Source organism: Tamandua tetradactyla, chromosome X (assembly GCF_023851605.1).
Source record: "Tamandua tetradactyla isolate mTamTet1 chromosome X, mTamTet1.pri, whole genome shotgun sequence".
Lineage (NCBI taxonomy): Eukaryota > Metazoa > Chordata > Mammalia > Pilosa > Myrmecophagidae > Tamandua > Tamandua tetradactyla.
Genome location: NC_135353.1, coordinates 145,911,416 through 146,055,594, shown reverse-complemented (window position 1 = coordinate 146,055,594; position 144,179 = coordinate 145,911,416).

The window sequence follows — 144,179 nt, the reverse complement described above, 5'->3', positions numbered from 1 at the left end:
TAAACGTACATAAAGTATTGAAGAGATAAAACTACTGGACAGTTCAGTAGTGTATGGTCATAAAAGTTCTGTACTGGCTTTAATTCAAGTGTGAAGAGTTGCTTAATACATGTGCTGATACTTTGAGTATACTCTGAAGGATGTTAAATAATATTTTATTCCAATCTTAATCAGGTTAAACTTGAGCATATAAGTTGGAGATTTATCAAGTTAAAAGTGAATACAGGGTGGTTCAGTGGTAGAAGGCTCTCCTTTCATGTGGGAAACCCCTGTTCGATTCCCAGATCATGCACCTAAAAAAAAAAAAAAAAAGTGAATGCCAAAGAGAAGCAAGGCATGTTAATTGATTCCTCTCTGAAAGAAAATGTGGTTTGACTAGGATTCCCTTCTTAAATGGCAACCTTAAGAGCAGAGATTTTGTCTTTTTGGCTTGGTGGCCTATCTTTAAAGGTGATAGGCCATCTTCAGAATCTCTATACATTTTTGCAACCATTTAAAGATAGTATATTGCAGTGGTTGAACTGTTACCTTACTCAGATGAAGAATCCCAAGTAAAGTTATTGTTCTTTCCTTGTATACATGTTTCTTTCATTGATTCTAGCTTACAGTTCTGGCCAGAAAATTTAAGGGCAGCAAATGTACCAAAAATGCCAAAATACTGCATCATGTTGGCATGTAAGAAAGGACATGAGGAAAACAGAAATAGCCTGTGCCCTTTAGCCAGTAAATGTTACAGACAAGAAAAGAAAAAGACACTTAAAAAACATTAACTCAACAACCCTCACGGGGTTAAATAAAAGTTTCTGTGAAATACCAAATGGACACTTCTAGCCCGCCATCGAAATGACATTCATTAATTTATTCTAGAGACATTTATAGAGTGCCAAATATTTGCCAAATATAGATATATTTTCACCAGCTCTTATAGCATGTACTTTGAATAAATTTTCTAAAAGAGGTAACAGATTTACCTGACTCAGCTCTACCCTCTTGTATCCTGTCTTATAACCGAAGGCATATATTGTGAAATAACTAATCGGGATAGAGACACTGGAATATAGTAGGAGTTGTCGGCAAAATATTTATAGAGCATGATTTTAGATTTACCAATACTATCAATACTGTTTAAATGCTGTGACCTCCCTTTTGCTTAGCTATTATCTTCTTTCTCTTACCTCTGTATAATCATGATTTTTATTAGATCCTTCCCATTGACTAATAAGAAGGTTGTTTTGTTTGTCTACCCTTGCTGACTTTACTTCCTTAACTTTCAATCGTTTTTTGATAATTGTCATGTCATAACAGTTTCAATGAAATTATCCTAATTAAAGTCAATTAAAATCTCCATTTGGATCAATCCAATGGAAAGGTTTCAGTCCTCATCTTACATTTCCTCTCAGTAGCATTACTTAGGAAAAGTTTCAAAAGCAAGGAAACAGCCATCTCTGAGTTATGAGTTAACTTGGGGTACATAAAATGTGCACTGTGAAAGAAAGTGACAGAGATGAGTCTAGATTTTAGCTTTGATTACTGAGAGCATAACAATGCCTTAAACAAAGCGAACTATAAATGAAGAAATGCAGGTTGTTTTTCTTTTTAAAAAGAATAATTAGCTTGCTTTTAAACAGGTTGAGTAAATTGAAAGCATGGACTTTTCTATCAGAAGAAAGACCAAGATAAAACTATCTATTTGGGCTTGATGGAGTATAAGTGATCTATGAAGGAAAATTAGATAGCTGAGGACAGAAAAGAAAAGTAAGTGATGGAACCCTGGGAGAATACTGAGGTGGAGATAGGAAGGATAACCAGTGAAAAAAACTGGAACAGGGACAATGAGAGGTATAGAAAAAAGAAGAAGAAAAAGAAGTTTTGTCCTAAGTCAAATGACTAGAACTTTGAATAATGATAAATGTTCAGGCGAACATCATATACTTTGAAGACTATCTGGGAACTTTTGGTTTCAGTGACTAAGATTTCTTGGTAAGCTATGTGAGAACTGGTTTTTTAGAGTTTAGAAAGCAAATGAGCAAGTAAGTGGAAAAAAATATGTCAGTTCCCTTTAAGAATATTTAAAAGTAAAATGCAGGGTGGGCCATGGTGACTCAGTGGCAGAGTCCTCGCCTGTCATGCCGGAGACCCAGGTTCGATTCCCAGTGCCTGCCCATGCAAAAAAAAAAGAAGAAAAAAGTGAAATTCAGGAGAATCCTATGATCCTATGGAGCAGTGGATTTTGGGCAAATCAGCATGGAGAGGTTTCTTTTGCCTTTCAATCTGATTAAGGCAAGCCAATGGTAAACAAGTAAACAAGAATCCCCTTGATTTCAACCTTAGTTTTTAAGTCCTACTTTTGAAAAGTAAGCTTTTTAAAAACATTATTTCTTCTGGTGGTAACTTCCACATTCAGATAATATGCTTCAACTTCTATTTTTGAATTATCACCACTACATAATGTAAAAGTGATAAGGATTAACTCACTGAAACTACCATTCTATTTCTGATTTTTTAAGCCCGTTGTATGAATTTTATACATTTTCTTATTTTACTTTTACATTGACAAGGTTATTAGCATCTATATTGTATCCTACAATCACTATAAAATCTTCTGTGCTTTCTCCATGGGAGATGTGAAAGATCACATTTCCCTCTCCCACTAGTTTCAAGAGCAAATGAATTTATTTCATCATATTTCATCAAATTGCTTAAATTAATCAAAACTTTTTCTTTGCTTCCTGATTGGACCACTGATTTCTTATAGAAAAATTTTCCCATGAGTTCCTATTGGTCCTTGTTCTGTACTATTTGCCTCTTTAATTTTTATTGAATATGGAGCATATATCACATAATATTAATGAATATTAAATACAAATTAAATCCCATATTTATAGGCTTATGAATGATTTATATATAATTATATTTAATTTATAAATAAAACTATGTGCATATTTATCTTACAATATTAAAATTAAAGTAAAATATAAACATTAAAGATTTTACAAACATTTAATATCTATAAAATATGTACAATGCATAGGTTTTCAAGATTAGCAATAACATGCATCTATCAACTATTTAAAAAATGAAGCGTTCCAGTCATTGTTACTGTCCTTGTGGAAATATCCTACTGCCAACCCCTTCCCCCCAGCTGCATAGGTAACCACTAACATGAATTTAATAGTTATCCTTTCTGAACTTTTTATAAAGGTTTAACACACGTATTTGAATCTCCAAAATATATTGTTTAATTTTGCATGTTTGGAGTCTTTACGCAAATGGAATCAAAGTTCTCTATGAATTATTTGGAAACTTTTTTTTTGGATTCTGTACGATGGGGATCACATTTCATTCTTTTCTCACATGAGTATCCCCTTATTGCAGCACCATTTGTTGAATTTTTGTTTGTTTGTTTGTTTCATTTGTTTGTTTATTTGTTTGGGAAGTGCATGGGCCAGGAATCGAACCTAGGTCTCCCCCGTGGCAGGCGAGAATTCTGCCGGTGAACTACACTTGCACCCCCAGGAAACTTCTTTTTCATTCATAACTTTGTTTCTGAGATACATGTGTTTTGCTAAAATCATCCTGTTTACTGTTATACGATATTCCATGGCATAAATATATATATACCGTTTATGTTTTCAATCTACTGTTAACAAACAGGCAATTACTTCTTGAGAGTTTTATTTTATTATTGCTTTTTGTATTTTTAACTTTTTTAATCGTATAGTATAACATATAGACAAAGCAAAGGAACAAAAAGTAATAGCTTTCAAAGCACTCTTCAACAACTGGTTACAGGACAGATCCCAGAGTTTGTCATGGGCTACCATATGATCCTGTCGTATTTTTTCTTCTAGCTGCTCCAGAATATAGAAGGCTAGAGGACTTAAATAATTTATCATCAAAAATGACTTTTTTCTTTCTTTTTTTGTGAAAAATAACATATATACAAAAAAAGCAATAAAGTTCAAAGCACAGCACCACAATTAGTTGTAGAATATATTTCAAAGTTTGACATATGTTACAATTTCACAATTTTAGGTTTTTACTTCTAGCTGCTCTAAAACACTGGAGACTAAAAGCGATATCAATTTAATGATTCAGCAATCATATTCATTTGTTAATATGAATATATGAACACCATCACCTTTGATCTTTTCATCCCTCTCTTTAGGGGTGTTTGGGCTATGGTGATTCTAAATTTTTCATATCGGAAGGGTCTGTCACTAATATGGGGTAGAGAGATGGAACTATCTGATGTTCTAGAGAGGCTGGTCTGGTTTCAGGACTTATCTGGACAAGGGACCCATCTGGAGGTTGCAGGTTTCTGGAAAATTACTCTAGTGCATGGAACCCTTGTGGAATCTTATATATTGCCTTAGGTGTTCTTTAGGATTGGCTGGATTCCACCATCTTATCTTTTTTATTTTATCTGTCAGATCTATATATTCTTTTCCCTCTTTCTCTTTGTATGCTTTAAATTACCCTTAATGGTACTCTTCAATTCTGTGCCCTCCTCCAGACCTCTCTCTCCCTATGATTCAAATACTTAGAAGAAGATGAGAATGCATCAAAGAATAATAAAGATTCAGCCACTGACGTAGTAGGAAAACTAGAATACTATGGCATCCTAAAAGTCAAGAGGAATAAAGACTTGCTATAAGGTGGGGATGGTCAGCCAGTTAAAATGCTGTTGTGCTTTATTAAGATAAGGTTTGAATATTGACTATTGAGTTTAACAACATGAAGGTTCTTGGTGACACTCAAGGTATGTGTATGCTGGAATAGTGGAAAAGAAAGCCTTTAAAAAGGGGCTCAAGATAAAAATTATCGATAAGGAAATGGAGAGAGATGATATACAGAGTTATTAATAAAAGTTTTGCTATAAAGATAACTGGGGTGATAGCTGGAGAGTGATGTGAGTTAAAGTAATGGGGTCCATAACTGTGTGATTTTATGATTATAGACTAGATTAAGAGAATATGGAAAAGTAATGATGCAGAGAAAAAAGAGGGGGAAGGAGCAAAGTTCTTTAATACGTAAGAAATATTTTAGCTTTACAGGTTCTGTGACATATACTACACAGTGGGTTAGTTTAAACAACAGGAATTTATTGGCTCTTGGTTTCAGAGGCCATAAATCCAAATCAAGGCACTGGCTAGAAGGCCTGCTTTCTTCCTAGCTTGGTAGCTTTCTGGTTGTCCTGCATCCTTGAGTTCTTTGGCTCTCCCCTCACATGCACATGTCTTCTCCTTTCTCTTCCTGTTTCACTGACTTCTGGCTCCTTTCTGTGTCTTTCTCTATATATATCTAAATTTCTTCTGTTTATAAAGGACTCCAATAATCCAGATTAAGACCCATCCTCATTCAGTTGGGCCACACCTTAACTGAAATTCACATCTTCAGGAGATGCTATTTCAAATGGGTTTACATCCACAGGAATGCTGATTAAGACCAATAACATGTCTAAATTGGGGTGCATAATTCAGTCTCGCACAGAAGGGAATGGAATTTAGTATCGGCCTTACAGGAACAGGAATAGTGCAACAAATCTAATCAGATAAAGGAAAAGTGTAGGTGTACAGACAGGTATTTTGTTAGATTTTGTGGTGGCAAGATGTGAAAGTATCTTCTCACTCTAAATTTTCTGAGTGGAATAAAAAGCAAGGTCATGAAGTGAGAGGGAAGGGAAGGGTGTGAAGGATTAAAGTGAGTGGGAAGATATGAAATAGCTCATGGAGAATGAGAGAATGAATTGACAAAGGAAATATACTGGACTTTCTAGGTTATGCTGAATACCTTCCAGTTCTACTCCTGATATTTGCAGAACCCTGGACAGGAATACAATTGGAGGCTCATGTATCATGTCTAAATATTTAAAAGGCAAAAAAACACAAACTATTAAATAAAATATTTTATCCATATAAAATATATTTCCTCATCTCTCTACAAATATACTTTCATAAAGACAAAATCGAAAAGTAATCGTAAAGCTATGTGTTTTTACATTACTGAAATTCAACAAACATCAAAGGGTACTGAATTTAATTATTGTTGCACATGTCTGGATGTTCTGTTAATGCTTGAGAATGTTTGGCTGTAATAAAACAAGCATAAAAAATTCATATTAACATTCCATAAAATTTATTTTTCCTGCTGTCTTCAACAAAGTCATTTATTATGTTATTATAATCACTATCCTATAATTTATAATTTTTGACAATGATCAAAGGATTAAAAATAAAATTTAAATTGAGTTGTATTCATGGTATACAAAATTTAAGTTTTTGTCATAAAATTAAGTATTTAAAATACAGAAATAAGATTTTCATATGTGTTTGAAGAAAGATATTTTTCTCCTAAAATAGTCAAAGTCACCTATCAACATTAAAAAACAAAATGCAAGTAAGAATTAATGGATACCAAATCAAAATTATTTCAATAATGCTTATTTCTTAATTTTTGCAAAATGTAATTAATGTAATGTACCAAATACTTTATAAAAATAAAATTTCATAATTCTGATGTTCACAGTCCACCTGCTTGCTGAAAGAAATAATTGGTGACATGCTTCATGTATATTACATCTAGACTAGTACTTCTAAATGGGGGCAGGGAGAATTTTGTCCTCTGGGGGTTATTTTTCAATATCTGAAGACATTATTTTTGGTGGTTAACAACAAATGGGTTACTATTGGCATCAAGTGGGTAGAGACCAGGGCTACTGCTAAATATCCTGCAATACATACGACAGCCTTGCATAACACAGAATATTCTGGCCCAATTGACAACAGTGCTGATTTGAAGAACCCTGGTCTTGACTAGTATATGTGCCTGGCACATAGCTGTCATCCAAGGATCTCTTTTCACCGCTACCTTTGGTATTCCCTTTGTGTCTATTTTCTATCTGGCATCTCCACTTTACTGTATCCCAAATCTTTCCCTTCTTTCATTACTCCTATTTTGATGGCGCATATTCTCCAGTAGGATGCTAAGAAAGGAAGAATGGGAGGAAAATTTTTTGTAAGGATTCTTCCAATTCAGTACCTGGGTTGCTATTTCCCACCCATTTTGTGTGGCTACAGCTGTTTACCCTTTGCATCTCAGCTAAAGTGCACATTTCATTTAAGTTAGCTTATCTTTGTTGTATTCTTTCAAAGTACTTGGTGCCTTTTCTAGATAGCATTACAGTATGTATTCGTTAATTTAGTTGTTTGTTCACTATCTTTCTTCCCTGAAAGACTGTAAGCTCTATGAGGGTGGGGACCATTTCTGTTTTATTGACCATGTTATCGGCAATCTTTGCACAGGGCTGGCTCATACTGCTCAGTAGACATTAACTGAATTAATGAATAATTTATTTGGTGTCATGGTAATGGTCTAGAAGCCTTCTAAATGAAAAGTCGCAAGTTTAAGTATCTAGTGTTCTAGTAATACTTCAAATTTATTTCAAATGTTATAATCCCATGAAACGGTAAATATATATTCATCTGATATTTCTTAGGTGCTTGTCATTGTTAACACAGTTTACAAGTGTATTATATTCCCCAATGACACAGTTATCCACATTGACAATGAGATTATAAAGAACATTCTTTTTTTTCATTTAAAAATTGAGAAATTTACATGACACAGGCTTATACACTATAGGTTGGGTTCTCCAGAAGCAGATGATAAAACAGAATTTGGAGTGCAGGATGTTTATCAGGGATCAGCACCTGTGAAGGGACGGGGCAGAGGTATATCTGGACGTACAGAGAAGCTGAATTGTGATGCAGGCCCCATAAAACGTCAGCCACCCCAATGGGATCTCTTGAGCGAGTACTGTGCATCTGGGTGCTCGACTCTGGGCTGAAATGTCAGAGCCTTGATGCCCTTGCCTAACTCAGTCATTGGGCCTGGGCTGCACTGGGAAGGGCATGGCCTCAGACCCGACAGCTGCCTGCCGCTGAAGCTCATGCTAAAGGAGTTGACACGTGAGGTGGCCTGCTGACCACACTCTCTGCACTTGGACAACAAGTCTTTCCTTGAAAGGGATCCGTGTGGTGGTCTCCATGTCTACCACATTCACTAACTGCCAAATAGCTAAAATAAGGGCTTTCTAAACACCTTATTTTTTCACCTTAAAAACAACAACTCACATGGACGTTCATAGGAAATGGCCTCATTGAGGCACCATTTTGTTAGTAAAATACGGTTGACCTAAATAGCATCCTACACACTTGATACAGCTCCCACCACCCAGATTGGCAAATCTCCCATTTGCAATATATCATGGTATCTTTCAACTCAGTGTTTTATAAGGGTGGCAGATTTATTTATTTATTTATTTATTCAGCCAAGAACTGTAGAGAATAAGTAGTTAAATTCAATATTAAAAGCCACTGTGAATGATTAATTAAAAGTTAGTGTAAATAAAAAATAATGTAAATTCATCTTGGTAATGATAATATAAGGGAAATATAAAGAAATTTGTTCGGGAAACTGGTTGTATAAAGCTCTTTGGTAATCCTTGTGTTATTCAAAATGAGGTACATCTCTGTCTATGGCTAATCTATGTGAAAAGCAGTTGACATTTTCCCCAGAAGGATGAATTAGCTCATCAGCAACAAATGGTGAAGGTGAATGAGCAGTTTCCATGGCCTGTGATATGGTGGGATTTGGGAAGCTCTGTGGCATGACAGGTGTCAGATACCTAGAAAAGAGGATGAATTCAACTTGTAACCTTGGGTCAGCCTCCCTTACCTTGGCTGGATACTTACTTCTTGCACTTCTTTCAGGAGTGGGAAGTGTGTAAATATAATTATGAACCCCAGTTTAGACAAGTCCTTAATCTTAATCCAAATTCCTGTGGGTGTGAATACTGACAACTTTATTTTTGAAAGGCTTATATAGCATTTACTGTAGATGCTCAGCATTCTGAGTGTTCGAGAATTTTGACTTATTTTGTCCACAAAGCAACCATATGCAATAAGAACTACCAGTATGTAACAGAGCTGGGATTAAACCCAGCCATTTTTGCATCAGACATCACACTGTTAACCACTCTGTTATTCTGTCTCCCTACTCTGTTCAGTAAACAACTGCATGCACAGTATGAAAACCTTGGCTACTTGTCACTCTACGAATAACATATATATACACAGAGCATGCAGGTTGAAGTAGTGATATTCCATGGTAAACTGAAATGTCCTCAAGAGGGTATCAAAAAGCTCTCAATCAGATTCAAACATAGAAGAATTAAAGTTTCATTTTTGTCTTGGACCATGTCCTTTTTTATGTTTTGATTGTGCACTCTAAATATTGTTCCCTTATTCAATTAGTTTCCTTTGTTATTTCAAGTCAATCTATTCTAACCCATTGTTTTAGTTTGTAAAATCTACTGGAATGCAATATACCAGAAACAGAATGGCTTTTAAAAAGGAGAATTTATTAAGTTGCAAGTTTACTGTTCTAAGTCCATGCAAATGTCCACCTAAGGCATCCAGGGAATGATATTTTGATTTGAGGAAGGCCAATAGGTCAAGAACACCTCTGTCATCTGGAAAGGCACATGGCAACATCTGCTAGCTTTCTCTCACAGTTTATTATTTCATAAGGATTCCCCGGCACTTTTCCCCTTCTGCATCTCCAAAGATCTCTGGCTGTGAGAGTTCTCATGGCTCTCAAGCTTTTTCCAAAATGGTTCCCTCTTAAAGGGCTCCCGTATGCAACCCCACCTTGAAAGGATGGAGACACCTGTCCATGGAAACCTTCTAATAAAATGTTAACACCCACAATTGGGTGGGACACATCTCCATGGAAGCAATAAAAATGATCCCACTCAGCAATATTGTATTAAGATCAAAGAACTTGTCTTTTCTTGGGTACACAGCAGATTCAAACCAGCACACCTGTCAATTTCTCATATAACTCAGGTTTCAGTGGCTTGTGATCCCACCTGTTAAGACCGACACTCCCTCCACTTCTAAATCATTAATCCTTGAATTTCTGGGAGTCCCCAGGGAGTGTATCACATGTTCTCATAAAAATGCTTGGTTTCCTAATATATGGTTTCCATGATTTGTTTCTGGCCCCCTCCCCCCTGCTCTGTTTCCATCCTCTGTTGTGTATAGATGTATCCATGAGTTATGCCTATGTCTGCCAGGTTACTCAGTCTCCAAGAGACCACTGCTGCCATTTTCCCCACTTCTGACGAAGGGATGGGAGAGTGGATAATACTACAGAGTACTATGAATTACCCCTCTTCTCTATTAGGAGGTTGCTACTTGATCAAGCTGCTTTTCTGATTCAGACTGAGTTTTCTCTTGAGTCTCAGAGCGTCATCCAAATAGATGTCTATTGATCCATGCTCACCAGTTCACTAAACGTGTCTCACATTGGTGGTTATAGCCTAAGTTCAAATTTATGTCTTAGGTTATATTTCCCGGAAATTGATTCTGCCATAGAGTTTTACTTGCAAGAGTTTGATTGGGGAGTACTCTCCTAATCAACACCTGTAGTGCAGTGAAGGGGGCCCTGAGGGGCAAAGGGAGCAGTTAAATTGCAGTGCTGTCACAAGAAAAGTGTCATCCCTTCCCTCAGGCTGCTCTGGAGCTAGGATGGCCCTTAGGTGTTGTCTTAATGAATGCAAGAGTTGGGGAGTGTCTTTTATCCTTGCATACACAGTCATTGGGCTGTAACCTTATTGTGAAGCAATCCCCTTTGGTTGAGGGCGATTCCTGGGAGGAACTCCACTGTAAGCTGTCATCAGATAACACTCCCTGCAGCTGGTGGAATGAGTGTCTCAGTCCTGGAAGGGGATCTGGGTGGTGCCCACATCATCCAAAACCCCATCCAGATTATTTCTGCCACTGACAAAAATTTGGTCTTTAGAGTGTTAAGACTGTCTCAGATGTACTCCCTATTGCATTTCTCTGGTTCTGAATAGATTTTTTTTTCTTGTTTGGTACTATAATACACGCACACACACACACACACACACACACATATACAACAATGCTGCTACTGTTATGACTCACATACACTCAATCCTTTTACTCTACCTTCTCTGAGTTCAGCTTCCTGAGTATAGCATTTTGCATTTGCAAAGGGTTGCAAATAACCCTGATTTCAGGCAGGTAAAGGTAGTATTTTCTGAGATAAGTGCTGTCTGGAAGACTTTCTCTATAACTCACATTTGCTTCCCTACATGCTCCGTTCCTTTCTTTCAATGGAGCTCTTCTTTGGTGAGAGGATGCATATAACAAAATGCTTCTTCAATGAAGCCTGAGTGTGAGTAGCCAAGCCCCTAAAGGAAAATGTTTTAAATAAGCTTTCTGGATGGTTATTTCCAACAGTTCCAAATGAATTAATATATAAATCCTGCCCAAGTATAAAACAAGCAATGCGGACAGGTACTATGGATGTTGTAAGGGGTCTGTAAGAATCTCTAGCATATGTACAGTATCAGAAACAATCCATTCTGTTTAGCTTGTTATCAATGTGCCTGGGTTTCCTCTTACAAATGCCTGAGGTATATCTAAGCGAACAGTTATTTGCTTACAAGGATGTCTCCCAAGAGACTTTGTAGTAAGCAGTTTCTTTTTGGTACTTTCTCACTCTCCTTATGCCTACCCTCTTCCCACGACCTCCACTGGCATGCCCAAACCGGGATGGCCTTCCCCATTATCTTATTGCTGTCCGCTTCTGTTTCCACCCCTCAGAGATATGAATCCCTGCCAAGTATTAAGGCGATAATGAGATTAAACAATTGACTTTAAGGTGAATATTTCATCCTTCAGTTATTCTCATATGACAATATGCCACTATTTGATGAAATTTGGAGCTATGAAGCAACGTTTTTGGAAGTTTGGTTTAGAGAACTAGGAAGCCATTCTCGATGTCTCTTAAAATGGTCAATTTAGGTAATTTTATACTCCCCATACACAATTGGCCTGCTAATCTCTGATGAAGCACAGGCCAGTATGTGATGTAGGACACCGGACATGCAGAAAAACTGACTTTCAGTATGCAGTGAAAGGAAAATAACTACTTAGCCCTGTTCACAAGAGGTCAGCAGCCTCAGAATTAAATATTGATGGGTCTTATCATTTGGTTGAGTATATAAAGTTTGAATTTTAAGCTGTAAATCAATGATTAGAAATTATCATAGCATATACTTTTTGTGAACTGAGCTGGCTAACTATCTATTCAACTAGTTCATAAAGAATTTACCACCATGCAATTGTATGTTTTATTCCCCTGAAGATTCTGTAATTCCAGAAAAACCATGAGGAAGAGAATCAAATAAATAATTTGTTGATGAATCAGTAGTGGTAATCTACCTGTTTTGGTAGATTAATGCTGGAGCTGCTCATTGCCATGCAAGTGATTTTCATATCAGGTTAAAACTCTTTAGTAAATAATTTCACTTAGCATAAATGTGTATGTTGAATGTCACTGCAGAATCCCTGAGAATCGTCTTTATTTATAATGCAAGTTAATGGTTAGTATATTGTCATGTATTGAAGTCAAACGTGTTTGTTTATCTTGAAACTGCAGATTATGTCAGGCAGCTTAACCCTGTGGTGCACAAGGTTTTAGTTTTTAAAAACATTTCGTGCATAATAATTTTGTTCTGATTAAAACAATAGGGAGTGCTAAAGTCATCACAAATAATGACAGTAACAATGCAGGGAAAGCTTTTCTTGTGACTCTAGGTCAACATGAAGCAGTGGCTCTTACATGTTGCCATGATTGGAGTAACAGCTGTAGAAATTTTATTTCATTAGTGTTTTAGCTCTTCAGTTGTAAATTACACAGGTCAAATTACTATATATTTATACATACAGATATATACATATATATATGTGTGTGTGTATATATATATATATATATATAGTTAACAACAACGACTTAATATTGTAAGAGACAATATATTAGGACAGTGGCCCTGCAAGTTGACTAGCTTAATAACTTTGGTCAAATAGCATTAACTATATACATACACACACATATGTATATGTATATATTCATATTTTATGTGTGTGTGTGTGTATGTATATTGTTTGAGTATATTTTTCCATATGTATATATGCTTAGGTTTTATTTAACTATTGTCTTAACCAAAGAAGTATATGAATTACCATTTACTAATGTTGCAATATATTTCTTATGGCCCGGCTTTAGCACTTTGATAAATGATATTATACACTTTCAACCACTTTTAATTATCCCTAATAACCCCAAAAGGTTTAAAAGTGTTTTCAACCCTGTTCAGAATGGCTTTCTGGCTATTAAAGGCTGAGTGCTCTGGCTGAGAGGCATCTTGGCTGCTAACATGGGTAATTATAGACATTCCTAAGGCTATTAAATTCGTAAGGCTATTAAAACATCTAATGTTTCTTAGCTTTGATTATAAGACATATGAAATTGCCTGGATGGATTAGGAGTATCTTGTATTAAGCATTTAGCTCATAAGATCTCTAGACCAAGTCTTATCTATGTCCTCTGATGTAAAACCATATTTCAGCTACTCCACAAATATAAACTAATACCTAGTTTCTGAAGATTTAATGTGTCTTCCTCTGCTATATATGAGCTCCTTTTTAATACAGTATTTCTATAGATAACAAGGAATTAAATCCTGTACTTGTATTATATTTTTTGTGGAATTCTGTATTGTAGAGATGTACGGCGCTGCCATATATCCCACTATCATACATATACAAATAGAAATATATAAAACAATAGTTAATTTTCTTATATTTATAAGGAATCTGAGAAACAGTCTAGACCAAGAATGTAATTTTTTAGTTGATAAAGATGAGGCAGATAAAGTTTATATGACTTACACTGTCACGCAGCAAATTATTGGCAGTATTGAAGCTATATGGAGCTATGTCTGCCAATTTCCAATAGAGAAAAGTAGTTCATTACATTAATATGATATACTTCTTGTAAAATAGCAAAATCTCTCATTTTTATTTGCTCTTAAGTAGATGTGTTGCAATGGATAATTCAGTTGTTTGCGTGACTAAATCCGATGGTTGTTATTCAGATAGAATACAAATAAAAATTAATAATAATTAGTTTCTGAAAGTTGCATTCTGTTAAATTGTCTGAATCTATTTTAGAACTTCTTAAAGCATCCAAACCATTTCTCCCTAAAATAATCTATACATGGAATGTTTCAAGAAGGAGATAATTTGGTAGGATTTATTCATAATAGGATTCATTCTCCATTACCTTCACTAAGTAAGGGCCTGAAAATCACTGAGTCCTTAACCTAAATTTTAATGCCAGATACAATTGGCATAAAATAAATCAAATGCTATGTGCTAGAAAATTCTAAAATCAAACAACTTTTTAACACCCTGGCTCTGCCCATTATATCATTGGGATAGCTGTTTACTTTCCTAAACCTCAGTTTATTTACCTATAAAATGGGGAAATGCTACATTAAGCTTATCTATTTTTTGCAAATTAAATAAGATGACAAATGTAACATATGTGCTGTACAGGAAATGCCCAATACATGAAAGTGTTTGGGAATTTATTTATTTTCTTCAAGCCTTCATGTTTAGTTCTCAGATCCTATAAGAACCAGTCCTTGACTTTCAGAGACCCAGTGCAAAACGGGCATCAAACACCACAAACTACCAGGAATAGGTGGACCAGGCAAAAGTTTCTGGAAAAAAAGTTGTCAATTTAAAGTTAGCATCAATTTTTGGCCATTCGGGAGATAAGGTGTATCTCCTGAATAAGATGTAAAACTGTAAAGTATATTGAGCATCTAAGCCAATCAGAAATCCAGGAGAAATACAGTGATGGAAATTTTAAACCGTGCCACTACCCACATAAGAGAGAATACTTCACTAGGCTTTACTCTGGAAGGAATCTGATTCAAACCAACTGTCCCCAGTTGCCCAAGTCTATATCTCATATAACCACATGACATTCCATTATTCCTGAAAAATTCTAGTTTGAAAGAAAGTAGTTACATGTCCTACTTGTAGTTTGTCACTTCTTGCCCAAAACACCTCCCAACAGCTTTGGTTTTGACTTCAATGCTTCTCATGCTTCTGTAGTGCTACCTAGTTTGCATTTATCCTTAATCATGGCTCATCCTTGCATTTTTCAAAAAATCCCTATCAAAGAAATCAATTGTTGGTGTTAGCAAAGTTATCGAGTACTGATTCTAGATTATAGAGACACAGTAGAAAAATAATACTTAAAAATTAAGCATTAGAAATTCCTCTTGCAGTTATGACAGAGTAGCAGGTAGCTAGATAAAATACTCAAAAAATTTTACAAGGCATCAGAGAGTAACAATGGTTGGCAATTGTTGAGGGACAGTGATCCTGAAGAGAAGAAAAATGTCTTTACATGGGTCCTTCAATCCCCACTCTCTTTCCCTAAAGCCCCTCAGTGTATACTTTGAGAATTAAAAAAAACGGCAACCTAGAGCTACCCAGGAAGACAATAATTCAAGCTCAGGGTTACCACAAAGTCAAAACCAGAGGGAACGAAATCCTGGAAAGAAAGAAGGAAACTGTTGAAAAGTGAGCCCTGCCTTCCGCGTGCAAGTTTCCCTTTGAGGCATTCACCAAACTCCAAATTGCACAAATACCAAGTGACATGGAGAAGAGATGTTATATACAATGTTCATGGATTAGAAGACATTCTGTTGCTAAAATGTCAGTTTTCACCAAATTGTTCTATATAGTCAATGCAATCTGAATATCAGATGGATTTTCTTTGTGGGAAATTGAAAAGCTATTTAAATATACATGAAAATATAAAGGGTCAATGAGAATCTAGCTTGGAGAAAGAGAACAAGGTTACAGATCTTACACTACCAGTCATCAAGACTGCAGCTACAATGTTTAAAAGTATATTGACTTAGATATAGAAGCAGACAACTGAACAGAACAGAGAATCCAGAAATAGACCCACTGTTCTGTTATCATCTTATTTAAGACAAAGGTGGCACTGCAATATAGTGGGTAAAAAATGTTCTTTCCAGTAAATGGTGCTGGGCCATTGAATTTATTATGGAATGAAATGAAACTTGACACCTTTCTCCCATCCTGCACAAAATCAATTCTGTGTGTATCATAATCCTAAAGTCAGAGTTACAATAGAGCTTCTAGAATAAAAGAGCATATCATCGTGATTTTGGAATAGGCAATGGTTTCATAAAAATCCTTATGAAAAAATACTAACCAAAAAGAAAAAAAGTGATTCATAAATCATTTCCTTAAAAGTTAGAACTTCTACTTTTAAAAAGATATTTTATAGAGAGTGAAAAGGCAAATCACAGAATGGGAGAACATACTTGCCATATATCAATACAGTACAGACCTTGTATCCAGGCATAGAACTTTGACACATCAACAAGGACAAAATTGACAACCCAAATTGAAAATTAAAGACATAGTCAAGCACTTCACAGAAGAGGTTATCCAAATGGCCAATAAATGTATAGAAAGGTGCTGGGCATCACTAGTCATCAGTGAAATGCAAACTTAAAACACAATCAATTGCACATTGACCATGACTTGGGGAAAATGACAGTGTAGATGTTGGAAAGGATTGGAAGCCACTGTAGTTCTTGACCTCTGCTGCTGTGGCATAAATGAATGTAAATGTCCACCAAAAAGCATGAAGCTTGAACGCGAATATTTTTAAGGAAAAAAAAACTATCTACTTTAAGGTAATATTATGAAGGTAGAGCGTCCTGCAAAAGGCTATTATAATTCCATTGTCATATACCTGGCTTTTCTTAATTTAATGTCCCAGAATTATGGTTATCAGATGATTAGCATAAACCAGGTTCTACCAGGTTTTATTCATTTACCAATTATATGTCCATAACTTCAAAGCTAAAATTCTGATTTCTACAACTTTACAGAACGAGTTCAAATATTGATGAATTTGAGCAGCATATGCGCAAACAGATGTGCATGGAAGAGTTAAATAATAACAACCCAGCAAAGCCAGAAGTGAGTGAAGCTGCAGGTGAGTTGTTACTGAGACAAGAACTTCCAAGCTTATAAAATGACAAGTCCTATGAGATGACGCAGAGAGGTCAATATATTCTGGTGAAAGAAAGCAGACTGTGTTAAAAGAGGCTACATCTCCTTAATAAGTCTTAGCACTGTTCAGAGGCCAGCTGTCAGTTAAGAAACCTCAGTTTTTGAGCACACTGAGAGAAGGACCATCATCCTCAGGCACATTCATATTTACTAATGGTTGCAAGACTGATATATAGAAAAAGAGTTCTAATATATTAGCATTAAAATAAATTATTATCACAGAAACAGAAATGCTCAAACATGGAAAGGAAAGTCAGATTACTAATAAAAGGGTCATTGTTGAAGCCAAACAAAGGAAATTTCATATATCTAACGTTTAAGGTCTCAAGCTAAGAAATCCAGATGTGTATTACTTACAATTGTAAAAATCTTGTCAATAGAATAGAATTCTTAATCTCATTTCATATGTCTTTCTCTCCCCTCAATAGTGCCTGCATGTACACTACCAGTAAATGCCTCAGTACCTCTCTCTCCCACTTCCCCATTCCTCTCATTTTACACCTTCATGTCTAACTAAATCCCCTTTGGATAAACTCTTTTAAAAAATATTAATGTATTCAAACATGTTAAAGTCAAGTTTTGTAAGCTGGGTGTGCCTGACTCTTTAAGGCGACTGGTCTGACCCCATTATATGTTGATTTTGAAAGTTACCTCTTAGAGAGTTCAAGTATTTGTCAAGTTTCCAAATTAAGTAATCTTCCCCATATACTGCCTGCATTAAGTATACACATAAACATTTTCATGGACCACTAAAATTTGAAAGTTTTTTTTCCATCGGAACAACAGAAAAGTCTGTAAAATTCTTCCTACAGAAGCAGATGAAAGCAAAAGGTATTTTGAAGCAGGTAGGCATTTTTGGCAGAGTTCTAATTCATATATGAATTGATACATTCATTATTTCTTTGATAAACTTTTGGGTAAGAGTAATATGTGTTTTAGGCACAAGGAACACAGAGATGGATAATGCAGGCCGTGTTCTTTCTGAGTACTCACTATCGATAGGAGAAAAAGAAAATTAATAATATGGACCAGTTCTAAATTTATTTAATGTCTAGTAAGAGGTAAATTCCATTTTATGTAATAAATATTATGATAGAGTAATGAACAGATATACAGGAGGATAAGGAAGTCAGATTTTTTACTCTAGCCCAAGGATAGAAGATGGGAAGAGTGTCCAAATTAGTAAAGATGAGAAACTCAAAGATACCAGAAAGAGAAACAGAGAGGATATTTGATGGATCAATTTCTCTAAGGAGACCAACAGAGTTTATTTAAAACATTGACTTGGGCGGGAGTAGGAATATAGAGTATCTTAATAGTGGGTAAAGATGTTAAGAGGAGAAGAATTTTTTCCTGATAGCTACTGTTATTGTTGTAAAGCGGTGGTGACTTGTTGACGAGAAAAGAAGCTGTAATTGGAGGATAGAGGAGAATTCAGGTGAATTTGAAGACCAGGGATTGATGCAGCACCAACACACAGAATTGAATGTGCGTCTCCAGTAACCACCGGCAGCCAAGGAAGAGCAAGGGGTTAAATTATTCAGGGTTGAAATTTTACAAGTCACAAATGATGGAGAAACAAGGGGAAGGAAAGTCATGGTGATAATGGATCACAAAAATGAGGATAGAGAGGAAAGAAGAGTGAAATTAGAAAAGAGCTAATAGACTGGGGAAAATGTGGTGTAAGGGTGGTAAGATAAAGAGACTGTAGGGCATAATGAGCTGGAAGAACAGTGCGCGCATGTAAATGAATTTCAGCAGTTATAAATAGAATAGAAATAGCTAGACCAATAGAAACATATTGATGTCATTCTGCAATTAAAAGAAAACTGTATAAAATGGCAGATGTAGAGACTGAAGACGCTGAAAGTATTATTAGTTCGAATGCAATGAAGTCAGGAATCCAACATGACCCAGTGATGATCAGTATGGGACTCAAAACAGATCAATGGATAATACCTGCTCGAACAGATTTAAACTGAGCTCAAAGATTTCAGCAATAGCCCAGAGAAAGGGGTTGTGAATAATAGTGAGGTGTTACAGTTGAATCCAACCTGATATTCAGAGTCAAGCAGCTTGTAAAACTAGTGGCCAGGGACCCTTTTCTTGCCTCAGGTTTGTATTTGTAATAGTTGTTGTCCTTGAGGGATTTTATATTTTAACGGAAGGAGAAAGAGAGATAATCTTCCCACTTTGCAATATAATGATGACTCCAAGGATAACATTTAGACCTTAAGATTTTGTAGTTTTGGGAGAAGAAACAACCTAGGGAAAGAGAAGGTGGTCTGAGTAGAATCCTAGCTGGAAACACAGATGACCTTAACAGGTGCAGAGTGGAAAGAACTTTGTCAATTGGCCTGGACTTATTTTTTAGCAGATGTGTGACACCCATTGGAAAGGAATAAAATACCTAATGGAGTGTGGACTTTTACGAGGTCTGATGTCCTGCTAATGTTAATTTGGGGGATCATTATGAAGTGAAATTTTGGTAACAATGTATCCTCACTTGTACTCACATAAAATAAGGCAAAGCCACATCATATTTATAGCATATAAAATAATAGCATATTTATAGTATAATCTTTAGTCTATTGTACATTTGACTTTATGGTTCAGGTAATTATTTAGGACTTTATAGGTGTTCCATTTGTTACATGTATTCATTTAATATAATATTAAACTGATATTATTATGAATATACTAATATATAATAGATGTATTATAAAGTCCTGAGTAAGAAAAAGAACTTTTGCATTATTTTCTCTGGAGAAGCTGCACCACCTTTATAACAAAGACCCTGAGGTCCACCCTGAGAAGACAGATGAGTAGATCTGTCTTAACAGACGTAGAATGCTATCTAAAAAGTGCCTTCTACTTGGGATGTGTTAGTTTCCTATTGCTATTATAACTAATTACCACAAACTTTGTGGCTTACTGCAACGCAAATTTACTACTTTTACAATTCTGGAGGTCAGAAGTCCTAAAATCACGGTGTTTGCAGGGCTGGAGTCTTCTGGAGGCCGTAGGGAAGATTGTTTCCTTGACTTTCCCACCTTTTAGAAGCTGCCCGCTTTTCTTGGCTTATAGCCCTCAACCTCTGTCTTCAAAGCCAGCTGTGTAGCATCTTCAAATCTCTCTCTCTTTCTGACCTCTGTTTCCATCATATCTTCTTTTCTGACTCCCCTTCTCTGTTTGTAACCCTCCTGGTTTCCTCTTATAAGGATCTTTGAAATAATTACATTGGGCCCACCTATGTAACTGAGGATAATCTTGCCATCTCAAATCTTTATTTTTTTTTTAATTTTTATTTGTATGCTGTATGACAGGGGTCACATTTCATTCTTTTCCCATGTGAGTATCCCCTTATTGCAGCACTATGTGCTGAATTTTTGTTTGGTTGGTTTTTCATTTGTTTGTTTGCTTGTTTGGGGAGTACATGGGCCAGGAATCAAACCCAGGACTCCCACTGCAGGTGCGAATTCTACCACTGAACTACCCTTGCACCGCCCTTGCCATTTCAAATCTTTAACTTAATCACTTCTGCAAAGCTCCATTTGCCGTGTAAGGTAACATATTCACTGGTTCCTGGGATTAGGTTTTGGACATCTTCAGAGGTCATTATTCTACCTACCCCAGAGGTTATCTCCTGATACACTTATCAATTGTGGACAATTCTTATGATTTCATTTATTTTTTCTTTTGCATGTATTTACTGAGCAACCTAGTTGGTACCTAGCACTGTGAAAGGCAGTAGGTAAGGAGTGAAGGCACTGTCTCTGCAGTCAGAAAGCTAAGTTTCTCTTGGTAAATAAAGTGATCCTTGGATTTCTGGAGCTTTTTACGATATTTTACAGGTTGTACAGGAGACCTTGTTTATATTTAAGTCCTATTTGTTGGAAATAATAATTTTTTATAACATTTCTTTCTATTTATCATACAAACTGTTAATGCCTTCCAGCCAAAGACCACCCAGAACATTCCTGGAGTTGAACAGGTTGAATAATGATTCATTACTCATTGCAGCATGGGAGAACACACACCATGGGGATCATGGGGTGCCTCAGAAAGAGGGTATTTGAAAGGACTTATTGTAGAATTTAGGATTTGCTTAGGAAATCACAGGGAGAGTTTAAGAGAGGGAGACCTTATTCTAGATCGGGTGCTGTCAGTAAGCCAGGGCAATTCTGTAACTGGGTAGCTCAAAACAGCTTATGTTCAGAGGTAAGATGAGTGGGAATAAAGCTATAATTAGTAAAGAGGCAGCAGTCACTCATATTAACAAAGAGAGGGGCATGTTTGGTATTGTGTGGGTGGCACAGCGACCTGGCTTATCTCAGAGTGGTCTTGTCTGATGTCAGTATTCCGTGAGATTGTTTATGTCAAATAGGAGAATAACATGGCTTAACGGTGAGCACCAGGCCAGCATGTAATAGCACTGACGAGGCCTTGGTTAGGCTAGTTCCTGCATGTCAAGGGCTACTTCTTATTCTTTCTCAAAAACTGAATTTGGGGAAAGGAAAAATAAAACAATAAATGAAGTATCTATTTACAAGAAGTTAGCAAACTGCCCGTTTTGCTAGATTTGTGTTTTCCTATCCCTGTTGCATCTGTGGCAATTGTTAAATTTGCTGAATTGTGGACCCGGCCCACAATCACCTCATCAGAATCTAGGAGGAGTGATTTGATCAAGTGATTCTTATACCCACTGAAGGCTGAAAGTCACTGTCACTAAAACCAAAAAAAAAAAAAAAAAAAGGAAAGCATAGTCAACTCTATTTATCAATATTAAATACTTGCTAGATTGTGATTACTGGATTTAGTAATGATTTTCCAATATTTTTAATTATAATTATTTTTATATATTTACAATTATAATTAATTATAATTTTAATTATAATCACACATTAATTCAGCATTGCCTTTGGTTAGCTATTGTTGGGAATGACTGAACTGTGTAGTTATCTTATGAAAAATCAAAATGAGGTGCATTTCTGAAGAATTTAAAACTAGGCATTAATGATGTTTATATGGATTTAATAGCTATTGTTCAAACTTTTTTCATGGTTTGCTCTTGTATTGACTGGCTATCAACTGAAATCAGTACTGCAAGCCACAGCAGAACTAAACTTTCCTATTTGGGCTCTGAATTCATGCTTCACCATCATCTTTCTGCATCATCTTCCTTTTGACAAGCTTTCCCACATGCTTTAAACCTGAAACCACAAAAGCCTTTACAACATCAACTTTGGTGAACATGCCCTTTAAAAGCTAAGTTAAAGATGTTTTCCTTGTTCCCTTATAACAGCATTAGGGAATGAAAGTGTAGAGGAAGGAGTCTATGCCTTCAAGTAGCATCCATGATACTCATGCCTTTTTTTTTCATAATACATACCTGCATAACAGGAAGTCAAAGTTAAAAGCAAGCTGCACTCTCTTCATTACAGTCTAACATAATTAATAATATTAGTGCTTTAAAAAATGGTTTTGGGTCTTCAAAATTAATTACTCTGAAACAGTAATAGTTTTAATATCCTGTTTTGGATAATTTTAGAAAAATGAGCATTCATGAAGAACATATTAAAGCTCCATATCAATTAAGGAAGATAAGATATTTAGATGTATAAAATGCGTATTTATCCATGATTTGTTGCAAGTTGTACTGCCACAAGGAAATTAGAATTTAATAAGAATTCTGGAAGAGTGGCGGTGAGGAATGCCACATTCTAAAATAGGTTTCAACAAAGTATCCTATGCTAGTGCTCTTCAAACTATCCCTGGCAAAGGCCCAGTATTTTTGTTATCTGTTTGTTCCCTTGCTTTTAAAATATCATTACCAATTCATCACAGATGAATACTTTTAAAAAGAGTAATACTTAATTTATAAAATATCAAAAAGAAGCACACAAATTACAAGCACTTTTTAAAGTATTAGATTCAACAAGCATAAAATAATTTGTTAGAGCTATAAAGGAGCTAAAAATTTTAACCTCTGATTTCTTTTAAAAATAAGACTGTTGAAAGAGATGGGACTGATGTGAAAACTGACATTCTTGATCAGGAACTTGGCAGGTCCAAAACCAGATTTAGTCAACTAAGAAATGTAGCAGGCAGGGCTAATGGACAAAAAGGAATGGATATTATTTGGTTTGTGTTGTATATTTGGGGAAAAAAAGATGGGCAAGTGGTGCTATTTATGTAATAATAAAAAAAGATAGTTGGAATGAGTGAAGTGCAGAAAAAAGTCATTTGAGATTTTTGACATACCAAATGTAGAGGTTAGCAGCAAAGCTAAATAGAACTGTGATCCATTTTTACTGCATCCCAGAAAACTATTCTTGCTACTGTGAGCTCATCTTCATTTGTCTTTTTTCCCTCCCCTCCCACTTCCAATGTGTCACCAAGTCCCACTGAGATGGCTTCCTAATGATGTCTCAAATCTGCAATAGTCTCTACCCTATCCCTGGGACCTCAAATAGTGCCTGGCACAGAGTAAGTGTTCCATAAATATTTGTTGAATGTTCAGATTAATAAATGTGTGTCCCAAATATGTGCTATGATGCCAACGTTTTCCTTGTCTCTGCAATTTTGTACTTTGATTTCTCTTTGTACATAATGGTGTTTCTTTCTTAAATCTTTGTTGTCGGGGTCCACATGGCACAACTTCTGTGCACTCTCCTCCAAAATCCCAAGGAAAAGGCTTCCTCAACTGTGATCTGAGCCTAGATGTATCACTTCATGACAATTACTTGTTTATATGTGTCTTCCACAATAGACTAAATGATCTCAAGGACGGAAATTATGTCATCCTTCCTAATCATCTTCCTTCGTGCCTAATGCAGTGCTGAAAAATACTAAGCAAACATTAAATAAGTATTCTATGGATGAATAAGTGAGTAAACCTCTCAGTGAAATCAGGAGAAACTATAGTGGTTTTAGGTCTATTTATTATATATAGAAGTTTAATATTTTGCTTCGCGACTTCGAGTAAACCTCTTATTCCTAAATTCAATAGATATAATTTCCAATTTGATTGATAACAAATATTCTAGAAACCTCTTCTTCAATACTTTTATTGTTGTTGTCTGTTCACTTGCTTACTATTCACAAGGAAGAATTTAACTTAATATGCAAGATATGCTCTCTCATTAATATTCTAAAATATACAAGCATCTCTCCTGGGAATAATTACAGAGGATGCACTATCTACTTTGACTTTTTCCATGTTCTGGGATGCTTTTCAAAATACCAAAGAATTCTTGCCTCAGTACTGACCTCATTTTTATCAGAAGAAGTTTATAATTGGGGGCACACTTAACTGATCCCTAATCTATGTCAAGGTTATTCCCTTAGGTTAATTGCCCAGTACTTAACTCATTTGACCCTCATACGAGAGCATTTTCAAAAGGATTCCAACTTTACTGAAGTAATGGATTTCATCTTTTTATAGTTCTCTGCTAGTTGGATAATAATTCATACAACAAAATCTAATCTCTTCTAAACTTCAATACTGGAAACCTGGTTAAATTTGAATTTCAGATGACAATTTTTTGGTATGAGTATGTCCCCAATATTGCTAAATCTGACAAGCCTATGCCTATTAGATATCCTAGTGGAGATGTCAAGTAGATAGATGTATCTACAAGCCTACAGCTTAGGATAGAAGTCAGGGATTTTTATGTATTTGGAAGTATCACAAATTTGATAGCATTTAAAGCCATCAGACTGGAGGACAATACCTTGGAAGATAATGTAAATAGGGATGACATAATGTCCAAGACTAAACCTGAGTGCCACCTGCTCTATCAAAATCCAGCAAATCAGGAGGACTATGTAAAGAATTCAGAATAAATAGCCAGTGAAGGTGAAAATAAGGTGTCAAGGAAAGCAAGAAAGAAATGTATTTCAAGACAGGAGTAGTCAGTATCTCCAACAAAGATCAGAGACCTTTATTATTAAAACTATGGGCATCCTTTCCTCCCTCACATTTCTGTCATTTCCTGTAACTATTCAGATGGCCACGTTCCTTTGGTCATTCTTGGAAACATCTAGAAACTTACCCTTTCTCTACAGGTGCCAAGATGAGCAGCCCTCTCTGCTGCCTTTGACGTTTTGGGACTTAAAAATCCCTTTTCTGTGTCTATAAAACAGCTTGAGATTTTAAAGGTGTAAAGCTATTGAAGAGTTAGAACAAGCACGTACAACTCCAAATTGGTAATTCAAGGTGCTATATTTAGAGGTGAGAACATGAGATAAACAGCACATGTGAACAGCTGTTCCTGACCAGAGAATGTGACCAACATCGCAGAACTTACTGACCTCTTCTTTGTTCTCCCCCTCACTAAGTCTAACTCGTCTTCTATCTTCATTCTCATTCTCCAGAAATCATTAATAGCACTACTAGCCACTTTCTTTGTCTCTCCCCAGTATCTTCATTTCTTTCTTTAACTCCTCTCTTAATTAACTGTGAAATTGAAGTATATGGTGAAAGAAGTTTTTCTTTGTTTATCTTGTGATTCTCTTTTTACTCTTAACCAGATTTTTATTATTATAAAGTAATAGAAACTTGCGGATGAAAAAGGAAATAATTAAAACAACATAAAAAAGAAAAAGAAGAGAAATGAAAGCCCCTTTTTTCTCTCCCAAGTCCAACCCATGTCTTTGCGATAATTGTTAACAGTTTCTGTGTATTCATATGTGTGTGTGAGTATGTAACTACAAACATTTATTGAGTGCTTACTAGGCCAGAAACTATTATAATGCTTTAAATACACTCATTTATTTAACTGTCACAAAGGTCTTTAGCTGATAAGGAAAACAAACCACAGAGAAGATAAGTAACTTCCCCAAAGTCACAAAGTTAGAAAGTGTATAATATATATATGCATTCATATGCGTGATATAAAATATTATTTGACTGAAGATGAATAGATGTTTTCAGTGGAATCTATTTAGAAAATATAATGTGTTTTAGATAAACTATGTATTGATACAAACACTAATACCACTTTGGGGTCTGTGGAATTTCTCTTGTGGCATTAGTTTTCCAAATATACTCTTATTCTTGTCTATGAATTCCTGCTAAAGTTATTCTTCTATAGAAGGTTTTTCCTTTATGCAATCTGAGTGGGAATTTTCTTTATGGGAGAAGCTTGAGACCGTCAAAAATCCCATTTTCCTTAATATTCAGACCTAAGATTCCCACAAAAAAAAAGTATATAGCTCTTGCCGGGCTACACCCACAGCCTTGGCATAAGCTCAGAGACCCATCTTCCAAAGATAACTTTTCCCATCCATAATATGGGGCAGGCAGCTTTTGATTGGAAAATAAGCCACTCAGCCAGCTGGCAGAGATGTGCTGGTTTCTTTGAAGGAATAGGAAGCAAGTTCTGTCTTCCGGCTTGGTCCAGAGAATTCTGTTCTGTCCTCCAGCAGCACTGGTGTGGTAGCCTCTATTTCCATCATGGAGCAGGCATCATACCACAACTTTTAGTCTCTGTTATGTGTTACCTTGTTATTCTAGCACTTTGAAAATTCCCATTCTTGCTTGTAAATCATCTATATAATTTTATTTAATAGTCTCTGAAACTTTATTCAGCATTTTAATGCATTTTGAATAGGAGAGAGGAATTAATGCATGTGCTCAATCATCCACCTTGACTCAGAAGTTTTAGTATCCCTTTTATCTTGAAGATGCTAAATCTTAAAAGTGTGTGGTTCACTATTCTTTTTGAATTACTCTTTGATTCCTAGCATTTGATAAGTTTCAAAAAGTATTTCACAAATCCCTTTCCTTTTGCCATATTCCTTCATTCATGACCTCCAAACTTGCTGTTTTAACTTAGACAAAATAGAGAAAGTCTTCATCACAAGGGCTGATTTCTTTCACATTCTTTTGTCTATAAGTTTAATTTTAGTTTCTGTTACACAAAACTGGCTATCTACAATAACACTTCACACATTCCTTCATTTCTTTAACTAGGAAAATTACTAAAACTGAACAATGACCACCTGCTATGAAAGAAAATATAGGAAGTAGTACATACTTCAAAATGAAATAGCACCTAGAAAGATTTTCTCGGCCTCAGAAAATCTTGTAATGCTTTCAAGGTCAAATATATTTCTAGTACAATTTAAATAATCTTGGCCACAAGGAATGGGAAATCAAACAGTTGACTTTTGTTGAACAACAAGATGAGGAAATATAGACCTCAGGGAAGATGGGCTCAGGAAGCCTTCAACAGACAGAATTTCCTTTTTTATAAAAAAAGTAAAAAACAAGTTTTTATTTTGAAATACTTTCAAACTTACAGGACAGTTACAGAAATGATACAAAACCCAAACAGAGGGTGCGAGGGGAGTTCAGTGGTAGAATTCTCGCCTGCTATGTGGGAGACCCGCGTTCTATTCCCAGACCATGCATATCCCCAAAAAACAAACAAAGCAAGCAAGCAAGCAAACAAAATTCAACAAATGGTGCTACCATAACGGAATACTCACATGGAAAAGAATAAAATGTGACCCTCACCATACAGCACACACACACAAAAAAAAACAGAGAATGTCAAAATAACCCTATCCCTCCTTATACCCAGATCCACTAATTTTAACATTTTGCCACATTAGAATGGGCAGAAATTTTATTCTAAGTTGAGTGAGCTGATTGCATGACATCCTGACCAGGTGATAGATATGTTTAAAATAGCCTCCCCAACTATTACACTTCAGTCGATTCTCTCTAAAATTGACTTGTTTAAGACACTATGAGCACTGGGTCAGAAGTTGGGTTTCTATCTGACATAATACCTTAATGCTTTCTTATAGTGATACAGAGAAAATACATTATCTATCTTAACACTGTCAACAGTTGAAAATATTAATTGAGCACCTACTACAGGAAAAGCACAGCATTAATTAAATTCAATCTCTTTCTTACCAACCTTTCCCATTCTACATTTGTCTTTGTTCCAGGACTTTTTGCTTTTTAAAGATTGTGATTTGTAGTATACTGGTGAGCCATTTCTTAGACTTTGGCGAGGGAGTCTAACGACACTACTATTTCTTAGATACAGACCAGGAGCCTAGCTGTTGTAATATCTTAAAAAAAAATAAATCTGTTGTAAAGTTGTTGTGATATCTAAAAAGAAAAAAGTCTGCAGCCTGAAAAGGAGCTAGAGAGAAGTAATGAAAAAGAACATACCAATTCTAATTGGAAAGGGTATCAAATTATATTGCTGACCGTTCTAGTCTACCAAAGCTGCTAGAATGCAACACACCAGAGATGGATTGGCTTTTAATAAAAGGGGGTTTATTTAGTTAAAAATGTATAGTTCTTCAGAGCAAAGGCAGCTAACTTTCAGCTGGGGTTCTTTCTTGCATGAGAAGGCACAGGGCGATCTCTGCTGGCCTTCTCTCCAGGCCTCTGGGTTCCAACAACTTTCCCCGGGGTGATTCCTTTCTGCATCTCTAAAGGCCTGGGCTGAGATGCGAGTGCTGAAATGAGGTATGCTGAGCTGCTTGGGCTGTGCTACATTGAGCTCTCTCATTTAAGCATACAGCCAATTAAATCAAACTTCATTCATTGCAGCAGGCACGCCTCCTAGCCGACTGCAGGTGTAATCAGTGACAGATCAGCTTCACATGCCATTGGCTCGTGTTCGCAGGAGTAGAGCTAGGCACCTTCACCTGGCCAAGTTGACACCTGAACCTAACTCTCACACTGACCTATTCCATAGAAGTAGACTTCGAAAAAAATGCTATATATGTTTTGAAACCCAAAGGCCTTAGCATTTATGTTGAGACTATCTGAAAACTTCCTCATAAAGGCATAAAGGCTGTCCAGTTGTCTGTTATTGTCATTAAGGTTTATTCGTGATATATATTTTTATTTATTTAAAAAAACTAAGCAACTTTCTATGCTGAAGCAAAACTTGAACAATTTATGTGTTTCTATTTTATTTTTCCATCTAAACTTAGTAAATTGATAGCATGTTTAGCTTTTGTGTATATTATTGCATTATGTACACAGTTGTTATTATACCCTGGGATTTCTTGAATAGATATCCAATAAAAATTTTATAATGTTTTCCAGAGACTTTGCTCCCTCAGTTAGCCATCAAATATCTACTTTTGTTTGCATTGATGAACACTGCAGTATGATTTGGCCTCAGATAAATGATAGTGTTTTCCCTATATTTTGTAGCTTTTTCTATCCTTTTCTTACAATTGTAAATCTTAGTAGATGATTCCATCCTTTCATTGTCCTCCATTTGAACATAACACCAATTAAAATTTTTTAAACGCTTATACTGCATTTCAAAGTCAAAGTGTCAGATAGTTCTCCAGGATGTCTCCGTGATCCCTATTCCTAAATATTTGCATTCATTTCAGGGCTCAGGAAAATTGCCACAAATAATGGCTGTAATTATTACAGTACATTTGTTCACTAAATCGACTTTAGGGAGAAAATGTTATGCTGTTATTTTTAGCGGTGATATAAACTAGGCTGCTGAATTGAGAGATCGCTTCCAAACTGACCTGAAAAGGAGACACAGCTACCGCTGCTTCGATTGCATTAATATGGAATACCTGAGTATTTTAAGACCTATGTAGTCTTCTAGTTTTGAGTCAGGAATCACAACGTTGCCATCCCCTTGACAATTAAATGGCCAAGTAAGAAAGGAAATATGATTTGCCTGTTTTGTTTATTATTGTTGTTATTTTAGCAATCCATTTTTAGTTGTTTTTCAAGTTCAGATTTTATTTGGACTTTTGCAGATGTAAAAATAAATGAATTTGAAATTTAAATCTTTAAATCAAGGTGCGGGTCTTACATAATCATTTTGTGTTGATAAAATTAAACCCATCTAGGGCAGGCTATGGTGGCTCAGCAGGCAGTGTTCTCACCTGCGGTGCCAGAGACACGGGTTCGATTCCTGGAGCCTGTCCCTGCAAAAAAACAAAATAAAATAATTAAAGACATCTAAATCAACTGAAATTGTATATATCTTTCAGTGAGGTTTCCAGCTTATAGCTTTATTATCTTTATTATTCATTTATTATCTGATAGCTTTATTTATTAAGATAGCTTTATTATCTGTGTCAACCCCAGGAGAATCAGTATGACAAAAAGAGTAACAGCAAATGGATTTTAAAACTGAATCTTAGTATTTTTCTTAATTAAAATCTTAAGTTCCTATTTGTCAATACACTAGTCGGATCTGTATTGATTTTGTTTGCACATCAAGCACTCTGAAACTCCTCTTTTCAGTTTCAATTTTGTTACACTTCAATTGTTGTTATTTTTGTTTTAGGGTAGTCTTTGGTTGGTTGGTTGGTTGTTTTTTCCCCTTAAAATTATTTATATGAAACTGAATTATCTAGCTTATTGGTAGCAAATCACTTCTTTAATTTTTGAAAGTTAAAATTCAGTTTTTATTATTATGTTTTTAGAAACATAATAGTCTAAGTAAAAAAAAATGTGGTAAGAATGTAATAAAACTAAAAAGGAAGATAAATGATGTTTATAGTTACACTATTAAATGACAACAACAAAAGTAATTGTACTAGTAGCTGCCATTTGTATAGCACTTACCATGAGCTCTATACCAATCTATGTGCTCTGTGTACACTAAGTTATTTAATCGTCCTGGCAGTGAGAAAAACCAAAGCAAAAAGAGGTTAAATAACTTGCTAAACGTTACACATCCGATTAATGGAAAAGCCAAGATTAAACCAAAAGATCTTAAAAACTTCATGAACTTTTTAAAGTGCACCTATTGAGGAATGCAAGAATGAAAATTAGAAGGATATTAAGAGAGATGTCAAAGGAAAAAGCTAGCTCATTTTCAGTGACCTGAGGGGGAAAAAAAAAGAATGATGATATCATGAGTAGCTAGAATTAAATCAAATCAGTCAATGGATCTAATATTGAAAGATCTGATTTTTTTTTTGGGGGGGGGGTGCATGGTCCAGGAATTGAACCCGGGTCTCCCGCATGAAAGGCGAGCATTCTATCATGGAACCACCTGTGCACCATGAAATACCTGATTCTGAGGCTTAATTCTGATCCCACGCTAACTAAGTTCGTTGGGCAAGTTATGTCAAGGCTAGACCAGGATGGATATCTTTCACTGTTGTGAAAAGTGATTTGATGAGAGAATTTCTAAAGAACACACACACACAAAATCAAATTGGTTCCCATTATTTAATACTACTTATCATCCATGGATTTTTGACCAGAGAAATTGAAAATAACGCATTTTAAAGATATTGAAGAATTCATATTCTTGAAGGGGAAGTCAAAGAATCAGCACTGGAACTGACCAGACTGGAACCTGGCCATTTTAGAGGATCTTGATAACAGGGCTGTGTGGCCATCTCACTACTCTCCACCACCAGAGCCAATATATCCTGATGGTTTCTTACAACCTGGGACCACACATTCCATGTTCAAGGTTTAGGAGAGATAGTAAGTGGCCAAGATTTTGTCATGTGTCTGGATCTTGGCGCCATCAAGACAGTGAGATAAAAAATTAGTGGAAGGAGACATCTATAGAAAAAAGGCAGGTCCCCAGTTACATCATTTCACTTAAATTTTACCCAATGGAAGAGAGCTAATTCATTTCGGTCTACGATGGGTTAGTAACTATGGATGCTATAAGAATTTTGAAATACATTTTATTTAAAATGTGGGGCTTTAATGATTCTGCTTTCCCTTGAGAATATATCTAAATAAGGGCATATTTATTAAAACTGAAAAACTAAGATGTTAGAAATATTCTACATTTGCTACCTCTACAGTTTCATATAAAAGACTATAAAACAAATAAGCAGTGTCTCTTGAAGAACATCACTTTCAAATTTTATATCCAAGTATTAATTATCGATGCAAACTCATAGAATTTTTAAAATCTTGTAACTGACAAGCTTAAGATAATTACTAATGTCTTCCCAGAATTTCTGCCTTTGACAAACTTTTAAGAGCTGTTTTTTTCCCTTCAATAGATACCTGACTGAAAAATCACAAAAATAAATTGCATTTTTTAAAAACTGAAGGTGATATCTGAGGGGAAAATGGCAACCTTTAATTGAGAATTTTTATATTATTACAAATTAAGTGAATGATTAAAAGTGCCAGGGGAACAGAAGATTGTTTCATATGGCTTTCTGTTCAAAGTGGGATTGCCAATGTGGGAGAAAATCCTTGTAAATCTTAGCATTGCTCCTACACAAACACCTACACAGATGATCGTTTGACTTACATGCTAACAATAGATGTGTTAGTAGAGCTCTCACCATCTGCAAAATGAGGTGCACTTAAAAAAAAGTCACTGCAGCAGACAGTAGTAATTGCTTATATATTGCGATTAGCATTTTACATTTACATTTTAAAAGGTAAGAATTTAAGCTGTGATAGCTCCCAGTTTAAGTAAGGTCAGTCCTAGATACCAGATAAACTTATACCAGAAAATTCAAAAACTCGATTTTGAATTTTTATCTACGTAAAGTTTATCTGTATCCAAGAATGCAGAGTAACATAGAAATTAAATGACTACTGATATACTCACTTCTCCAATAATAATGCTTAGACTCATGCACATTAGTTATAAATCCCCCTACAAAGACAAATTGTCATAAGCATCCTGATTTTTTAATAGATTTCCTCCAAAGAGGCATTTATTTGGGTTTCCTGCTTTTAAGTCTATTTTATCGCCAGTAAAGAATGAGAATTGTTGAAAATAAGGTTCATGTCATCAGAAAAAAATTATCTTTAGTCTCTTTTCCCATACTGACTTTTTATGAAGGTTCGGCCAAATGACCAAAAATGGTCCATGATTCTATTACTGGAACTTAGTGGGAAATTCTAAATGGAAGTAAAAGAAAATTATTTATCTAGATCCTTTATAGGGAGTAGAGTGGCTTAAGGGCTCATGTGTAGATGCTGTTTATACTTGGAAGACTGTGTGACAGAGAGGAGAGCAGGCATGTGGCTGATGGAAGGGAGGGTGAGACCAATTTTTCTGAAACCAACACAAACAGGTGCTGTACCACTCTGCTCTGGCAAAGTTCCCATGTGTTTCCAGCCCACACATTTTGTAGCATTTGGCCTGAATAATCTTGTCCTTTCACATCGATGAAAGAGGCAGTCTGCATGAGATATGAGAGCTACCATAACCCCGCAATATCATCCAAAATAGCATTGCCTAAAATGCTGGGCTTTAGTTTGCATTTCTTTATTATAAAAATGGCTTTTACCAAGCTTATTTTTAATGCAGATTCTTTGACCAAGGTAGCACATTAAGGCAGTATTAATTTAGAATGATTTAGTTTTATCTAATTTATTTCTTCCCTTAAAATATATTATAGTTTTGGAAATTTAGGATTAGAAGGAAAATAAAACATTATCTAATCCAAACATTTAAAGATGATAAAATTGAGGCTCTGTAAAGGCTTACACACCTAGTTAAGCATAAATCCAGAATTAATCCCTAAGACTGTTGACTCAAGTCCTGTGTCTTTTCCATTATACTATAATAAACCCTTAAGAGAATAGTGGTCCCTTGGGGTGGAGGTTAAGGGATTCTGGCATGAAAATGGTAGAGAAAAGGAGGTATGTTGAACTCCTTTAATTATTTTCCTAAGTTTGATCCACAAAACAAAATCATTTGTAGGCCTGAATTTAATTGAATCAATGGATTGAGTGTGTAGGTCAGATAGCCACACAACTCAATGGTTCCTCTTTGCTGAGGTTTAGCAATAGGAGTTTCATAATGTCAGGGCTAGGAAAATTTGCATTATTCCGATCCTAAAAGCTATGAACCTAGAATAAATTAGCAGGAACAGTTCAAATATCTCCTATACTAGCCAATTCTGCTACAAAGAATTGTTAAGGTTTGGGAAGCATATAAAAGGAAAATAATCTTTTCTAGGGTTAGAGGGTTACTATTTCTCCTCTCCTCTAATTCAGGAAAAAATAAAATTGATCACTATCAAAGATGTACAGTACACACTAAAAAAATCATTTCTTATATATGTATACTTTATTCATTTCAAAAAATTAATATGGTAAGTTCAATGAATGAGTAGCCAGAAAACATGAAATATGCAATGATGAGTAATATTGGTTAGTTAATCTTAATCCATTTGAAATTATGAAACAGCTCTTTTTTCTCATGCTAGATTATTCTGCTATTAATAAATTTTTACTCTAACACATGAGGCTGACCTGTGGGACTTTAGGAAATAAATTTTATCATCACTGGGCAACTCCAGTTATACATTGTGTGTGTTATTTTTTTTAAATCCATAAATTGAGTAAACGCGGTTAAAGAAATCTGCTTTTATATAGTAATTAATAATGATTTGTTAGGTAAAATGTTTCTTGAAAATTGAAACAGTATTTATACTTTTCAGGTTTTTTTCCCTTTCCTAATTGGAAATCATAGATACTGTTTTCTCTTAATAGGAAATGGACTGATAATAACATATGGCAATTAGATTCAGAATACTCTAAGATATGAAAAATGAACAATTTCAAAATTACAGTACTCCCACTTTATTTGTGAAGGTGTCATCAGAGCTCAAGGGGAAGCTGAACACTCTACCCACCTCCAATGAGGCACTATGAGGAAGTTCCCACTTTTGTTGGGTTGCTAACAGTGGTGTCCGGCAAGAAATTGACCATACATACCCATTAGGACTTCACACTACACTCAACAGGGAACTGCCTGCTAAACAAATTGAAGATTGAATTGAATCCAGTCTCATAATAAAACATTCAAAAGGTCTGAAATATAATTAAAAAAAAAAACTTGCTATACCAGGAGCCACAAAAGTCACAACTTGAATGATAGAAGACAATCAGAAGATTCTAACACTGAAAAGAATCATTTATTTGAATTATCTGACAAGGATTTTTAAATAGCCATCATAAAAATGCTTCAACAAGCACTTACAGATTTTCTTTAAACAAATGAAAGAATAGGACATTTCGGCAAGGAAATGAAGTTATTAAAAAAAAAGAACCAAATGGAAATTATAGAACTGAAGAAATGTAATCACCAAAATAAAAAAAAGATTTACTTAATCTGAACAATGGAGAAAAGATAGACAGAATAAAAAAGAAAAGTCTTGGTGATCTGTGGTTCAATAACAATAGAATTAGCATTTGTTTCATTAGAATGAAAGGAGATAGTAAGACTAAAAAAGTACTCAAAGAAATAATGGCTGAAAATTTCCTATATTTATAAAGGCATAGACCCACAATCTGAGTAAACCCTTGATAAGATAAACCCAGAAAAATCCACACTGACACACATTACAATAAAACTTACGAAAACTAAAGATAAAACTCATGGAAACAAGCAGAGTAAAAAGACACACTATTTATAGGGAATATCAGTTCAAATGACAGATTTCTTATTTGAAACCATGAAGGCCAGAAAGAAGTGTCATAACATTTTTCAAGTACTAAAAGAACTATCAACCATGAATTCTATACCCTATAAAATTATCCTTCAGGAATGGGGAGGAAATAAAGACATTCTAACAGGGAACATCTAAAGGAAGTTATCTAAACAAAAATAAAATTATAATAGAAAGCAGCCTCATATATCAGAAAGGAAAAGAGAACATCAGAATGGGTGAAAAATAGGTGTAAATATAATAGACTATCTTACTCCTCCAGAATTTCTTAAATAATACACATTGGTTCAAGTAAAAATTATAGAACAGTCTGATATGATGCTCCATGTATATAGAAGAAATATATAGAGCAATTATGTATCATAAATGGAGAGCATAAAGGCACCTAAATAGAAACAAACTTTTATATTTCACTGGAAGTGTTAAAACATCATTACCAATAGTCTGTGATAAGCTACTTATGTATATTTTAAAATCTAGTGCAACCACTGGGAAAACATATACTTAAAAATAGTATGAAATAATCAAGATGGGCTCCTAGAAAATGTTCAAGTACTCCACAGAAAGGTAAGAAAATATAAACAGATGAAACAAACAGAAAACAAATAATAAAAAGGCAACATTAAGCCATAACATTAATAATTCCAGCAAATGGCCTAAACACACAAATTGGAAGACAGAGATTGGCAGAGTGATTAAAAATAATCACATTCTAACAACACACAGTCTACAAAAATTCCCCTCAAATCGAACAGTATTGCTAGGTTGAAAGAAAAAGAATGAAGAAAGATATATCATGCAAACATTGACCCCAGAAAAGCAGAATTGGTTACATCAATATCAGATAAAGTAGATTAAAGAGCAAGGAAAATTACCTGGGGTAAAGAGGAACATTTAGTTATTATAAAAAGGGTCAATCCACCAGGAAGACATAACAATCCGAAATGTACACACGTGAAACACAGCCTCAGGAAGGAAAAACTGATAGAGTTGTAAAGAGAAATACACAAATCTACAATTATAATTGTGGATTTCAACACCCCACTCTCAGCAATAGTATACTATGCAGAACTTCAACAAGGATATAAAAGAACTGCACAATCAACGAACAGCATCTAAAAATGTATTTAGAACACTCTATCCAACAGCAGCAGAATCCACAGGTTTAACAGGTGCCTATGGAATGCATAAACCATATGCTGGACATTAACTAAAAACTCAACAAATTTAAAGAATTAAAATCATAGAGTGTGTTCTAATCTATAGGTTTAATGCAATTCCTATCAAATTCCCAGCAATTTTTTTTTGTAGACATGGTCTAGCTTATTAAGAAACTTATATTGAAAAGTGATGGGACCTAGAATAGGAAAACTGAGTTTGATAAAGAATAATAAAAAGGGCGGAATAACTATACATAATATTAAGGCCTACTATATAGTGATAGTAATCAAGACATCGTGGTTTTTGCCAAGGAATATAGGTAAATGGAAAAGAATAGAGAATCCAGAAATATGTCCAACTGAGTTTTCATAAAGATGCAAAAGCAATTCAATGGAGGAAGAACATCCTTTTCAACATATGCTACTTGAAAAGTTGGACATCTCTAGGTAAAAAGAGAGAGGGAGAGAGCATCCCCCCAAATCTCACACTTAATACAAAAGTGTACAATAGTGCACTCAAAATGTGTTATAGACTTAAAAGTCAACATTAGGGCAGGCCACAGTGGCTCAGTGGCAGAGTTCTCACCTGCCATGCTAGAGACCCCGGTTCAATTCCTGGTGCCTGCCCATGCAAAAAAAAAAAAAAAGAAAGTAAATATTAACATTATAAAATTTTAGGAAAAAAATAGAAAATTTGTGCAGACTAAGACAAGGAGAAGGATTCTTAGACCTGACACCAAAGCATGATCCCAAAAAGGAAAAATTGATGAACCAGACCTGATTAAAATTAAAAACTTTTGCTCTGTGATGGATCCTATGAAGAGGATGAGAAGAAGCTACAGAATGGCCGAAAATCTTTGCAAACCACATATTTTACAAAAGACTAGACTCTACAGTAGATTATTTTTAAAACCCTCAAAACTCAGTGGCAAAAATACAATAAAAGATAAAATAAAAGGTGTCCAAATTAGAAAGGAAGAAATAAAACTGTCCCTATTTGTACATGACGTGAACCTACATGTAGAAAATTCCAAAGACTCTACAACAAAGCTACTAGAACTAATAAACAAATTCGGCAAAGTTGCAGAGTGCAAGATCAACATGCAACCATCAGTGGTGTTTCTATACACACATAGTGAACAATCTGAAAAGAATAATAGGGAAAAAATCCATTCACGATAGTGACTAAAAGAATAAACTATCTGGGAATAAAAGAATTGAAAAGAAAGGACTTGAACCAATATTTGCACCCCAATGTTCAGAGCAGCATTATGTACAATAGCCAAAATGTGAAGCAACTCAAGTGTCATCAACAGATGAAGGGATAAACAACGTGGTATATACATAGAAAGGTATATTATTCATCTTTAAAAAGGAATTAAGCTCTGATATATGTGACAAGATGGATAAATCTTGAAGACATCGAGTTGAGTGAAATAAACCAGACATGAAAGGACAATACTGTATGATCTCATTCATATGAAATATTTAGAATATGCAAATGTATTCATACATTTGAATACAAGTTACCAGAGGCAGGACCAGAGGGGGAGGTATGTTCAGTTGGCACAGTGTTTCTGTTTGGCGTGGTAGAAAAATTTGGGTACTATATTACTATTTGTGTAGCACAACATTGTCAATGTAATTAACACCACTTAGTTGTGTATTTGAAAGTGGCTAAATGGAAAATTTAGTGTTGTTTATATGTTATCACAATATTTTTTAATGATGCACTCAAACAACTTTCTAATATTCTTCAACACCCTGAGAACTTTCAGCCTCTTGAACTGTTGCTGCTCTACCAGGCTGAAACCACATTACTTATTTTATGTGATTCCGTTTTCATCCCAAGTCTTGGATCAAACACCTTAAAACCATTTTGATCAGCTTTCTCAATTTATTTACCTCTTCATTTCTTCTTTACATGTGTCCTTCAAAACCTCACCATCATATAAATCACAACTCCAAATATTCACTTCCTAAACTCTTACCACTGGGCTGCCAAGCCTTTCTAGGAAAGAAAACATATAATTGCTAATACCCACCATTAAATTCATGATTCCCTGTCCTTCCTGGCTCTTCAACCACTTCGCAATAATTTCATTTGACTGTAAATAGCTCCGTTCTCTTTTCTTGTGTTGACTGAGCTACACCTTGTCAACTTCTTCAGTTCTCCTTTCCTTTGAGTAGATAATTTACTACTTCAGAGAGAAAATGTGGGACACATACAGAATATTTCATATCTATCTTCTCTACCACCAATGATATCTATATGAATCTTCGTTCTCACCTGTGCCCATCTGTTCTCAGAGGAAGATGGGCTCTTTCTCATCAAAGCCAAACTTTCTAACTGCCCCCACCTTTGTGATATTATCATACAAATTACATCTTTATAATAAATTACCATATATTATTTATATATTATACTTTAATATACATTGTATTTTTATACATTAGAGGTCCATCAACATAATTTTGTACTTGCTTACTTTCCCCTAGCTATTGCTTCTTGCTTGAACTGTGACACTCGTTATTGAGACAGGCCCATAATAGGAGGGACTTTTAATGGATTAGCTCCTGGCTTACAGATCATCACTTTTCTCTTCAGCCTATTGAACACGTTCCTTCTCCACTCGGTCCTGTATTATCAAATGCTCCTGTATGTCTTGCCAGGACCACAGATCCAGTATATACATGAATAAATGTACTATTTCTGCTCGTAATAGACTCTTCCTCATATTTTTGCTATTTTATTTAGAGAGTTCCTTTCTACTTAGTCTTTCAAAATAGAAACCTTCATATAATCTTTGACTTCTTTCTCCTTTATTCTCTTCACTTCAAATTGAGCTCCATACTGGCTGGGATATTTTCTGTCCTGCTTACCATTGTATTCCTGTAATCTGGACAGCCCCCACCATTTAGTCAGTGTTCACAAATATTTGTTGAATGAGTCTAAATTCTCCTGAAGAATTCCTCCACGTAAAATAATTCAATCCTGTTAACTCTTCTTCCATAATTTCTTCTCAGATTATCCCCTTCTCAATAACCCTTTTCTCCCTTTTCTGATCAAGCTTTAATCACCCGTCACGGAGATTATACATTAGCCTATTAACAAGATGACTGCCTCCGTTTTTTCCAATTCTGGCTTCTCTCTGTAGTTATTATTTGAGAGTACAAATGTGACCCTATCTCTTAGGTATATCTGCTTCTCATGGCCAAAAGTACATAGTCAGTGATTTTGTATCTCTTTTCCCTTCTGCCTGAAATGTATTTTTCCTTCCTCTACGCCAATCAAACTCGCATTTTTTTAGATAATTGTATGACTCTAGAGTTCCTTTGGTATAGTTTCTTACCTTCTGGATTCATGTTTATTCTTTGATAATAAGTATAATACTTTTAAGTAGTTGTAGTCAATGTGCACATTTTCCTTTGGGCCCAGTTTTGTTGCTTTTTTCTATTAACATTATTTCATATGCACAAGAGCATCGTCAATATAACCCACATATGGCTTGGTTTTAACATCTGATTCGTCTTCTAAAATACTTCAGAAAAAGATAAAATCATCAGAGTCGTATAATATTCTTACATAACTCAAATATATATTTCAGGCTAAAAGGTAATATGTAAAAATTGGAAGAACTAATCACAATAAGTCATCAGGAAAACAGTTCATTGAGAATATGGCTATATGTTTAAACAATGGAACAAGTCCATGAAATAAAATAATTCCATTTATCTTTGCATTGTATTGTTTTTAAATTTCAATTAGTTAAATTAATTTCTCAGATGTATATTTTTCTACTGTGTAGTTGTTACCTAATTCATTTACAGAGTTAGTCCTACTGTCTTTTACAAAATGATAAATTGCATATAAAGAGACAATAATTCTAACTACTTCTGCTTTCAATTACAATCAACAATCTTTCTGTTCTCCAGGTGGATATGGCTAATGGAAAGCCTTCAACAGTACAATATGTACTTTTTAGCTATTTCCTTAGCGGTTGCCCTTGAGATTACGATTAGCATCTTAATATATTTCAGATTAATATTAATGTAATTTCAGTAGTGTACAGAAACTTAGCTACAATATAGCTCCATTTCCTCCCCCTTCCTTTGTGATATTATCACACATTATAATAAATTACCTTATATAATTTATATATTACACTTTAATATACATTGTATTTTTATACATTAGAAGCCCATCAACATACTTTTGTACTGATTGCTTATGGTGGTTTGGAGAATATGTGTTCCAGAAAAACATGTTCTTAAATTTAATCCATCGTGTGGGTTTGAGCCCATTGTAAGTAAATTCTGAGAGGGAGAAAGCTGCAGAGGGAGCAGCCCCAAGCTGAACATCAGCGGAACGTGGAAGAGAAAGACCAAGAGACGCTGCCACATGCCTTGCCATGTTGTAACCGAGAAGTTAGGATTTAAGGGATGATTCTGATAACTGAATCATTATATAGCTATTCCTTTTTACTTTCTGGTGTGTTTGAATAGACAGAGGGAAATACCTGAAATCTTTGAATTGTAATCCAGCTGCCTTGATTGCTGACAATGATTGTATAGCCTTTATCTTGTGCCCTTGTGATTGTAAAATCCTTGGGACTGACCTTTACTTGTGCCCATTTAACCTATTTCTTTTCTACTTTAGAGTCTTATAATTACTAAAGACAGCCCCTAATATTTATTAATGAAGGACTTTGGGTCAGCCCAGAACTAACGTACACCAATTCCAAAATTATTTTGATAACCAAAACTGGATCCAAACATAGTGGGCTCTCCTGACATGTGCAGTAGCTTAGATTTCAATCTATAAGTGGCCTAGACCTCATTATCATACTAAAAATCACACCCATCATCATATTAAGGCCACCATTTTCTTCTATGCATTCTCTGACTAAGCACATAATCAATCTGCATATGCTCAATAATCAGATAATCTTTAATTACATCATCTGGAATCATTGTGCTGATTATCCTAAAACCTGCCCATCTTTTCATACTATAAATCTATAAGATTTACTGCAGTCCAGAAGACACATTTTTAGTCTGATAGGCCATCTGATATCCTGCTTCACACCTAGCAATAAACTCTTTCTCTCTTTGAATCCCTGGTGTCTCTGGAATTGGTCATTTGAGCACATCTGGCAAAGAATCTACTTCCTTTGTCTGATATCAGGGTGACAAGCTAAGGACCAAGAATCACTGGCAGCCAGCCCCAGAATGCTGCAGTCTTAGGGGAGAAAGCATTGTCTTGAAGATACCTTGATTTGGACTTTCTCTTAGCCTCAAAGCTATAAGCAAATAAATTTCCATAGTCTAAGCATGGCATTTGCTTGAGCAGCCAAGGAAACAATTGCCTTTTAAATCATATAGGTGAAGAAAAGTGTTACAAAGAAAAATACATTCATACTGTCTTCTATATCTACCTATGTATTTACCTTTAGGTGTGCTCTATTTCTTCCTGTAAATTTGACTTACTCTCTAGTGCCCTTTCATTTCAGCCTGAAGATTTCACTTTAGCATATCTAAAAGGATATGCTAAAGGTCTCCATTTAGCAAATCTAAAGTCTGCTAGTGATGAATTCCCTAGTGTTTGTTTATCTGGGAATGTTTTAATTTCGCCTTCATTTTGGATAGTTTTTCTAAATATAGGTTTCTTTGTAGAAAGTCTTTTTCATTCCATTGCCTTCTGGCCTCCATGGTTTCCAAAAGTTTTGGCAGGGCTTGACACTCACTTCGGAGCTAGGACAAAAGCATAGCCCTAGAATGGATAGCAGGTCTGACTGCTGGTAGACTCAGTTCAAGAGGCACTGTAACAGTCTTCAAATATGACTCAAGCAATGGAAATCAAAGGACATTCCTTAGAGTAGTCAATTTACCTGAACAATTCAGGGAACATTCAATATTTAATATTTATTTTGAAATGAGCAAGACATGCACCTAGGAGACAAGTTGAGGATAAAGTAAATCCAGGGAGAGAGACCATATATGCAAATCAGAGTCCAAAAAGGCTGCAGTGCAATTAAGAAGCGACAGGAGTTCAGCTACCATGCAAGAAGTCTGCAGGAGTGAGAGAAGATGCTGAGAGTTTGGCAGCAACCACAGTATAGAGAGCCATTCAGACAATTCTAAGGAAACTGGACACAATCTTAAGGTATATGGTGAAAGATAAAATGATTTTTGCTTCCCAGGTGTCAGTTAAAGCAAGGGAATTATGGACACTTGTGGAGGCCCAGTTGTTAGTACAGTGGATTTAATCCCAAACAGCCTAAAGGCAGTATGAAGATGAGAGTGAGGTACAGATAACCTCTAGGTTATCAATACTCATGTCCATCTGCAAGTGCATATTTGTCCAAAATTGCTACAAGATTTGGCTTCCTTGGGAAAAAACAGAAGGACAATGAATCTACAAAATGAGAACGACCTGAGTAAAGGAAAGACTCGCTATGTCTTATCTCATCATTAGGACTCTACAAGTTACCTGACCACAGAAATAGAACTGAGCTGTGAATAGTAAATGACAGTGAGAAAACTATAGATTTAAGGTGGATGGTCAAAAAGGGTGGGTACAGGGGAATGTTTCCTAATGGGAAAGGAAGGAGCAAGCTTTGGGGTGAAATTGAACTGATTTTACAGTCTGGCTCACCCATTTTGTAGATTTGTTAGCTTCCTCATAGCTGTGAGGATTCAATTATTACAAAAAGAAAAACTTGTACAAATCACTTGTTACTGTACCTGACATTGTAGATAATTTATTATTACTGCTGTTATTCTTCAATCATCAATCACAGGCTACTTCATTGGAATGAGAAATGAAGTAAAGGTTTTGCTTGAACAAATTGTTTTTTTCTCTAGCAATTATTTCTCGAACCTATGAGGGACTTTGTGCTGGATGGTACACAGAAACTCCTGCAGGAGTCAATGTTGGTGAGTCACCATACAATTAAATCCAGGATCATGGTGGGAAAGGAAGTCAAATGAATACATGATACGATTCCTCAGTTTTATACATGAAACTATAACAAAATGAAATAGATAGAAATTGAAAGGTAAAATTTAAAAGTCAAATAGCCCATAGGAAACTGGTGGGCTACTTAAAATTATTTTATTGAAAAGTTGAAATAAACATGTTTTGAAAAGCAAACAATGTGGATCCTTTACCTCCTTCCATTTCTATTTTTAATACCCCAGTTCAGTCTTTTATTATTTCTCATGTGAATCATGGTAGTAATAATCAAAAAGCTTTTATTAACATCAGAGTTTCCTTTCTGCAGCCTATCTACCACACTTTTGAATTCATCTTTCCATCCATCCATTCAAATATCTATTTTCTACCAGATACTGTGTTTGATACTGGGGATCTATAAAAAAATCTATTAAAAACAAACAATTGCATCTAGAATTCTCTACTTTAAAGAAATTCACAGTCCTGTAAGGAAGATACCTAATCAAAAAATTGCAATGCAGTTTGATAAAACAAATATCCTTTTGTTGGGATTGGTTGAGTAAATTTTGGTGCACCTGTACAATGAATTAGTATGCAGCCACATGTATTAGTATGTGAAAAGGGAGGTACAAAAGAGTATATATAGTTGAGTGCTATATAATATTGATATAAAAATATCTAATAACTATTCATATAATAAATTAAACAAATATCTTTTAGATAACTATTTCTTTATGTTTATATATGTATGAACAGATGAGGGAGGATATTCAGCCTAGTGCTAGCAATGCTCTGCTGGACTCTTAAAGTTGATGGAATATTTGCTTACCTCTTAATTGTTTTATGCACTGCTTTAATTTTTTATAATAATAATATATTATATACGTTATCAGATTTATATTTTAAAAGCTATGCATATAAACAGCATCAGGTTTTGCTTGACTTGAAGTTTAAATGACTCTTGTCCCCACCCTTTCTTAGATGTGTTACTTGACCTATCTCTGCCTCACTTCCTCATCTGAAAAGTGAAGGAAATTCCATAGAACTGTTAGTAGGAGATAAGATAATCCAGCTAAAATCATGTTCAATGGTACTTGGCAAAGCATAAGTGTTCAATGCTCAATAAAGTTCAGTGATAAAGATAATGATAATGATGATGATGAGCTAATCCATTAAAAGTCCCTCCTATTATGGGTCTGTCTCAATAAAAAGTCTCACAGTCCAAGAAGCAATAGCTAGGGGAAAGTAGTTCAATATTTATTACAGTCTCTTGAGATAATGTCAACATTCAGACTGCCTCAGATTTTGTCTAATCTTATATATTATTTGCTTGTGGCCATCATTCCCAAAATAGCTTCTCCCTTTGGCAGCCACCTGATGCTGAATTAAAAGTCTCTTTCTTGCTCCCTTCTACTTCCCTTCCCACACTTCCCCAGATTCAGCAAATTTCTTTCTTCATATTCCTTCCCCTGCTTTCATACTCATCTCTGTTTTATGTTTGTATTCTATCCTATTCTATCCATCAACTGTAGCCTTTTCCCATTTAAATCTTATTAGCCTTTCTATTTCTCCAGAGCACCAACACTGTCATTGCCATATTAACCCAATCTTCTTAAGTCCCAAGATATGAAAAAAGGGCATGTCAAACAAGAGATACCAAAGGACAATGTTCTAGTAAGAGCGCTTACCTAAAAGACCACCTTTGAACTGAATTTTAAAAATGAACAAAAGTTAACCAAGTAAATAGAAGGGATGTGAGTGGAAGAGTAGGGATGATGTGTTGGGGGAGCCACAAGTAGTTCAGTATACCTCAAGCTTAGACGTGCTATGTGAATTGGAGAGTAATAGGAGATGAGGCTGGGGCACGTAATAAATGACCTTTCTAAGAAATTTGGGTTTTTACCTGAAAGTAATAGAGAGCTATTTAAAAAATTGAGGCAAGAAGTGACATGACTAGACATATTCTAAAAAGATCATTTTGTAGAAGTACAGAAGAGATTTGAAGAGGACAAAGTGAAGTCACAAACAACCATTCCTAGAGTATCATAGGAGATAAAGTCAAGGCATGGTTTCTTGTGTCACAGGCTATATTTTGAACCAAAGGGAGACAATAATAGCTAATACAATGTAGTAATGATGATAATTAGTGATATTGGTATAACTATTATTATTTAAAAGATATTTCTACATGCCTAACATTGTGCTAAATGCTTCATATTCATAATCTCAGATAACACAGCTAGGCTGACTTTTGAGCCCATGCTCCTAACCATGACATTACAGAACAGTCATCAGAGACAGCATCCTATCAACAGTGGTGCGGTGGTAAATGTGTTAACAAGAGCTCTTCGGAGGAAAAAATATTTACTCATTTTTGTAGTTTAAATACTCCAACTGATGTTTGATTTGAAGCTACCAACATGACATCACAGAACAGCCTGTGACACGAGTTGGGAAAGTTATGAACAAAGAGCTGGTGAACTGGGCTCTCAAGAACTGGTCAGAGCTGTCTTCAGTATAGCTCTAGCATCAGATTTTAAAAGCTGCTATGAATTCAATAGTTCAATAGCCTCGAGCCTGGATATCAATTTAGATAGGAGAAAAGAGGCCAAAAGGAACAAATCTTCCTGCCTGCCATCCCCAGGAACTTCAGGCACTTTACTCTCACAGCAAAATTCCTGCCAAAATTTCAGATATTGTATTTCCTTAGCTTCTTCTCCCTCCTTTAGCCACCCTCACCATACATACAGTATTTCTTCAGGAGAAGAAAAAAGACAACTTTGTCTTCTAGTTTCTTATTAGCTGTATGTCCTGCCTTAAACCAATCTCTGTAACCAGGGAAATAGAACATGTTGATTCTTCTATGCTAAGAAGGGCTCATACCTAGTCTATGTTTCCAAAAAAATTCTGAATGTGGTTCCCAGAAGGAACCATAAACAGCTCTCCACTATAAATGTCCCTAGTTCGGCTTTATGTGATGACTCTAATCTTGAGGGTTGACAAACTTGGAGCAATTAAGAGAGTTATTTTAGATTTAAGTTATTTAGAATTAAGGGACAAAGCACTCCTTGTTGTACTTATCTCTCTTCTGAGCTCAAGTAAGCATTTCCTCAGATTTGTCCAGTGGAATGCCCCGCCACTTGTTAGCACCTTTCAGGTGGTTCTCGTGATTGTTCTTGGTGAACCAAGGACCAAAGTTGGCCCATGGAAAAAATGGAGTAATGGGAAATGGACAAGAGACATGGGTCACATGTGAAAAGTCAAAAACATCTGATCAAAGGGACCCAGGGATCAATCCCAAACTTTGCACATGGAGTGAATGTGCATTTGCATGGGATACATGTCTCAATAAGATGTCCTGCCCTGGGGTCTGGTACCAGTTGTTGTTCCTTGTGTGGATCCTTATAGTGCTCCTGAGGGTAACCAAATGTTCTCTTTTAGCAGAGGAAACCAGACTGCCAGTATCTCTGGGGTATCAGGACAGTGAAAAAAATAACAAGAATGAGGGTCAAAGTTGGCATGAAAAGAGTGCCGTGAAACGTATTCAGTGACTCATTGTGATTATTTTCTGCTAAGAGTCAGGGGAAACAGTAATGCTGGTGGAGGAAATGTAACAATGATGTAGTCTTCTCAATTAAATTGATAAGATTTTTCTGATCTTTGTCGAGGAAGTTGAACTATGCTCTCTAAATCTGAAATACAGTCTTGGAGGAAAATGTGCACGAAGCAGGGCAGGAATTCTGCAGAGCTGTTTTACCTGAGGGAACTTGTGAGGTTGGTACATGAGCATCACAGAAGTAAGCTGTGTAAAGAGAGGAGACTGATTACATCTGCCTTGTTGCTGTGTAAGGCCTCGAGGCTATTAAACATTTCTGTTGGAGGAAGAAGGGCAGTAATGACTGAGTCTGAATTTCCCCCTCAACAGTGATGAGATGGAATCTCAACTAGGAGTTATAATTTTGTTGATGCAAAAGGTATAAAGGAATTTGCTGTTTTTCATGCTTCTGAGTTTGAGACACCTGCACACAATATATGTGGGCCTCATTCAGTGTTACTAAGAGTGTTTGTACTGCACTTACATCCACCATGGACCAATTTTAACCCCTAGAGCTGGAGCTAATTCATTTTAAGATAAAATCATGATCATGTTTTTAAAAATGGTACATAGATAATAACTGCGCACTGTCAGAAATCCATTCAAATGTGAGGATAAAGTGGATTCTGATGAGAATAAATTTTTTTTTTCATTTTTTTTTTTATTAATTAAAAAAAGAATTAACAAAACAATTAGAAATCATTCCAATCTACATGTACAATCAGTAATTCTTAATAACATCACATAGTTGCATATTCATCATTTCTTAGTACATTTGCATCGATTTAGAAAAAGAAATAAAAAGACAACAGAATAAGAATTAAAACAATAATAGAAAGAAAAAAAACAAAAAAAACAAAAGCAAAAAACCTATACCTCACATGCAGCTTCATTCAGTGTTTTAACATAATTGCATTACAATTGGGTAGTATTGTGCTGTCCATTTCTGAGTTTTTATATCCAGTCCCGTTGTACAGTCTGTATCCCTTCATCTCCGATTATCCCTTCTCTTTTTTTTTTTTTTTTAATTAACGGAAAAAAAGAAATTAACCCAACATTTAGAGATCATACCATTCTACACATGCAATCATTAATTCTTAACATCATCACATAGATGCATGATCATCATTTCTTAGTACATTTGCATTGGTTTAGAAGAACTAGCAACATAACCGAAAAAGATATAGAATGTTAATATAGAGAAAAAAATAAAAGTAATAATAGTAAAATCAAAACAAAACAAAACAAAACAAAATAAAAACCTATAGCTCAGATGCAGCTTCATTCAGTGTTTTAACATGATTACTTTACAATTAGGTATTATTGTGCTGTCCATTTTTGAGTTTTTGTATCTAGTCCTGTTGCACAGTCTGTATCCCTTCAGCTTCAATTACTCATTGTCTTACCCTGTTTCTAACTCCTGCTGAACTCTGTTACCAATGACATATTTCAAGTTTATTCTCGAATGTCCGTTCACATCAGTGGGACCATACAGTATTTGTCCTTTAGTTTTTGGCTGGATTCACTCAGCATAATATTCTCTAGGTCCATCCATGTTATTACATGGTTCATAAGTTTATCTTGTCTTAAAGCTGCATAATATTCCATCGTATGTATATACCACAGTTTGTTTAGCCACTCTTCTGTTGATGGAGATTTTGGCTGTTTCCATCTCTTTGCAATTGTAAATAATGCTGCTATAAACATTGGTGTGCAAATGTCCGTTTGTGTCTTTGCCCTTAAGTCCTTTGAGTAGATACCCAGCAATGGTATTGCTGGGTCATATGGCAATTCTATGTTCAGTTTCTTGAGGAAGCGCCAAACTGCCTTCCACAGTGCTTGCACCATTTGACATTCCCACCAACAGTGGATAAGTGTGCCTCTTTCTCTGCATCCTCTCCAGCACTTGTCATTTTCTGTTTTGTTGATAATGGCCATTCTGGTGGGTGTGAGATGATATCTCATTGTGGTTTTGATTTGCATTTCTCTAATGGCCAGGGACATTGAGCATCTCTTCATGTGCCTTTTGGCCATTTGTATTTCCTCTTCTGAGAGGTGTCTGTTCAAGTCTTTTTCCCATTTTGTAATTGGGTTGGCTGTCTTTTTGTTGTTGAGTTGAACAATCTCTTTATAAATTCTGGATACTAGACCTTTATCTGATATGTCATTTCCAAATATTGTCTCCCATTGTGTAGGCTGTCTTTCTACTTTCTTGATGAAGTTCTTTGATGAACAAAAGTGTTTAATTTTGAGGAGCTCCCATTTATTTATTTCTTTCTTCAGTGCTCTTGCTTTAGGTTTAAGGTTCATAAAACCGCCTCCAATTGTAAGATTCATAAGATATCTCCCTACATTTTCCTCTAACTGTTTTATGGTCTTAGACCTAATGTTTAAATCTTTGATCCATTTTGAGTTAACTTTTGTATAGGGTGTGAGATACGGGTCCTCTTTCATTCTTTTGCATATGGATATCCAGTTCTCTAGGCACCATTTATTGAAGAGACTGTTCTGTCCCAGGTGAGTTGGCTTGACTGCCTTATCAAAGATCAAATGTCCATAGATGAGAGGGTCTATATCTGAGCACTCTATTCGATTCCATTGGTCGATATATCTATCTTTATGCCAATACCATGCTGTTTTGACCACTGTGGCTTCATAATATGCCTTAAAGTCAGGCAGCGCGAGACCTCCAGCTTCGTTTTTTTTCCTCAAGATGTTTTTAGCAATTCGGGGCACCCTGCCCTTCCAGATAAATTTGCTTATTGGTTTTTCTATTTCTGAAAAATAAGTTGTTGGGATTTTGATTGGTATTGCATTGAATCTGTAAATCAATTTAGGTAGGATTGACATCTTAACTATATTTAGTCTTCCAATCCATGAACACGGTATGCCCTTCCATCTATTTAGGTCTTCTGTGATTTCTTTTAGCAGTTTTTTGTAGTTTTCTTTATATAGGTTTTTTGTCTCTTTAGTTAAATTTATTCCTAGGTATTTTATTCTTTTAGTTGCAATTGTAAATGGGATTCGTTTCTTGATTTCCCCCTCAGCTTGTTCATTACTAGTGTATAGAAATGCTACAGATTTTTGAATGTTGATCTTGTAACCTGCTACTTTGCTGTACTCATTTATTAGCTCTAGTAGTTTTGTTGTGGATTTTTCCGGGTTTTCGACGTATAGTATCATATCGTCTGCAAACAGTGATAGTTTTACTTCTTCCTTTCCAATTTTGATGCCTTGTATTTCTTTTTCTTGTCTAATTGCTCTGGCTAGAACCTCCAACACAATGTTGAATAATAGTGGTGATAGTGGACATCCTTGTCTTGTTCCTGATCTTAGGGGGAAAGTTTTCAATTTTTCCCCATTGAGGATGATATTAGCTGTGGGTTTTTCATATATTCCCTCTATCATTTTAAGGAAGTTCCCTTGTATTCCTATCTTTTGAAGTGTTTTCAGCAGGAAAGGATGTTGAATCTTGTCAAATGCCTTCTCTGCATCAATTGAGATGATCATGTGATTTTTCTGCTTTGATTTGTTGATATGGTGTATTACATTAATTGATTTTCTTATGTTGAACCATCCTTGCATACCTGGGATGAATCCTACTTGGTCATGATGTATAATTCTTTTAATGTGTTGTTGGATACGATTTGCTAGAATTTTATTGAGGATTTTTGCATCTGTATTCATTAGAGAGATTGGTCTGTAGTTTTCTTTTTTTGTAATATCTTTGCCTGGTTTTGGTATGAGGGTGATGTTGGCTTCATAGAATGAATTAGGTAGTTTTCCCTCCACTTCGATTTTTTTGAAGAGTTTGAAGAGAATTGGTATTAATTCTTTCTGGAACGTTTGGTAGAATTCACATGTGACGCCATCTGGTCCTGGACTTTTTTTTTTAGGAAGCTTTTGAATGACTAATTCAATTTCTTTACTTGTGATTGGTTTGTTGAGGTCATCTATGTCTTCTTGAGTCAAAGTTGGTTGTTCATGTCTTTCCAGGAACCCGTCCATTTCCTCTAAATTGTTGTATTTATTAGCGTAAAGTTGTTCATAGTATCCTGTTATTACCTCCTTTATTTCTGTGAGGTCAGTAGTTATGTCTCCTCTTCCATTTCTGATCTTATTTATTTGCATCCTCTCTCTTCTTCTTTTTGTCAATCTTGCTAAGGGCCCATCAATCTTATTGATTTTCTCATAGAACCAACTTCTGGCCTTATTGATTTTCTCTATTGTTTTCATGTTTTCAATTTCATTTATTTGTGCTCTAATCTTTGTTATTTCTTTCCTTTTGCTTGCTTTGGGGTTAGCTTGCTGTTCTTTCTCCAGTTCTTCCAAATGGATAGTTAATTCCTGAATTTTTGCCTTTTCTTCTTTTCTGATATAGGCATTTAGAGCAATAAATTTCCCTCTTAGCACTGCCTTTGCTGCGTCCCATAAGTTTTGATATGTTGTGTTTTCATTTTCATTCGCCTCGAGGTATTTGCTAATTTCTCTTGCAATTTCTTCTTTGACCCAGTCGTTGTTTAGGAGTGTGTTGTTGAGCCTCCACGTATTTGTGAATTTTCTGGCACTCTGCCTATTATTGATTTCCAACATCATTCCTTTATGGTCCGAGAAAGTGTTGTGTAAGATTTCAATCTTTTTAAATTTGTTAAGACTTGCTTTGTGACCCAGCATATGGTCTATCTTTGAGAATGATCCATGAGCACTTGAGAAAAAGGTGTATCCTGCTGTTGTGGGATGTAATGTCCTATAAATGTCTATTAAGTCTAGTTCATTTATAGTAATATTCAGATTCTCTATTTCTTTGTTGATCCTCTGTCTAGATGTTCTGTCCCTTGATGAGAGTGGTGAGTTGAAGTCTCCAACTATTATGGTATATGAGTCTATTTCCCTTTTCAGTGTTTGCAGTATATTCCTCACGTATTTTGGGGCATTCTGATTCGGTGCGTAAATATTTATGATTGTTATGTCTTCTTGTTTAATTGTTCCTTTTATTAGTATATAGTGTCCTTCTTTGTCTCTTTTAACTGTTTTACATTTGAAGTCTAATTTGTTGGATATTAGTATAGCCACTCCTGCTCTTTTCTGGTTGTTATTTGCATGAAATATCTTTTCCCAACCTTTCACTTTCAACCTATGTTTATCTTTGGGTCTAAGATGTGTTTCCTGTAGACAGCATATAGAAGGATCCTGTTTTTTAATCCATTCTGCCAATCTATGTCTTTTGATTGGGGAATTCAGTCCATTGACATTGAGTGTTATTACTGTTTGGATAATATTTTCCTCTACCATTTTGCCTTTTGTATTATATATATCATATCTGATTTTCCTTCTTTCTACACTCTTTTCCATATCTCTCTCTTCTGTCTTTTTGTATCTGACTCTAGTGCTCCCTTTAGTATTTCTTGCAGAGCTGGTCTCTTGGTCACAAATTCTTTCAGTGACTTTTTGTCTGAGAATGTTTTAATTTCTCCCTCATTTTTGAAGGACAATTTTGCTGGATATAGGAGTCTTGGTTGGCAGTTTTTCTCTTTTAGTATTTTAAATATATCATCCCACTGTCTTCTAGCTTCCATGGTTTCTGCTGAGAAATCTACACAAAGTCTTATTGGGTTTCCCTTGTATGTAATGGATTGTTTTTCTCTTGCTGCTTTCAAGATCTTCTCTTTCTCTTTGACCTCTGACATTCTAACTAGTAAGTGTCTTGGAGAACGCCTATTTGGGTCTAATCTCTTTGGGGTGCGCTGCACTTCTTGGATCTGTAATTTTAGGTCTTTCATAAGAGTTGGGAAATTTTCAGTGATAATTTCTTCCATTAGTTTTTCTCCTCCTTTTCCCTTCTCTTCTCCTTCTGGGACACCCACAACACGTATATTTGTGCGGTTCATATTGTCCTTGAGTTCCCTGATACCCTGTTCAAATTTTTCCATTCTTTTCCCTATAGTTTCTGTTTCTTTTTGGAATTCAGATGTTCCATCCTCCAAATCACTAATTCTATCTTCTGTCTCTTTAAATCTATCATTGTAGCTATCCATTATTTTTTCTATGTTTGCTACTTTATCCTTCACTTCCATAAGTTCTGCGATTTGTTTTTTCAGTTTTTCTATTTCTTCTTTATGTTCAGCCCATGTCCTCTTCATGTCCTCCCTCAATTTATCGATTTCATTTTTGAAGAGGTTTTCCATTTCTGTTCGTATATTCAGCATTAGTTGTCTCAGCTCTTGTGTCTCATTTGAGCTATTGGTTTGTTCCTTTGACTGAGCCATATTCTCAATCTTTTGAGCGTGGACAGTTATCTTCTGCTGCTGGCATCTGGGCATTTATTCAGATTTCTCTTGGTGTTGGACCCAGCAAGGTTGTAATATTTTTCTGTGAAATCTCTGGGTTCTGTTTTTCTTATCCTGCCCAGTAGGTGGCGCTCGTGGCACACGTTTGTCTGCGGGTCCCACCAGTAAAAGGTGCTGTGGGACCTTAAACTTTGGAAAACTCTCGCCGTCCTGGGGGTTCGCTAGCCGAAGCGGCTTGAGCCGGCCGGGGTCCGAACGCAGGGAGGGTTGCTGGTCGCCGCAGCCAGGGAAAGAGCAAGTCCGAATTTCCTAGTCGGCCCTGGGCAACAAGCGTGGCGGGAGGGCGCCAGCAGCAGCGGCCCGCCTGAGAGAGTGCACGTTCCCCGGGAGTCACGGGTTTGGAAGGGGCCTCCCCCACCCGTCACCGTTCTCCGCGGCCTGGGGGTTTCCGATCCAATTCTCTCAGTTGGTCCGGGGGCTGCGCGTGGTGTGGGCGCCAGTCGCCTTGGTTTCAGGGGACCACCTCTCCAATTCTCCCAGCCGGCCCGGGAAGGGGGAAGGGAGTAACTCCGGCCGCTTGCCACCCCGCCCGGTAAGGCCCGCGCGCCTCGGCGATCTCACCCGAGCTGCTTCTCTCAGCCAGCCAGCCGTTCCAGGATGGGGTACGCTGTCTTTTTTATCTCTGTTGTGGCTTTGGGCGCTTTCTGTATCGTTTCTACTCCCCTAGTAGGTGTCCTGGAGAAGAAACTAAGATCCGCGCGTCTTACTAAGCCGCCATCTTCCAGGAAGTCCCCCCTGATGAGAATAAATTTGAAAGAGCACTAAATATTGCTTTAAAACCCCTGATAACACAAAATGCACTTGTCAGAAGGAAGGGGTGGGGTGAAATGCAGCTTTCTTTGAATTTGCTGAAGAGATAGATTCCTCCATGATTTCCCAGAAGATACCTAGAGATGGAGGCATATGGATGGTGAACCCGAAGATCCTATTTCAAACTAATAAAAAACAAAATCAAACAAACAAAAAAACAAGAGGTCTTTCCAAAAGTGGAGAACTTCAGAGTGGAAATTGCGGCCAGAGTAGGATTGGGATACCAAAACAACCTTAATCAGTCAAGACAGGGGCTAAAACAATAAAAAACAATATGGATAAATCTCTATTGCCAGTGATGGAAATGATGACCCGCCAAAATTTAAAGTTGTTTTCTACTGATGATGAATCTCTTTTTCTAGAAGAAAGAGATTTTTGGATTTTGTTAGAAACACACTGTATATTGATGATGCCAAATGACACATACCTGTGACCCCTAAATATGTATAGGTAATGAACATTAGTAATCTCAAAGCAAAAAGTGCTATAGGAACTATGAATACATCTACATAGATGTTAGAATAGGCTAACAGACATTCAAATCAGAGAACATATTTAGTAAGTTTGGTAAATACTTTCCAGAAAGCAGGGGTACACAAGAGTGTAATCATACAAAGATGGAAGACTTTGGTTCATTTGGAAGATGCTGGCCTTTGGGAACTTAAGACTCAGAAAACCTGTATTGACCCTTCTAAAACATATCGAGGCAGGCGCAGATTTGAACTTTACATGCAAACTTTTCCAATTACTGATGCTAATACACCCTGACAGGTGGGACAGTTCAAGAATTAACAAAGCAGTCGAAAGCCTAGTCTAGCAGTTTTCTAGAAAACAAAATAAAATCTGCCAACCACCAGCTCTCATTTAGGCACTTTAGGGCCATAGACTAGATAATTTATTTGAGACAGTGATTTGAAGGATAAACCAAACCTCATAGAGACTAAAGAAAATACTATTCAGCCTCAAAAATTATATATATATATATATATATAATCTATTTCAAATTCAACTCTCTGGGAGTTACAAATGCTCTTCTTTTTTTATTTACTTACAACAAAGATGGGCAATCTGTGGCAAACTGCCCCATAAAGAATTGCATCAATAATGTGGAATCTAAGGTTCTCTTGTGTGAACTCGGAGAAATCAAATCATGAACTTAGAGAAATCAAAAAGAACAGTTCCTGATTGCATAGAATCTACACTAAGCGAGTACTGGTCGTCCGAGAGGGAGTCGGGAAGAGGGAAAGAATGTTCACCAGGTCCTGAACTTCTGGCAGGGAGAAGGTCTCGCATACCTCTGGAAGGTCTCACTTCATAGGACACAGAGGTGGTGGGAGGGTGAGGGATTTGACAACAATGAAGGCACACTTAAAATTTCAGAATGGGAGAGTTGCCCACATTACCTGTCGTAAGCAGTTTTACATGACGCTGAGACGTGCTTTGTGTGGGAACCTATGGGGTGGGGTAGGAAAAAATGGACTCTTGAGTGAGAATCACTCAATTTTAGAGAAAAGAGATTCTCCAGTTCACAAGGTCACCAATTCAGCCACTGGGGAGTGTGAGAAAAATATCAGTCTGACCTGTCTGTGATAGGCAAAACAACGGCTCCCAAAGATTTCCACATCCTTATCCATGAAACAGTGAATACGTTGTTTTACATTGCAAAAGCGATTTTGCTTGTATGGTTACATTAAAGATCTGGGAATGGAAAGATCATTCTGGATTATCCAAGTGGGCCCAACGTAATTACAAGGGTAGACAGGGAAGCAGGAATGTCAGAGTCAAGAAAGGAGATGTGACAAAGGAAGCACAGGTTGGAATGATGGGGCCGCACCAAGCAACACAGCCTCTAGAAGCTAGAAAAAGCTGCATGCCTGGAGCCACCCAAAGGACACCTTGATGTTGGCCCCACAAGATCCTTATTAAATTTCTAATCTCCAGAACTGTATGGTTATCAATCTGTGTTGTTTTCAACCACTAAATTTATGGTAATTTGTTACAGCAGCAGTAGGAAACTAATACACTGTTCAAGGGAACAGACCCAGGAATTACCTCTCCACATGGGGATGCTGGGAGAGAGAGGGCATTTCCTTTTGAAGATGCAAAGATTTAAATGGGAAAAAATGATACAGAATAATTGGTTGAGATAGTTATGTAAAATGTTTCATCTTTGCATTTCCCCTCGATTCCAAGGAGGAAACCAGCAACTCTTGAGCACACTTGCCACAAGGACAAGCAGGGTTGACTTCACAAGTGTACAATCTCTGCAGCTGCACAGGGCACTACATTTAAAAGGGCCACATATGTGCTTTTAGGCTCTGCTATCATGGTCTTGAAATTCTTAACTTTCAAACAAGCACCCTGCATTTACACATTTCAAAGGGCCCTGCAAATTATCTAGCCAGCCTTGAAGGGAGGTTTATGTTTCAGGGTGTAAAGAAGTTTCCTGCAAGACACTTCTCTTCCTGGTGATATTAAGTGCAGAAACAGCAGAACTTCAGAACTAAAAGCACCATATTGCCTGGGATAATAGACATCTTATTGATGATGTGTGTGGCCAGGCAGTGACACTTTGCTGCAGTGTAAGGCACAGGAAATTCTTATGGAAGCCTGACTAGGATGAAATTTAATTTCAGACATTATTGAATTTCCCATATTCCCAGAAGTATGGGGCTAGAGTCACAAATAAGTGATTTAAGGAAATAAAGAATCTCATTCTCTTACAACCAACTGTCTTTGCGGACTTAGATTTAAACTCATTTCCCTATATGCTTGCTGTAAAAACTTGAGCAAGCCACTTCAAAATTTCATGAAAGCAGGATATGATCTTCATACTATTCACTTCATTTTATAGTCTAATGAAATATTGTAAATGTGCTTTATAAATTCTGATATAAATATCCATAGTAGAATTATTATTATTAGTCTGATTCATGTTGCCACTCCTGAAGGATAACATTGAACTTAACAAACATTAAAGTTGTAGAAAGCCAGTGCTATAAGAAAAGTTGAAAATATTTTGAATTCCAATCCTGTATTTTAGAAAGACAGACTAGAAGAAGATATGCTGAAATCTATTATATCATAAACATAATGATATAAAAATAATGTGACTTATTCATCACATTCTTGAGTGATAGAGCAAGGACATTCTTTGAAGCCTAGTAGAGGTAAGTGTCACACAAATGGAAGAAGACCCTAATTCAAATGACAAACAGTAAGTTTAGGAGATCACTAATCCCAGTGGATGTAAAAATTGAAAAATTAATATTCAAACTCATATAATGTGAACTTATATAGTTGTGATAAAATACGAAGAATTTTAAGAAGACCCAAAAATACCATCAAAATGGAAAATCATTGGATTCTGGTCATTGTGCCTGGTACTTAACAGAGAGAATGCTTTTTTCTGAAAGGGCTAGAGACATGTTTGGTAATTTTTAAACTCTTAATTTGTGCTTCTAATGCTAGACAAAGTATGTTTCATCTCAAATGTTGACACCTATCTGTCCGTAGTTGTTTTTGTTTTTTTTTTCTCTTCTTTTTTTGGCATAGGCAGGTACCAGGAATGGAACCCAGGTCTCCGGCATGGCAGGGAAGAATTCTGCCACTGAGCCACGGTCACACTGCCCTGTCCATAGTTAATATAAGCAGAAAGTAGTTTTTCACCCTAAAGGAGCCAGGTATGCAATCAAAACAAGACATTCAGAATTAGAATTTCTAATCTAATTATAAATATTTATAAATTGAGTATTAGCAATCAGCAATATCATATCATACTCCATATAACCCAGACAATCATGGCATATATTTATTTTTTTTTTACCGTGTTGTGCAATGTGACTTAGGTTTTAATTTTTTTTAAAGAAAAAGAAACCAAAGATCAGAAAAGTTAACTGAGTTTCTCAAGGAACCTATGTCCTCTGACTCAGAGCAAAGTACCCTTTTCACTAAAACATATGAAATAGGTTTTATCAGCCAGTCGAGCATAATTATATTCTAGCTTTTGGTGGGTTTTTTTGTTTGCTTTTTTTTTTTTTTAAGTCTATTCAGCCCCTCTTTTACCTCTCACCCTTTTTCCAGAAAAAGACCTTGCCTTCCCTCGTATATGTTGTGGTCCTCTTCCCAGATCACCACCTTTTTCCTCTCCAGTAAACTCAATCTGTGACAACCCACTTTCTACAGGGATAAGCAGAAGACCCAGGCTGATCTAATCACGGGGTTCTCACCCGAACAGTGTAACGGGCCAATAGTGCTTGGCATGCGACCCAAGCTAAACCCACCAGAGTTTCTCTTAGAGACGTCTTCCAAATTTGTGTGGTGAACTTCCTGATCCCTGGGACGCAATCTATTAAGGGTGAGGGGCTTGACCTAGTGAATGTCATGTCTGTTGCTGTATGGTCTGAGAAAATAAAATAAGCAAATATTAAGGACAGAGAATTTCGCACCATACTGTTTTTAACATCTTGAGTAATTAAGCCCATGAATGAGCTTTTTTGCTTAAGTTAATTCAACTTGAATTTCTATACATAAAACCAAAGGATTGTAGCCATTGAATACTGTCTTCAGGGTTTATAAAAATAAGCTATTAAAAGGCCACTCATTTATTAATGTGGCTGGAAAAATTATTTTTCTTCACACATTCACATCATTCAGAGGTAGGGAATGAGCTATTGTTCCTTAGAAATCATTATAAAAAAGAATCCAAAATTATCTTAATTGATTTCAGACCTTAGAAAACTGAAAATACACTCTTGTAATATGACAGAATGACTATAACCTGCAGGCAAATGAGGTAATTAGGTTCTTTCCCTTCTATGTGGGGATTTATCTTTGTATTCATTTGAGTGGTAGCTCTTTCACAAATGATTGTTATTCCTTTGAAAATGTATGTAGACTTTTATCAATCCCTTTCGAAAAGTAAATTTCCTTTCCTTGAATGGCTTTCCACCTGTGAACTAATGGAAGTATATGCCTTTAATACATGGCAGTTTCTGTATGCTTGTTACAAAGGAGATTTTGGTGTCTTTGGCATGAAATATCTTTTCATTCTTCTCTGTAAATTTCATAGACATTTCCCCTGGCTAAAACCTAAATCATTGATTGCAAAGTGTTTATCAACAAAGAAAGTCATATTGAAGTGGGGACAGAAAGACATTGAGGAACCTGCAAAGATACTTTGCTTAGTCTTTTCCTTTTTATTTAGTCCTTATGCTTTCAGGCCCATAGCCTTCCAGTTGCTCAGAACTCTTTCAACAATTACCAGCTCCATTTACATTAGTTGAGCAAATATTTACAGAAATTCTATTATACCTAAGGGACTGTGATCAGTCCTTTTTATTACTTTTAGCATCTCCCAACTTTTTTTCTCCTCTAATGTGGGTCTTTTTATGGCAAACCTTCTGTAGTTTTTAAATCCCTGATAATATCTTTATTACACTCTCACATATGAATGTCAATTTGACTGGTTATAAAATAGGTAGATTTAAAAATCCGTACTTTCAGTACTTTAAAATTGCCATTCCTTTGTCTTTTCACATCTGTGGATAGTATGATGTCAATCTGATTCTTGTTTTCTTGAAGATTAGCAACACTCTGTTTCTGGATTTTTACTGCATTTCATTATAATATATGTAGGTGTCTTGCTAGATGAAGATGGTGGATTCTTCTGCTGATGCCCTCAAATGACCAATTCCTGAGAGACTGGGGTTTCAAAGAGAGGAAGAGCTTATTACTAGGTGCAGAGCAGGAGAGCAGATGGCCTAGCTGCCCAAAAATCTGGCTCCCCAAACTGCAGTAATGCTGACAGTTTTATAGCATTGAAAGATGGGCAGTGGGAGACCTGGGTTCCATTCCCAACCCATGCACCCTCCCCCTCAAAAAGATGGGCAGGTTTTAGGATAATGTACACAATGGCCCCAGATGATGTGATTAGAGGTGAATTAATTATCGACTATGCACAGATTGATTACATATCCCTTCTCACACCTAGATCTTGGACATCTAGCCTCCAGAACTGTGAGATAATAAATTTCTGTGTTTAAGGCAACTAATACATGGTACTTTGTTATAGCAGTCCTAGCAAACTAAGACAATGGGTAAATAATTTCAGTTTACATTGACTGCATACTTTGTTTGTTCCCTCTAATTTTCTTTTGATTTTTCATTTAGAGTTTGAGATTCATGAAATGCCTACTAAAAACAAAAGCCTCTTTGGGTAATCTTAACTTTAGATTTATCAGATGTCAGACCCAGCTCTTATTAAAACATTTCCCAAATGTCAGTATTAGGACTATTTTTCTGAGGAAACTGAGAAAATAAACTTCCACTCTCCTGCCTGGTAAATAGCTGCCTAGGTACTCATGTTCTGGAAACACAAAGAAGGAAGGGGACTGACAGTCTCTCAGTTCAATGTTCAGACTTATATATGATTGAAACATTCTCAGCCCTGTATCTCAACTATGAAGCATTTATCTATTGAGACTAATGTCCCTGGCCCAGAGCCTCTCTGGTTTAATTTGTCCAGAGACTAACACTACTCCCATTCCCTGACACCCCACCCCACCTCCATTGGCAAGAGAGCATAGTGATTGTCATCTAACCTTGCAACATGGCAAAGGGACATGGGCCAACATTAAATATCTCTGGATATGGTCTTTCAAAATGCCCTCAGCACCACATTCTAAGGTATATGATATTTCCAATTGCTAAGCCACACTTGGGGTTCCATAAGTAAATATGGCACCCTTTCCTCCAGGCTGGCAGTTCTATTGCCAGTTCCTCTGCTCTGCTCCAGTCAAATACCATTCCTCCATCTGCTTTCTGCTTTCCAACACTTTGGAAATGGCTGCTGTGCCCTCCAGTCATGTTCTCATTGATCCTGTTGGTTCATAATATCTTTCTAAAATTAAATCAGTTAGTTTAGTGGCACTTTTGGAGGAAAAGGACATATGCACATACAGTGAGACCAGCAAGATAATTAGCTTTATATATTTTTCAGTCTATTTTATGCTTCATGATAGCAAAGTTCATTGCTATTTATTTCTCTGCTTTAATTTTCATCTGATCTTCTTTTTTATATATTGACCAAATGTCCCTTTCTGTGAGATTCTGGAAATCATAATTATTTTAATTCTGCTAGTGGTTATATTTAATTTTTTCAATCTTGTTTGAATGTCTATTTTTCTGCCAAAAATATGTGTATCAGTATCCTACCCCTCAGTGAGATAAGGCAAAGCAAAATTTTACTACCTGCAACCCTTTTAGTTGATAGAAATAATTTTATTTTTGAAAGAGACTTTTATCTTTTCACATTATTAATTTGTTCCTTACAAAAGGTGTTTTAATTGCATTTCTAGACCATGTTAATATAGTGCTTATTTAAACTTTCATCTTTTAAGTTTTAACAAGTGAATGGTAACTACCATTTATTCTATCTTCCTCATGCTAAAGATATTTAGCAGTCGCCATTTCTCAACTGGTTGGAGTACTTCTGTGAGTGTTTTTTTTTTCAGGCAGAGTACATAGATAGATTTACTCTTAATACCTGAGACAGTTTCTGTGCTGGTTTGAAAAGATGCACGACCCCTAGAAAAGCCATGTTTTAATCAAAATCCCATTTCATAAAGGTGGAATGATCCCTATTCAATACTGTATGTTTGAAACTGCAATCAGATCATCTCCCTGGATGATATGATTTAGTCAAGAGTGGTTGTTAAACTGGATTAGGTGACGCCATGTCTCCACCCATTTGGGTGGGTCTTGATTGGTTTACTGGAGTCCTATAAAAAAGGAAACATTTTGGAGAATGGGAAATTCAGAGAGAGCAGAGAATGCTGCAGCAGCACGAAGTGGAGAGTCCACCCGCCAGTGACCTTTGGAGATGAAGGAGGAAAAGGCATCCCGGGGAGCTTCATGAAACAGGAAGCTGGGAGAGAAAGCTAGCAGATGACGCTGTGTTCGCCATGTGCCCTTCCAGCAGAGAGAGAAACCCTAACTGTGTTCGCCATGTGCCTTTCCACTTGAGAGAGAAACCCTGAACTTCATCAGCCTTCTTGAACCAAGGTATCTTTCCCTGGATGCCTTTGATTGGACATTTCTATAGACTTGATTTAATTGGGACATTTTCTCAGCCTTAGAACTGTAAAGTAGCAACTCATTAAATTCCCCCTTTTAAAAGCCATTCTGTTTCTGGTATATTGCGTTCCAGCAGCTAGCAAACTAGAACAGTTTCCCTGTTGCCCTCACATATGAACATAACATAACTTTACTGCAAGGCAGATTCGTAGATGCCAATATTTCCAAAACTGTCTGTATTCTGTGGGCTTTGAGCTCCACTGGACTATCTAGGATATGTGAGTGGTCTGCAGAGGGTTTGTGTGCTATGCAAAATCATCAAATCATCCAAGAAGAGGGCCCTTGTCTTTTAATCAGATTGTCAAAAATATATATATGTTCCAAGCATTTGTACCTGTGTATTCTCGTATTTAGTATTGCAAACAATTTTTTTTCTACTGGTGATAACTTTCCTGGAAACTTGTCAGAATTTTGTTTCATGTTTTATGTTCAGAAATTGTATCCTGGTATGTCTAGGTGTCGTTCTTTTTTCATTAAGTTTAACACATACTTGAAGAGTTTTATTAGTTTGAATATATTAGCCTTGTGGAAAATTTGGGAAATTTCCTTTCAGTTATATCTATATTAGTACATTTTCTCCAACATCTCTGTTCTTTGCTTCTGAGATTTCTGTAATGCATATAATTGATTCCTACCCTATCTTTATTCCTCTAAAGTTTTTCTTTTAATATCATGTTTAACCACTCTACTCTTCATCTCAAGCATTTCAGAACACTGGGGGCAGTTGAGTAATTCTCTGCTAAGTCCAGATTTGTTTTTTTTGTTTGAGTTCATTGCCTTTAAAAAAAGTTATATTCTTGTTTTAACCCTGCTGGGTGCACAGGCTGGCCTGTCCCTAGTTTTCTGTGCTCATGGGATATGGAACTTTCCAGAAGTTTCTTTGCCCAAACTTGCTGGAAGGTTACCACTCTTGTTACAGCATATAATTGAATATTTATTTATATTGTTCATCCTTATCACAATTAGAAACCCTCTGATTCATTTTCTGAAAACTTCCTGTTTCTCCCTTTTTTTTTGTCATTTTTACACATTTCCCATCTTTCTTGCAGAATTTTTTCATTGAATTAAGTTTGGGGAAGAAACGGAATGGAAATATTTGGGTTCAAATCACCACCTCAAAATTAAAAATTTAAAACCACCTTCTAAAATGGTATGATTTAGCATAATTTACTCCAACTTTACTCTGCAATCCCTAAGTCTTTACTGTGCTCAAAACCTTTAATAGCTCAAAGATTTTCCCCAAATAATAAAATACAAAAAGACTTGCATTCAACAGATGTCTAAATCTAGCTATTACCCTTTCATCAATTTCATCTCCCTTTTACTCCCCACATAAACCATCTGTTTCAATCACACACATCTATTAATTGTTTCTTAAACAACCCTGACTCTGATGCTTAATGGGCTACCCTCATGTCTAGCATGTTCTCTTCCATCCCTGTCTGAATAATTAATTAAGAACTGATTAAATGGATTAAAATCCTCCATCGAAAGACATAGACTAAAAAAAAAAAGACACTGACAGAATGGATTAAAAAAAAAAACAGGTTCCATCTATACGCTATCTATAAGAGACTAAGTTTGGACTTAAGAACAAAAATAGGTTGAAAGTGAAAGGTTGGAAAAAGATATTTCATGCAAACAACAGCCAAAAAGAGTGGTAACTATACTGTTATCAGACAAATTAGACTTCAAATGTAAACAATCAAAAGAGAAAAAGAAGGACATTATGTATTAATAAAAGGGACAATTTTTGAGGAAGGTTTAACAATCATAAATGTCTGTGCACTGAACCAGAGTGTTCCAAAACACATGAGACAAGCACTGGCAACAACTGAAGGGAGAAGTAGACATCTCTGCAATAATAGCGAAGACTTCAGTCCGCCACTTTCATCAATGGATAGAATATCTAGACAGAGGATCAGTAAGGAAGCAATGATCTTGGATCATATGATAAATGAACTAGATTTAACAGATATTTACAGAATGTTGCATTCCACAACAGCAGGATATACATTTTTCTCAAGTTTTCATGGATCTTTCTCCAGGACAGACCATATATTGGGTCACAAAGCAGGTCTCAATAAATTTTAAAAGAATGAAATTATACAAAATACCTTCTTGGATCATAATGGAATGAAGTTGGAAATCAATAACAGGCACAGAGCTGGAAAATGCACAGAAACGTGGAGGCTAAACAACACACCATTAAACAACCTGTGGGTCAAAGAAGAAATTACAAGAGAAATCAGTAAATACCTTGAGGCAAATGAAAATGAGAACACAACTGTTCTAACCCAGCTATTGGAGGGCTTGGTTCAGGGCAGCTTGAAGACCAAAGGACACATCAGACATGGAGGTAGACATGAGTTTATTAGGATTTACAGACACGAGTTCTTCCACAGTGGTGGCCAGCCATGAAAAATGAAGGTTAGTGTTCCACAAAGGGCTGGGAATGCCAGAGGCTGGCTAATAGGTGTTTAGGACGAAGAAATTTCATTGCGTGTGAAACAGGGTTTCAGCAAGGTCTTCTGGCACAGGGGTTTGGAGGTTTGTTATCAGCAATGATCAGGGAAGGGGAGTTTCAATGCCTTATTTATGATACCATTTATACAATTTTTTCCTTTCTGAGGAGGTCTGATGTCATTTAATGTCTGTCCCGGTCCAGGTCATGTAGGTAGCTATGTGCAATGACCTGCTCTAAATATAGTGGGGGATGCTCCCAATTTCAAGGGGAATCCTGAGCCCTGAATCCCCACAACAACATTTCAGAATGTATGGGATGCACCAAAGGCAATGCTGAGGGGGAAATTTATTGCCCTAAATGCCTATATTAAAAAAGAGGAAAGCAAAAATTGAGGCCCTGACTGCTCACCTGGAGGAACTAGAGAAAGAACAGCAAACTAACCCTAAAGCAAACAGAAGAAAAGAAATAGCAAAGATTAAAGCAGAAATAAATGAAATTGACAACATGAAAACAATAGAGAAAATCAACAAAACCAGAAATTGGTTCTTTGAGAAAAATCAATAAAAACGATGGACCATTAGCTAGGCTGACAAAAACAAAAAAGAGAGGATGCAAATAAAGAAAATTGGAAATGGGAGGGGGCACATAACCACCTATGTGGCAGAAATAAGGGAGATAATAAGAGGATATTTTGAGCAGCTATATCCTAACAAACTTGACAACTTAGATGAAATGGACATCTTCATGGAAAAGTATGAAAAACCAACATTGACTTGAGAAGAAATAAAAGACCTCAACAAACAAATCACAAGTAAAGAGATTAGATCAGTCATCAAAAACCTCCCCCAAAATAACAGTCCAGGACCATATGGCTTCACGTGTGAATTCTATTAAACATTCAAGAAATAATTAGTACCAATCCTGCTCAAATTCTTCAAAAAAGTTGAAGAGGATGGAAAGCTACATAACTCATTCTGTGAAGCTAACATCACCCTAATACCAAAACCAAAGATACTACAAGAAAAGAAAATTGCAGTCCAATCCCTTTAATGAATGTAGATGCAAAAATCCTCAGCAAAATACTTTCACATCAAATCCAGCAGCACATTAAAGAATTATATACCATGATCAAGTGGGTTTTGTTCCATTATGCCAGGGTAGTCCAGCACAAGAAAATCAATTAATGTAATACACCACATCAGTAAATCAAAGGAGAAAAACCACACGAATATCTTGCTTGGTGAAGAAAAGGCATTTGACAAAATTCAGCATCCTTTCTGGATGAAAACACATCAAAGTATAGGAATAGAAGGAAACTTCCTCAACATGATAAAGGGAATATATGAAAAACTTGCAACTAACATCATACTCAATAGGGAAGGATTGAAAACATTCCCTCTAAGATCAGGTACAAGACAAGGATGCCCACTGTCACCATTGTTTTCAGCATCGTGCTGGAAGTTCTAGATAGAGGAATTAGGCAAGAAAAATAAATAGAAGACATCCACATTGGAAAGGAAGTATAAAACTTTCAGTGTTTGCAGATGACATGATCTTATATGTAGAAAATCCTGAAAAATCTACAGCAGAATTACTAGAGCTAATAAACAAGTACAGCAAAGTGGCAGGATACAAGAGCAACATGCAAAAATCAGTAATGTTTCTGTATGCTAGTAATGAGGAATTTGAGGATGAAATCAAGAAAAAAATTCATTTATAATAACAAACAAATGAATCAAATATTTAGGAATGAATTTAGCCAAAGACATAAAAGACCTATACACATAAACCTACAAGATATCACTAAATGAAATCAAGGAAGACCTAAATAAATAGAAGGATATATCATGTTCAAAGTTTGGAAGACTGAAAACAGTTAAGGTGTCAATTCTACCCAAATTGATTTATAGATTCAATGCAATAACTATTAAAATCTCAACAAATTACTTTGTAGAAATAGAAAAACAAATAATCAAATTTATTTGGAAGAGCAGGGTGCCCTGAATAGCTAAAAATATCTTGAGAAGGAAAATTAAATGGTAAGTTTCGCACTACCTTATTTTAAAGCATCTTACAAAGCTACAATGATCAAAACAGCATGGTACTGACGTAAAGATAGATATATTGACCAATGAATAGAATTGAGTGTTCAGAAATAGACCCTCTTATCCATAGACAATTGACATTTTATCAGGCAGTAAAATAGACTCAACTGAGACAGAGCAGCCTCTTCACAAATGGTGCATGGAGAACTGGTTATCCATATTCATATCAAAAAGAATGTAAGAGGACCCCATCTCACACCTTATACAATAATTAGCACAAAATGGATCAAAGACCTAAACATTCAAGTTAAGACCATTAAACCTTTAGAAAGAAAATTTAAGGAACTATCTTAAATATCTTGTATTAGGAGTGGTTTCCTAGACCTTACATCTAAAGTGTGATCAATGAAGGAACAATTAGATAAATGGGTAGTCTTCAAAGTATTAGATAAATGGGTTATCCTCAAAATTTAATACGCTTGCATGTCAAAGGACTTTGTCAGGAAAGTAAAGAGGCAACCTATGCATTGGGAGACAATACTTGGAAACCACATATAGAATAAAGGTTTAATATCCAGAATGTATAAAGAGACACTACAACTCAACAAAAGAAATATAACCCAATTAAACAATGGTGAAAAGACATGGATAGACACTTTTCCAAAGAAGAAATATGAATGGCTCAAAAGAATATGCAAAGATGCTCAACTTCACTAGTGAATAGGGAAATGCAAATCAAAACCACAATGAGATATCTTCTCACACCTACTAGAATGACTATTATATATTAAAAAAAAATAGAAAACTACAAGTGCTTAAAAGGATGTGGAGAAATAGATACACTCATTCACTGTTGGTGGGAAAGTAAAATGCTGCAACTGCTCTGGAAGACAATTTGGTAGTTCCTCAGAAAGCTAAATAAGGAATTGCCATATGATCCAGCAATCCTATTGCTAAGTATATACTCAGAAGAACTGAAAGCAGGGACATGAACAGATATTTACAAACCAATGTGTATAGCAGCACTATTTACAATTGCCAAGAAATGGAAACAGCCTAAATGTCCATCAATGAACGAGAGGATAAACAAACTGTGGTATAATATTCCATCATAGGTATCATGGTGGATACATACGATAGAATATTATGTAGCTGTAAGGTGGAATAAAGTCTTGATGCATGCAACAATGTGGATGAAACTTAAAGACATTATGTTGAGCGAAATAAGCCAGAAAGAAAAGATAAAATTGTATGTTCTCACTAATATAAACAAACTATAATGAGCAAACTCTGAGAATTAAAGTTGAGAACAAAGTTTATCACGAAATAGAAAGAAGTTAGAGACTGGGCATTTGATGCTGAAGGAATAGAGAATGTTCAACAGGATTGATTATAAAGATTCAGAAATTGATAGCACAATACTGTGTGATGGCATCACAATATTCTAAGTATAATGAACAAAGCTCAGTGTGAGTATAGTTGAAATTGGAAGTCTAGGGCATGTGGCATGTATGATACCAGAAGGAAAGACAGAGGATAAAACTGGGACTGTATAACTTAATGAAAGATTGATTGGAGAATGATGGTGGTTAAATGTACAAATATAAGAAAGTTTTTACATGAGGGAGACCAAATGAGTGTCACCATTGCAATTTTTTTAAAAAATGGATGGTACATGGAAAAAATACAACTAATGCAAACTACAGTCTATAGTTAACAGTAATATTGTAATATTTTTTCATTAACTGTTACAAAGGCAATATACCAATGGTAAATATCAATGAGGGGGATGGATATAAGGGAGGGGTATGGGATTCTTGTTTTTCCTTTTCTTTTTCTTTTCATCTTTCTTTGCAGAAGGTAGCTACACTAAATCACAGATTTTCAATGTAGGTAAAACAGCTTTATATTGGAAGAAGATGCCATCTGGGACTTTCATAACTAGAGAGGAGAAGCCAATACCTGGCTTCAAAGCTTGAAAGGACAGGCTGCCTCTTTCATTAGGGGCTAATGCAGCTGGTGGATAATTTAAGCCAATGCGCATTTACCATTCTGAGAATCTTAGAGTCCTTAAAATTATGCTAAATCTACTCTGCCTGTGCCCTTTAAATGGAACAATAAAGCCTGTATGACAACACATCTGTTTACAAAATAGTTTACTGAATATTTTAAGCCCCTGATGAGATCTACTGCTCAATTCCTTTTAATATATTATTGCTCGTTTATTTTGTTTGGAACCTACATTTTCTGTAGCACATAAACTAACTCAACCTGTATGGACAGCTCATTTGAACAATTGAAACACAGGGAGCCCAAAATAAGAATGAAGGCCTTTAATCCTGTATAGCATAATGTAATGCCTGGATACATCCTAGACTATATTAAGCAGATAATCAAAAGTATTGGCAAAGTCCCTTGAAGAATGGGAGAAAAAATATGGAACTATTAAACTTTACCATCAAGGAATCCCCTGATACTGTAGCAAACATGAGGGATACCCAAATCAATACGTCAAGCCCTTGATCTTGATGCTTACTCTTGTGAAGCTTATGTAGGTAGGAAAGAAGCTTAGCCTACCCATAGGTATGCCCAAGAGTTACTTCTGGTGGACCTCTTTTGTTGCTCAGACGTGGCCTCAATCTCTCTAAACCTAACTCTGTAAGTGAAATGATTGCCCTCCCCTCTACATGGGACATGACATCCAGGGGTGAAAGTCTCCCTGGCAGCATGGGTGATGACTCCCAAGGATGGGTCTGGCCCTGGAACCATGAGATCAACAACTTCATCCTGACCAAAAGGGGGAAAAGAAGCATAACTAATAAAGCATCAGTGGCTAAGAGAGTTTAAATAGAGGCAAGAGGCTGCTCTGGAGGTTACTCTTATGCAAGCTTAAGTTAGACATTGCTACCTATCATAACTTGCCAAACCCCAACCAAAACCACTCCAGCCAATCCTAAAGAACACCTAGGGCAATATATAAGATTCTACAAAGGTTTTAAACACTAGGGTAACTTTCCAGAAACCTACAACCTCCAGATGGGTCTCTGGACCAGATAAGTCCTGACACCTAGAGGGCCCAGCCTCTCCTGAACACCAGCTAGTTCCATCTCCCTACCCCATATTATTGACAGCCCCTTCCAATGTGAAAAAGCTAGAATGGCCATAGCACAAATACCCTTAAAGAGTGGGACAGAAAGATCAAAGGTGATGGTGGAGTTATACAGAGAATATAGGGTTTTATAAACAAGTATGATTGCTGAATCATTAAATTGATATTTCTTTTAGTCTCCAGTATCACAGGCAGCTAGAAGTAAAAATCTAAAATTGTGGAATTGTAACCCATACCAAACTCTGAAATCTGTTCTACCACTAATTGTGGTGCTGTGCGTTGAAACTTACTGCTTTTTAGTATATTTGTTATTTTTCACAAAAAAGAAAAAAGTCGATTGTGATGATAAAAAAAATGTATTTATTCTTTATAGCCTCCTATATTCTGGAGAAGCTAGAAGGAAAAATCCAAGATGATGGTATAGTAGCCCATGACAAACTCTGGGATCTGTCCTGTTACTTCTTGTTGAAGAATGCTTTGAAAGCTATTGCTTTTTTCTTTCTTTGCTTTGTATATATGTTATATCATGCAATAAAAAGTAAAAAAAAAAAAAAAAAAACTTCTGGGAAGGACTCACCATTCTATATTCCATTAAGAAGATTTGTGATTCATGAAAGAAGGTCAAAATCTCAACTATCAACAGTAACAGGGGTTTGGAAGAAGTTGATTCCAACCCTCATGAATGACTTTGAAAGGTTCAATGGAGAAAGTAACTGCAGATGTGGTATAAAGAGCAGGAGAAATAGAAGTGGAGCCTGAAGACGTGACTGAATTGCTGCAATCTCATGATAAAACTGGAATAGATGAGGAGTTGCTTCTTATGGATGAGGAAAGAGAGTGGTTTCTTGAGATGGAATCTACTCCTGGTGAAGATTTGTTGAAATGACAACAAAGGATATAGCATATAACATCAACTTTGTTGATAATGCAGGGGGTTTATCAACTAAGTCCTGGCAGGGTTTGCGAGGACTCACTCCAATTTTGATAAAAAGTTCTAGCGTGGGTTAAAATGCTATTGAACAGCATTACATGATATAGAGAAATCGCTCATGAAAGGAAGAGTCAGTCCATGAGAAATTGTTGTCTCATTTTAAGAAATTGCCACTAACACCCCAATCTTCCACAGCCACCACCCTGATCAGTCAGCAGTCATCAATATCAAGGCAAGACCCGCCAGCAAAAAGATTATGACTTGCTGAAAGCTCAGATGATTTTTTTTTATCAATAAAGTACTTTTAATTATGGTATGTACATAGGTTTTCTTTAGACATAATGCTATTGCAAACTAAATGGACTATAGTATATGCACTGGGAAACAACAAAATCCATGTGAGTCATTTTATTGTCATATTCACTTTATTGCAGTGGTTTGGAACTAAACCCCAATATCTCTAAGGTATGCCTGTACTACACAAACATGTTAAAAATGAAAACACTGCATAAAGATAACATCTCCCTATGAAACTAATATAAAGTTTCTTGTACATTTTTCCAGATTAAATAGCATCATATGATAAACTATTTTTTGTACATGGCCATTTTACTTAAAAACATAATTTGAAGGTTGCTTTCTCTGAAGTCAGCCTCATTTTATTTATGGCTTCATATTTTAATTATATACATATATGTGTATGTACAATTTATTTATTTGAATGCCTTACTGCTTACATATCTGTAGGGTTTTTTCCAACCTCGTTCACTATTATAAATAGTCATTTAATGGCCATTTATGTGGTTGCATCTTGTTTTTTTTTCAGTGTATTTGTAAGATTAACTATTACAGTGGAATTTCTAGAGAAAGGAGAATATGCATATGTAAATTTGTGATTTTGCAAAATTTCCTTTCAAAATGGGAGTATTAATTTATCTTCTTACCCACAGTGTTTGTGAATAACCATTCACCACATTCTTATCAACACTGAGTATTATAAACTTGTATATAATAAAATTAATCCTTAGCCTTATGGATTTTTGTTTTTTGGGACTAGATTGTACAATCTTTTCTTAGCCAATATTATATATGAAGTTTACTCATGTTTTCTTTGAGTGCATTAGTGTTCTTTTTAAAATATATTTAAATATTTAAATAATCAAATCTAAATACAGTGTATGAATTTAAGGAGGGATCATTTTCCAAATCATTAGCCAATGGCTCCAATGACATTTATTAAATATATCATTTTTTTGCTGTGAATTGATATATCATAAGCTTATAGACACTTAAATATGTTTATAAACTACTCTGTTTCTTTGCTCTCTGTCTCTTCTATTTGAAATTCCCTCATTTTTCAAACATCTTTATTATTTTCTTTACATATGCAAATAAACTTTACTATTATTTTTGATAATAAAATTCAGATCATATTGAATTCATAGTTGGATTAGGGAGGTTTAATTTTTTTTTTTTGAGGTTTGATTTTTATTTTCAAAAATAAGTCTTTCTACCTTGTGGCTGACACCCCCTTTATCCAGGGTATAGACAGATGAGCAAAAAAAATTAGGACAAAAAATAAATAATAGGTGGGAATAAGAGGTTAAAAAATTGGATAGAGTTCAATACCAGTAGTCAATGAAAGGGAGGGGTAAGGGGTATGGGCTATATGGGGTATTTCTTTTTTCTTTTTATTTATTTTTCTGGAGTGATGCAGATGTTCTAAAATGATGAATATACAACTATGTGATGGTATTTTAAGTCACTGATTGCATACTTTGGATGGACTAAATAGTGCCTGAAGATATCGTAATAAAAATATTTTTAAAAATAAATAAGTCTTCTAGCCAATAACAAGATACGTCATTTCATTTTTGGTAAATGTTATAGTTTCCTTTGTAGTCTATGCTGGTTGGAAACTCTATGTACCTCAGAAAAACCATCATCTTTTTCCTAATTCAATCTTGTGGGAGAAGACCTATTGTTTAGGGTAGAAACTTTGATTAGATTGTGTCCATGGAGATGTGACACACCCAATTGTGGGTGTGATGTTTTGATTAGACAGAGATGTGATTCCGCTCATTCAATGAGGGTCTTGAATATTTACTAGAGTCATTAAAATAGCCAATATAGATGCAGACATTTGGAGATACAAAGCCCAGCTGACATCACCATGTGTCTTCCCATGAGATGCTAAGCAAGGACCCTCAGTACTGAAAAGACAGAACCTGGAGAGAGCCAAGGGAAGCTGAGAATAAATCCAGAGTTTTCCCCACAGGAACTAAGAAAGGACCACCAGACACCTGCCACATGCCTTCCCATGTGACAGAGAAAACCCAGACGCCATCTGACCTTGTCTTCAGAGTCAAGGTGTCTTTATCTGGATGCCTTACTATGGACATTTTTATGGCCTTAAAAGTGTTGAAACTTGTAATTTAATAAATCCCCTTTATAAAATTGATCCATTTCTGGTATTTTGCATTCTAGTAGCTTTAGCAAATTAAACATAGGGTTTTACCTATTGCTATATATAAATTCAGCATATTTCCTGATAAAATTTTCCTATATATTTTATCTCCTTATTTTGTATATAAATGGAATATTTTCAATCTATTATATTTTCTAATTTTTAATTACTATAAGAAAGATATTAATATGGTTTCATACATTTTTAACTAGCCACCTTACTAAAATAATGTTTTGTTTCTAAATACTTTATTTCACTCTTATTTTGTAATTGCATCGATTAATACTTTAATAATAATGTTAAATGATATAGTGGATAGAAAGTTTATTCCTGACTTTAACAATAATGTTGTTAGGATTAAAAATGATGCTGGTTTGGTGTTGTAAATATATGTTGTCCATTTTTTCAAGGAAATACTCATTCATTTTTATTTTCTTAAACTTTTTAAAATAAAAAATGGGCGACGACTTTAAGCAAATGCTTTTCAGTTTTTGTCATCCTGGAATGATATATGATTTATGTATATACTTTCTGTGTTGAACCCCACATAGTCATGTTATTGCATGCTTTTTTGTGTGTTACATGATATTATTGATAATGTTTAGTTTATTTTGTTGATATTCACAAGAGACAATTGTCTACAATTGACTTTTTTACTATATCGGGGTTTTTTGTATGTGTTATGCATGCTGGATTTTTAAAAAAATTTACTTGCTTTCCTTCTTTCCATTTGCTCTGGAAATTTTAAATTAAGATTAGAATTATCATATCCTTGAAAGTTTTAAATAATGTATTTGTGAAACTGTCAAATCTGATATTTGGTAACTTTCGCATTTTTGGTTTTTTAGATTCCTCTTTTGTGTCAACACCAGCAATTTATATTTGTTCTAGAAAATTATTTATTTTCTCCAGATATTAATATTGATTTTTCATTTTCCTAAGAGAAGTGACTTAAAAGACTCTACCATTGTGCTTTTTGCAGTCAATGTTTTGTCTTTCCAGGTCTCTCTTTGCTTTCTTTTGTTTGCTGCATAACTAAGTTGACCATAAAATTTATTGCTCACATCAAGATCTTATTTAGAATAAAAGAAGACCCCGTTAACAGTTACGTGAGGAAAACAGACAAACTGGGACATATGTACAGGATCCCTATAACTTCTGTTTTATTTCTTGTGTATTTGTTAATGTGTGTGTAGACTCACGTTTATACTTCTAATATGGACGGCTTAGAGTCCATTTTTAGTTCTTGTAAAGCTATCCTTTTGAAGTTTATATAATATACTGTAGGCTCTAGTTCGTTTCCATGTAAAATTTAGTTATTATCTGGCCCAGAAAGATGAAGAAGTCTGAGCCCTTTATTTACATCCACCATTCCCACCCTTGACATTCCCTGTAAACATTTTATTTTCCATGTTTAGTTTCTAATTTTTACCTGATTTTATTTTATCCCTAAAGATCGTTTAGTCTTAGATCCATATTTAAATGAATTCAAAGCTTACCATCAATCATTTTACAAAGACTTTCTGACAGATCATTAGCTGATTACATTATAAAATATTGATTGCTTGTTTTTGTTGTTGTCTTTTAAAAAAGCTAAGGGGATACTGTCTGTTTATGAATGTCTGTTTTTGGTACTGGAAGCAATTGAGTTGTCCTTTTATGTCAAGGTAGTATATATAGAAATGCCTCCACTTTCTTCAGACATTGAATATCATTTTAAAGGAAAGTGAAACCACCCTGGAATTCAAACTTTGTAGCTGATTTGCATTTTTTTTTGCCTGCATTGTCTACATTTGTTGTACCTTACTTTGACAGTCAGAAGCATTACTAAGATCTGTTGTTTTCATTTATTCTCTTCCAATTTCTCTCAGAATATTGTACACCTCTTGGTTTGCTTATTTATTCTTCCTTCTTTCAAAATAAAATATTTTCAATTACATCTCTGAAGTTTATTTTCTGTTCCATTTATTTGACATCCTTCAGATTTTCCTTACCATTTTCCAAAGACCATGCCTGTCTCTATCCTTCATAACAATTATGCTCCCTCTGAGATTATTTTTAAACTTTCTTCTTTAATATAATGATAGCATCAGAGAAAGTTGCAGAGATAGTACAGAGAGGTCCCATATACCCTTCATTCAGTTTCTCCCAATGGTAAAATCTTATATAATTGTAGTACCATATCAAAACCAGGAAATTTGCATTGTTATTGTGCTATTTGCCATTTTGTTACTTGTGTACATATTCATGTAATTACAAACACCATCAAAATACAGAACTATTACATCACCATATAGCTATTCCTTGTAATACCTCTTTATTCTCACACCAACAGCAGTAAAAGTAGGCATCCTTGTCTTGTTCTTGACCTCAGGAGGAAGGCTTTCATTCTTTCACCATTGAGTATGTTAACTATGGGGTTTTTCATGTATGCCCTATATCATATTGAGGAAGTCACCTTATATTTCTATTTTACTGAGTGTTTTTATCATGAAAGGGTGCCAGATTTTGTTAAATGCCTTTTTTGCATTGAGATGATCCTGTGAATTTTTTTTACCTTTCATTCTATTGATGTGCTATATTAATTTGATTTTATTATGTTAAAATACCCTTGCATTCCTGGTATAATTACCATTTGTTCATGGTGAATAATGATTTCAATATGCTGTTGGATTCTATTTGCTAGTATCTTGCTGAGGTCTTACATCTATATTCATGAGGGGGATTGGTCTGTAGTTTTTTTTTCTTATGATGTCTTTATCTGACTTCAGTATCAGCGTAATATTTGTTTCATAGTATGAATTGGGTATAGGTCCCCTCTCTTTAATTTTTGGAAGCATTTTGCTTTACAGAAAAAAAAAAGATTCCATTTTTTAATGAAATAGGTACAATTTTTGAGTTCTTACACAATACCAAACTCTTGAGTAGATGCTTTATATGTATAATATGACTTCTTTCCAGCACCCCCTTAAGGTAAGTACTATTTTTTTTAATTAGGGAAGTTGTAGGTTCACAGAAAAATCAGGGAGAAGGTACAGCACTCCCATATATGTTTCCCCCTCAGACACACAGTTTTCCCTATTATTAATGTTTTGCATTAGTTTGGTACTTTTGTTAAAATTAATGATACAATGTTATCATAATTATACTATTAACTATAATCAATAGTTTACATTAAAGTTCAATCTTTGTGTTGTACAGTTTTGTGTATTTTTAAAAATTTATTGTGGTAACATATATACAACCTAAATTTATCTACTTTTAGATATACGGTTTCATGGTATTAATTAAATTCACAATGTTTGCCACCTTAACCACCATTCATACCAAAACTTTTCTATTACCCCAAAGAAACTTCATAGCTGTTAATTTTCTGACTGTTTGGTAGAGTTCGCAAGTGATGCTCTCTGGTGCTGGACATTTCCAGAAGGTTACTGATTATTTACTCAATGTCTTATAATTGGTCTGTTGAGATCTATTTCTTCTTGAGTCAGTTTAGGTAATTTGCATGTTTCTAGGAATTTGTCCATTTTTTCTTGATTTCTAATTTATTAGCATACAACTGTTCATAGTATTCTCTTATATTTCTTTTAATTTCTGCAAGATCAGTAATAATGCCAACACTTCTATTTTGTATTTAATCATATGGGTCTTTTTTTTTTTTTTTTTTGGTCAGTCAATTTTATGTATCTTTTCCAAGAACTCACTTCTGGTTTCATTGATTGTTTTTCTATTCTCAATTTCTTTTATCTCTCCTCTAATCTTTATTTTTCCTCCCTTTTGCTAATTTTAGGTTTAGTTTGTTTTTCTTTTTCTAATTCTCCAAAAATGTACAGTTAGGGTATTGATTTGAGATCTTTCTTCTTTTCTAGTGTAGGCACTCATAGTTACAATTTTTTATTTTAGCCATTTTCATAACTGTACGATACTATTTGGTTTAACTTGCATTTCCATAATAATTAGTGATGTTGAACATCTTTTCAAATGCTTATTTGCTATCCATATTACTCTCTTGAGACATTTCTCCATATCTTTTGCCTATTTACTAATTGGATTGCTTGCTTTTTACCTCTTGAATTTTGAGAGTTTGTTATACATTCTAGATATGAACCCTTTGTCAGATACGCAATTTGAAAATATCTCCCAGTCAGTAGCATATCTTTAATCCTCTTAACAGGGTCCTTTTCCAAGAAACATTCTTAATTTTGATAAAATCCAACTGAACAATTCTTTCTCTTATGAATCATGCTTTTTGTGTATATTCTCAAAACCCTTCACCAATCCTCAGGTCCTTAACATAGTCTCTTTTGTAATCTTCTAAAAGTTATATAGTTTCACATTTTAAATTTAGTCCCTGGTACATTTTGAGTTAAAGTTTGCACAAGGTATGAGGTTGAGACTTATGTTTTGCATGTGGATGTTCAATTTCTCCAGGACCATTTGCTCAAAAGAATCCTTCTTTCCCTGAAATACTTCTGTAATTTTGTCAAAACAAAAATAATTTGGGTATATTTGTGTCAATCTTTTCTGGGTTCTCTGTCCTGTTCCATTGATCTATATGTCTATGCTACCATCTGTACCACACTGTTTTCATTACTGTAGCTATATAATAAACCTTGAAATTGGGCAGAATGATTCCTCCCACTTTTTCTTTCTATAACATTTTTTAAGCTATTTTAGGTTCTATGCTTTTCCATATAAATTTTAGAATGATCTTGCCTACATCTACAAAATATTTTGCTGGGATTTTGATAGGAATTGTTTAACATGTACATCATTTAGATGGGGAATTGTCATTTTACTCTGTTGACTCTTTCTGTCTATGGATACAGTATGCCTCTCCAGTTAACAAGTATTCTTTCACTTTTTTCATCACCATTGTGTAGTTTTCAGCACATATGTCCTGTACATATATTATTAGATTTACATCTAAATATGTCATTTTTGAGCATTTGTAAATGGTATTATGTTTTTAATTTTTGTTTCTATGTGTTCATTGCTGGTACATAAAAATACAATTGATATTGCTTGGTGAGTATAGAGCATTTGTAAATACAATTAATTTAAAACTATAATTGATTTTTTTGCATGTTGATCTTGTATCCTGTGACCTTGCTGAACTCTACTACTAGTTCTGAGTTTTTTGTTAATTCCTTGAGCTTTTTATTGTAAACTATCTTGTCATCTGTGAATAGAGTCAATTTTATTGTTTCTGTCCTCCTTTATATGGCTTTCATTCTTTACTTATTGTGCTTACTAGGACTTGCAGCACCATGTTGAATAGTAGGGGTGAGAAAACATCCTTTGTCCTTCCAGTTCTTAGGGAGGAAGCATTCAATTTTACCACTAAGTAAATATGATACTGCCTGCTGTTATTTCTTAGTATTCTTTATCAGTATTGAAACAATTCAGAGATAATTCATTGGTATTTCTATGTTACCAGCTCTTCTAGCGCACAATATGGGATATGTGAGGCAAAAAGAAAACCCAAGGAACCTACCACCATGTCATTCCTTGGGTCCTAAAATCTGTAGTTGATCTGCAGATTTCTCTCCACCTTTCAGAGTTTCTTAATGTTTGTATTGTATATAATTTCCAGAATTTTTATTGTACATAATGAGAGTATTGTTCTAGTTTGCTAGCTGCTGGAATACAATATACCAGAAATGGAATGGATTTTAAAAAGAAGAATTTAATGAGTTGCTAGTTTACAGTTCTAATGCTGAGAAAATGTCCCAATTAAAACAAGTCTATAGAAATGTCCAGTCAAAGGCATCCAGGGAAAGATACTTTGGTTCAAGAAGGCCAATGAAGTTCAGGGTTTCTCTCTCAAGTGGAAGGGCACAGGGTGAACACAGAGTTTCTCTCTCATCTGTAAAGGCACATGGTGAACACGATCAAGGTTCCTCTCTCATCTGGAAGGACACATGGCGAACATAGTGTCATCTGCTAGCTTCTTCTCCTGGCTTCCTGTTTCATGAAGATCCCCGGGGGCATTTTCCTTTTTCTTCTCCAAAGTGCTGGCTGATAGAGTCTCTACTTCATGGTGCTGCAACATTATCTGCTCTCTCCAAATCTCCTTCATTCTCCAAAGTGTTTCCTCTTTTACAGGACTCCAGAAATTTATTAAGACCCACCCAAACGGGTGGAGACATGTCGTCACCTAATCCAGCTTAACAACCACTGTTGATTAAATCACATCTCCAGGGAGATGATCTAGTTACAGATTCAAACATACAGTATTGAATAGGGATTATTCTGCCTTTAGGAAATGGGGTTTTGATTAAAACATGGCTTTTCTAGGGTCCATACATACTTTCAAACCAGTACAAGTATTAAGGAAAAATGTCTATTCCATTTTTCCAAAAGTGGAGGTCCAAATTTCTACCTCAGGACTTTCATCTTTTTAATTCTATTCTTTGAGATCGTATCAAGATTTTTTACATTTTAGCCAAAATCTTGCTGTCTTTATGTTTACATCTGTTGTTTGTAATTTATTTACTACTTATGTCAAAATGTTGGTTTGAACTTCTGTGTCATTCTTTTCATCTCAATCCTTCATGTTATCATTTTGTCCTTAGTGTCTTCATTCACTGGAAATATTCATTAAAATTCTTCTGTGGCATAATTCATTTATTCTAGAGAGTTTGTTTGTTTGCTTGCTATTTTTAGGTCGTGCTTTTACCCCTCTGTTTATTTTTCCTGTATATTGTGTTCGCATTTTCTGATGTTTGAAACTTTGCTTGGTTGTCATATGCTATTTCTTTTTTCACTCATAATTAAAGTGGGAATCTCCATGAACATCATCTATTTGCTCTAGTTTAATGTTTGTGAATTATCATTGACATTTTCCCAAAAATATCTGAGACCCAGTTGTCTTGGATTTTCTATTTGAGAGCTGGATGAACTCAATATTCTCAAATATGAATTGAATTCTCAAATATGAACTGTTCTATTCACAGTTTTGTTTTCTAATCCAGTTAGCTTTAAAACTAGTGGTGGCCAGCAAAAGAGTGACTGAAATTTCCAGAAATCATATACTTCCCGAGTGTACTTGTCATCATCCAGAGTACTGTAACAAGCAGTGATATTGTTAATAGTTGTAGGGAAGTTAATTTTTCAATGCATAAAATTTCTGATGAAACAATTTGTGGGATTGTATGACATTTTGCTACTTTTACTGGGTTCACGGATGGTAGATGATATTATCAAGGTTCATATTCTGGAGCCATCATAGACATAATTCATTTCTTGTCTTTAATTCAAAATAGAATAAGTCCATTTATAAAATGATTCAGTCTTTCTTTAATTAGCTCGTCAAATAGGTAGCTCTGAAAATTGTTGTGTGAGGGGATTCCTCTCATGCATTGAATTGCTCCTTCAAATCCTTGCAGAGCCTGGGGAACTTTGCTTTAGATAAAGACGGTCATCTCAGGTTCTCTTGCCCCCTGCTTCATCAGCATCCCTCCTGAGACTGTATTAACTGTCCTCTCAGCCAGTGGGGTAAACATAGGTGAAAACTGTCAGAACAATTATCTGTAATTTGGAAATATGGAAAAGGGCTTGACTTTCTACTGTCTGAGCTATTCTACAACTCTGTAGGACAGAGGTGAACTTGTAGATTATTACCTGGTGGAAATGCAGTTGAACAAGTAATCCCAAAGGTTTATGGCACTTTCAGACATTAAGCAGTTTTATGTCTAGCCCAACAATCTAAACCTACCATTTCTTTGCTAAGTGACTATATATTCAAATTTTTCAATGTTCTTTGGATTTTTTTTAAGCATCTTGCTGGTTGCTTCATTAAGTAATGAGTTAAATGAGATCTTTGGTATTGTTCGCTTAATATTTGGCTTAGATCCATGATTTTACCTTTTTGAAAATAATACCTGAACAATTTTAGAGGTTTCACCCAGACGCTCAAATGGACTCATCTGATGAATCCAAGCCCTTACGGGATGGTTAAGCCTTGGCCTGTCTTCTTCTTCTGGCTCCTGGAATGGCTCCTAAGTGGCAGACAGAACTTTTACTTTGCTGACTGACTCTCAGTCTATCTGCGTTTTGCTTTTCCCTTTCTGTCAATGTTGTGGTTTTGTATTTGTTTCTGTTTTGTACTTAGCTGATAAGTTATTTCCCTTGGTGGCAGCAATGTGTAGGAATTTAGTTTTATGTTCTGAACATTTGGTGTGACCTGTCAGATGGATGATGGAGATCTATTCTCTGCTGTGTGAGAGATAACGGAGAATACAATTTTAGTCTTTTCGGTATTTTGTTTCTCCATTTATGAACTTAAATCAGTTAAGAATTTCATGCCCATTAAGAAGGAGAAGCTCTTAGAGATTTGACCTGGGGAGTCTTTGTGTTTAATGTCCATCTGTGGCTGATGTTGCAGGACAGAAGCTATTAGCTCTCCATGTGTCTGTACATCTGTACTCAATAAAAGGACTTCACCTCTCATTTTGCCAGAGTAAACTGCTTTCCTACTTCTATGAGGTATCAATAAATTAGATTATGTCCCTTAAACTTTAGAGTTCTGTTCTGATTTATTCATAAGGATAAATATGGCCTTATATAAATCTAATGTTTTCAAAATATCATAGAAAAAAGTTTTTAAACTGGCTTTCTAATAACCCTAAATGTACAATATTTAGAAGGAAAAAAAATCTTACAGAAATTGCTAGCTCAAAAACATTTTGACTCCAGGTTCACATAATTGAGATGAATCTTTGAATCGATTAAGCTGGTATAATACAAACACTTGTTTCTCTTTTATTTTGTTTTATATTTGTTCATTTTCTCATGACGTGATGAGTTATTATGCGCTATTAGGTCTTACAATAATTTACTGATTAAATAAGTTAACATTACTCCTACATAATGTTTAAAATTGTAAAAAAGATTAATTTGCATTCAAATAAGTTGAATCATTATTCTGACAAATTTTTATATCAATGGTGATTATATTTTGCAGGGTTTCAGCTTAAAAATAATTGTCAAGATCTTTAGATAACTTACAAATTTAGAGTAGTGTTAAACTGAGTTAATTAATGGATAATCATTGGATACCTGGAAAATTTCAAGGTAAAATTAAACACTCAAACATTGATTACTAAGCATAATTTTAAGTTTATAGTCTCTCACAGCTTAGTTTTATATGCCATAAAGCAAATCATTCGGTAATATTAATGAACATATTCATTCATGCCACTTTAAGGTGTAAAAGTGGTATGTGTGGCTGTAGGGGATCAGTTTTCCTAGTCCACTAAAATGCTTGTACTTGACAAAATTATCTATTATTGACCTCATAGTTTTTTCTGTGAAGTAGAAACTAATTTTTATTAAAAGTTATAATTAATTGGTTGGTTAAGACTAGGCCAGTAATAATAGTACAGAGTAAATACACCTGGGCGTGTAAGGTAATGTGATGTGATTTTGTTTATCAAGAGACGAAGTGAGTAATTTTGTCTTAAAGATTCTGTTCGTTCCAGAATATCAAACAGGTTATTAAAAGACAAAATTCCTGGGCAGGCAATGGTGGCTCAGTGGCAGGGTTCACGCCTGCCATGCCAGAGACATGGGTTCAGTTCCCGGTAACTGACCATGTTAAAAAAAAAAAAAAAAAGACAAAATTCTTAACGGATATGGAAAATTGTAGAAGGTTTGAAGAAAGGTGGTTTGTATTTGCCTTGGCTTATAATACTTGAACATGAAAAGAAGCAATGAAATTTCTAAAAGTTGTGATGGTGGAGTTATACAGAGAAGGTAGAATTTAACAAATGACTACAATTGCTAAATCATTATATTGATATTTCTTTTAGTCTCCAGTACCTTAGAGCACCTAGAGGTAAAAAACCTGAAACTTTGGAATTGTAACCCATACCAAAATCTGAAATCTGTTCTATAACTAATTGCTGTGATATACTTTGAAATTTATTGCTTTTTTCTATGTCTGTTATTTCTCACAAAAAAGAAAAAAAAAGAGGAAGAGTATAACAGAGAAGATAGCATTTAACAAATTAGTATGACTGCTGCATCATTATATTAATATTTCTTTTAGTCTCCAGTGTCTTGGAGTAGCTAGAAGAAAAAACAAAAAATTGCAGAACTGTAAACCATACCAAACTTTAAAATCTGTTCTATAACTACTTGTTAAAATGTACTTGGAAATGTATTGCTTTCTTCTATATATGTTACATTTCACAACATAAAAATGTTAGCTTTTTTTTTTACCAAAGTTGGTTGATTTTTTATATGTTTATTTGTAAGTAAAAAAGATCTCTGAGGGCAGGCCATGGTGGCTCAGCAGAGTTCTCCCCCTGCCATGCGGAGACCTGTAGATTCCAGGTGCCTGTCCATGCACAAAAAAAAAAAAACAAAAAACAAAAAAAAACTGTAAAACTTTTACTGTCAAATATCATAAAAATACAAGACTAGAATTTTGCGTCTTCCTCTGTTTAAATGATTAACTTGTCTTAGAGATCTTAACAGAGCATTCTTATACTTTGTAGGTAATTCTCTATCTCACCAAATAATTTTTCTGCTTTGTTTTAATTATTATTGAAAATAATAACAGAAACACTAGTCCCTCATTTGTCAAAAAGTTAAGGCTCCTTACAATCATGTTACCTTCTTATTTGATTATTTTTAAATATTTTATTGTAATTTCGACTAAATAGGTAACCAAATACTATTTCTCAGACACCCATCATCCTATCTGAATCAATTGACTGCATCTCTGACAACTCTTTTGATTTTCCATTACCAAAAGAGAATCTTAAGTTTAGAAGAAAAATTAAAAAAAAAATTCAAGGATAGCTTTCACATTTGAAGAGATCTTTTAGATTCCCCAGTGGGCCCTTGGAAAATCACAAACATTTCTTATTTTACCTTATAAAAGAAGAGATGCTGGAAATAGGCTTTTTGATAGCTACATGTTTCTGAGCTAACTCAACACTGTAGGAGTTACAGTTGTGTTAAAAAAAAATCGTCAGATCAAAAGAGATGCTGAGCCTTCCTAAGGTTAAGTTTATATAGGTAAAATGATATTAGTATAAGTATTCCAGAAATTGTACACTTTATGGGAAGGCCCTACAGATTTGTCAATGCATTTGCTGCCCCAATACATTCTTATTCTTAAAAGAAACACTGATGAAACCCTTATGAAATAGTTATTTACTGTACCGCAATAGGACATTCTGGTATTATTGGCACTGTGATAAATTAATCACAGCATCTCAGTCTCATTATTAGATGGTTTTCTGCTTTCTGGTATTTGCAGGAAGTCTCCGGCATATGCTAGAGGTTAAAATCTACATCTTCAGCAAAGGACAGCCTCAAGAATCTTATGGAAAGGACTATAACACACTCTGAACTATAGATACTTAAAAAAAAAAACCAGACTTTTAACTTCAATCTTCCTGGCTGACATCACTCAAGAAACTTTCAGTCTGTACCATGAAATAAGTCAGAATTTCCAGAATCAAGACAGACTGCAAAAGCAGATTGTTGACCTAGGGAAACAAAATTAATCACATAGCACTAATGAAGTCATGAAGAAAATTTTGTTGTAGTTATATGTTTGGAACATTGTTGGAATTATTTGTAATGTTCGATTTTAATGGAACATGAGGAGGCCCTATTTCTTTCTCCTTTAACTGTTTCTAAAGTTATGATCATTAAAACAGAAATGGAACATTTTAATGGTATCTGATTCTCACCGGCCTCTCAGAATTCAAAAGCAAATACTTTTACTTGAGTGTCCTCAGTTTTCACAGCAGCAACAATTATTTGTATAGGTTCAGTAAGATCTGGCCTCCTTTTTACCCAGATGTAACTGGAAAAATTGATTGTACAACCAAGACCATAACTAGAATATCGTATTTGCAAATGATCCTCACCAAATCAGGTATAACAAGCCCACTCTTAAATAACAAATATTGACTTTATATGTGAACCAATGCCCACAAAGCCCTTCTAAGAAAACTTAAAACGTTAATTCTGGCTTACATGGCCCGAGTCTTGCAGTTGGTAAGAAAGGTCACTTTCTGACAGGTCAGGGAGGGAACATAGACAATTTGGGGGAACAGTGCTATTTTCTAGAAAGTTCTGTTTTTCTTTATCTCTCAATGAAAAGTTCTTACAGATAATTGCATTATTTGATTTATTTAAAGCTTGTATGTATATATAGTTGTATTTCTTTAGTTTTAGAGAGGTTGTTTCTGATATAGATTTACTGAGCTGTCATGTCTTGGATCTACACAAACAAGATTAAATAGATTTTCATCTATTTAGCAGACCTGAGAAATGATGGTCAATGTTTATTTACTACTTTGAATTTCTTTTCCTCTTTATTAGTATTTTCTCTTAAATGATGAAAGCTGGCACTTATTTTATAACATTTAAAAAAGATGCCATTTAAGAAACTTTAAAAGAAACAGACTCACTCTATAAGTTTTTGTTTTTATGTGTAAATGAAAGCATATCTACTGAAATTAAGATGGCATGGTCTAGGAGGAAAATCTTGAGTTGCATTTAATTTGCAGGAAATTTGGAAACTGGGACAGAAAATAAAATATCCTGAGACAAAAACACTTTGCTTCTCTAAATTGCACGTGTACTTCATTAATATCATAGTGGAATTCATCAAATCATTGCAGAATAAAGGATCATTATAATCAGAAATTATAATTTTCAAAATGTACAAGTATTTATACATGATTTACGCATTAATAGTTATCATTTTCATTTTAGGTTAGGAAAAACTTATTTTTATGAAAATTCATCTTTAAGTGACTCTCGTTTTCAATAGGAAAGCATGTTTTGGATTTTTAGAAACTTGATTAGCACACCTAATTTTGAAAATATTCCTATTTCTAAAATAATAGAATTTTAAAATTATAAGCAGTATGCTATGTTCTTTAATATATACATTTTTTTTTAAATCCAAGTTGTTTCTATTTTCTTTAGGGAAATATTTCAGTTGACCACTTTAATTTAGATACAAATATATATTCCAACCAAATCATTGCTAATTAGTTTTATTATAATACTGATTACAATACCTGCATTCTAATCGAAGGGCCTAAAAGTCGAAGAGAACCTTTCTTCCCAAGAACAGCCTCATTAATTCAAATGCCAGTGGCTTAAATATCTTGCCAAAATTTCTCTCAATTTATTACTACATTTACAAGCAACTAAGATTAATTTTTTTTATAGTTTTGTCTTTGTGAATTTAATCCCATTTACTTCTTAAAATAGCAATTGTATAACCGAGTTTCATAAGTTTTTTAAGTTTCTAATGTTTATGGAAAGCAAAATTTCTCTGTTCCTAAAAATGAATGCAATTTGTGTATATAATATGTCTGGGTTGGCCATAAAATGTAACATAATATCTTCCATTCAAGTAATATAAGTCCCATATTTCTTGATATTTCAGCAAAAATGTATCTCAGTATTTTGTACCTATATATAACTGTTGGTTGCAGGGCCACCGTAATTAAGAACCAATTTAAATATAACTTTCCATAAAAGCTGTGTTCAGAGCAACATGCCTTGGCATATTTTCATATTTCAAACTACTAAATATGTAATGAATATGAAACAGCATCAGGCTTAGGAGTCAGTCAAGTATATTAGTTCTCATTGTTATCATATAATTTTTACTAAATAAATTTTGTTCTCAGAAATAAATTAATGCGGAGTAGTTTTTTATAAATTATATATATACACACACACCCCTATGAAATTATATATGCATATCCTATAACTTTACCTTTGCTTAACTCTCATTCATTTACCATGGTAGATTGAATTATATACCCTCTTAAAAGGCATGTTCTCAATCTTAATCCACATTCTTATGAGTGTGAACCCATTTATAAATAGGGCCTTTTAGTTATTTTTAGTTAAGATGTAGCCAAAATGAATCAGGGTGAGCCTTAATCTGTATCACTGATACCCTTTATCTGCAGAAGAAATTTGGGAAACAGTCAAGGAAGGCCCCAGGGAGAAGTGATAAACCAGAAATCAACAGAAACTGTAAGAACAGGCATAAGGAGAGAGGCATCACTATGTGATGGGAAGCAGAGACAAAAACCAAGGAACCACAGGGATTGTAGCAGAATGCTACAGACTCCTGGGAAAACACATAGACTTCTGATGCCTCAATCTTGGACTTCTAGCTCCAAATCCATGAGGCCATAAATGCTTATTGTTTGAGCCAACTCATTGCATGGTATTTGCCACAGCAGCTTGACAGACTAAGATAATTACAAAGACTCGTTTCTATCTACTTTGCCTATTGACTGGGGCCGCTTTGTCTGACATGGAAAAGTCACTTCATTTTTTATTCCTTCTCACCCAAAAGAACTTCCAAAATTGTATTTGATTATCAAAATTGTCCTGCTGGAACTCAGAAATCAAGAGGCGTTCTGGGAAGATGGCCGAATAGGGTAGATCAAGTTCAGCCCTGTTCCAAGGAAAAGTTCGAGAAGGGACGGGAAGTCAACTGAGATGGCTATTCAAGAGCACAACTGACCTGGGAGAGGCTTCTGCACCATATAGGGTGGCCCTGGTTGTAGAGGCTGAGGAACTGAGAGGTAGAAAGCTGGAGCCTGGTGCAGAGGCACAGAGACACAGAGCCTGCGGGAGTGCATGGACAGGGAGACGGGGACTAGGAAGTAAGCCAAGCCATGTTCCTCCCCATCCCTGCTCCCTGCAGGCTGTTGCCAGCACAAAAATGCTGTGGGCTCATACCTTCATACCCAGGCAACATCTACCCCCCCACCCATAGTATCACACAGCCTCACCCCACCCCCCCTGAGCTCTGCACATCAGTTTACAGCCCTCTTAGACCCACGCATGTGCTTGGCCCCCAGTCACACCCCTCAGCTCTGTGCATCCATTTATAGCCTTCCTAGACCTGTGCACGTGCACGGCCCTCAGTCACACTTCCCAGCCCTGAGAAAGCACAGACCTGAACAGCCAGGTCACATCTGCCCCCAGCCCATGAAGGCATAACTCCAACCTGCTGCCATAGCTCTATGCATGCACACAAAGGGCCCCATGCCCTAGAATAGTACACGCCAGGGTTATGCTCCCCAGAAATGTGCACCTGCAAAACTACATCTTCTCTGGCTGCTGGGCACCCACATTCACAATCACCAGTGTAACATCCCCAACCTGTGCCTATGCCCGTGCTGCAATGCATCACCGCACTGTTGTGCCCCACCCTGTACCCTGCACCCTGCTACACATCCACCCTCAAACACAAGACTTTAGACTGCTAAAGGAAATCAACTCCCAAAGCAAATCAATCAAGATATTTACATGTGATGAAAACAACAGAAGATCACTAAGCATATCACAATGCACACAGATATAGCCCAGCCTAATGACAAAATTAAAACACCTGAGGAGACACAGATGTTGGAAGAACTAATCAAAGATGTTCATACAACTCTACTTAATGAAATAAGTGGGATGGAAAATGACATAAAGGAGATCAAGAAGACAGTAGAAGGACATGAAGAGGAATTTGAAAGAATAAATAAAAAATAGCAGATATCATGGAGATTAAAGACTTGGTTGACCAAATAAAAAACATACTAGAGGCACACAACAGCAGATTTGAAGAGACAAAAGAAAGAAAAAGCTATCTAGAGAACAGGATAACTGATTTTGAACACTCAAAACAGCAAATGGCAAAAAAGATGAAAAAAGTTGAATTGAATCTCAGGGAAATGACAGATAAAACAAACCACGCAAATATAAGAATCATTGGTGTCCCAGAAGGAGAAGGGAGAAGTAAAGGGTTAGGAAGAGTAGTTGAGGATATAATGAGAGAAAAATTCTCAACTCTTATAAAGGACATAAATATACAAGTCAAAGAAGCCCAACGAACTCAAACAGAATAAATCCAAATAGGCCTTCCCCAAGACACGTACTAATCAGTCTGTCAAATGTTGAAGAGAAGCAGAAAATTCTGAAAGCAGCAAGAGAAAAACAATGTACTACATACAAGGGAAGCCACATAAGACTGAGTTCAGACTACTCAACTGGCAGTATGGAGGTGAGAAGGCAATGGTACGTGTTCTAGTTTGCTAGCTGCCAGATGCAATATACTTTTTTTTAAAAAAGGGGAACTTAATAAGTTGCTAGTTTACTGTTCCAAGCCTGAGAAAATATAATAATTAAAACAAGTCTATAGAAATGTCCAATCTAAGGCATCCAGGGAAAGATACCTTGGTTCAAGAAGGCCAATAAATTCTGGTTTTCTCTCTCAAGTGGAAGGGCACATGGCAAGCACAACCAGAGTCTCAGAGTCTCTTTCTCATCTGGAAGGACACATGGTGAACACAGTGTCATCTGCTAGCTTCTTCTCCTGGCTTCCTGGTTCATGAAGCTCCCCGGGAGGCGTTTTTCTTCTTCATCTCCAAAGGTTGCTGGCTGGTGGACTCTGCTTCTCATGGTTATGTCATTCTGCTCTGCTCTCTCTGAATCTCCCTTTTTCCAAAATGTTTCCTCTTTTATAGGACTCCAGTAAGCTATCAAGACCCACCTAAGTGGGTGGAGACATACTTCCAGCTAATCCAGCTTAACAACCACTTTTGATTAAATCACATCTCCAGGGAGATGACCTAATTACAGTTTCGAACATATAATACTAAGTAGGGATTAGAAGAAACGGCTGCCTTTACAAAATGTGATTAACATTAAAACATGGCTTTTCTAGGGTACATGGATCATTTCAAACCACCATAGTACAATATATTTAAAATCCTAAAAGAGAAAGACTTCCAGCCAAGAATTCTATACCCAATCAAATTATCCTTCAAAACTGAGGGAGAGATTAAAATTTCACAGACAAACATATCCTGAAAGAATTCGTCAACAAGAGACTAGCCTGACAAGAAATTGCTCGACCAGTGGTTAAAAAAAAAAGACAGGAGAGGGAGGTCTGGAGGAGGGCACAGAATTGACGAGTACCAGTAAGGGTAACTTAAAGGATAAAAAGAGAAAGAGAGAAAAGAATATATAGATCTGACAAATAAAAAAGATAAGATGGTAGAGTCAATAAATGCCTTTTCAGTAAAAAACTTTGAATATCAACAGACTAAATTTACCAATTAAAAGATGCAGATTGGCAGAATGGATTAAGAAATATAATGCAGCTATATGCTACCTAAAAGACACTCATCTTAGACACAAAGATACAAATAGATTGAAAGTGAAAGGATGGAAAAAGATTTTCCGCGCAATTTGTAACCAAAAGAAAGCAGGAGTAGCTATACTAATATTGGACAAAATAAACTTTAAATGTAAAGACATCATAAGAGACAAAGAAGGACACTGTATATTGATTAAATGGAAAGCTCACCAAGAAAACATAACAATCATAACTGTTTATGCTCCCAATCAAGGAGCTTCAAAGTAGATGAGACAGACATTGGCAAAACTGAAGGGACCGATACATGTTTCAACAATAATAGTAGTAGATTTTAATACACCACTCTCCTCTACAGACAGAGCAACCAGACTGAAGATCAACAAGGAAATAGAGAAGTTAAACAACTTGCTAAATGAATTAGAACTAAAAGACATATATAGGTCATTGCACCACAAAACACAAGGATATACATTCTTCTCTAGTGCTCATGGAACATTATTCAGGATAGATAATATGCTGGTGCACAAATCAGATCTTTATAAATTTAAAAACATGGAAATTATTCAAAGCACTTTCTCTAATCACAATGGAATGAAGCTGGATTTCAATAACCACGAAAAATGAGACCATTCACAAATATATGGAGATTAAATAACAGACTCTTAAACCATCAGTGGGTCAAAGAAGATATTGCTAGGTAAATCAGTAGCTATCTGGAGATGAATGAAAATGAGACTGCAACTTATCAGAATTTATGGGATGTGGCAAAGACTGTGCTAAGAGGGAAATTTATTGCCCTAAATGTCTATATTAAAAAAACAAGAGAGAGCAAAAATCAGGGACTTAACTGCTCACCTGGAAGAACTTGAGAACAAACAGCAAACTAACCCCAAAGTAAATAAAAGAAGGGAAATCACAAAGATTGAAGCAGAGTTAAATGAATGGGAGAACAAAAGAACAATAGAAAGAATCAATAAAACCAAAAGTTGGTTGTTTGAGAAAGTCGATAAAATTGATGGACCTCTAGCAAGACTGACATATAAAAGAGAGAGAGGATGCAAATAAACAAAATCAGAAATGAGAACGGGTGCATTACCACAGACACTGAAGAAATCCTAAGAAGATACTATGAACAACTATACGCCAACAAACTAGACAACTTAGATGAAATTAACAAATTCCTGGAGACACAAAGAAGCTACACTGACTCAGGAAGAAATAGAAGATCTCAACAAGCCAGACACAACTAAAGAGAACCAATCAGTCATCAAAAATCCTCCTACAAAGAAAAGTCCAGGGCCAGATGGCTTCACAGGGGAACTTTAACAAACACACTGAAAAAAAAAAAACAACAACAAAAAACTAACACCAATCCTGCTCAAACTTTTCCAAAAAATTGAGGAAAAAGAACTCTACCTAACTCATTTTATGAAGCTAATATTTTAATTCCAAAACTGGGTAAAGATGCTATAAGAAAGCAAAAGTACAGGCCAATCTCCCTAATGAACATAGATGCAAAAATTCTCAATGAAATAATAGCAAATTGAATCCAACAGCACATTAAAAGAATTATACACCACAACCAAGAGGGGGTTAAACCAGAAATACAAGAATGGATCAACACAAGAAAATTAATTAATATAATACAGCACATTAACAAATTGAAAGGGAAAAATCACATGATCATCTCAGTTGATGCTGAAAAAGCATTTGACAAAATTCAACATCCTTTTCTGATAAAAACACCCCCAAAATAGGAATCAAAGGTAATTACCTCAATATAATAAAGGGAATATAGGAAAAAATGATAGTCGGCATCATGCTCAATGGAGAGAGACTGAAAGCTTTCCTCCTAAGATCAGGAATGGGACAAGGATGCTCACTGTCACCGCTATTATTCAACATTGTGCTAGAAGGTCTAGCTAGAGCAATCAGGCAGGACAAAGAAGTAAAAAGCCTCCAAACTGGAAAGGAAGAAGTAAAACTTTGCAGATGACATGATACTATACTTGGAAAATCCTAAGAAATCTACAACAAAATTGCTTGAGCTAATAAACAAATTCAGCAAGGTGGTGGGATACAAAATTAATGTGCAAAAATCAGTAACAATTCTATACACAAGCAATGATCTAACTGAGGAGTCAGTTAAGGAAAAAATTCCATTCAAAATAGGACCTAAAAGAATCAGGTACTTAGGAATGAACTTAACTGAAGATGTAAAGGACTTGTACACAGAAAACTACATAACATTGCTAAAATAAATCAAAGAACATCTAAATAGGTGGGAAGACATTCCCTGCTCATGGATAGATAGGGTAAATATAGTTAGTGTCAGTTCCCCAATTTGATCTACAGACTCAATACAGTACCAATAAAAATTTCAACAACCTACTTCGAAGACTTGAAAAAGCTAGTTATCAAATTTATCTGGAAAGGAAAAAGACCCTAAAAAAGAAAAATGTAGTGGGAGGATTAAAACTCCCTGACTTTAAAACTTATTATAAAACCACAGTAATCAGAACAACATGGTACTGGCACAAAGATGGAAGCATTGACTAATGGAATTGATTGGAGTGTGCAGAAACAAACCACCAAATCTATGGTCAACTGATTTTTGACAAGGCACTCAAATCCTCTGAACTGGGACAAAAAAAGTCTTTTCAATAAATGGGCATGAAAGAACTGGATATCAATAGCCAAAAGAATGAAAGAAGACCCTTATCTTATACCCTATACAAAAATTAACTCAAAGTGGATCAAACACCTAAATATAAGAACTAGCACCTTAAAGCTTCTAGAACAAAATGTAGGGAAACATCTTCAAGACCTAATAATAGGAGGAAGCTTCCTAAACTTTACATCCAAATCACAAACAACAAAAGAAAAAATAGATAAATTGGAACTCCTCAAAGTCAAATGCTTCTGCACCTCAAAAAACTTTTTCAAAAAGATGAAGAGGCATCCAACTCAACTGGAGAAAATATTTGGAAATCATATACTGGACAAAGGTTTGATATCCTGTATATACAAAGAAACCATGCAACTCAACAACAAAAGAACAAACAATCCAATTATAAAATGGGCTAAAGATATAAATAGGCATTTTTCTGAGGAACAAATACAGATGGCTCAAAAAGCATATGAAGAGATGCTTATTTTCATTGGCTATAAGGGAAATGCAGATCAAGGCTACAATGAGATACCACCTCACACCTATAAGAATGGCTGCTATTAAACAAACAGGAAGCTATAAATGTTGGAGAGGATGTGGAGAAACTGGGACACTTGTGCACTGCTGGTGGGAATGTATAATGTGCAGCCACTATGGAAGACTGTTTGGTGGTTTCTTAGGAAACTAAATATCGAGTTGCCCTATGACCCAGCAATAGCACTATGGGGTATATACCCAGAAGAGCTGAAAGCAATAACACAAGTAGTCATTTGCACACCGATATTCATAGCAGCATTATTCACAATCACCAAAAGATGGAAACAAACCAAATGCCCATCAACAGACAAGTGGAGAAACAAAATGTGGTATATACATACAATGGAATATTATGTAGCAGTAAGACGAAATGATGTCCTGAAGCACATGACAAGATGGATGAGCCTTGAGGACATAATGCTGAGTGAAATAAGCCAGACACAAAAGAATAGATACTGTATGATTCCACTTTTATGATCATGGTAAAGGTAAAATCAGAATCTTATAATACTGCATATAGGGGACTTAGATATACATAGAAGCTAGACATGGGTGAACGATTAGCTAATGAGGTTGAACTCCAATGTAAGGGAATAGATAGGAGTGAAGGTGGTTCTCTAGCGGGTCTATAAATAATATTACCATATTGAAGTTGAACAAGATTGAAAGAGGTTGCATAGACCTACGTGTCCCGCTGATTAACACTAGAAATATAAATTAGTTCTTGCAAGAACTACTTCAAAGGTATGATTCATGTACAAAGAGTATTTAAGTACAGCGTACAGGGGTAAACTGCTATTGCCTGCTATGAGCTATGTTCAAAAGGAAACCATCAGCACTACCACAGCAACAGCAGAGGTAAATAATGAGGGGAGGGACAAGAGTTAAGAAGAGGTTTAGATTTCCTATTTGGTGAGGGTGTGTTTATTGGTTTTCTTTTGGGAACAGTGAAATTAACTCAAATTGGGAGTGTTGATGGAATGTGGATTTGAGCATTAAACATGATGCCTGATGAATGCAGGTGGCTGAAGGATGCACTGATTGAGAATTAGATTGGCGAATGATAGTGTATACTTATGAACAAATGTTGTAGCTGCTGCAAAAAGAAATGAAGTCTTGAGGCATGCAATGATGTAAATGAACATGTGGGACATTTGGTGAGACAAAATAAACCAGAAACAAAAGAACAACAATGGTATGGTCTCCTTCAGAAAATTCTTATAAGAAAACAGGGGCCTATATTGTAAGCTGTTATAGCAGACACATTTAGCCTGTAGTGGTAACTATTATTTCTGGAATTTGAGAGAATTAACCTGATATTTAGAGATAAAATGAAGCCAATCGTGTTGGGCTTAAAGTAACTCAGAATACAGGGGTAAGGAAGACATTGTCTATATTTTAGAACCACTCATACTATTTGAGACCAAAGGAAGAAAGGCTTATCTGGCTTGGAACCGTAATTTTCTTTAGCACATAATCTAACTCAGCCTATCTGTATAGCTCACTTGAACAATTGAAACACGGAAGGACAGAATAAGAAAGAGATCCTTTAATCTTATGTAGCTTAATGTAATGCCTGGATACATCCCAGAGTATTTTAAACAGATAATCAAAAAGTATTGGCAAAGTCCCTTGACGGATGGGATAAAACATATGGAACTATTAAAGTTTACCATCAGGGAATCCTCTGAAACCATGTCAAACTTTAGGGACACCTAAATCAAGAGGCCATGCCCTTGATCTTGAGGCTTACTCTTGTGAAACTTATGTATGTAGCAGAGAAGCTTAGCCTACCTATAGGCATGCCTAAGAGTTACTTCTGGAGGACCTCTTTTGTTGCTTAGATGTGGCCTCTCTCTCTTTAAGCCCAACTCTACAAGTGAACTCACTGCCCTCGCCACTACATGAGACCTGACATCCAGGGGTGAAGGTCTCCTTGGCAATGTGGAAGATGACTCCCAGGGATGAATCCAGCCCTAGCATGATGGAATCACCAATTCCATCCTGAAAAGTGGGGAAAGAAGTGTATCTGAGAAAGTATCAGTAGCAGAGATAGTTCAAATAGAGACAAGAAGCTACTCTACTCTGGAGGTCACTCTTACAAAAGCTTCAGTTAGACATTGCTTCTATCATAACTTGCCAAACTCCAATCATCACCATTCCAGACAATCCTAAGGAACACCTAGGATAATATATAAGATTCCACAAGGGTTCCACGCACTTGGGTAACTTTCCAGAAACCCACAACCTCCAGATGTGTCCCTGGACCAGATAAATCCTGAAACCTAGAGGGCCCAGCCTCTCTAGAACATCAGCTAACTCCATCTCCCTACCCCATATTATTGACAGCCCCTTCGAACCTGTAAAATTTAGAATGGCCATAGGCCAAAAACCCCTAAAGCATGGGATACAAAGATCAAAGGTGGTGGTGGAGTTATAAAGAGAAAATAGGACTTAACAAATGAATATAATTGCTGAATCATTAAATTGATATCTTTTTTTAGTCTCCAGTGTCTTAGAGAAGCTACAAGTAAAAACCTAAAATTGTGGAATTGTAACCCATGTCAAATTCTGAAATATGTTGTGCTGGTTTGAAAGGATGTATGTACCCTAGAAAAGTCATATTTTAATCATAATCCCATTTTGTAAAGACAGCCATTTCTTCTAATCCCTCTTCAGTACTGTATGTTTGAGACTATAATTAGATCATCTCCTTGGAGATGTGACACAATCAAGAGTGATTAGTAAACTGGATTAGATGAAGACATGCCTCCACCCATTCAGGTGGATCTTGATTAGTTTATGGGAATCCAATTAAAGAGGGAACACTTTGGAGAAAGCTAGAGATGTCAGAGAGAGCTTAGAATGCTGCATCACCACGAAGCAGAGAGTCCACCAGTGTTCTAGTTTGCTAGCTGCTGGAATGCAATATACCAGAAACGGAATGGCTTTTAACAAGGGGAATTTAATGAGTTGCTAGTTTACAGTTCTAAGGCCGAGAAAATGTCCCATTTAAAACAAGTCTATAGAAATGTCCAATCAAAGGCATCCAGGGAAAGATACCTTGGTTCAAGAAGGCTGATGAAGTTCAGGGTTTCTCTCTCAGCTGGAAGGGCACATGGTGAACACAGCATCATCTGCTAGCTTTCTCTCCTGGCTTCTGATTTCATGAAGCTCCCCGGGAGGCGTTTTCCTTCTTCATCTCTAAAGGTCACTGGCTCGTGGACTCTCTGCTTCGTGGTGCTGCAGCATTCTCTGCTCTCTCTGAATCTCTCCTTCTCCAAAATATTTCCTCTTTTATAGGACTTCAGAAACTAATCAAGACCCACTCAAATGGGTGGAGACATGTCATCCCCTAATCCAGTTTAACAACCATTCTTGACTAAATCACATCAACCAGGGAGATGATCCAATCACAGTTTCAAACATACGGTGTTGAATAGAGATTATTCTACCTTTAAGAAATGGGATTTATATTAAAACATAGCTTTTCTTAGGGGGCATACTTCCTTTCAAACCAGCACAACCAGCCAGCAACCTTTGGAGATGAAGGAGGAAAATGCCTCCTGAGGAGCTTCATGAAACAGGAAGCCAGGAGAGGAAGCTAGCAGATGATGCTTTGTTCCCCATGTGTCCTTCCAGCTGAGAGAGAAACCCTGAACTTCTTGAACATCAGCCTTCTTGAACCAAGGTATCTTTCTCTGGATGCCTTAGATTGGACATTTCTACAGACTTGTTTTAATTAGGACATTTTCTTGGCCTTAGAACTGTAAACTAGCAATTTATTAAACTTTCCTCTTTAAAAGCCATTCCATTTCTGGTATAATGCATTCCAGCAGCTAGAAAACTAGAACATATGTTCTACAACTAATTGTGGTGTTGTACTTTGAAATTTAGTGCTTTTTTGTATATATATTATTTCATTAAAAAGAATAAAAAGTCGATTGTGATGATAAAAAATATTTATGACTTCTAGCCTCCTATATTTTGGAGCAGCTAGAAGGAAAAATCCGAGAGGATCATATGATAATCCATGATAAACTCTGGATTCTGTCCAGTAACTACTTCTTTAAGAGTGCTTTGAAAAGTATTGCTTTGGGGTGGTGCAACGGTGACTCAGTGGCAGAATTTTTGCCTGCCATGCCGGAGACTCGGGTTCGATTCCTGGTGCCTACCCACGCAAAAAAAAGTATTGCTCTTTTATTTCTTTGCTGTGTATATATGTTATATTATACAATTCAAAAGTTAAAAAAAAACTGTCCGGTTGAAGCAATATGTAGATATTCTATTCTAAATTAATTTCTTATTCTTTAACTTTGAGAAAAATGAATTTTCTATGCATTAGTATTCAAATATTTTTAATGAAAATACATTGGTATTAAATAATTCTTCTGTTTCTAGAAGTAACATTTAATAGTAAGCTAAATATTACGGAAACACTATCATTATCCAATGCATTGTTAACAGTTATACTTTGAAATAATGGGTTTTCAGTACAATAAAATCTAAAAGAACCTATTTCTAAAATATTTGAACCTGAAAGATTTGAATTAGATATTTTAAAAAGGGGTTCTTGTTAAAAATGGAGAAGATATAAAATAAAGAAAGGAAAAAGGAACAGGAGAGGAAAGAAACTATTTTCTAGAAAGAAATTGCAGAAAAAAAAGTATTTTAAAATTCTAAGTGTCATATTTGCTAAGGGACATTGAAAAACTGGAATACATTCAAAGGTAAGTGACTTGGATGTCGTATACTTGAATTTCTGCCCTTTGTTTTCTAAGAGGTTTACTGAGATCTAAATCTAGAAGTGTAGTTCAGTAGCCATCCCTGTGGTTGGTGCAACCTAAAATAATGAAGTAATCTCCACACCTAATAATTGTGAATTTCGAGGGAGGGTAAATCATCTAATTTTACTCATAGGCATGATTGTATATTTCATTTGTATTCATTTAAATTGATCAACCGCTCTCCTTTGATCAATTATATGAACAGTACAGTTTCAGTGTCCCCAAGAGGTAGTTATGTATGACAAAATTGTTCTAAGGGTGTTTTGAAAACCCTGGATTAAGCAATGTTAGACTTTAATCTGATAGTCTATGTGGTGACCCTGTAAGAAGGGGGATATGGTTTGCAGCATTTGCTACACTTGTATGACTATAGAACCCTTGTTTCTAGAATATTTCTTAAGGCTGGTTTGGAGAGTTACTTCTTTAGTCCAATCCTAATGGGATTTTTAATTTTTTTTCACACTTTTCAATAACTTAATGCCCCTTGATTATTTTATTTATACTTTTCTTTTTATTTTGCCAATACTTTCCGTTCCAATTCAACATCTTCTCATCATGAGATATTTTAAATCCCTTGGATTTGAACTGTCAAATCCAGTTGAATCTTTCCCAGAACTGAAGGCCTGATTTTACCTTGACTTTAAATTACAGCCTCACATTTGTTTATCTCACTGCAGCCACTCTGCTTTGGGTAAGAGGTAGAAAGAGGCTGGGTTTGGGCAGGGCAGGGTTGGTGGTGGTGGTGGTGTTTCAATCAAGGTCATTGGTTTTATGGGGCAGCAAGCACAATCCCAAGTGACCATGGGGTTTGAATGATTTGGATCACAAATCATTCCTATGCAACTGTATGCAAGTGCTAATAAGAATGCTCCTTAGAGCAAAGTGTCTGCAAATGGGGGTGGGAGGGTGGGGGACATGGAATCTGTACCTACTCCCTCCTTTTCCTCTCTGACTTCACCTCCAAAATGAGCAGGGACACTTGAGGAAACATCACATATAGCCTGAACTAACTCTGATTGCACCTAAGCTGGAAGGGAGGGCCCTCTGCCAGCAAGTTGTCTTCTATGGTGAGAGGGTCTCAGCAGGTAACTGATCAACTCACATACCTGAAAGCCTTTATCATCTCATTAGTTTCCAATTGTCTGCTCCTCAGTTCTCTCACACATCATTTAGCTAAAGTCTCAGCTGGTCTTTGTCAGCTCTCATCAGGAAATCTGCATCCTAGTGATATTAAATCGATTTTCTATCATAAGATAAGTCAAAATGTAAGTTTGCTTGGCCAGCATCTATGAACTGCTTTATAATAACTGAAAGTCAGCATTTCCAAAACCTGTGTTTTGAAAATGCTGCCAGGTGAAGGCCCATAATGGACTTAGGACGATCAATTAATTAGAATACAGTTCATCTGTCAGGATTGTTTAGCTATATCCAAGTTCACAGCCGTGTGTTGCTTCCAGGTGTACTGCTCAATTTCCAAATTTCCTTGTTGGTGTTTTTAGAAGCGTTTAAAGCATCTGTCCTCAACCTTGGCTTCACATTAGAATCATCTGGAGGAGCTTTTAAAAATGTCAATGCTTAGATTCCACTTGCAGAGATACAGATTTAATTGACCTGGAATGAGCCCCAGGCATTGATATTGTTTAAAAAGCACCCCCAGGAGAGTCTAGTTGAAGCCAGGTTTGAAAAACATTAGTTTATGATAACAGCAATTGCTTGAACTTTTCCATGCTTCATAATAAACTTCTATTAAATCTATTAAATAGGTGTTTCATCAATAAATAAATTAACATTTAATTGAGTGCATTAGTATTTTACTTTTGAACCAGTACATTTCTGTACTGCCTCTAGAAAACCCCTATTTGAAAACTTTTGCTTTAGCCTGGACTGCCATTTATCCTTGATATGACAGATTCTTTGTAGGCATCAGAAGTTACAAATCCATTAAATGACTGCTCATTATTTATTTATTTATTTATTTGCATGGGCAAGCACCGGGAATTGAACCCAGGTCTCCGGCATGGCAGGTGAGAGCTCTGCCACTGAGCCACCGTTGCCCGCCCGCCCCTGCCTGTTATTTATTGAGCATTACTTAATGGGTAATAATTGAGCACCTACGAGGAGTAAGTTACATACTGTGAGAAAATTTAACATATTTAAAATACGGTCCTTGACCTCAAGACATATCATTATATGAGTGAGGAAAGCATATTTATCTGAAATAATGAGATGCATAATACAAAAATCAAGCAATGCTTGTCAAATTCTGAATATAAATCAGTATTTACCAACCTAGCTAGCCAACAAACTGTTAAAATTATCTATCAGGCCTGAGGAATGAGAGAAATATCAAAAGGATGAAGAGAGGGAGAACCCCAACCTAAACTACTCTAGATGAAGGCTGGAAGGGATGTGAGGTGATAAAAATTGGCCTTAATGATTCAAAGACAAGTGATTGGAAAACAATTACAGACACTAAGTGCCATTGGTAGATCACACAACTTGCCCCAATTATTTCCTTTTCCTGTATCCACACATTGAAATGCCTTCCTCCTTTAATGCTGGATTTGATCTTGCAACTTGCCAGCTTGTCAGTGTGCCAACTCTGAGTCTTCCATGTTTCTGCTTGCCTCTTATGACTCTGTTATCACCATAGGAACATGCTCTGATTAGCCTGTTGGAGAACGAGAGACATGTGGATCAGAGCAGTTGCTCCAGTGACCCCAGACATTTAAGAAGGCACAGCCAAGGTCCATAGAGCCACCTTGCCAGCCCCCAGTAGACCCCAAACACATGAATAATACACTCAGAAGGATTAACAATAATCCAATAAGTAGAGTGGAGGAATGATATGAGTAAAAGCAGGTGTTTATTATTGTGCTCAGCTCTGTAGTGTTTAAAATGTGAAAATTCTCCAGAATAAAATTAACCTTTCCAATATCTACTTAATATTGATGTTGAGAATTCTCTAGAAAAGCATCTGCCTCTGTAAGTTACCGGCTAGAGAACTATCTAAACCTTCTAAAAAGCAAAAGCCTTATTTTGAAGCACATACTACAGATTTGCCTCATCACCCAGGAAAATGGGAGGGAAGGTGAGGCATCTGACTCTGTCTTAGTCTGGAAGTTGTACTTGAAGGAAAACAGGTAATAATACCTTCTAAACTTAATTTTCTCTTTCCTGTTCCAAGGTTTTCAAACCATGCCCAATTACTCTTACAAACTGCTCAAAACATCCAGGTTTATTAGTGCTGATGCTCTCAGGAATAGATCCACCCACACAGCCAGTAGATTTTTGCAGAAATTCAAAGGCAAAGTGATATTCAGTGAGTGTCATGGAATTAATAAGAAGCAAAGTTTCAATACAGAATTTGAGGTACACGGGAAAGAAACAAAAGTGCTTAATTTATCCCCAGTATTTTTAAAAACCTGCCATTGGACTTTCTCTATATTCATACTGCCCATTACTAATAGCAGTTCATATGTGCTTCACACAGCAAATGCTTATCATACATAGGCTTGAAGTTTAATCGTCACCCTTGGTTCATAACACACTCTTATTGTTGGGTCAGACGTGGCCCCCTTCTATTATTTATTCAGTTAGCTACGCATATATTTGTATTTATTTATGTTAATATTAAAAATCTGAGAAACAACCACTCAACATGAAATATAGAAGCTTAATGCTAACTTTAATCTACATATGTGGTCGTAGCAAAAATATTCCCTTGCCTATCATCCAATTATGGGCAAAACCTTTGGTCAGGGTTTTATATAGTGATAAGTTATATATATATATATATATATATATATATATATATATATATATATATATATATATATTCTCAAATACTGTAGGCAAAGGTGTATACATAGCCATATATATATCCAATTGTATGTTTTCTTTTGGGATCTTTTAACTTAAAATAAAACTTACGAGAGTCACAAATATTTTCAGGTCCTGCTGTAATTTATTCATTTTAACTGCTATACAGTTAACATACCACAGTTTATTCATATAATCCCTTCCTGAGAAGAGGGCTACTATGGGCATTCCTAAATATGTCTCCAAATATAAATGGGCAAGAGTTTCACTTGGGAATATACCTAGGAGTGGAACTGTTGAGTCATGGGAATGTGTATGTAAAATTTTATGAGATAATGCCAAAATATTTTACAAAGTAGTTGTGCCAACTTAGAATCTCATCTACAATCTATAAGGGATGCAATGGGTTCTCATCCTCGCCAACATGTAATATTATCCGACATTTTTATTTTAAGTTTCATGGATCTAAATGAGTAAAATTCTATATCATTTTGTCTTGATTTGCATTTCACTGAGCAGAACACGTATTCACAAATGTAGTAGTGAACATGTTTTCTCACCAGTCAAATGCCTGTCTTCCCCACCCCCTCATTTTTCTATTGGGTTCTATTTTGTTAGTGATTTGTAGATTTTTATTTTTCTCTATATTTATCTTTTGTCATTTATGTGATGGCAAATATATTCTCCAATATTTAACTATTTTTTCTCCCTTTTTGGTTATCCCTTAAAGAGCAAAAGTTATTTCCCCCTTGATTTAGTTTCCCGGCTGCTAAAAAAAAAAAAAAACATACAATGGATTGACTTAAACAATGGGAATTTTTTGGCTCACAGTTTTGAGGTGAGGAGAAATCTAAAACCGAGCTGTCATCAAAGCAATGCTTTCTCCCCCAAAGCCATAGTGTTCTGGGGTTGGCTGTGGGTGATCCTCAGTCCTTGGCTTTGCGGTGACATGGCAGTTCACATGGTGATGTCTTTCCATTTCTCTTCAGGATTCAGTTGACTTCTAGCTTCTTTTCCTCCACATGACTTTCTCTTCTGTGTCCAATTTCCTTCATTTATGAGGACTTCAGGCATATTGAATTAAGGTCAACACTCATTCAGTTTGGGCACACCCTGACTAATAGCATCTTCAAAGATTCTATTTACAGATGAGTTCACACAAACAGTTCAGGTTGGGCCCGGACAATGCTTTTTGAGGTGGGACATGATTCAATTCCCAATACCTCTCAAATTTTTACTTTGAATTTTTTCAAAACTGCAGAAATGTTAAAAGAATAATACAATAGTCCCTGAGAGACTGGGAAAAAATGGAATTATTAAACTTTCCCATATGGGAAACCCCTGGTGCTCTCTCAAACACTAGGGATTCCCAAGAAAATTGACCAAGCCCTTGATTTTGAGGCTTGCCCTTATGAAACTTATTTTTGTAGTGGAGAAGCTAAGACTACCTCTAATTACACCTAAGAGTTGCTTCCAGGAAACCTCTTTAATTGCTCAGACGTGACCTCTCTCTCTCTAATCCCAATTCTGCAAGGAAAATCATTACCCTCCTCCCTACAAGGGTATAATATTCAGGGGTGAAAGTCTCCCAGACAATGTGGGACATCATTCCCAAGGATGAGTCTGCCCTTGGCACCATGCGACCAAGAATGCCTTCCAGACCAAAAGGGGGAAAAGACAAGATATTAGTGGTTAAAAACATTTGAATAGAGCCCAGAGGCTATTCTGGAGTCTACTTTTATACAACCTTCAGGTAGATATTGCTAAACCCAAACCGACATCATGCCTCTAAACCCTAAAGAACACCTCTGGCTCTGAGACTCTATAAAAGTTTCATGAACTAAATTTACTTTCTTGAAACTCATTACCTCCAGAGTTCCTAGGCCCTGAAACCCAGAGGGGCCAGCCTCTCCAAGAACATTAACTAGTTCCGTCCCCCTATCCTATATCATCAATACCCCTTTACAACATGAAAAAGTTAGAAAGGACATGGCCCTTATATCCCAAAGACTGGCAGAAGGCTCAAAGGAGAAGGATGAGCTATAGCAGAGTAAACAGGATTTAGCAAATGAGTCTGACTGCTGAATCATTATATTGATATTTCTTTTAGCCTTCAGTGTTTTGGAGCAGCTGGAAGGAAAAACCTGAAACTGTGGAAGGTAACCCATACCAAACTGGTATCTGTTCTCTAGCTGCTTGTTGGAGTGTACTTTGAAAAGTATTGCTTTCTCATTTTTTTGTATATCTGTTATATTTCCCAATAAAAAACATTAAAAAGAATGCTGCAATGAACACCCATACACCCTTTATCTAGATATACCAGTTGCTAATGTGTTTACCTATTAGTTATATTAACATACATGTATATATACATATTACTTTGCTGAACCAGAAAGTTGTTGGCACCATGACACTTTACTCCTAACTGCTCTACCACCTATCTCCTAAGAAGAAAGACATTGCCTAATATAACCTCAATACCATTACTAGGTTTAAAATAATTTTAAAATTCTATAATTTCATAAAATTTAATGTCAATATTCAAATTTATACAATTGTCCCCAGACTAATTTCTTCAATTTTTAATCCATTCAAACCTCAATTTTTGCAGGGGATTTTATGTCATAAAATGTAGAACAGTTCTCCTCTCCTTTGTTTCCTTATTGCTTGGATTTTACATTCACTTGCTTTTCATGATATTAACTTTTTTGAAGACTCTAGTCTATTGTCTTTTACGGTGTCCTTCATTCTGACTTCTACTGTCTCCTCACGATTATATTTAGGTGAAACATTCTTGGCAAAATGTCTTGCAGAATGTCTTGCTGCCTTTTTATTGCTTCACATCAGAAACCCATAAAGTTTGGTTGTTCCACTGTTGTTCAAACTGAATTTGATTACCTACTATAAGTGGTGTTGCCCAGTTGTCTCCATCGTAAAAATTTATTTTTCCTTTGTAATTAGAAAATAATCTGTGGGGTGGTACTTTAGAACCAAATAACGTTAATGGTTTTAGCATCAATTAATTATTAAATTATTGCTCTAGGGATTGCAAAATGGTGATTTCTTAATTCTCATATTCCTTCTAAACATATTAGATAGCAAACTTCTACAAAAAGTCCCCACCACCTTTTAAAATTGTATCATTATGAACTTATTTTTTAAAAATTTATTGTGATATCATTATCAATATTCTTTAAAATTTTCAAATTATTACAATAAACCCTTAAAAATTTCTATCTCTGTCACTTGACATGCGCCCATTAGGCTTTGAGCACTACCTTACTTTTCTGCTAACGAGAGGTCCGGGCTTATCTTAAACTCTCTGGACAAGACTTAGAATCAGCCATTTCTCCATGGAGTCTGATTCCTTTTCATGGGCAGTGGTACAGCAGTCCCTTGTAACTGCTTTACCTTTGCCCAATTTTAATAAAATTTCTTAATTTTAACATAATCAAAAATATAGTTAGTGTCTATAGAAAACTATATTATTTTCGTAAATATCGAATGTTCCTGAAGTGAAAAGATTGTAAACCATAAATTCTTGTTGAATTTATGAATTACAATGTGCTTTATTTTAGCTAACGATGAACAGGAGTGACATTCGTCACTTCCAGGCAGAAGGTTTAAGATCCACCATGCAATTAAGCATGTTTTCTTTTCCATGATTTGACATTCATGAAAGTATTCTTCAAAATGAAGCTTTTGTCAACCTGAGTCCCTGAGTAATTATGAGCAGAACTCTTTTGCTACAATGGAAATACAGTGCATAGCTGACAATTTTGTTTTAGACTTTTAAGCACTTAATCTATATGAAGTTGATTTTTATTAATGGTGTATGGTAGGAATGCAAATTTATTTTTTCCTTTTTTTTTTTTTTTTTGCATGGGCAGGCACCGGGAATCGAACCCGGGTCTCTGGCATGGCAGGTGAGAATTCTGTCACTGAGCCACCATTGCACCACCCGCAAATTGCCTTTTTACCCTATGTGGATAAGTATATTTTGGGCTCCCACTATTGAGTAGTCACTCCCTTCTCCACTGATCAAAATCTCTATGATATATCAAAGTGCCATACAAATGTATTGTATTTCTGGGATCTATATTCTACTCTGTGCTGGTTTGAAAGGAATTTTTAAGAAAAGCCATGTTTTAATATAAATCCCATTTCTTAAAGGTAGAATAATCCCTATTCAATACTGTATAGTTGAAACTGTAATGAGATCATCTCCCTGGTTGATGTGATTTAGTTAAGAATGGTTGTTAAACTGGATTAGGGAATGGCATGTCTCTACCCATTTGAGTGGGTCTTGATTAGTTTCTGAAGTCCTATAAAAGAGGAAACATTTTGGAGAATGAGAGATTCAGAGAGATTCAGAGAGAGCAGAGAATGCTGCAGCACCATGAAGCAGAAAGTCCACGAGCCAGTGACCTTTGGAGATGAAGAAGGAAAACGCCTCCCGGGGAGCTTCATGAAACTGGAAGCCAGGAGAGAAAGCTAGCAGATGATGCTGTGTTCACCATGTGCCCTTCCAGCTGAGAGAGAAACCCTGAACTTCATCAGCCTTCTTGAACCAGGGTATCTTTCCCTGGATGCCTTTGATTGGACATTTCTATAGACTTGTTTTAATTGGGACATTTTCTCGGCCTTAGAACTGTAAACTAGCAACTCATTAAATTCCCCTTGTTAAAAGCCATTCCGTTTCTGGTATATTGCATTCCAGCAGCTAGCAAACTAGAACATACTCTATTGGTGAATCTGTCTATACTGATGCCAATGATACATCTAATTAATATAACTTTATAACAACTAATGATATGTTAGAGCAAGCCTTTTCATCTTCAGAAGTTTCTTTTTCTATAAATATAATAATCAGGTGATTAAATTCACTTAAAAATCCCTCATCAAATTTATATGTTATTGCTGTTGAGATTTGATGGGAGTTCCATTGAATTTAGGGAAAAATTAGGGAACACATCTGTTATTTTTATAATATTGTCTTCCTATCCAGGAATATAATAAATTTCTCCATTTATTTAGGTCTTGCTTAGTGTTACTGAATAGCGTTTTATAATTATTTCCTGTAAAAATTTTGCACATCTTTTGTTATATTCCCATATTTTGATATTCTATGATACTAGTATAAGTGTGGCCCTTTCTTAGAATACATTTTTTAGTTACTTGCTATTTATATGTAGCAATGTGGTTGATCTCTGTAAATTAATATAATATCCAACTAACTTGCTAAAGTCACCTATTATTTCTACTAATTTGCAGATTCTTTAGGATTTTCTCTGTAAGAAATCATATCACCTCTAAATAGCAACATTTTTGTTTCCTCCTTCCAAAATTTTTTGTCACTAATATCTCTTGCTTGCCTTATTTTACTTATTTTATCCCACAATACAATATTGAAGTGATAATAGTGAGCATCCTTACCTTATTTCTGGTTTTAAAAGGAATGTTTCTAAAATTGGCGCATGTATAGTAATTGTTGTCTAGTTTTAAAAATAGATATTATCAGGTTATGTAAGTTCCTTTCTCTTCTTAATGGCACTCCCTTTATCCAATTTATGGTCAGATGAGTAAGAAAATGAGGCAATAAATAAATAAATAATAGGGGGAGGATGGTAAAGGATGTTTTGCGCATTCTTTTACATTTTAAGAATTTATATTCTTGGTTTTTTTTTGCGTAATGAAAATGTTCAAAATTGATGGTGGTGATGAATGCACAACTATGTAATGATATTGTGAACCACTGATTGTACACTTTGAGTGACTAACGTGGTATATGAATATATCTCAATAAAATTGCATTTAAAAAGATTACATATTTAAATGCTGGATAAAATTTTCCAGTAAAGTTACTTAAGCCATCATCTTTTCAATGTATTTAATTATTATAGGACCATTGAGACTTTAATATCATAGTTGGTAAAAGATATTTTCTAACAATTATACAACTTTGTCTACATTTTCATAATTGCTGGCATATTTCAGTGGCAAAAGTTGTCTTATTTAATATCTACTTCATCTTTAATTACGTCCCCATCTCAATCATAATATTTTTTCTTCGTGGCTCCTCTCATCTTCTCTTGATCAATCTTGTTAGAGGTCTGTTGATATTGTGTTTTTAAAAAGAACAAACTTCAGAGTTTAAAAAAATACTCTCTCTTTTACTATTTAAGTTTGCTCTGATTATAATTAACTGCTTACTTGTATTTTTCATGATATTCTATTTTTTTCTGAATTCTGAAGTTGGACATTCATCTAATTAATTTTCCACCTGTTTTCTTTTATAATGAGTATTGAAGGCTTTTAATTTCCCTCCGTGCACCACGTTTTGCTGCTTTTTGTAGTTTTGATGTATAATATTTTCATTACCATGTATATCTATGTTTTATTGAATATTATCATTATGATTTTATGATTATTTAGCATTGTGTTGCTAAATTTTCAGTGTGAGGGAGTTTTACATCATTTTGTTATGAACTTCTAAATTGTATTGAGATTAGAATGTGATGTATCATCTTTGGAATTTACTAAGGCTTGCTCTTCACATAGTAAATCATCAGTTTATGAAATCTTCCATAGGCTCTTTAAAATAATGTATTTTCTCTTAGTGCTGGATGGAGAATTCTGTGTTTGTCCAATAGGTCAATTTTGTTGTTAACGTTTTTCCTGATATTTCATATCATTAAATTTTTGGCCACTTTTTGTGTCAAAAGAGCTATGTTAAAATGTACAAATTAAAAAATGTTTTTGCATGAGGAAGAGCAAAGGAATGTCAATACTGCAGGGTGTTGAAAATAGATGGTAATTAATATTTTAAAATTTTAACTTATGTGTGAGATTAAAGCAAAAAATGTTTATTTGGTACAAAATTTATATTTTGACTAGTGCAGTTCCTAATATAACTTATGTGGACAGCTTAATTGAACACTGTAAGTACATGGAACCTTGGGTAGGGCATGAGATTTTGTAGGTTTGTCCAGAATGATGCCCCGATAAATCCCAGAGTGATTTGAACAGTGAATAAATAAATATTTGCAAAGTCCCCTTGGGGGAATGGTGAGAAAGGGGGAAAATTCAACTTCCCCAAGTGGAAAATTCTTGATGTTTTCACAAGCAGTGGAGACAACCAAAGCAATAGGCTGAGCCCCCAATCCTGGGGTTTGTTCATATATAACTTAACTCCACAAAGGATAGGTTAAGCCTACTTAAAATTAGGCCTAAGGGTCACCCCCAAGAGAACCTCTTTTGTTGCTCAGATGTGGCCTCTCTCTCCCAGCCAACACAACAAGCAAACTCACCATCTTTCCCCTGTCTACGTGGGACATGACTCCCAGGGGTGTGGACCTTCCTAGCAACATGGAGCAGAAATCCCAGAATGAGCTGGGACTAAGCACCAAGGGATTGAGAAAACCTTCCCGTAGAAAAGGGGGAAAAGCGAAATGAGACAAAATAAAGTGTCAATGGCTGAGAGATTCCAAACAAAGTTGAAAGGTTATCCTGGAGGTTATTCTTATGCATTAAATAGATATCACCTTGTTCGTTAAGTTGTAATGGAGAGGATGGAGGGAACTGCCTGAAAATGTAGAGCTGTGTCCCAGTAGCAATGTTTCTTGAGGATGATTGAATAATGATATAGCTTTCATTATGTGACTGTGTGATTGTGAAAACCTTGTGTCTGACGCTCCTTTTGTCTACCTTATCGACAGACGAGTAAAACATATGGAATAAAAATAAATAATAGGGGGAACAAATGTTAAAATAAATTTAGTAGATTAAAATGCTAGTGATCAATGAAAGGGAGGGCTAAGGGGTATGGTATGTATGAATTTTTTTCTGTTTTCTTTTTATTTCTTTTTCTGAATTGATGCAAATTTTCTAAGAAATGATCATGATGATGAATATACAGCTATGTGATGATATTGTGAACCACTGATTATGTAGAATGGAATGATCATACGTTAAGAATGTGTTTGTTATATTTTTAAAAAATTAATAAATAAAAAAAATTTCACACTCAAAAAATCTGTTAGAATAATGATGAATTTATCAATTTCTCATGGGTTGCAACAACTTTTGTTTAATGTCTTTTAAGACTGTACTTTAGGCATGTACATACTTAGAATTTATCTTTTTGGTGAGTTTTAACTTTTATCATCACCCAGTCTATTTCTATTAATGCCTTTTGTCATAAATTTTGTTTGATTTGATCTTAATGTAAATATATCAGCCATTTTTATAGTTAGTACTTGCCTGATATGGCTTTCCTATTTTTCGACTATAAACATTTGCTTTTCCTAATGCTTTAGCTGCTATTCTTGTTTATAGCATATATATAGACTTTTAAAGCCAGTCTGATAATCCATTTTAACTGGTTAATCTCCATTTTCATTTATGATATATTTAGTCTGTTTCTATTATATCAATGTGTCTTATATTTCTCTGTTTCTTTTAAATAATCTTTTATCCTTTCCAGCTGACCATGTCACTCACATTTTATTTATCACTGACTATGGGCAAAACGCTGTCCTAAGTACTTTAGGGATTACCACATACCACAGTGCCTGGCTCTTGTCCAGAAGTTCAGGCTCCAATTAGGAATATTATTTTTAAATATATATTTAAATAAACATTAAAATAACCTTTTGGAAATAGTAGAATAGTGTATCTGTAGGCAATATATGGTTTATTTACCAATGGAATTTGTACAGAATAAATGCTTATAAGGGTGCTAGGGGATTAAATTATCCCTGTTAGGTGAGATGTTAAGGGAAAAAGGATTTATTCAAGGGCTGGGTTTTTCATTGTTGTTGTTTTTTTTTTAATTTGAAGAGATTTTAGAGGGACTGGGTTTTAATTTGCTTCTTGTATATTTTATTGGTTGCAGAAGTAAAAATAGAGTCATTTCTGCCATATTCATTTGTTTCCTTATACCCTCAGTCTTTCAATATGCATTGTTTAATTGAACTGTAATGACCCTGTGATGAGCCACTCTCTACTATCTACCTGATAATGAAACTCACTTCTGTTTTCTTGGCTTCTTCAAAAGTGATCTTCAAAAAGTTTCTTGGTAAAGATATTCAAATTCCTTAGCTTTTAAATTTTATTTCAAAGCATCTAAAATACACTTGGAAAAAGAATTACATTTCTAAGATAATATCTTCAAATTAAGCTCAATCTTTAAATGCCAATGCGTGTGATAATGATTCTACAAATCTTTCAATCATCCTATAGTCTTCATTCATTATACCCTCAATCCTTGTCTACAAGAACTCATAAAACAAAAAGAAACTGATGGGAGATTCTGAGCTCAATATCTCAGTTGAAAGCAAGAGCAAGAGAAAGAGAAATACTCATTTAAAAATCATTCTATATATCAACCATAAACTGAGAGGATCTCTATCCTTTACTTTCTAAAAGAAGCTTATGCAAGTGTCTAATAAACATGTTTTCAATTATTAGCTTACTAATTAATCAATGTAAATACATAGATTCTAGGTTGTGAAAGCTGTTAATGATAGGGTTGCTCATTTTATTAGTAGTATTAAAATTTTAGAATTTAATGCCAAGTTAGAGGCCAGAAAAATACCAAGACAATAAAAATGGAATCATGAAATACAACAAGCAATCTAAATGTTTCCCTTTTGAAGTAGGATAAATAGGATGAAGCAATGCATGTCCACTTTTGCTCAGTTTATTGAATATGTTCACATAATTACCAAGTCCTAATTTAGGATATTTGCAATTATTCTTATTTTCTAGATAAAGGACAATACAGTGCATGGAAGCTGAATAAAAGATATGTACAAACCGGGATCATTCATCTTACATGGTAATTATCCCTAAAGTAAGCGCTCCTCTAGGGTATTTCCTTTGTGGCAGAAGGGTCATTTTATCTTAAGGTCATACTTACCTAAATTTCCCCATTCCCTGATGTTAACATCAATAACCCATGCTGGGATTAATACAGTATACCTTCCTAAAATAACCTTCTATTACAAGGTTGGATAGTTCTCAAAACCACCTTCAGTATCAATCTTATGTAATGATGAAAACACAAGGTTAGAAAGTTTAACATGAATCTCTGAGATTCTTCTTCATAATAACATGGAATGATAATGATTCAAAGTAATGGAGGAATCTATAGCTTTCTATTGATTCCTTCAAACTACAGATAAAAGATAAAACTCAAGATGGCGGCTTAGTAAGACGCGCGGATCTTAGTTTCTTCTCCAGGACACCTACTAGGGGAGTAGAAACGATACAGAAAGCGCCCAAAGCCACAACAGAGATAAAAAAAGACAGCGTACCCCATCCTGGAACTGCTGGCTGGCTGAGAGAAGCAGCTCGGGTGAGATCGCCGAGGCGCACGGGCCTTACCGGGCGGGGTGGCAAGCGGCCGGAGTTACTCCCTTCCCCCTTCCCGGGCCGGCTGGGAGAATTGGAGAGGTGGTCCCCTGAAACCAAGGCGACTGGCGCCCACACCACGCGCAGCCCCCGGACCAACTGAGAGAATTGGATCGGAAACCCCCAGGCCGCGGAGAACGGTGACGGGTGCGGGAAGCCCCTTCCAAACCCGTGACTCCCGGGGAACGTGCACTCTCTCGGGCGGGCCGCTGCCGCTGGCGCCCTCCCGCCACGCTTGTTGCCCGGGGCCGACTGGGAAATTCGGACGGGCTCTTTCCCTGGCTGCGGCGACCAGCAACCCTCCCTGCGTTCGGACCCCGGGCCGGCTCAAGACGCTTCGGCTAGCGAACCCCCAGGACGGCGAGAGTTTTCCAAAGTTTAAGGTCCCACAGCACCTTTTACTGGTGGGACCCGCAGACAAACGGGTGCCACAAGCGCCACCTACTGGGCAGGATAAGAAAAACAGAACCCAGAGATTTCACAGAAAAATATTACAACCTTGCTGGGTCCAACACCAAGAGAAATCTGAATAAATGCCCAGACGCCAGCAGCAGAAGATAACTGTCCACGCTCAAAAGATTGAGAATATGGCTCAGTCAAAGGAACAAACCAATAGCTCAAATGAGACACAAGAGCTGAGACAACTAATGCTGAATATACGAACAGAAATGGAAAACCTCTTCAAAAATGAAATCGATAAATTGAGGGAGGACATGAAGAGGACATGGGCTGAACATAAAGAAGAAATAGAAAAACTGAAAAAACAAATCGCAGAACTTATGGAAGTGAAGGATAAAGTAGCAAACATAGAAAAAATAATGGATAGCTACAATGATAGATTTAAAGAGACAGAAGATAGAATTAGTGATTTGGAGGATGGAACATCTGAATTCCAAAAAGAAACAGAAACTATAGGGAAAAGAATGGAAAAATTTGAACAGGGTATCAGGGAACTCAAGGACAATATGAACCGCACAAATATACGTGTTGTGGGTGTCCCAGAAGGAGAAGAGAAGGGAAAAGGAGGAGAAAAACTAATGGAAGAAATTATCACTGAAAATTTCCCAACTCTTATGAAAGACCTAAAATTACAGATCCAAGAAGTGCAGCGCACCCCAAAGAGATTAGACCCAAATAGGCGTTCTCCAAGACACTTACTAGTTAGAATGTCAGAGGTCAAAGAGAAAGAGAAGATCTTGAAAGCAGCAAGAGAAAAACAATCCATTACATACAAGGGAAACCCAATAAGACTTTGTGTAGATTTCTCAGCAGAAACCATGGAAGCTAGAAGACAGTGGGATGATATATTTAAAATACTAAAAGAGAAAAACTGCCAACCAAGACTCCTATATCCAGCAAAATTATCCTTCAAAAATGAGGGAGAAATTAAAACATTCTCAGACAAAAAGTCACTGAAAGAATTTGTGACCAAGAGACCAGCTCTGCAAGAAATACTAAAGGGAGCACTAGAGTCAGATACAAAAAGACAGAAGAGAGAGATATGGAAAAGAGTGTAGAAAGAAGGAAAATCAGATATGATATATATAATACAAAAGGCAAAATGTTAGAGGAAAATATTATCCAAACAGTAATAACACTAAATGTCAATGGACTGAATTCCCCAATCAAAAGACATAGATTGGCAGAATGGATTAAAAAACAGGATCCTTCTATATGCTGTCTACAGGAAACACATCTTAGACACAAAGATAAACATAGGTTGAAAGTGAAAGGTTGGGAAAAGATATTTCATGCAAATAACAACCAGAAAAGAGCAGGAGTGGCTATACTAATATCCAACAAATTAGACTTCAAATGTAAAACAGTTAAAAGAGACAAAGAAGGACACTATATACTAATAAAAGGAACAATTAAACAAGAAGACATAACAATCATAAATATTTACGCACCGAACCAGAATGCCCCAAAATACGTGAGGAATATACTGCAAACACTGAAAAGGGAAATAGACTCATATACCATAATAGTTGGAGACTTCAACTCACCACTCTCATCAAGGGACAGAACATCTAGACAAAGGATCAACAAAGAAATAGAGAATCTGAATATTACTATAAATGAACTAGACTTAATAGACATTTATAGGACATTACATCCCACAACAGCAGGATACACCTTTTTCTCAAGTGCTCATGGATCATTCTCAAAGATAGACCATATGCTGGGTCACAAAGCAAGTCTCAACAAATTTAAAAAGATTGAAATCTTACACAACACTTTCTCGGACCATAAAGGAATGATGTTGGAAATCAATAATAGGCAGAGTGCCAGAAAATTCACAAATACGTGGAGGCTCAACAACACACTCCTAAACAACGACTGGGTCAAAGAAGAAATTGCAAGAGAAATTAGCAAATACCTCGAGGCGAATGAAAATGAAAACACAACATATCAAAACTTATGGGACGCAGCAAAGGCAGTGCTAAGAGGGAAATTTATTGCTCTAAATGCCTATATCAGAAAAGAAGAAAAGGCAAAAATTCAGGAATTAACTATCCATTTGGAAGAACTGGAGAAAGAACAGCAAGCTAACCCCAAAGCAAGCAAAAGGAAAGAAATAACAAAGATTAGAGCACAAATAAATGAAATTGAAAACATGAAAACAATAGAGAAAATCAATAAGACCAGAAGTTGGTTCTATGAGAAAATCAATAAGATTGATGGGCCCTTAGCAAGATTGACAAAAAGAAGAAGAGAGAGGATGCAAATAAATAAGATCAGAAATGGAAGAGGAGACATAACTACTGACCTCACAGAAATAAAGGAGGTAATAACAGGATACTATGAACAACTTTACGCTAATAAATACAACAATTTAGAGGAAATGGACGGGTTCCTGGAAAGACATGAACAACCAACTTTGACTCAAGAAGACATAGATGACCTCAACAAACCAATCACAAGTAAAGAAATTGAATTAGTCATTCAAAAGCTTCCTAAAAAGAAAAGTCCAGGATCAGATGGCTTCACATGTGAATTCTACCAAACGTTCCAGAAAGAATTAGTACCAATTCTCTTCAAACTCTTCAAAAAAATCGAAGTGGAGGGAAAACTACCTAATTCATTCTATGAAGCCAACATCACCCTCATACCAAAACCAGGCAAAGATATTACAAAAAAAGAAAACTACAGACCAATCTCTCTAATGAATACAGATGCAAAAATCCTCAATAAAATTCTAGCAAATCGTATCCAACAACACATTAAAAGAATTATACATCATGACCAAGTAGGATTCATCCCAGGTATGCAAGGATGGTTCAACATAAGAAAATCAATTAATGTAATACACCATATCAACAAATCAAAGCAGAAAAATCACATGATCATCTCAATTGATGCAGAGAAGGCATTTGACAAGATTCAACATCCTTTCCTGTTGAAAACACTTCAAAAGATAGGAATACAAGGGAACTTCCTTAAAATGATAGAGGGAATATATGAAAAACCCACAGCTAATATCATCCTCAATGGGGAAAAATTGAAAACTTTCCCCCTAAGATCAGGAACAAGACAAGGATGTCCACTATCACCACTATTATTCAACATTGTGTTGGAGGTTCTAGCCAGAGCAATTAGACAAGAAAAAGAAATACAAGGCATCAAAATTGGAAAGGAAGAAGTAAAACTATCACTGTTTGCAGATGATATGATACTATACGTCGAAAACCCGGAAAAATCCACAACAAAACTACTAGAGCTAATAAATGAGTACAGCAAAGTAGCAGGTTACAAGATAAACATTCAAAAATCTGTAGCATTTCTATACACTAGTAATGAACAAGCTGAGGGGGAAATCAAGAAACGAATCCCATTTACAATTGCAACTAAAAGAATAAAATACCTAGGAATAAATTTAACTAAAGGGACAAAAAACCTATATAAAGAAAACTACAAAAAACTGCTAAAAGAAATCACAGAAGACCTAAATAGATGGAAGGGCATACCGTGTTCATGGATTGGAAGACTAAATATAGTTAAGATGTCAATCCTACCTAAATTGATTTACAGATTCAATGCAATACCAATCAAAATCCCAACAACTTATTTTTCAGAAATAGAAAAACCAATAAGCAAATTTATCTGGAAGGGCAGGGTGCCCCGAATTGCTAAAAACATCTTGAGGAAAAAAAACGAAGCTGGAGGTCTCGCGCTGCCTGACTTTAAGGCATATTATGAAGCCACAGTGGTCAAAACAGCATGGTATTGGCATAAAGATAGATATATCGACCAATGGAATCGAATAGAGTGCTCAGATATAGACCCTCTCATCTATGGACATTTGATCTTTGATAAGGCAGTCAAGCCAACTCACCTGGGACAGAACAGTCTCTTCAATAAATGGTGCCTAGAGAACTGGATATCCATATGCAAAAGAATGAAAGAAGACCCATCTCTCACACCCTATACAAAAGTTAACTCAAAATGGATCAAAGATCTAAACATTAGGTCTAAGACCATAAAACAGTTAGAGGAAAATGTTGGGAGATATCTTATGGATCTTACAACTGGAGGCGGTTTTATGGACCTTAAACCTAAAGCAAGAGCACTGAAGAAGGAAATAAATAAATGGGAACTCCTCAAAATTAAACACTTTTGTGCATCAAAGAACTTCATCAAGAAAGTAGAAAGACAGCCTTCACAATGGGAGACAATATTTGGAAATGATATATCAGATAAAGGTCTAGTATCCAGAATTTATAAAGAGATTGTTCATCTCAACAACAAAAAGACAGCCAATCCAATTACAAAATGGGAAAAAGACTTGAACAGACACCTCTCAGAAGAGGAAATACGGATGGCCAAGAGGCACATGAAGAGATGCTCAATGTCCCTGGCCATTAGAGAAATGCAAATCAAAACCACAATGAGATATCATCTCACACCCACCAGAATGGCCATTATCAACAAAACAGAAAATGACAAGTGCTGGAGAGGATGCGGAGAAAGAGGCACACTTATCCACTGTTGGTGGGAATGTCAAAGGGTGCAACCACTGTGGAAGGCAGTTTGGCGGTTCCTCAAAAAGCTGAATATAGAATTGCCATACGACCCAGCAATACCATTGCTAGGTATCTACTCAAAGGACTTAAGGGCAAAGACACAAACGGACATTTGCACACCAATGTTTATAGCAGCATTATTTACAATTGCAAAGAGATGGAAACAGCCAAAATCTCCATCAACAGAAGAGTGGCTAAACAAACTGTGGTATATACATACGATGGAATATTATGCAGCTTTAAGACAAGATAAACTTATGAACCATGTAATAACATGGATGGACCTAGAGAATATTATGCTGAGTGAATCCAGCCAAAAACTAAAGGACAAATACTGTATGGTCCCACTGATGTGAACGGACATTCGAGAATAAACTTGAAATATGTCATTGGTAACAGAGTTCAGCAGGAGTTAGAAACAGGGTAAGACAATGGGTAATTGAAGCTGAAGGGATACAGACTGTGCAACAGGACTAGATACAAAAACTCAAAAATGGACAGCACAATAATACCTAATTGTAAAGTAATCATGTTAAAACACTGAATGAAGCTGCATCTGAGCTATAGGTTTTTGTTTTGTTTTGTGTTGTTTTGTTTTGATTTTACTATTATTACTTTTATTTTTTTCTCTATATTAACATTCTATATCTTTTTCGGTTATGTTGCTAGTTCTTCTAAACCAATGCAAATGTACTAAGAAATGATGATCATGCATCTATGTGATGATGTTAAGAATTAATGATTGCATGTGTAGAATGGTATGATCTCTAAATGTTGGGTTAATTTCTTTTTTTCCGTTAATTAAAAAAAAAAAAAAAAGAGAAGGGATAATCGGAGATGAAGGGATACAGACTGTACAACGGGACTGGATATAAAAACTCAGAAATGGACAGCACAATACTACCCAATTGTAATGCAATTATGTTAAAACACTGAATGAAGCTGCATGTGAGGTATAGGTTTTTTGTTTTTGTTTTTTTTGTTTTTTTTTCTTTCTATTATTGTTTTAATTCTTATTCTGTTGTCTTTTTATTTCTTTTTCTAAATCGATGCAAATGTACTAAGAAATGATGAATATGCAACTATGTGATGTTATTAAGAATTACTGATTGTACATGTAGATTGGAATGATTTCTAATTGTTTTGTTAATTCTTTTTTTAATTAATAAAAAAAAAACCCAAAAAAAAAAAAAACTTAAAAAAAAATACATTGGTATCTAAATTTTGCTTATTAATATTATATAAGACATTGGGCTTGGAATTTTGAACCCATTTTATTCCTATTTTATTCTTACTTAATTGACATCTGTTTACATTTGTAAATCTTTTGAATTAAATTGTAAAAATTAAAAAAAAATAAAAATAAAAATAAGACATTAAAAAAAAAAAGAAAAGATAAAACTCACATATTAGCTAAACTCCTCATAGACAAATAGAGTAGAACTCAGTGTAATTATTTTGCTGGAGGTATATGTAAGATCGCTTCAGATTTTCTTTTAGTTCCAAGTTTTATCTGAAAGAATGGTAGAAATTATTTACTGTATCCAACCTGGATAATTATTTATTTTATGCCTTTCTGGGGAACATATACCACCAGTTATTCTTTATATGTAAAGTTATATTTACACATTACATAAACCATGTTATGATAGAAATATAGTGTAGTGCAAGGAGAATTCATTTGGATTAAACATCTTTAGGTTCAAATTCTGCAGGACATTGAAACATATGCTATATATATTCGTATATGCAGACAGATATGTTTGTGTGTGTGTGTTCGTGTACAATAACCATTTATTGAAGTTATTCCTCTTGTTTACCCCTGTAAAAGAGGGTCCTTTATTAAGTGAAAAAGTGTATTAGCAGATTTTCAAAGATTTTCATTACACAAGTAGTTGCCGTGTGGTAGGAAAAATAGTCTGCATGTTTCTTAGGATAAAATGGAAGAATGCCTGTATGATTTAAGAGAATTGAAATATAATATAGCTATACATATTAATAGAAACATATTTTACTATTTGAAAGCAATTCTACTTTATATCTCTTATTTATTTAAAATTTTTATTTATCTCTAATTCCAAATTTCATACTCGATTTTAAGCAGGAGTGGTGGAGTGGAATATTGTTCACTAGTCACAAACATTTTCCGTAGTTGAAGATTTCCCTTGTTTGTATATCAAAAGAGCAAATTCTGCGAGCATCCTGTTTATTTGAGCCATTTTAACTTTACAAACTATGCGCTGTGATTACAGATGTCTAGATAAATTTAGTATTAAGAGCATAAACTTCATGTTCCTAAAACAGCATGTAGCAATAAAGCACATTTCTGCCTTATTGTTAATATACTGGGTTATTAAAAACCAAAGTTTTTTATTATATTATAATGTACAAATTGTATTTTATCATAACTTTCTAATACAATAAAACCTGTCTCTTGCTACTTCAGCATTGTATTTGCAGGTTTTGAGAACGGCTCTGATCCTAGGAAGGGTCAAATGTTAGCTTTCTGAATGAAAAGAAGACACTAATACAAATCTAGAAACAATGAACCTTATGAAAAAAAATGAAAAGCCTGAACATTTCTTCAAAACTACAGTAATACCAGCTGGCAAAGAGCTATCCTTCATCTTCACAAACTCATGGGACAGAGCAGATTGAAGTGGAAAAAGCAGAGGCTGAGGAGTCAAATTGGCATGTTAGACTTATGAACTGTGCATATTTGTTTATTCATTTATTTTTCTGTAAAATGGAGATAATAAAGACTACCTGAGACATTTTACAGAGGTACAATATGTGCAAAACATGTAGCATAAAGACAGGCTTCTAATGAGCAATACATAAATTACAGCTCACAGTCATCTCATTTTGAAATAGCTTCTCAACTGGTCTCTTTGTTTCCAGTTTTCCTCAACAATCCATCGTTTGCTGAGACTCCTTGCTATATAGAAGACTCTTTATAAACTTGTATCAACCAACCACCATCTTTCTAGCTTTATCTTTAAATGTTCTTCCCCTACAACAAACTTAATGTTCAAAGTACATGGGCCTTCTCTTTGGTTCAAGTAGGCAGTCAGGGCCCATAAAATTCAGATATCAATATCTAGAAGTTTCTCAAAAGGATTAATGAAAATGAGCTCTGTATAACTATACTCTGAGAAAGATGACAAATACATGTCAGAAACACATCCCCACTTTCACCAATAGGAATCTTACCGTCTATCATCGAATTTTTTTTTTTTTTACTTTTTTTTTTAAACTTGGATTGTTTGGAGCCAGAAGTCAAATATAGTTGAATATTTTCCAAATGTTGTTAATATTGTAATTATCCAGGAATGGATGTTATAAATCTTTTTCTTTTAGCAGGCAAAAAAATTTATTAGGTACGCATGTGAGAGAACAAGCAGGCACTCTCGCAAAGACAGAGGTGAAAGGCGAGAGGACAGTTTTATAAATCTTAAAAATATTAAAAGCAAGAACGTCTGAAGAGTTTAACTTGATTTTCCCTTTAGTCTTGAAGCCAGAAAGCATGCAGGGTTTTACGTTCTCTCACAGCAACAACCCTTATAAAGCTGTAGCAATGAGGACGTTTTCAGTTCATGGTAATGCAAACAATATGTGCATGAAGTTATACTGGTTCATAAAGACACTGTTAAAAGAGATTAAGTTCTCTCTTTATTGTTGTTTGCTCCATATAGTCCAAAAGAAAACAGAAAAAAAAAAGAAAAAACAAACAAACACAGGAATAAATGAAAATTAAAATTCACAGCTAATATTTTCAACCCTTAGGTACACATACAATCTGGAACACTGCAAAGGGAGATATTGTTTCTAAGCATGCACTGTTTCAAATTTGTTTCAAAAAAACCCCACCTGTGCGACAATATTTGTGTGCCATTGTAGCAAAGAGAAGGAAGGCTGAGCAGAGTGCAGAGGAAGCTTACATGTGTGTATTTTGCATGTTGACAACAAATAAATCAATGAAAATGCCTAATAATTTGTTTACAACATAGATAAGCATTACACTGAGAGGTCGAAAATAGTTTTTCTAACTCTTGCCCAAAATACTGTAAAATGTGTTCAGAGCTCCAAATCAGCAAATAGAATTGTGGGAGTCACTATATAGCCTTTGCATAGGCTGAGGCTGCCCTCTTAGCAACTCAACAAGACAGAAGTGTAGAAATTGGGTTAAAAGTGGCTATTCAACTGGGTATGCTTTTTGCTTATTTTCTTGTCCTTCTGTGCTTTGAAGCCAATTGAGTGACTTATATGCCCTCTCTGCTGATATAATCTTTCCTAATTCTTTCTTCCATTCGGGACTATGTAAAGCCCTATTTTTTTTTTTTTTCTTTTGCATGGGCAGGCACCAAGAATCGAACCGGGATGTCCAGCATGACAGGCAAGAATTCTGCCACTGAGCCACCATCGCACCACTCTATAAAGCCCTTTCATAACACCTTGGGCATTCCCAAATGCAGCTGTAGCTCTGGCCTCCTGTGGTCCCCAAAACTCCATTAACTGGCAAGAAAGCTTAAAGCATATAAGAGAAGTGGGGCCTCTGTACTAAAGAGTTTTGCAATCTATGAGGGTTGCCAAGTCAAACCTTTCTGACAAAGGAATTAAAAATCAGAAGGGTCACTAAAACTCACCTAGTCTGACCACCCAATAAAATTAGCATCTGTATTTACAGATCCCAGAAAGATGAATCAACCAGTGATTGTACGTTTCTAGAGAGCACAAGTTTAGTTCCACTAGAAGGCACCTCACTTCACTACTGCATATCTTCAGTTAACAGAAGAAGCTAGCTTACTTTGAGCAGAAATTAGTCTTTCTCCAATTTCTACCCTTTGGTCCTCTCTGGTATACCCAGGATCGTTTCCCTCCTCTAAATGATAATACATCTTCAAGTGTATATATTTATGCATACAAAAGCATGTTCATTAACATCTCAAATATTTAGTATCATGGGGTAATTAGGCATCAAAATTCGTGTGTATTAATTTTTAAGGAAAACATTTTTTAAATCAAATAGAAACTCAACATCTTAATTCAGCATCTTATTCCAAATATTATTTATTTTGTTCAATGCCTGTAGGTTATCACCATTATTAAAATAAATTTTTGCACAGTGCTGTCATACATTCTTACCTTCCAGGTTAATGGGAGTTGTTAGAAAAATTTATCCCTGTACTGCATGTTCTCAGTATGTTTACTTTTAGGGCTTTTATGTATTTTTCTATAGATTTTTTTCCTTTTGTTTCTTAGTAGCAGATCATCAGATCTTGATCCTATCACAGTGAATGCCTCCAGCTTCTAATATTCTGCTTCTAATTTTATGTGGCATTAGAAATTAGATCGCCAAACTCATTACAAAGGTGTCTAAAAGGGCCTCTGAGTGAGAGTCCCTCATGAATAAAGTACATAATCTTGAGTGCATGCTGTGGTGGATAGATTCTACAGTGGTCCTAGTGGACCCTGCTCTGTGATGTCCAATACTTAATGTCATCTCCTTCTCTTGAGTGTCAGCAGAACCTGTGACTTGCCTCTAACCGACAGAATATGGCAAAGGTAATAGGATGCCACTCCTTTGACCAGGTTGCATTATAGCAAGGTGAAGGAGTTTCCCAGATATAATTAAGGATCATAAATCAGTTGATTTTTGGACTAATCACAAGAGAGATTAGCCTGGGTGCATCTGATTTAATTAGGTGAAATTCCTTAAAAGAGGGACCGGGTCCTCCCTGAAGTTAGAGAGACTCTGTCCATTGCTGGCTTTAAAGAAGTAAGCAGTAGGATACAGAAAGGAATGAAGTTGTGAAGCATGCACCAAGGTGAATGAACCTTACAGAAACAAAAGAACAAATATTGTATGGTCTCTTTTAGAAAATATTTATAAAAAATTGTGTCCAAGATTGTAAGCTCTTATAGCAGTCACCTTTAGTCCAGAGCTGTTGAGGTTATTTCTAGATTTTGATGCACTGTGCTATATATATCTCCCTGGAACTTTGGGTACCTGTGTGTCACCTAACATTCAGTTGGAGTTCTTTAGGTCTGAAAGTCAGCATTGCTACATACAACAATTGTTAAAGAAACTGAAAAAGAGATCAAGATTCAATTAGAGATGAAAACAAAGCCAATTATGTAGGAACTAAGGTGAATCAGAATACAGGGGTAAGGAAGACATTGTCTGTATTTTAGAACTTCATCACGGAATGAGACCAAAGGAAGAGAGATTTATTTTGTCCAAAACCTAAATTTTCTGTAGTGCATAATCTAACTTAAAGGATCTGGAATGCTTATTTAAACAACCCAAACCCAAGGAGCCCAGAATGGGAATGAAGGCTTGTAATTCAGTATAGCTTAATGTAATACCTGGATACAACCCAGAGTATGTTGTGCAGTTAATTAAAAAGTATTGGCAAAGTCCCTTGAGGGATAGGAGGGGGAAAAAAAGTAACTATTAAGCTTTACCACCAGGGAAATCCTGATACTGTCTCAAATATTAGGGACTTCCAAATCAATAGGCCAAACCCTTGATCCTGAGGCTTACTCTTGTGAAGCTTATGTATGTAGCAGAGAAGCTTAGACTACCTATAGGTATGCCTAAGAGTTACTTCTGGAGGGGCTCTTTTGTTGCTCAGATGTGGCCTCACTCTCTCTAAGCCTAACTCTGCAAGTAAAATGATTACCCTCACCACGTGGGACATGATTCCCAGGGACGAACCTGGCCCTGGCACTGTGGGACAACAATGTCTTCCTGACCAAAAGGGGGAAAATAAATGTAACAAAATAAGGTATCAGTAGCTAAGAGAGTTCAAATAGAGTTGAGAGGTTATTCTGGAGGCTGCTCTTACACAAGATTTAGATAGATATTGCTAATTACCACAGTTTGCCAAATCCCAATTAACACTATTCCTGTTAACCATAAAGAACACCTAGGGCTCTATGTTAGATTCTACAAAAGTTTCATGTACTAAAATAACTTTCCAGAAAGCTACAACCTTCAGATGGTTCCTAAGTCAGCTAAGTCCTGCAACCCAGAGGGGCCATCCAGATGGAACTATCAACTAGTTCAATCCCCCTATCCCATATTATTGTCATCCCTTTCCAATATGAACAAATTAGAATGGGCACAGCCCAAATACCCCTAAATATTGGGAGAAGGATCAAAGGAGAAGAAGGAGTTAAAAAAGAGGAGATAGGATTTAACAAATGAAGGATCAAACGAGAAGAAGGAGTTATAACAGAGGGGATAGGATTTAGCAAATGAGTATGACTGCTGAATCATTATATTGACACTTCTTTAGTCTCCAGTCTCTTGGTGCAGCTAGAAGGAAAAACCTGAAATTGTGGAACTCTAACCCATAACAAACTCTGAAATCTGTTCTATAACTACTAGTCACAGTGTACTTTGAAATTTATTGGGGTTTTTTTGTATATATATATTTCATAATAAAAATGTTTCACAAAAAAGAGGTAAAATGTAATATCATGAAAGGACCTATGCTGAAGGCAATATGGTAAGGAACTTTGGGCAGCCAATAGCCGACAGCCAACAAATGCTGGAGCTCTCAGCCTTGCAATGGCAAGAAAATGAATTTTTCCAGCAACTTGAAGGAGCTGAGATGCAGATCTTTCCTCAGTCAAACTTGTGATGGAACTATAACCCCAGCCAATACCTTGATTGTAACTTTATGAGACCCTGTGCAGAGGACCCCGCAAAGCCATACTTACATTCCTGACCCTAGGAAACTCTGAGTTAATAAATGGCTGTTTTTTTTTTTTTTAAGGTATAAAAAAAGGTCTATTTACACCAGTAGGAGGATGGGGGAGTTTTCCCAAATCAGCCTCCAAATGGCTGTGGTTTTAAGCCGCTAAATTTGTGATAATTTGTTACTCAGCCATAGATAAATAATACGTATATGTTACATGCCACTCATTTTTGTCTGTACACAGAACCCTTTGGTCGATGTTTTGTCATTTCCTTGGTTCAAGTTGGTTGAACTTATCTTCACTGATGAAAGTATTGAACAAAATATATAATATGCACCTGTATATCGTATGCATGCACATATTATGTGACAAGAAAGAACTTTTATTTTCACCCAGGTTGTGTGCCATGAACCATAAGGAGATTCTGAATGCATTTTAATTGTATAAGGAATGTCCATTGATGGAGTGAAAACAAAGAGGCTCTTTTGAACACAGGAAGACATTTACAAAAAGGTACAGAGATAAGAGGATGCAACATAAATAGGAGATTCCTGAAATTAGAAGATACATTTAAATTGTGTCACAAATAAAGTTGTCTACAGAGGGCAGGCATTTCACTTAAATGATTGAATCTGGCCAGAGAGTAAACAGTAGGGTTGGTGAATGTATCCCAGTTCAATGGCAGACATTACTCAGCCCTCCTAAACTGTTGTCAGGTAAGTATATACACACAGTGATGCCTGATTTTCCATTTTTTTCAAAAGTAGAAAAACATTTTTATGTTCATGTAGTAGCTTCATAGTTTTAAATGTTGTCGACAAATGTGAACTTAAAACAATAAAAATAAAGCCTGTACTGGCCGAACAAGGCAGGACTGTAAGGTATATCTGGCTGCCAATCTGTGCCTTGAATTAAAATGAGTGACTTTTAAGCAAGAATAATGAAACATCATGTCTAATTTTTTTAGGTGAATAGTAACGGATATGTTGATGCAACACAGAAAGTCTATTTTAGCATATCCCAATATCCAATTAAAATGGACATTATACTCTACCTTTTGTTATTCCCATGTGTTCTGTTTCCATTGGAATGCTTTAATGAAGAGAGTGTCTGCATCTGACAAAATATTTTCCATCCTCAATTTAATATTTTTGTATCAGCAAATGAAAAAGCAGTGAGAGGGAAATTGGTAGGAGCAATGAAAATAAAGAGAAGATGAAAGTAATCGTAGTTCAGTTCCAGAAGGTGATAGTTCACAACTGATTTTCCTTTTTCCAATAAGGGGAGTGGCATCAGGTTTTGGAAGTATAGAGTGTTCTTTTGCCCTCCTTTGATATAACCGGTCCCTTTTCTTTACATTTTGATTTGAATGAAATAAAATAATGTTTTTTGCTCTGAATGGAATCCCAAATTAGTGGATTTCAAACAGTTTGCAGGGAGAGAATAACCTACATTTCTTGAGGTCAGATCAATGCAGAGCTTAATTGGTATCACCATAAAAGTAAGAACTCATTTTTTTAGTCCTTGTCCCACACTGCTATAATAGATATCCAGCCTACTACAAAATCCACCGTTGACTCCACCACCCCAATTTATATATGGGAGTTCCAAAGGGCTGTTTTGGAGATAATGCAAATGCTCTGTAAGTGACCACAGAGCATCTTCTAAGCTCTTCCCCTCTCTTTGTCCCACTTCAATGGTATCGCACTCTAGACCCTAAATGCCTATTTTGTTAAATGAACACATACAAGCCAGATCTACCACTGCCACCTCTTAAGGCTGGTGTTGACAAGTCAATGTGATCTAGAATTGGCATTGTGTCAATGGCACAATGAGGCGCATGTAGGTCGGGGGCCCACCTGCCTGGTGCACCCCATGGGATGCCACCTTGTGCAAACCACAACTGGTGCTTTGCACTTCTCTAACCTTAGAACTCAACTTCTGAGCCATGACAGTCATTAAAACTTAGCTACCAGCAGCGTCGACATCACCTGGGAGGCTTGTTATGTAGGATCTTAGGCCATGCTCTGGGCTTACAGAGTCAGACGTGAATTTTAACAGGTGATTTATATGCACTTTAAAAGTCTGGAAAAAATGGGCTAAAGGACCAATACCTCATACAGATACATTTATATCCTCTGCATTATATTGTTTTGAATGTGTAAGCTCCCTCTGCAACCTTTATTCTCCTTATTCCTTTAGAGCATCTCTGTCTTTTCCAAAATTTTACGAGCTGTTTTTTTGAAACATACTTGTATTTCATTTTCACTACACGAGGTTATACTAGAAGCTATTGAGTTTTTTCACTGAAACTGCCCTTTTTATCTAGTATAAAGTTGGACATATTACCTCCCATTATAATTGCAAAACCACTTTTTATCTCTCTTTAAATCTCCATTAAGAAGATTTAAAATGTGCATACCTTTTAATCCAGCCATTACCCTTCAAGGAATTTATCCTCAAGATATACTCGCACAAGTGCATAAGTGTATATGTTCTAGGATGTTCACTGTAGCACATTGATATTAGCATTGACATCGAAATATGTAAGTGACCATCAATCAGAACCCGGTTAAGATAATTATGATCTATCTATGTAACGTAATACCATTCAGCCTCTACAAAATTCTGCATGTGGCTGATTAAGAAAGATGTCTGATATGTATTTTAATAGGAAGAATACAATTAGAAAACTATATCTTTATGGTATCATTTAGGTGAATTATACATTTAAATGTCTATACATGCATATATAAGTATATATAATTTTATATAATAGAAACTGTATAATTGTCATATATAACTTGGCTGATCTGACCTCTATTTCTAACTTTCTTCTCCCATACATACCTCTATTGGGAAAGCTATGAATTGGTAACACCATTCTGGCTTATGAGCTATAACCAGAAGTCTACCAGTATTACATCTCCCCTTCCTTATCCTGGCTGGAATGCCATTGTGAAGCCTGGAGATGCAGTGGCCATTTGGTGGCCATGAGGTAGCAGAAATTATTACTGGAGCCAACATATTAGAGTAAAAAATAATAATAGTAATAATGAGCTCAATTTCTCAATGCATGCTTGGGCAACAACACCAGTACTTATGAAAGACAATTAAATCCACATATATTTAAGCCATTATATAGGGGTTTTATGGTTGTTGTTATTATTATTATTATTAAACACATCACTAACTGATACAAGTGTTAATTCTGGGAAGCAGGATGAGAGACAGAAAAAAATGTTTAAACGTTTTAGTTAAAGAAATGACATAAACACACAAATAAAACAAACTAATTCTAAAATGCAATTAAAATCATTAAATTTTGAGCATTGCATTCTAAGACTTATTTTAGAAAATAATTGCTCTTTCATAAAATTGTTTCTGGTATTTATACTAGATGAAAAGGAGTAACTTAAAACATTTAAGATATCATTCCCGTGTCAGAAAAGGAAAAATAAGTTTCAATTATTTGAAATTGAAATTTCAAATGTGAAAATACAACATTTAGTTTGCAAGTGGTTACTCCTCTAAGAAAGAGGAGGTAATTTCTCTTCTCTTGTTTTAAAGAAGGTTAGTGAACCATCCCTGTTTATAGGAAAATGATGGTGATGGGGTTTCATAAGATTGAATGATAATGCCCTTTCCTTTTTTTTCTTATTGCTTTTTGATGCTTGGAGAAAGATGAAAACAGGACTCAGAGGAAGAAATGAGCTAAATATTTAAGGAATTATGTATTACAAAGCTGTTTTTGAAAGCAGTTCCTAGGTCACCGGAATTACTCTCCAAGGTTAAATCGCAAGAACTTCAAAAAGAACTAAAAAGTACCTTGATGCTAAAAAAATAAAAATAAAATAACTGTTGCTTGAGGCTAAGTAATTATGAAGCTACAGATACTACCTCAAAAGATCTTTTTATTTGAGAAAATGGATTGAGATATAAAAGCACATGCTAATAAAATGTATAAATAAATATGAGACAGAAAGAGAAATCATAGTAATTCATAATTATTGAGATTATTGTTTTACCTAGATAATTATTTCTGTCAATTGAGTTTTCTAATGTTTTGGCTTGCCTCTTTTAATAAAACATTGCATTTGGTGTCAGAGAAAATGACTGAGTGGGGAAATACATTATTCCTTTAGTCAGTCATGTCAATGGGAAGTAATTGAGATATAGTCAAGGTGGTTAAAGCAATGATGCAAAAGTGTCCAGACTGAAACAATCTCAAGTCGTAAAATTTTGTGCCTAAAAACCAAATAACTTTATAAAAAGTCTGATAAATTTCCACGTGAATAAAAAAGTCTTAGTTTTCTTTTAAATTAGTGAAGTTTTTACCCTTCTGACAATTCCTCTGTGCTTTCTGCTCATGGATTGGAACATTTGTTTTAAAAACACATTTATTTAGCAAGAGAAAATCTGCATAAGCATAATCTGAAAAGATGGCATAGTGTGACTATTTAGTATATCTTCTCCTTAAGCTTAATAAAAGTTAGTTATTTACTTATCATTTTGTTTGTGGTTTATTTATATGTCTACCTGGCCTTGTACCAGAAAGATTAGCAGTTGGCTAAAGCATTTCCAAAAGGAGAATTTCTATTTTTATTTTGAAAGTGGTGAAATTGAGACATATCATCTCTTAATGAGAAAAATTACAATTCCTGGAAGGAACATTAACATTGTTGATTGTACAGCTAAAAAGATAAATAATTTCCTAGCATATTCTCACAGTCTGGTATAAATTGGCACTTAGAAATAATTATCTTAGAGAATCAAAACTTCAATGATTCAAAGCATATGTGAACATTTGTCAGTTCATTTATTCAACAAATATTTCCTGAGTGTCCATTGTGTGCCAAACCCTGCTCTAGAATTTAAAAAAACCAACAAAAAGATTTGTCTTCCTGGAGTTTGCATTCTATTGGGGAAGATAGTTGATGAATAGTTACACAGGGAAAACATTCCTTATATCAACGGCGCAAAGTGCTATCAAGAAAAATAAAGCAAGGAAAAGATTTAGGTATATGTGTGATACATTTTGTAAATTTAAATACACTTGGTTATGCTGATGTCTATGTATATACTTGCTTGGGACAATAATCAGAAACTATATTGGAAGACCAAGTTTAAAATAAGATCAAAATTACTATATAGAATAGTAAGTTCGCCGTCATTGGTAAGATCAAATGTATAATATGGTTCACCAGTAGAATCTGTAACATAAGACGAATGTGAAAGAAACAGATTTGTAGGAAGAGAGTGAAGTATTATGTTAGAAAGATAAGCCAACTGCTTTTGTTGTGATGAAGTGAACTAAAATAACATAAAGCTACCTCTTTTTTTTCAGAACAATGTCAACACATGTATCCTCAAATATCTTAACCATTATATTGCAACTGAATCTGAAAAAAAGTCATTCACATCGAATGCCAATAATTGGATTAACTAGCACGGTTATTCAACTGAAAGATTAAAATATGTGTATGAGTCTAAAATGTGCCAGTAGCCAGTGCTCCCTTCCTCCTGGTATTCATGCCCCTATGTAATCCCTTCCCCTTGAGTGTAGATTGAATGTAGTGTGTTCCTCCTAATAACTAGAGTACAGCAAAGGTGATGACATGTCACTTCAGAAGTCATGCAAGATCCTGACTTGTGGCTTGTGCTTGCTCACTCTTGCCCTCTCCTGCCCTGGATCTCTCTCTCTCTCACTTGCTCTAGCTCTCACTCTCTCTCATTTTAATACAAGTTGCCATGCTGTCAGCTCCCCTTTGGAAAAGCCCATGTAGCAAAGAACTGAGGGTGACTCCTGGCCAACAGTAAGCAAGGAACTGAGGCCCTCAGTTCAACAGCTTGCAAAGAAATGAATTCTGCCAACAACTAAGTCAGCTTGGAAACGGATTCTGCCCCAATTGTACCTCGAGATAACTACAGCCCTAGATGACACCTTGATTGCAGCCCTGGGAGACACTCTGAGCTGGAGGACCCAGCTAAGCCATTCTCAGACTTATGACCCTCAGAAATTGATAGATAATAAATGAAGTTGTTTTAAGTCAAGAAGTTTTAGAACAATTTGTCAGGCAGCAGTAGATAACTAAGACAGGAATGGTCTCTTAGATTTCCTAGGCAATGTATATTTTCTTACACCTGGAAATTTAATATTATGTGTGTGCTGGCTATAACAATAGTTCAAAAGTTTATGTACTTAAGCCTGGTCAAAATGTTGGTATGCGAATGATTGATATCAAAAACTGTTGCTCTTACTACATGAGCCAATTAAGATGGGAATATTCACAACTGGAGAATTTAAAATATTAAAACTTAAGATTTTTCTGATCAACTTTTCTTAAATGGCCAGTGTTTTAGTGTGCCAGGCTGCTATGACAAATACCCCACAAAGAGTTGGCTTGACAACAGGAATTTATTGGCTCATGGTTTTGGAGGCCTAGAAATCCAAAATCAAGACATCAACAAGAAAATGCTTTCTCCTCAAAGTCTGTAGCATTTTGGTGCTGACTTGCTGCAAACCTTGGAGTTCCTTGGCTTGCTCTCATCACATGGCAATCTCTCACTCCTTGTGTCTGCTCTTCTGGTGTCTACTGTCTTCTGGCTCCTCTGGCTGACTGCATCTGATTTTTTTTCTCTTATAAAGGACTCCAGTAATATAAAGTAAGGCCCATCATGACTCAGCTGGGCAGACCTTAACTAAAAATAACATCTGCAAAAGGTCGTTATTTATAAATGGGTTCACACCCACAGAAATGCATACTAAGATTAATAACATGTCTTTCGTTGGAATACATAATTCAACCTAACAGAATCATTGCAAATTTAATAAAGGAAAGGAGATCAACATAGAAATGGAGACAAATTGGTAGACTTTCAATTTTAAATTCAAAAATAATAGTGCCTACTTTAATATTTTAATATATTCTATAAACCTGCATGAAAATTCAGTCACTTCGAAGTGGACATAAACTGAAGAATACTGTGGCAATGATAAAAAGAGGGCACAGGAATGATAGAGCTTCAGGCTATGAAGACAGAGGAATTGGAATGATCTATCCTGACCCAGACCACAAAACTGACCAAGATCACCGATGTTAATGTTGATTACTTGAATATACATAGAATGCCAACTATTTATATTTCCTAATGATAATATTACTTCTTTGTGTGCGTTCTTATTTCCAGTATTCTTACCTGCTTTGCTACCTATGCACGCTAAAAAACACCTTGGAGTTCACTGCTGAGAAGCAATTGTCAGAACATCATCTAATGAAGTAAAGCAATTGTATTCCAGGGAAACAATTTTGGCCTTTGCAAAAAACATATGATGCACTCTTGTACATGATGAGCCATTCATCCTGGAATACTTCCATCCTCTGTATCCGTTCATAGTTTCTCCTTCATAACTTTGATATTTTCCATTTGCTACTTTTACCCAACTCTTAGCTCCTTGTCATCCTTTTGCTTCATGCCCACGGTTGGGACAGTCAATAGTAGTGGACCTCAGTTCCATCAACCCACCATACTGCTAGCAAGGAGGAAAAAGCATATCTAGATCACATCCACACCAATTCATGAATGAAGCATAGAACTCTAAGGTAATAGACTTGTAATAATTGGGCCACGCTAAAAAACACCTTGGAGTTCACTGCTGAGAAGCAATTGTCAGAACATCATCTAATGAAGTAAAGCAATTGATTTTCATTTGACTCTATTCTAAGAGGTGGACACACCTTTAGATCCAGGGTCTATGGTGAATTTAACATCAAAGGGCTTACATAAGAGACAATACGCTCCTGGATATTTGCTAATACGGATGAAATAATTCCTATTTATAACCTTTTCCTCTCAAACACTTTCTCTGGGTTTCTGATCCACATAATCTTGAAAGGCATATGGCAACTTGAAGTGAAAGTTAACTCTGAAACCAACTACAACTCAGTAAAACTTGAGTCTTGAACATATGTCAAACACAAGATTATTGCCATTTCCATCAAACAACCTATACTAAGCATGCTTTTAATTTATTTTTAATTTCAGAAGTTGTATTATTCATTTTCTAGAATAGGTATACCTTCTAAGTCCCTGTGTGGCTACATAAAAATTTATAGCATCAACTGTACTAATTTCCAAGGGCTGCTGTAGAAATTACCGCAAACTTGGTGCCTTAAATCAACAGAAATTTTAAGAATTTAAGAAATTTTAAGTTAAAATTTAAGAAATTCTTAGCCAAAGTCTGAAATCAGTATCATGGACAAAAATCAAGGTATCGGTAAGGCTGCAATCTGTCCAGAGGCTCTAGGGGACAAAGTATTGCTTGCCTCTTCTAGCTTCTGGCAGTTACCAGCATTCCTTGGCTTGTCGCTGTATCACTTCAACCTCTGCCTCTGTGTTCACATTGCTTTCTCTTCTCCCTGTCTCAGATCTCCATTTACCTCCCCTTATATGGATATTTGTGATTGCATTTAGATCCCACTCAGATAATCCAGGATAATCTCCCTATTTCAATACCCTTAATTTCTTTATATCTGCAAAGACCCTTTTATCCTATGGGTAACATCGAAAAATTCCATGAATCAGGACGTGGTATCTTTGGGGGCCATTATACAGCCTATCATATCAACCAATTTAAATTATAAAAAAAGGATCTCTTAACAATCTGATGCATTGCACACCTGTGTTACTGAATAATTGGATGGATTTTGGGACTTCAAGCTTTAAAATAGATTTGGCTTTGATTAATTCAGGGAAAAAAAAGTAATCCCATACATGGAAACACCTCATAGGAAACACCTGATATCGAAGGTCAATTTGTTATCACCTTAAATACCACAGTTATTTCACGTGCTGCATCCGTGCCCACAAGCCAAAATATCTGGAATGCAACCAAGAACGTGAGCTTCTGAATGACTAAATTAAGAGCATGAACTTTTATGAGAATGCAAAAGAAAATAGGTAGCTTTCTTCCTCTCAGAAAACCCAAACTGACTAAATAGTGATTAGATGTAATCATATATATTTCAAATGATGGCTGTTTACATTCACCTTTTAGTGATTCATAAAATGATTCATCACACTTTCTTTAAATGATAAGTTCCATCAATGATTCCATTTATACCACTTTGAATCATTCATAAAATCTTAGGAACAAAGCTATTCTCTTTCCTTTATGTATATATGTTTATGTATGTGTGTGATTAGTATAGTATCTCTCTCAGCAAACTGTGTACACTTTACCCATCAATGTAAAAATGTTCCCTCTCCATTCTATTGATTAATTTGTCATCTACGTGCTGACAATGCCACTATCTAAACTGATCTTTCAGACTTTAGGCCCATCACTGCTTCCTCCTGGAAGGCCTCATTTTATAAGGTATCTTAACTCCAACTACCTCGGCAACATGGCGCATACTATGATTTATTTATATAATTATTTTTTTAATGCTTGTGTGCCCAGACTACATTGCAAATAAGCTCTGTAAGGGCAAGTGATATGATTTTGGTCAGGAATGAATTTCCAACCCATACAGAGTCTGCTAGAAGGTGTGCACACAATGAATATTTGGTGAATGAATAAATGAATGTATTAAAGGTTGAGTTAATATTTTAATATGTGGTAGAGAAAGTTCCCCTCATTTTAAAGCTCTCTAATGTTCTTTATTTTATTTACAGAGAAGTGTGGAGAGAAATGATACTTTAACACAGCTAACCATCACTATCAAGGATCATAGCGTATCTCTCATCTTGTTAAAATCTTGTTATTCCTTCAGTAAAGTCTTTTTAATTGTTGTTATTCTACTTTTCTTCAAATAAATCTTGAATATTTCCTTTTCTTTTCTGAGTTAAGTAGGAATAGTCTAGCCTTTCACCATTATGATGTCTGTTGTTAAGTTTCAGTTAAGTGTTTTTAATCAAATTAATAAACCTTTTATCTACGTTTAGCCATGTGCAAAAATTGATTGATATTTTATCACATAGAGTTTTCTTGTTCTGTTAATTCTTTTTCTTGATCTACTTAGTTATGGGATAAATTCCACAGATTTCAGAGGCTAAACCATCTTTGCATCCCTTAGACAAATTTTATCATGATGCATTCGTATACAATTCAGTTTGTTAATATTTTATTTAGAATTTTTGTATAAATGGCACTGGTCTAAAGCTTGTGTGTATGTGTGTGTATTTTTAGACTATGTGTTTTATATATTATATAAAATTCCTGCTGTCCCTATACAAAAAGTTTGCAAGACATTTTAATGCTCTGCTTCAGCTTAAATGACCTATATTATATATTTTTAAATTTCATACACCTGCCTATAAAACTATCCAGAATTGCAGCGTTTTTTCCAACGGCAGGTATTTAACCGCTTTGCAATTCCTTCCATGCCTATTAGTTTGTTACAATTTTCAGTCATGTCTTGAGTCATTAAAAATATTTTCTATATTGTATGTGGATGTTCACATATACATATACTGTGTGTTTGTATGTGTGTATGCTAGTAAGAATTTCTATGTGCTTTAACTAGTGGTCTATTTAAATCCTATTTTAATTACATTGAGCTTCATAGATATATTGTTATTAAACCAACCAAAACTTCTGCAGGTGTTATTGGTCTCCAACTGTTCTTTTGTATTGTCAGCCACTCTTTATTTTTGGTTGCAGTAATACATTTCAATTTTTTCATGACAAATTTATCAGTCATAAACTTTATGCCTCCTTCCACATTGAAAAATATCTTAAATTTTTCTCATGTTTAAATTATATTTTTCTTTGGTAATGAGTTTTAATTTTAAGACATTTTCCTGCAGAAAGTTCATCTTTCCATTGTTTTCTAAATTTTTAAATATAATGTTTTCATCCAGATGTATAAATGAAATTAGTCTATAATGATTTTTATTAGTACTATTTTGTTAAATTTTGTATAACAATTACTCTTGCTTCATAATACTGGGGATTTCCAGGTTTTTATATGGACTGCAGTTTTAGAATGGCATCTGAAAAATCCATTTTTTCAGTTGAGCTATATATTGATCTGATGATCAGTGTTCTTTTAAATAGTATGTATCTTATAAATCTTTCAATATCTTCTATGACAATTGGTTTAAACAATTTTGATCATTTATGTTTTGTTAGAAAATAATCAATTTGGTCTTGGTTCATTTATATATATATGTGTGTGTATTTAATTAGGCTTATGAGGTGTTTACCCCATATGATAGAGACACAAATTGGGGTTCATCCTGCCGAAACAGAGAGACCCAGACAAATATCCCAGGCTTTCAAGCGATACACCTGAAGGATTACTCCCTAGAAATAACAGCATAGCAGAAGTTCATCTTTCCCAAAGTATGAAATCCAGCCATAATAATTTCAAATCCAGTGGATTATGTGATATGACCATCCCTACCTTCTTGCCAGAAGAAAAGTAAATCGCCCCAGTAGGAAAATAACATCATCCAGAGCATCTAGGATTTATTAAAATTATGTCAGCATTTGATCAAAATTATAAGTCATGCCAAGAGGCTGAGCCAAAGAATTGAAAATTGAGAGGTAAAATATTAGAAAGTAAAATCGAAAATAACAGATGAGCTAGATATTAGTTTTCAGATACAGACCGCAACATAACTATGATAAATATGTATCAGAAAATAGATGAAAAGGTGGATCATTTTCCAGATAACCAGAAACTAAAAAATGGAATCAATTGGAAATGATAAAACTAAGAGAGTCAAAAAATAAGTGAAATTAAGAATACAATGTGTAGGTTTACGAATAGATTAGACACAGCAGATGAGCGTATTAAATGCAGAAAAAATGAAGAGCTTCAGCTAGGAAAAAGTCAGAAGACATTTGAATTAATGTCAGTCATTCCAAAAGGTAGATTTTATTCCTTTGTTGTATTTATATACAAGGCCGGTATGCTGCTCCATGTTTCCAGCCTCCCTTTAACTTTTTGCCTCACTACGACCAACATAAAACTTCCACTTCATGAGCTTTAAAATGACGGCATAGGTCCATCCATCAAATCCATGGTTCATCCAACAGTAAGAAGGAGAAAAGGAACAAACCATCTCCATTTATATCCCACTGACCTGAACTTGGTCAGAGATTACGCACTTGGATGCAAAGCAAGCTGGGAAATGTCTTTATTTGGGGGAGCCATTTGCCCACCAAACATCAGGGGTTCTATTATTAAGTTAGAAATTGAGAATGGCTTGATTTGGGGGAACAACTAGCAGTCTTGTAACACAAATATCCTTGAATAAACTTTCCCATATTGAATCATATCACCTTATTCCCAAGAGAATACACCCACCGTCATTCCTCAAACTCTAGGCTCTCTGGTTATATAACCATCCTCGCCCTCAGATTCATGTGTGGTACTTGTTTTCCAGTTACCTTTAAATCAAAATACATGTTATCTTACCTCTGATTATTCAATCTTAGATAGTGGAGTTGTATTTTCGGAAAAAATAAGGAAAATGAGGAACACTGCAGTCACAGATTCTTAGCTATTATCAAACACTGCAAGACAAGGACTGCAAAGATTCCCTATCCCAGCAGAGGAATGAGTTGCTTGAAAGTCCCTCTGGTTACGCTTTCTGGGAGGAATTTCTTTCTCTATTTTCCCCTGTGGCTCCTGTCCTTTGCCCTCTGGGAGATTCTTTCTTGCCCATTATTCTCTATGGGCAAGAAAGCCATATTTGAAAGAGAACAGCAGCAGTTTTGCAGCAACCTTCATTTTGTTGCAGCTTTCAGAGGCCTGGGGATTGCTTTGTAGGTTAAACAGCCACAGGATTTGGCAGTTCTTGTTTGTGTCTATGTTTGTTTGGTTTGGGGTTTTTTATGGTTAAAAAAAAAAACGAAACTTAAATTTAATTGATTCCTGGTTTATTTGCATGAGGCCACTTCCATATCTTGACATGCATTTAAGCCTTTGGTATTTTATTTCCTCCCTCCTAAATTCTACCATTCCCCTGTCTCTCAGATTAATACCAGCTCTTTATGGCATCTGAAACACTAAAGTTTGATGAGAATAAAATACTGTCAATTCCCTTCTTGATTAAAAGTTTTTGGTAGACTGTCAATCTCATAACCTGCTAAAGCTGCCCTATGGAAACACCATGTGTACATAGAAATTATTTTTTTTTTACTCACATCACTGATAAATTAATTGTGGAAATAAATAGTTTAGGCTTCATTAATCTTCAGGTTTCCAGCACCTTTATTCTTATAGCTCCATCAAAATCAATATGTGGCTTCCAACTAATGGTCCAAAAGGATTGCTGAGCTCTAGCCATCACATCTGCATCCTGGCCACAGGACTACAGGACTTAGCACATACTACTTCATCTTGCATCCCCTTAGCAGGCATCTTTGCAACAACTGGCTGCAGAAGGGGCTGGAAAATGTAGCCTTTATCATAGACAGGCACTGAAGTTTATATTATTTTTCTCTTTTTTCCCCAACAAGCTCTCTGGTCATGATAGAGAGGATCAATTACTGCCAAATCACAGTATCATCAAGGAAGATGCCAGAGAATAAATTCCCCAAATTCTCTTTCACTTCACCCTTCAAGCTCTTGTCATTGCTCCCCATTGGCTGTATCTTAACTGGAAGCCAGAAAACATGGGAATATGGATGGAGCAGATCATAGAAGTCAGCTCCCCTAGGCTATGGTAGGATGTAGAAGAGTAGAGAATAATTTTAAAAGGACACACCTATGATCAGTAAAAAGATGTTTGAGTATACCAGCCCATTATAAGTGTATTTAAATATAAAAGTGATATCAGTGTACTTGTCGATCTACATATTAAATATGAGTACAGCTTAATCTCTTTCTCATTTTTAGATAAAAGGAAATGTTCTAAGATTTTCTTCCCATATTGCAATGGATTGTATAAGGTTCTCTAGGGTATTGCTCATTCCACTTTGGGGATCAGTTTCTTAAGTGATATTTCTGCCCGTAGAATCCCCATTTTCTATTTAATCTTTCATAATGTTAAATAAATTGCCATATACTTCCCTTTGCTTAGAAGATTTAGTTTTTCCCATTGCCTAAAGGGTAAAACCTAAACTCCTTAACATGATATACAAGGCTCTTTATAGCTGGGAATTATCATATGTTATTTCCTGACATCCAGTCTCACCAAATGATTCACCTGCCCCTGATCAAGATGTGTCTATCATAAGCTTATTTTGGCCCTATCATTAATTCTTCCTGGAGTGGTCTTATCCTGGTGCATCTTACCACTCACCTTTCCTAGTCAGCTTTTCAGATCTATTCAAAGATTACTACATTCTCAGTGAAAGTCTTCCACTGGTATTCTGGGCAGTGACTTTTGTTCCTCTTCCTCTATGTTCCTGTAGCATTTTCCAGATTATTTTTATGTTTTATCACTTGATATGGTAATGGTTTATTTATCCTAGTGTCCTAGTAGATTGAGTTCCTCAAGGGCAATTCATCTTTGTATATTCAGGGTATAGCTCAATGCTTGATACTTACTAAGAATTCAATACATTTAGAACTAATTATTAGCCAATCAATCCATACATTGTCTCATTCATCATTTCTAAATATCCACCTCTCACTCAGAACATCCGTATATGTACTGAATATTTATTAATCAAACATATTTGTACTACTGCCATTGAACAGTTAACGTCTTTCTGAATGCTGCTTGAGGGTGCCACATCTCAATAAGTAGAAGGTCAAAAGTGCTCTGTTTAATCAATGATAAATATTATTGGTATGGGGAAATTGATAGTTGGGTTTGTACTCTCAATTTGCCACCTGAAATCTTATTTGTTTTCTTAAACTTGTGATATCAATTTCTTCCATGTCATGTCTGTTTTTTCATGGATGCCAAAAAACGAGGAAAAACATAGCAGGAAAGATACAGCTGAGAATTTCTGATCAAATAATTCTTTTTAAGTGGAATTTTCCTAATGTGTTAACTCTGGATATATTGTAAAACATGCACAAAATGCAGTTTGAAACTTTGTGCTATGGCGATTTATGTTCTTCTTAGATGACATATATCTTTAACATCATAAAGAAATATTTCAAATGATTTGTTGCCAAGTGATGGTGTGAGAAAATCTCTAGTGAAAAGAATTAATACTTTCTTAAGTTTGTAATTTTTAAATGGTAAATGTGGGGAAATGAAACCAAGTAGAAATCAAGAAATTGACATGAAAAGAAAAAAACATGGCATGCCCATAGAGGAGTAACTTTTTATAGTCATTTAGATGCCATAAGGGATGGATGAATTATTTATAAGTACTCAAAAAATCCCTTATCTGTAGATTTTTCAGTTTGTACTCCCTTGACTCACTGCATAATGTGAGTTTGGCTAAAGAATAAGATCCCTACATCTACAGACACACAATAACTCACACAGATAACCTGTGCACTCCTTCTGTGTAACATGGACATCCATAGATTTCTCAAAAGACTAACTCTTTTGAGAGCATTTTGATTTCCATCCACTTGCTTCACAATCGATGTTGACAAGATGCTATTTCTTTAGGAGTGCTTACAATTTGTCCATATGTATAATGCCTGCTTTCACCTCTCTCTCTATTATCTCTATCTCTCTATTATCTATTGTAAAATGGGGGAGGTCTTTAAAAACCATGTTTTTCATTTTGAAAAGATGAATGGAAGGGAATTTGACAATATTCATAAATTTGGACTAAATATTAAAAGGATATGCCTTCTGAGTGAGAAAATACTTCTAATGAAAAGATTAAATTAGGCTACTCTTTCATTTCCCCAAGTAAATTATGAATTCTAAAATATAGCCAATTCTCAATCATGCAGTATGATATTGTGCATAGTACTATTCTAGATCATTAACAGACTTTTACAGACGTTGAATATAGACAAGCACTGTTAAAAACTAGTTGTCCTTATAAGTGGTGCTTACTTAAAGATTCTCACATGTCCAAAAGTCTGATGGAAACTTACAAACTAGACATTTTTACAATCTGCTGATCCTAAGAACCTTACCCTGAGGTCTGCTAGGTACCACATTCATTGTGATCTAGTTTGAAATTCCTAATATTAAATTTACTATTTATGGTGCAGTAACAATTACAGGGATTCTATATTTCATTACATTAAACAATTCAGAATAAAGGAATAAATTGAGCCTGGATATAATTCCTCCTCCATAAGTCTATTAAAACAATCCCATTGCTTATTACTGGATTACCGAGCTGCCTCCTTGGAAATTGATCTTATCCAAAACAAATAATTTTTTATGGAAAAAGAAAAAAGAGGGTGAATCAATGGGTTATCCCTTTGGGAAAACAATCCAAGTCAGATTGTGTACAGAAGAAGTAGAGCGTTTCATAATCCTGTTTTAAAAGTGGATCAGATGTTTTAGAACTTCACCTACTGTGTGAGACCAAAGGAAGACAGGTTTATTTTGTTCAAAACTTAAATTTTCTGTTGCACAAATCCAACTCAACCTATCTTATCAGTTCAATCAAACAACCTAAATGCATCAAGTCTAGAATTGTGAATGAGGTCCTGCAATTCTGTACAGCTTAATATAATATCCAGATACATTCCAGAGTATGTTGGGCAGATAATTAAAAAGTATTGGCAAAGCCCCTTGAGGGACTATTCTGGAGGTTGTTCTTATGCATGCTTCAGGTAAATATTGCTAATTGCCATGGTATGCCAATTCACAACCAACAGTATTCCTGTAAACCCTAAAGAATCTCAGGGCTCTATCAGAGACTCCATAAAAGTTTCACTAAGTTTATCTTTCAGACACCTATAGCCTCCAGATGGTTCTGAGGCCAGGTAAGCCCTGAAACCCAGAGACACTAGTCTCTCTAAGCATATCAACCAATTGCATCTCCCTGCCACATAATGTCGGCACCCAAGTTTTCAACATGAACTTAGAATGGCCATTGCCCAAATATCCCTAAAGAGCCAGAGAAGGATCAAAGGAGGAGGAGGAATTGTATCAGAGAAGTTAGGATTTAACACATGAGTATGACTACTGAATCATTATATTGATATTTCTTTTTAGTCTTCAGTGTCTTAGCGCAGCTAGAAGGAAACATCTCTAACAGTGGAACTATAACCCTTACCATACTTTGAAATTTGTTCTAAAACTACTTGTTAAAAAGCTACTTTGAAATTTTTCACTTTTTTGTATCTATGTTATATTTCACAATAAAAAATGTTTAAAAAGTGAAAAGATTTCATGGTACCTGACCATGCCAAAAAAAAAAAAAAGTGGACAGATGAATAATGCAGAAGAGAATTCACATATCTTTGAAATGTTGCATACTTGCATAATTTTGGCAGTATCATTTTCTAGGCTAAAAGTAACCATGTTAGCACTACAATAAAGAAACTAAAGGTCTATCACTTCATTGAATATCAACTCTCATAGGCTCTTACATCAGGGAAAACATTTCATATTATCCAATCAAATGCTCTCATTTGATATATGGGGAAATTTTCTTAATGCTTCTCTTATCTCCATCAATGCTTATTATTTTCATGCTGTTATAGACATCCTTGAACTTATATATAATATGGAAGTGGAGGGCAGTCCATGGTAGCTCAGCAGGAAGAGTTCTCGCCTGCCATGCCGGAGACCCAGATTCGAGTCCTGGTGTCTGCCCATGCAAAAATAAATAAATAAATAAATATAATAAAAACATGGCTTTAAAAAAAATATATGGAAGTGGAAAGCAAAATTCATGAAAAATCCTTAGTCTACATTATTATGCATTAAGAAATGAATGTTTTTAGGGGACACCCAAATCAATAGGCCAAGCCCTTGATCTTGAGGCTTACTCTTGTGAAACTTATGATGTAACAGAGAAGCTTAGCTTACCAATACGTATGCTTAAGAGTCACCTAAGGAGGACCTCTTTTGTTGCTCAGATGTGACCTTTCTCTCTCTAAGCCCACCTCTGCAAGTGAAACCATTGCCCTCCCCTGGATGTCATGTGGGACATGACATCCAGGGAAGTGGTGTGGGAGATGACCCCCAGGGATGAGCCTGGCCCTGGCACCATGGGATCAACAATGTCATCCTGACCAAAAGGGGGAAAATTAGTGTAACAAATAAGGTATCAGTGGCTGAGAGAGTTCAAATGCAGTTGAGAAGCTACCCTGGAGGTCACTCTTATGTAAGCTTCAGTTAGAGATTGCCACCTATCATAACCTGCCAACCCCCAACCAGGACCATTCCAGCCAATCCTTAAGAATACCTACAGCAATACATAAGATTCCACAAAGGTTCCATGCACTAGGATAACTGTCCAAAACCTACAACCTCCAGATGGGTCCCTGGACCAGATAAGGCCAGAAATGTAGAGGGCCCAGCCTCTCCAGAACATCAACTAGTTCATACCCCTATCCCATATTATCAATAGCCCCTTCCAAAATAAAGAAAGTTAGAATGGGTATAGCCTAAATACCCCTAAAATGTGGGAGAAAGATCAAAGCTGATGATGGAGTTATACAGAGAAGGTCAGGT